At 41.3% G+C, this 101,574-nt stretch overlaps 1 protein-coding gene across 5 annotated transcripts; it reads left to right on the top strand.

Annotated features, from left to right (window-relative positions):
* Positions 1-4,106: 4,106 nt before the first annotated feature.
* On the top strand, positions 4,107-62,609 carry calcrla (calcitonin receptor-like a). Of its 5 annotated transcripts, none has more exons than XM_021578894.2 (13): positions 4,107-4,477; positions 33,515-33,624; positions 34,795-34,948; positions 44,823-44,933; positions 53,233-53,345; positions 53,659-53,750; positions 53,903-54,029; positions 54,238-54,391; positions 54,508-54,568; positions 54,870-54,936; positions 55,654-55,872; positions 56,596-56,637; positions 59,263-62,609. In XM_021578894.2, exons 2-13 carry the CDS (start codon positions 33,550-33,552, stop codon positions 59,482-59,484), a joined length of 1,437 nt encoding a protein of 478 aa, XP_021434569.1. In that variant the 5' UTR covers positions 4,107-4,477; positions 33,515-33,549; the 3' UTR covers positions 59,485-62,609. The 5 variants fall into 5 exon arrangements, with proteins under 5 accessions (XP_021434569.1, XP_021434567.1, XP_021434572.1 ...); XM_021578892.2 differs by having other exon boundaries at positions 44,793-44,933; XM_021578893.2 differs by having other exon boundaries at positions 4,123-4,477; positions 33,518-33,624; positions 44,793-44,933.
* Positions 62,610-101,574: the final 38,965 nt, after the last annotated feature.

Raw genomic sequence — 101,574 nt, 5'->3', positions numbered from 1 at the left:
AGACTTGAGCTGAAACCACTGCCATCATTATATTTCCCAGCATGCTCTATTGCAGGTTGATTTTAGGAATTGTTTGTTTCAATATCTATGTTTTTGCATGTGCATTGATTGAACAATTCAACTTATATTTATTAAATATAAATTATATGAATTGATTTAATACCTTGCCAAAAAACTTTTTAACTTGAATGTCATTTTAATTATGTATGCATAACCAAATAAAATAACCTACAAATTCACAAGGTTGGAAATCCCCACTCTGGCTGGATTTCAATAGGAAATTGCACCTCACTTTGCAAGCCAGCATAAGGTAACAGGTTCTGTAAATAACCCAACACAAGTTAGTTTTAACCATCATTTGGGTTTTCATTCATGTTGGCTTGATCAAGCAGCTGAATCCTTTTTTTAAGGGTCCCGAACAGCCATTCTGATTCCCATGTAAAATAGCCTTTTGAGTGACTAAAATATCACCCATAAAATTTGTTTTGCATATAAATGCTCAAACTTAAAGTAAAATTATTTGTGGAAAGGTCTGGGACTTCATTGTCTGGTGCAGGGGTTGGGATTTGGGTTAGCGGGGTTGGTGGCGGTGGCCCTTGCCTTGCCGGCATAGGAATTGGGGCAGGTTTTAAAGAAGTGGCCCCTTTCCCCACTCAGGTTGCAGGATCATGTTACAGATTCTGCAGACGATGGCCATGCAGGTAGCGCCCAGACGGCCAAGTTGGCCGCAGTTCCTGCATCGTTTGGGCATGCCATGTAGTGGACCGGAGCATGATGGTACTGGGAGATGTTAGACTCCACCCACTCCTGTTGGGTCTGGTTCAACTGAACCAGCCATTTTCGTGCCCCAGTCCAGACATTGTCTTCGTCCAGGACCCTCCTAGCCACTGCCTTGAGTGGCAAAATGGTGTAAACCGAACTTCTATGTCATACACTTGGATGCTTTTGTTGTGGAATTGGACTGTAACTATATACTTATGATTATGTGTCTGAGAGTGCAATTACTGTGAAATGGGACCTTTTGTCTTTACAATTTCTGTATTTTAATCTAAACTGTTCTAGTAACTGGGGTGTCTTGAAACTGGCTTCAAATTATTCCTGGCCCTGGGGGTTTCACCAGGCAGTTCTCAAAGCCCATACCTCTCTGTAGAACTGCCCTGCTGAATTCCAGGCGGGTCATGGTTTCTGGTCTGGCGGTTGTTATTGCTGCTCCAGCTGCTCCCCAGCGATTGGCGGCGCTCCGTCCTTGGCAGCCTCCTCGATGGGGATTAGTGCCAGCCTCACCCCGTTGTAGCTGTGCATCACTCCTGGGTTCATCTCAGTCATTTTGTTCAGGTTGGGTGGGGGGGATTTGAAGAAGGACGGTGTTGATCTACTCCGGTCCTGCAGGGGGAGGACGGACAAACCTCAGAGTGAGCAGACACACCTGGAAGCCTGTGACCTTTAGGTCAATGGAGGCACTCCCTTGTGGTCTGCTCAATCCAGGCATAGATTGGTGTCTTTGATATTTTCTTCACGCCTCTGGTTCTGGTGGTGATACTGTCTGGTCTTTTCTCTCTTTCTATTGGTCTTCTGCTGGTTCTGGACAGGTCGGTGGTTGCCTAAGGAGGGCAGATGTAAAAAAAAAAAAAAAAAGGAAGGCAGGGGAGGAGGGCTGCAGGCCAAGGGTAGAAGGAGTAAGGCCCGCCTCGGCAGCACTCTACTCTCCTCAAGGCCTGCAGTCCGTCATTTCCTCCACAGGCAGCTGGTCTGGTGCTGTGATTTGGGGTGGTCCATGGAGTCAGGTCATGCCGCGGTCAGGCCACAGTTACATTTTTGTCTTCCCCAGTCCTTCCAGGATTTCCGGCCTTGTCCGCTGGACCAGTGAGACTGCGCCAGCCGTGGTCAAGCCACCGTTACCTTTGCTGCCTCCTGGTCCATCCAAAGAAAAGGATAATGAGAGAGAGGATAGAGAGAGAGAGACACAACCCCAGAAAATATCATCCATGCAGGGTTGTGCATAATGAAGAGAAACCAGAGTCAATTGCATCAATAATTATACATCTCCCGTTTGGCATGTTACTTGTGATGCGTTGACTTGACAACTGACAGAGTTTTGAACGACCCTTCACCCCCTTTTGTTCTATGCTGGCTGAAGACCTAACTAGGCAGTAACTTGCTTTTAGATAGCCACTTTTTGCTATTTCTGTTGATTTTGTTAAGTTTGTATACTGCAATGTATAATTTTCTTTAAATATTATTGCACAGTACATATTCTAGTAGAAAAATATGTACATTATCTTTTGCATATTTCAACAAGGTGGGTACTATCACTTTTGGATTTGTGTAAGCTTTTAAGAAACTCATACACTTTTATACAGTTCATTAAAGCAATAAAAACAATTCAACCCTAACTAGTGATACCAGTTCAACAGAACAGATGAACCGGAATGACATTTACTCTCACAGGTGGCCAAAAAGTACTTAATTAAATCCACACCCCTACTAAGCCAAGCCTCCAGTCTTCTGATCTGATCCGTTGGGTCCTATCTCAATTACACAGCATCAACTAATCAACCTTGCTCTTTTTTTTTACAAATGCCTGCAACCCAGCAGTTGGGTCATCCAAACAACCCAATATTTTTTAGAGTGTAAGCCCTCAAAATAAGGCCTCATGAAAAACATTGTAATGTGTCAAATATTAACATTTCCAGGACAACATATTCACATAGAATCTCACTTTTTGAATTCTGTCGGAGTGATAAGGTGATGAATGCAACAACCATCTCTCTGTCACTAGCAAATTCAGTCATGTGTTGTAACATTAAAAGTCACTTGAAAGGTCAAGCACTCTGGGAAATATGCAAATGAAGCTTTACATTAAGCAGTGTGTTGATTTAGCAATGTTCAGTGTCCTATAAGGCAGTGGAGGCTGTTGACGGGAGGACGGCTCATAATAATGTCTGGAACGGCGCAAATGGAATGGCATCAAACACATGGAATCCATCTGTTTGATGTATTTGATACCATTCCATCTATTTTGTTCCAGTTATTTCCACGAGCCCGTGCTCCCCAATTAAAGTGCCACCAACCTCCTATGCTATTCGGATCCACATTTTCGGTGTTAATTTAACACAGGGGAATTTGTTGTGTAGCTAATGGCTTCAAGGGTCAGGGTTAGTTGTAGCAAGCCTAAGGCGGTCTGGTTGCAGTACTGGGAATGTGAATTATGGGCCCACCAAGCCTGTTCCCCAGGACTACCATACCACTATCGCAACTGACTTACTCATACACATACACACACACACACAAACATTCAGTTGTTTACTTCAGATGGTGTTGTTTAGTAGTCAGACATTATTGTTTAGTTGAAAATGGCCAGTTAGTGGAGTGTAAAAATAATAATATTATTATTTCTTCCAAACAGAATTTTAAACATGGCAATGTTGTTCTCATGTTCTCAACAAAGGCTTTCAATATGTTGTTATATGTCATGATTTATGCATTTTTTTTTACTTTAAAATTTCAACCCAAGCCCTATTACCACTGACCTCAGGGGTTTGCTGGTGGGGGTAAATTGTAACATTTCACTCCTTGTATTTGAGACAAAGTCACACCTTGTCCGTTTAATTTAGAGATATATTACCTATACCAATTTGTAGAAGACAATGTAAGTTGCTCATACCACATTTTTAATGTTGTAGCTCAAACAATCTCAGAGAAATTGACAAAAATGCAAAAAGTGTTGCACCATCCCTAGTCTCCCCTATAGGCTACATATAGGCCTAAATATTTCAATAATATTGACATCAATTTCATGTTCATTCAATTTACTTTTATTTTGCTATTTGGCTACTGTAATTTCTGCCTAAATATATTTCATTATGTGTAGCCTAACATGTGCGCAATGGTATGCAAAATGTTGATTTAGTGCATTATTATAGGCTAAGCATTAGAATAAGCTGCCTGAATATTTGCAGCCAGATGTGATACTATTTCTCTAGGAGCTGATCCGTCGTCAGTATTGTGGAATAATTCTAATGTTAAAATAAGATTTGGGTGGAGACAGATGACCGGAGAGCAGCGCTGCCTTTCTTTCGATCCTATCAGTATCGACGCATGCCTCAACGACGCACTTTTTAAGTTCCATCGCTATTGGGAAACCGGGCCCAAACCCGCGAGACAACAACCCGGTCTCCCCTACATGCCGTCGGCGTCTGTTACGCGTGAATGATATTAAAGCTTGGTGGGTTCTCCCGAAGCGCTGTGGGCTAATTCGTGATGTAAAAGGAAGTCGGCTAACAATAGTGGGTGGCTTCCAACAACCTGACAGCAGTCCTAGTCTGACACTTTATTCATTGAGCGTTGGGATCCGTTGCGTTTGGTTCACTATCACCGCCCCGAAGGTTGCATTTGGAAAGCTGTCTCTGGAGTGTTTGGTCGGTTTATGTGACTTTCTAAATCACGTTGTCATTGGATTTTAAACTCTTGTCATCAGGTAAGAAATATTCGAATAGCCTATGATGGCCATATGTACAGATCTATTTTAAGATGACTATTTTCCAGTTTTATCCATGCATAGGCATTTGCATTTATCAAATCAATAGCCTATGAATATCCAATTCAAGACCATAATAATCGGAAAGAGTATGTTATAATGAGTTACATTTCTGTCGGATTAATATTGTCCTGAAATCGGTTTTTGGATTTCAGTGCACTGTCTACATGGATAGACTACTGTATTTCTTGTAGTACTCAAAAATCAATTGCGCAGCGCAGATAGGCTAGTCATTTGCAGTAATATTTTGCATAATTCCATGGGGAAATGAGAACACATTCAAGAGAAGGCTTGGTCGATACCCCTGTGAGACAGTATTGAAGAAGATCAGGAATTAGGTCAATAACGAGGCTATAGCCTATTACTTGGAATAGCCTATGAATACTTAATCATTAGGTTATGTTAGTGTTAAACGGATTTGTTTCATCTATGACAACCTTTCCAATAAAGAGTTTTAAAGGAATCGAAACGATTGGAATAGAAAACAATGCAAGCCCAGTAAGCAGAATTAGTTGAAAATGTGTATTTTACAAATATTTTACAGACGTTGACATCACCTGCATTTCAGGTGCAGAATGAAAGGTTAGAAATGACCAAAATGTAAATGTAAAACAAACACTAGCAAAGCATGCTGGGTTTTATTTTCTAATAAACTCCACACCCAAACAAGTACACATTTGGTCGGTGTGGACCAGATCCAAATTTGAACGAATCATCGACGTCTAAGCTATGTTTTACAAGTTTGAAAATCACAGTACAGTAGGGAACAGTTTAGTACAGTACAGCACAGTAGAACACAAGAATACAGTACAATACGGTACAGGACAGAGTTTTATTCAGGGTACAGTACATTACAGTACAGTAGGGTACAGTACAGTAGAGTTTAATTCAGTAGAGTATTAAAGTACCGTACAGTACAGTACAGTAGAGTACAGTACAGTACAGTAGAGATGAATTTATTAGAGTACAGTAGAGTGCAGTAGACACAGTAAAGTATGGTACAGTAGAGTACAGTATAGTTTAATTCAGTAGTGTACAGTACAATACAGTGCAGTTTAATTCAGTACAGTACAGTAGAGTGCCGTATAGTTTAATTCAGTAGAGTACAGTACAATACAGTACAGTTTAATACAGTACAGTAGAATGCCGTATAGTTTAATTCAGTAGAGTACAGTACAATACAGTACAGTTTAATTCAGTACAGTACAGTAGAGTGCCGTATAGTTTAATTCAGTAGAGTACAGTACAATACAGTACAGTTTAATACAGTACAGTAGAATGCCGTATAGTTTAATTCAGTAGAGTACAGTACAATACAGTACAGTTTAATTCAGTACAGTACAGTAGAATGCAGTATAGTTTAATTCAGTAGAGTACAGTACAGTTTAATTCAGTACAGTACAGTAGAGTGCAGTATAGTTTAATTCAGGAGAGTACAGTACAGTTAAGTTCAGTGAAATACATTAGAGTAGAGTAGGGTACAATACAGTACACTAATATACTTTTCTTTACTTTACTGTAACTCTAGTGTACTCTGTGGTAGTGTACTGTACTTTTCTTTATCGTGAACTGTAATGTACTGTACTGTGCTGTCCAAACTGTACTGTGCTGTCCACCCGTGCTATCTCGGCCTATATTTAGGACAAGCGTAGGCTGGTCCAGACATTGAAATCAAAGCCGGTCTAAATCTGAACCAAATATAGACGTCTATGATTGGTTCAGATTTGGTCCGATCCGGACCAGAAATCAACGTCCGAGGACATGACCAAAAAAAGACATCCAAAAGATGTTGCCTGGTGGTAAATGCTTAGTGGGAGGTAGCCTATCATTAAGGTTGCACTGCGACATGCTTCATTACAGGTTTATAAGGAAGACAACCTACAATATGTAATTCTTTTTTAACTCAGGCTTTATTCAAGATATGTTTTTACAACCTTGTATGGTTCCTTATATGGAACCTTTTCAAACTTTATAGTGGAAGCTGCACATAAAGTGTAAGTGTAACATAAACCAATTCGTTTTAATTTAGGCCATGATATGGTAGGTAACCTATAAATCCTAAATTGTCATCATAACCATGTTATTCCTAAACAAAAAGTAATTTACTGGGCATTCCGTAAGTGTATGCATATTGCTGTTTGAGAATGAGTTGACTGCAGACTTTTTATATTTGGCCTGAACATTGAGTCAAATGAATGAGAATTATTGTATCACAGATAGCCATCTTGTAATATCATCCACTGTCTTCAGACACAGGGAAAATTGGGTTTTCCACAGACACTGTTACATTTGAAAACAGACAGGAAATGCATACATTTATTTTTACATGACACAGCACATACAGTTGAACTGAACTTTTACTGACAGCATTGCAGTGGTGTCATTCTTGGTGTACCCGAACACTGTTTGGCACCAGTGCTATCTCAAGTTGTTGTTGAATCAGCTGCATTGTTATGTAAGGCACAGATTGGACATGATGAAATATTGTGGGGAAGCTAGAGGGAAGACCATGATGAAGATGATGACGCTCACATCAGATCTTGCCACGATACGATGAGAAATGCAGAGATATTACTCCTTCAAGGAGAGGATAGAGTAGACAATGTACAAACCAAGTACTATAGATCATTCAAGTCCATCAGGACAATTTAGACATTGTAAAGCCTTTCCAGATGCATTTTGCTGACACTGTATTCCTCATCCCCCCCCCCCCTCCCAACGTCCATCATTTGCACCCTTTTAAACTCACAAGCACTCTCACAAGTCTAATTACTTATTACACATCCACAATAACCCACTAGCATGAAGAAAATAACATGACGCAAAATATTATTGCTTCTTTCAACACTTATGACATTTTTCATGATTTTTGTTGTGTTCCATTGAAAAGCGTGCTGAGGAAAATATGCTGTTTCACTGCATGGACTGGGGATATAGGACAGCCGGAGAAGGTTCTTCAGTCTGAATATCTCATGAGATGCCAACTGACAGAAGTGTCTAATAAGTCCGCAAGGATTAATAGCCAAGTGTTCGTAGTAAATATACAGATGTAGGATCTTCATTTGAGCCAGTTTGCTACAGCAGGAAAAGAATCCTGCAGCAACAGGAAATTATTTTGGGGATCATAATATAATGAATGGACATTCTTTTTGTAGGGGATGATATATTTTTCATTAGGGCCAATCAAGTCTGACATTTTAAAGTGGAAATTACAAAACTTTAGAAGCCTTTTCTAACCTTGAATTTACTGCAAGTTAACATTTCCTGCTGTGCAGGAAAGTTTGTAGCAAAATAAGTGTGATTAAATGAAGATCCGTCATCTGTATGAGCTCACATAGTAAAAGGGGAGTGTTTGTTTTGAACTGTAAAGCATTGAATTTGGATTCCACACCCGAGCAGTCCTGTAGAATGGCCATTGCATGCTGCCTCGAAGTGGGATATTAAATGTCAGAGTATAATAGGTGCCTCTGTGACTTGGTAACATTGTCTTTAGATGCTCAACCATCTCCATGGCACAGATTGTGCTGAGGCATCCAAAAAAGTCAACAAGGAGAACAGTGTTGAAGATTGAAAATGTGTCTGTTTCTCACTCTGGTCTAGCTACAGAATGGACTGTATTTCAGATAGGTTAAGATCAGTCGTTATTGTCTTACCTAGATATTCACATTACATGTGAATATGAACTCACTGCTCACAATGTTATGAAAAAGTATGCAAAAAATCCACAACATGGGAGGAATAAAAATAAGAAAATACCATTCTTCAAAGATGAATATGATGCATTATCCCAAGAGCTACCTTCGAATCTGACATTGTTCATAGTTTGGTCTGCATAATTAATGAGCTTCTGAACAAATTCTCAACATAAATGTCCCCTCAACACAAATGGCCCCTTACTTTTTCCGATATCTAAACATCATCTGAACCAACAGCTGCCACACAGTTTAAGACAGCATCCTCTCTCCCAGAAGAAGTAAACACCTTCAGGCAGATATGTTAGCCAGTGTATCTTCTCAGGGAGCAGATGCTGTGGATACATGCTGCTTATCTGCAGAGATGATGCTGCTCACTGCTAAACCATCTCCAATAAATCATCTCCCATGTTTTGAAGTCGGGACACACAAACACAAATGCATTGTGATGCTTTCATCATGCTGGAGGCCCTTGATTGTCTGTCTGTCTGTCTGTCTGTCTGTCTGTATGTCTGTCTGTCTCTGTCTGTCTGTCTGTCTGTCTGTCTGTCTGTCTGTCTGTCTGTCTGTCTGTCTGTCTGTCTGTCTGTCTGTCTGTCTGTCTGTCTCACACACATGCACACTCTCCCCCTCTCATTGGTCTCTCTCTCTATCTATCTCTGTCTCTCTGTCTCTCTATTTCTCACCAGCCTGTGGTTTAGTCATTAATCTGAGAGCGGGCTAATAACCCCATCATCTCACATCCTGTCTCCATATTTTATTACCCTTCGTATGCATTCAAGTGCATCGGGCCATTATTGAATCCCCCTGTTTAAACAACAACCTTGGCACACATCATATGTTTAGTGTTCCGCTCTCCCTAGGCTTCGGCTATCACATTACACTAAACTACAATGGTGCTGATATGCATCACTCTCTCAAACCTCCCTCTAGTCCCTATATTTCATTCCGAGTCAAAACCCAATGACATTAAAAAGACCCCCCCCCCCCCCCCCCCCAACACACATACACACTCATGTATTACAGACCATTATTTTAGTGAGTGACCGTTGATTTGAACTATGTATGTTTCACTGACAGCCCTGTCGTGTTAACTGGACTTACTGTGTGTTATTGCAACAGTCAGACCCTTTGGACAGCATCTTCTATGCTTGCGTGTGTGTGCTCGGGCTAACGTTTATCTGAGATTGAGGGCTTTTTGAAGAATATAGGACAGTGGAAATAATCTGTGGCCATTTCCAGGGGTGTTCCATGTCGATGCGTGCTAAACAAACTGTCAGCGACTGACACAACCTTCCTGATTTAGAGGGCGGGAGGTGGCTTCTGATGGGTCACAGAGAGAGACAAAGGGTCCCTAGGAGTTAGTACACTGGATGGGGCGGATACGCATACTATCTCACCCCTGCCCTGGGCAGTATAGCACAAGGGAAACAATTTATTGTGTCAGGCCTATTATTTCCATAAGATTCAACATATTTAGAGAGCTAGCTTGTGTGTCTGCATAGTAGATACCGTAGTCATGTAGTCATCTTGTTTTTATGATCTTCAATAGCTGTCCTCCCACTTAGATGTCAATATTGTGGTTTTAACATTTGCCTGTGTGCGTCACAACGTCCCTGATTTTTCAATGCTCTGTACACTACTACCCTTTGTAATCCTTTGTACATTGCCTGTACATCTCATTTCCAAGTCTGTATTTGCATACTTTAAATGTCTTGTTCTTTTCCAGTTGACATGTGAACACACTAACGCTACAGTAGCCTACATGAATCTATCATGTGTGAGGGTAATGGTCTCAGAGGTTAAGTCTAGGGCCTATGGTGTGCACGTGTGGGAGGATTCTTTGGCCCCCCAGGTCGAGTTCACAGGCCATCTAGCCTCCATAGAGATCAGGACAGGATCTGTCAGAAAGTCTCAGATGCAACGAGAGACGAATGCCCCTTTCACACTGCTGAGCCAAACCAAGATAGGCTAGCACGAGCGATGCTGGGCTAAACATGGTTTGAATCTGCTCTATATCTGTCAGCTAAATCTGAAGCAATACATCACTTATAAGTGCTCTGAGACCTTTGTTTTTGTTGTACACTGTCCCTGTCCTAACAAACGTCATAAATAGGGTGGGCTACTAAAAGTGCCCCCACCAGTTCAGTCCAGTTAGGTTGCCCTAATTCATTTTCACAGCCACTCTCACCAACTCTAATAACTATGGTTAAGATTTGGGTAGCATGACCCTAGATCTGTAGGTCCTAGGATCAACAAGGACAGCGTCTAGCCTGAGCCCCCATACCCTTGGAATCCCTTTTTATTAGCGTAGAATGGGGATGCTAGTCTGCGGATGGGGTTTTTGTATGCTGGTCTCAGGCAGTGGGGTGGATGGAGTGACGTGGTTACACTTTGATGGACATGATGAACTTCTGAGACTACAGAGGGACAAGGGATGGTCCTCTTCCAGTGGGTTGAGAGGTCCACTCACCACAGGTCTTTTCTTTCACTGACCATTATTTATAATATAATAACTGTATATTTCCCATAGGGAACTTGGGGAATGATATCCCATGGGAAGCCATGATGAAGGGCTACATGCCCAGTATGTAATTGATGTCTTGTGGAAGTAAACAGACCACAGATATAGAGATTAGATCATAAAGGTAAACAAACAACTTTTCCACAAGTGGCTTTTGGCCTAAAAAAAAACCCTAGGGAATGAATGTCAGTGTAATGACTAGACACAACACGCATGTTTGCCCAATGCACTTGACTGCATTTGATCATCAACTGACCTTACAATGTGGTCTGGCCAAGTGGAAAGTATGATGGAATAAGAACTAGTTTTCTTCCATGCTACTGCTTCAGGTTCTTTAACTTATTAAACAAGTAGGCTCATGCTTGCTAGGTTAGGCTATTTAAACTAACCTATTGTGTAATTCAAGTCTACATTGAAATCATACCCCTAATATAGAGTTGAACTTTTATTAACACTACAAGTGCTGTGTATGGTGCTACTCGTCCTTGCTGTATTTATACCTGTGTATTTTTACACATATTTTTCCAGCTGCCCAACATAGCAAACCTTTGAAACCGGATTCTTTCCTGTGTGTGTGTGTGTGTGTGTGTGTGTGTGTGTTTCTCCCTTTTGAGCTTCCCCTTGTTTTTCATATTCGCCTGGTAAACAAATTAGATGATTACAGATTGCCTTGTTCAAGGATGACATGACATTGTAGGCAGCTCACAGCCGCAGTGAGAAGATAAGTGGTTTTCAGGCAGAAATGTCTGTATTGTTTTTTTTCTTAATTAAGAAAGTAACTACTGTTGTTGCATGAGTCATTTAAAACGGTCTACTCCAAGGCAATACGTGTTTAAGTTGATATTAAAACTTCAGTTTAGTCTACCAAGACACAAGGGAAACGTGTCAACGTTTCTTCTATGATTTAAATACAAGGCGTCAGTCTCGGTCAACGTTGTTTTAAATCTCAGAATATCAGTGCAAAATTGAGGTACAACTGGACGTTCAAGTATGAATAGAAGTAGATGCATTAGGATATATAGTTGCCATAGTGATGTTAATTATAGTAAAATCAAACTCTGACCTGTATACCTGTATTGTCTTATTATCCTGGGCCCGGTTTCCCAAAAGTATCTTAGGGCTAAGTACGTCGTAAGAACCTTCGTAGGAACGTCGCTAAATCTCAGAGCTGTTTACCCTAAACCATCATTATTAACGTTGCACTTGAAGACGCTCGTAATCTAACGCCTGACTTATTTTTGTCCTGCCACCTCACTTCATACATTAAAGATCTCCGCTAAACATAGAATCACACGGTTTATCCGTCTCTCTGTGATCGCCCGATAACTTCAGAATAACGTTGACGACCAATACAAAGTTGCCAATGTTACAAACAAGTGACGTATAAAACGTTGCTTCAAATGAAAACCTGAGATGCCTGCAATAAAATATAAACAGCAGGCTGTCGCCCTATTTCAATCATATTGAAATACTTTTCATGTTCAATCAATTGAGTTCTATTTTGCTATTTCTGATTTGTCTCAATATACACTGTCTACAATTTTATTGAGTTACAGTTCATAAATAAGGAAATCCACCATTTGCCTCATGCAGCGTGATACATCTCCTTCACATAGAGTTGATCAGGCTGTTGATTGTGGCCTGTAGAATGCTGTCCCTCTCCTCTTCAATGGCTGTACAAATTTGCTGGATATTGGTGAGAATTGGAACACGCTGTCGATCCAGAGCATCCCAAATATGCTCAATGGGTGACATGTCTGGAATGCAGGACATGGAAGAACTGGGACATTTTCAGCTTCCAGGAATTGTGTTCAGATCCTTGCACCATGGGGCTGTGCATTATGCTGATACGTGAGATGATGACGGCAGATGAATGGCACGACAATGGGCCTCAGTATCTCGTCACGGTATCTCTGAGCATTCTAACGGCCATCGATAAGATGCAATTGTATTCATTGTCCGTTGCTTATGCCTGCCCAAACCGTAACCACACCGGCACCATGGGGAACTCTGTTCACAACATTGACATCAGCAAACCGCTCACCCACACAATGCCATACTGTCTGCCATCGGCCCGGTACTGTTGAAAACGGGATTCATGCGTGAAGAGCACACTTCTTCAGCGTGCCAGTGGCTATCGAAGGTGAGCATTCGCCTACTGAATTCGGTTACGGCACCAAACTGCATTCACGTCAAGACCCTGGTGAGGATGGCAAGCACACAGTTGAGCTTTCCTGAGATGGTTTCTGACAGTTTGTGCAGAAGTTCTTCGCTTGTGCAAACCCACAGTTTCATCAGCTGTCCAGGTGCCAGTTTTTAGAAGATCCTGCAGGTGAAGAAGCAGGATGTGGAGGTGGCTTATGGTAGAGAAATTAACATTAACCTTTCTGATCTCCCCATCCCGGATCCGGGTTCGTGAATACAGACTCAAGCTCATTACCATAACGCAACGTTAACTATTCATGAAAATCGCAAATGAAATGAAATAAATATGCTAGCTCTCAAGCTTAGCCTTTTGTTAACAACACTGTCATCTCAGATTTTCAAAATATGCTTCTCAACCATTGCAAAACAAGCATTTGTGTAACAGTATTGATGGCTAACGTAGCATTTAGCATTAGCATTCAGCTGGCAACATTTACACAAAAAAACAGAAAAGCATTCAAAAAAATCATTTACCTTTGAAGAACTTCAGATGTTTTCAATGAGGAGACTCTCAGATAGCAAATGTTCAGTTTTTCCTGAAAGATTATTTGTTTAGGACAAATCGCTCCGTTTTCTGCGTCACGTTTAGCTATGAAAAAACCCCTGTATCCAGGATTGTGTAAATCTATCAGCAAGCTCATTAGCATAACACAACGTTAACTATTTATGAAAATCGCAAATGAAATGAAATAAATATGCCATCTCTCAAGCTTAGCCTTTTGTAAACAACACTGTCATCTCAGATTTTCAAAATATGCTTCTCAACCATAGGAAAACAATAATTTGTGTAAAAGTAGCTAGCTAGAGTTAGCATTTCGCGTTAGCATTTAGCGTTAGCATTAGCGTTAGCATCCAGCACGCAACATTAACAAAAACATAAAAGCCTTCAAATAAAATAATTTACCTTTGAAGAACTTCTGATGTTTTCAATGAGGATACTCTCAGTTAGATAGCAGATGCTCAGTTTTTCCAAAAAGATTCCTTGTGTATTAGAAATAGCTCCGTTTTATACATCACATTTGGCTACCAAAAAAAATCCATAAATTCAGTCCTCAAAACGCAAACTTTTTTCCAAATTAACTCCATAATATCGACTGAAAACATGGCAAACGTTGTTTAGAATCAATCCTCAAGGTGTTTTTCACATATCTCTTCATTGATACATCGTTCTTGGACACATGCTTTCTCTCCTGAATCCCAGGAGAAAATGCCCGCACCTGAAGATTACGCACAAATTTAGACAAAGGACACCGGGCGGACCTCTGGAAAATGTAGTCTCTTATGGCCAATCTTCCAATGATATGCCTACAAATACGTCACAATGCTGCTAAGACCTTGGGCGAACGACAGAAAGTGTAGGCTCATTCGTTGCGCAATCACAGCCATATAAGGAGAGAATGGAAAACAGAGCTTCAGAAATTCTGCTAATTCCTGGGTGATGCATCATCTTGGTTTCGCCTGTAGAATGAGTTCTGGACAAAATCTTTGCAGATTCTGAAACTTCAGAGTGTTTTCTTTCCAAAACTGTCAAGAATATGCATAGTCGAGCATCTTTTCGTGACAAAATATCGCGCTTAAAACGGGAACGTTTTTTATCCAAAAATGAAATAGCGCCCCTAGAGCTCTAACTGGTTAAATTATCTGACAACAGCTCTGGTGGACATTCATGCAGTCAGCATGCCAATTGCATACTCCCTCAAAACTTGAAACATCTGCGGCATTGTGTTTTGTGACAAAACTGCACATTTTAGAGTGGCCTTTTATTGACCCCCCCAGCACAAGGTGCACCTGTGTAATGATCATGCTGTTTAATCAGCTTCTTGATATGCCACACCTGTCAGGTGGATGGATTATCTTGGCAAATTTGAAATGCTCACTAACAGGGATGTAAACAAATGTGATCACAACATTTTAGAGAAATAAGCTTTTGGTGAACATGGAAATGTTCTGGGATCTTTTATTTTAGCTCATGAAACATGGACCAACACTTTACATTTATATTTTTGTTGAATTTCATGATATGTCAGCTTGGTGTTTTGGGAAACGCATGTTACATCTACAGCCGTTGTAGGAAAGATGCATCAATAAAACACTTGTAAGCCTAAGTTCCATCGCTATTGTGAAACCGGGCCCTGACTGTGTTGTGCCTCATTTTACTTTAGGCACAGTCCTGATATTTCTGCAAGGTACATTACATAGTACTGTATACGTTTGCACTTTAATCTCGTCAACATCTCTGTAGTTTTAACCTTCGAAGATCCCTTGCAAGTTTATACAAAAAATAAAAAATTAACTTGTTTCTCTTGACACGGAATTTGCATATTTTCCAAGGCCATTAGTATGATGTGTTTTTGAAATGCTGCCTTACTAACAGCATGCTTTACCATTGTGTGTCCAATTGTTATTTAGCAGCAGGAATACCTCCTTGAGACTTCCTCATTGCCAGCAAATGTTGGGAATGCCTTCACTGGCCTTGTCTTAGTTAGCCTCTAGTGAGTAATACAATGGTGGGAAGAATCTTGACTGAGCATGCCAAGCTTTGGTAGGGTTGGCAAACCATCTGCAGGTGGTGTGGGAAGAGACAGAGGCTTTGCATCTGGGTTTGTCATTTGGGTGAAGACATAAGATCCTCTACTCCCCCTTGCAGTGCCAATATGAAGCATATTTTCTTCCCCCAACACAAGTGTCTGCTTCACGCTCATCTCCAGAATTATACTGCATGTCTCTGTGGGCCAATTTAGCCAGTTTATGCGATGCATGTCCTTCCTATATTATGGTGGGTGAACATAACACTCATGCCTAAGATGTTTGGTTCCTCGCATGTCCATTTGTGAAATGGCTCCTCCCTAGCATCTGTGTGCGTTTGTTATTGTTTTCCTTGACATCTGGTAGTGCCCAAGGCGAACTGCGAGTCAACATGATGTGGTCTGTCCATTCTCATGTCTTGCTTACATGGCTGCCGCCTGAAATGTGAGGCCAGGAACTTCCATGGTCATATGGGAGGGATTACCGATAGGGTCTGATAACACAGAGTTGCTGCACAACCAGAATGATGTTCCAAGAATGTTCCTAGAGTGTTCTGAGAACATTTTCTTGTTTGCTCCTTTGCTTCTGGGTTGGTTATGAAATAATGTTCAGAGACAATGTTCCCTGAATGTAATTAATTAGTCAGGCATCTTGAAGAAATGAACCCTCATACTACCAACATATTTTACACAGTACATGAATTAGCAACTGGGGTCATTGGAAAAAGCAACAATCATAGCAAAATATCAACTTATTTCATATCAAAACCTCATTAGACATGCAAATAATGTTATCTGACTTTTCTTTGTTGTCAAAACAGACTGTTATTTGAGCAAAATTACAGTTCATTTGCATATTTTGTCAAATGTAATTCTAAATCGTTCCCCTAAATAATGTGGAGGTTTATTCCAAGTGCAATCAAAATACAATCAACATACTCAAAAGCGGATTCACCATTATTTGATGTCAGTATCATTTTTATAATTTTGAAGTAAATATACATTTTGTCATATTTATGTGGAAAAAACAACTGCCAGGGGTGCTACATCCAACATTTTAAATATACTTCATTTTATTGACAAAAAGCAATTAATCCAATGATCCTGAGAGACAATTACCAAAAATATGGCTTAACTTTATTTGCTTACCCCACAGCCAGCTTTAGCATTGCTGCTAGTGAAACAATGGGATTGGTAGGGCATATGGCAGGATGCTTAAATGTTGCACATGGAATATTGGAGATAATACAGGAATTATGGTATTTATAAAACATTTCCTGTAGAATAACTATTTTTCTGAGAATACAATACATCACTATGTGCACATTTAGGGGGTCGCTTGTTTCTGTATGACAATTCTACAAAGTATTCATGCCATTGATAGACTTTTATGAGTTGTTTTGACTGCAACTAAGCATATATGTGAGGTAATTTAGATTTTGTACATGGTCATACCTAGTTATAACCGGTTAGAAACATAGGCGAGTACATAAGGTGCTCTATCCCTGCAGGTGATCTCGGAAAAAATCTAGGAAATAACAGAAAACATAGCATCACTTAATTAATGCGCCCGACATTATAGCTTCTTTAGTCAGACCATTCTAGCTCTAGTGAAGGACGAGGAATACTTTTTGATGACATGATGAATGAATCAAACAGACCTGGCCGCGCTTCGGGCTGCAGCACACAGATACAGAACCGGCATGGATACGACATGACACACAGCATAAAATAATGCACTGTTTACACAATTTATGGTAGCCAACACCCTTATCATATTATCACCAACGGCAACAAGAACAGTGTCACATCAAAGGTGACAGGCTCATGGTGATGAAAGGACAGCGACCGTAATACCTGTGCACTCCATGGCGCTGAAGGGGAGCCCGTTTTGGTCAAACACAGACACGGCTGATCGACATACGACAGCAGTCACAAACAGCATCAAATAATGTTAAAGAATAAGCAGCTGTCACGACTTCTGCCGAAGTCGTTGCCTCTCCTTGTTCGGGCGGTGCTCGGCGTTCAACGTCACCGGTCTTCTAGCCATCATTGATCCATTTTTAATTTTCCATTGGTTTTGTCTTGTCTTCCCACACTCCTGTTTTCAATCCCATTCATTACCTGTTGTGTATTTAACCCTCTGTTTCCCCTCATGTCTTTGTCAGAGATTGTTTTATTGTTAGTGTTGTTTATTTGTTGTGTTGGTGCGCGACGGGTGCTCGTACCCATGTTTTTTCATGTCTGTACGTTTTAGTGTTATGGAGCATGTTCTGTTGACATTTATTAAAAGACTCCATTTTGACTCTCCTGCACCTGACTTCCCTGCCACCTATACACACGGTGCTGACAGCAGCCCATTTTCTCCAGTAGGCCCCATGAAATCATACCAATACAAAAGCAAAACCATTTCATGTCCGAAATGAAATGAACAAACCAATTCTTACTTTCCATCGCAAATATATTTTATTACATATTACATATATACATATACTTTTCAGCAACAACATCCACCTTGAAGTTGATAACAGCTGCTGCAGCCACCATCGCCATTGACCCACTATCACAACACAAGCTACCTAACAAAGAGTGTGGTTTCATGCACGCAAAAATGTGATTATTGTGCATTAAAACAATGACATGCTTTGCAAGAAGAACGATTTCCCTAATAACTCTGTTTACATGGACACATCTGAAAACAGGCTACCTGATGGCACAATCAAAATGAAAATTTTACCACAGTGAACATGTCATTTTTGGGAAGCATATTTGATTCTGAGTTTGGACATTTAAAGTTTTTTTTATGTGAAAACAACTTCCAGGACACATACATTCAGTTGTTTCACTCAAAGCGAAGGAGGGAGGCTGACTTGGCTGGTGCGAGCACATGTACAGATCAAATACACCTGCTGGAACACCAGTTAAGGGGTTTACATGTCTTAATAATTCTCAGAAAACCAGGTGTTTTAATCAGCGTATGCTTACTTTGACCTTTACATTTACATGAATGTTTTCTCTTGCTCTGTCTTCTTCTTCTTCAAGGTTTTATGACAGACTACAACCTATTAGTGTATTGCCGCAACCTACTGTATTGGCTGTTTATCAGTATAATAGTTGACTGCAAATACAAAGTTGCCAATGTTACAAAACAAGTGAAGTATAAAATGTTGCTTCAAATGAAAACCGAGATGCCTGCAATAAAATATAAACAGTAGGCTATAGCCCTATTTCAATAATTTCATGTTCAATCAATTGAGTTCTATTTTGCTATTTCTGATTTGTCTCAATATACACTGAACAGAAATATAATATCTAAAATTTTATTGAGTTACAGTTCATATACTCTATAAGGATATCCACCATTTGCCTCATGCAGCGCGATGCATCTCCTTCGCATAGAGTTGATCAGGCTGTTGATTTTGGCCTGTGGAATGCTGTCCCTCTCCTCTTCAATGGCTGTGCGAAGTTGCTGTATATTGGTGGAAATTGGAACACGCTGTCGATCCAGAGCATCGTATGGCATTGTGTGGGTGAGCGGTTTGCTGATGTCAACGTTGTGAACAGAGTTCCCCATTGTGCCGGTGTGGTTACGGTTTGGGTAGGCATAAGCTACGGACAATGAACACAATTGCATTTTATTGGTGGTCGTTTGAATGCTCAGAGAAACCGTGACGAGATCCTCTGAAGGTCTAGAATGCTCTGAAGGTTCCCCACTGACATATGAAATTACTATATATATATATATATATATATATATATAATATACTGTGTGTGTGTAATATATATATATATATATATATATATATATATATATATATATATATATACTGCTAAAAAAAATAAAGGGAACACTAAAACAACACATCCTAGATCTGAATGAATGAAATATTCTATTAAATACTTTTATCTTTACATAGTTGAATGTGCTGACAGCAAAATCACACAAAGATTATCAATGGAAATCAAATTTATCAACCCATGGAGGTCTGGATTTGGAGTCACACTCAAAATTAAAGTGGAAAACCACACTACAGGCTGATCCAACCTTGATGTAATGTCCTTAAAGCAAGTCAAAATGAGGCTCAGTAGTGTGTGTGGTCTCCAAGTGCCTGTATGACCTCCCTACAATGCCTGGGCATGCTCCTGATGAGGTGGCGGATGGTCTCCTGAGGGATCTCCTCCCAGACCTGGACTAAAGCATCTGCCAACTCCTGGACAGTCTGTCGTGCAACGTGGCGTTGGTGGATGGAGCGAGACATGATGTCCCAGATGTGCTCAATTGGATTCAGGTCTGGGGAACGGGCGGGGCAGTCCATAGCATCAATGCCTTCCTCTTGCTGACACACTCCAGCCACATGAGGTCTAGCATTGTCTTGCATTAGGAGGAACCCAGGGCCAACCGCACCAGCATATGGTCTCACAAGGGGTCTGAGGATCTCATCTCGGTACCTAAGGGCAGTCAGGCAACCTCTGGCGAGCACATGGAGGGCTGTGCGGCCTCCCAAAGAAATGCCACCCCACACCATGACTGACCCACCGCCAAACCGGTCATGCTGGAGGATGTTGCAGGCAGCAGAACGTTCTCCACTGCGTCTCCAGACTCTGTCACATCTGTCACATGTGCTCAGTGTGAACCTGCTTTCATCTGTGAAGAGCACAGGGCGCCAGTGGCGAATTTGCCAATCTTGGTGTTCTCTGGCAAATGCCAAACGTCCTGGGCTGTAAGCACAACCCCCACCTGTGGACGTCGGGCCCTCATACCACCCTCATGGAGTCTGTTTCTGACCGTTTGAGCAGACACATGCACATTTGTGGCCTGCTGGAGGTCATTTTGCAAGGCTCTGGTAGTGCTCCTCCTGCTCCTCCTTGCACAAAGGCGGAGGTAGCCGTCCTGCTGCTGGGTTGTTTCCCTCCTACGGCCTCCTCCACGTCTCCTGATGTACTGGCCTGTCTCCTGGTAGGCCCTCCATGCTCTGGACACTACGCTGACAGACACAGCAAACCTTCTTGCCACAGCTCGCATTGATGTGCCATCCTGGATGAGCTCCACTACCTGAGCCACTTGTGTGGGTTGTGGACTCCGTCTCATGCTACCACTAGAGTGAAAGCAACGCCAGCATTAAAAACTGACCAAAACATCAGCCAGGAAGCATAGGAATTGAGGTCACCACCTGCAGAACCACTCCTTTATTGTGGGTGTCTTGCTAATTGCCTATTATTTCCACCTGTTGTCTATTCCATTTGCACAACAGCATGTGAAATTTATTGTCAATCATTGTTGCTTCCTAAGTGGACAGTTTGATTTCACAGAAGTGTGATTGACTTGGAGTTACATTGTGTTGTTTAAGTGTTCCCATTATTTTTTTTGAGCAGTGTATATGTATACACACAGTATATTACTCACCAGGCTCTCATTTAGTCATTTCATATGTCTCCCCCTCCCCTGTGGTCTGTTCCTGGAATGTGACCATGCTGAAAATGTCCGGAGACATTTCAGGAACAAAAGATCGTTTCCCTTCAAGAGACATTCTAGGAACTAAAGGTGATTGATTTGCTCCCCCTTTGCCATCCAAGTGTCCCATATCTCCTAGACATAGTGTTCACTATATTTCATTACAACATAGAGATGGGTCTAGCAAAAAATGGGCTTTGAACAGTGTCTTGATATTACACAGGGTTTGTTAGCAGGTCTTAAAGCCAGCATGTGCATATGCAAATAAACCCAGCCCAGCTGGATGCATATTATCTGCTTTCAATGAAGCTGGACTCAAATTAATTTGTCACCTGGAATCCTTATGTCGGGTCCGTAGAAAAGTGTTTCATGGTTACAGCTGATAATGCCTATGCACTCAGCCACCTGTTTCCTTGAATAACTGCCCTGGCACGTGCTGTGTTTTGTGTAGGAAAGAGTGCCACACGTCATTCACCTGCACACTATCAGGGAAAATGAGGGGACTTTTTCATCAAGTTCCATGCTTGTGTCAAAGAGAAGGTGTCCCTTGTCTTTGTAATACAGTGAAGGAAAAGAGGATCATCTATTCTCCATTGAGCTTCTGTAATGAGTGTTTTTGTTTTGTCCTGGACCTGTATTCATAAAGTGTCTCAGCGTAGCGGTGCTGATCTCAGTTCAGTTATGCCTTTTAGATTATAATGAATGAACAGGGATGGCCTGATCCTAGATCTACACTCCTACTCTGAGGCGCTTTATGAATACGGGCCCAGGAGAAGGTTTAATCTGGGTTACTCCAGGCCCAAAAGAAGCCAGACTGTCCTCCCTTGGCTCCCAGGTGACATCTCCCACTAGTATAATGTTTTAAAGCTGCATGTTGACTGCAACAATGACCTTAAGAAATGGGACAACGGCCTCCTTGTCTCTCCAAGGATCCTCCCTACACAGTTGTTGAACTCAATGTCCAAACTTGTAAATGGTGAAGTCGTTTTTGAAATATGTGAATTATAAAATACACCCACAGTGCTGAATACTGCATGCTTCCACAAAGAAAGATAAGCAACTTCAATATTTTGCCAGTGGACTGTTTTTTTTTGTTTACAGATACACACACACACACACACACACAGCTCTTATCTAGGGTCTTCAGTAGCCTTTTGCTATTTGAATTCTTAAACAGTGTTGGGAATTATGTAAACATTGCATTGTCCAATGTTTACGGTTGTGTCCTTGCGATTGGTCTGCAGCTGGTGTGCTGTTGAACGATAAGTGTAATCGCAGCAGGTCATATTGTGAGAAAAAGACTGCAATGTTTCAGCATTCTCTAAAAAGGGAAATAAATTGCTTCTCTAAATGCCATACAAAGAAACTTGGGAAGGATGGTGGCACAAACATCCTGTGCGGGCAGTAGGATGTTTACAACGCACAACTGCATCAACGGACAATAGAGTTGATAAGCCAAGACTGCTCACTCTCTGGCTCCTTAGTTCGCTTGTTGTGGCAGGCGAGAATTCACAGCTGTTCTTCATATTTCCAAGGGATCTCTCTCGGCCTTCAGATGTAGAAGAAGTAATGTTGTTCTTGTTACAAAGGCCTGTGACTAACCTCTTCCCTCCCTACTACTCTGATGTATGGCTTGTAGAAGACCACCCACTGTCTTCCCCTTCCACAGATGTGTCTAAACAACGATAAAAGTTGTATTACCCAAATAGATCAATAACTGACCTGATACCTGCTTAGCTTATCCATAGGCTGCGTTCAGAAAGAGAAAACATTCTGTTGTAGCTAAAAATGTAGTGGATGGGGAGGGCATGATTGGCTACTCCACGTGATAAAATAATCATATCTGTTTTGTTATATTAAAACACAATTCTACCTGCAATGCACATTTCACACTACTGAATGAGTCATTTGTGGTATCTTGTCCTGTCCAAAAATCAGAGCTATATGATAAGCGGAGTTCTCACTTCTTGATCTCTATAAACTGTAGGTCACTTAGGAGGTAATACATGTTTTAAGTGTTCCTCCATTTGTCTTATAGCGTGCGGCCCCAGACATAGGATTTTGTGGCTATTTCCATTGTAAATAATAGCTGTAGTCCATAGCAACATGATTCACGGGGGCATTATGTGTATTAGGACAGGAGAGGGTGGGACAGGGTGGTCCTCGAAAAACACTTTTACAGACACTTCTTCCTGTGACTTGTGCTGGAAGAGTTTCATTCCAAAATGTTATACTGTATATCCACTTTCAGAAATGTTGGTAAATTATATTTTACTGTTTAAAGTTATGAAAGAGATTGGTGTGTTTTTCACAATCTAATCACAGCAGGGGTTGTTCTATGACAGACATGTATTTGTTAAAAATCTTCTTGACGCTACCCATCCCTGTCACGGGATCAGCAACTGCTGAATAGCATAACAGTCAAATAATATCACAAAAAAATATTCATATTCATGAAATCACAAGTGCAATATTGCAAAACACAGTTTAGCCTTTTGTAATCCACCTGTCATCTCAGATTTTGAAATGATGCTTTACAGCGAAAGCAATCCAAGCGTTTGTGTAAGTTTATCGATAGCCTAGCATAGCATTATGTACACTTAGCATCAGGGAAGCTTGGTCACAAAAATCAGAAAAGCATTCAAATTAACCGTTTACCTTTGATGATCTTCGGATGTTTTCGCTCACGAGACTCCCAATTACACAACAAATGTTCCTTTTGTTCCATAAAGATTATTTTTATACCCAAAATACCGGCGTTTGTTTGTCGCGTTATGTTCAGAAATCCACAGAAAAGAGTGGTCACGACAATGCAGACGGAAATTCCAAATAGTCTTCATAATGTCCACAGAAACATGTCAAACGTTTTTTATAATCATTCCTCAGGTAGTTTTTAAAATATATATTCATATATTAATATATCAACCGAGTGTGTAGGTTTTTCAATAACAGTGGGAGGAACAATGGCGGCTTTACTCTGTAGCGCAAAAACTCACTCTGAGAGCCCCCACCTATCCACTTACTCAATGTGATCTTTCACACTCATTTTTCAAAATAAAAGCCTGAAACTATGTCTAAAGTCTGTTGACACCTTAGGGAAGCCAGAGAAAAAGGAATCTGGTTGATATCCCTTTAAATGTAGGGTAGGCATGCAAAAGAACAGAAGGGTCTCAAAATAAGAGGCACTTCCTGATTGGATTTTCCTCAGGGTTTCGCCTGCAATATCAGTTCTGTTATACTCACAGACAATATTTTGACAGTTTTGGAAACTTTAGAGTGTTTCCTATCCTAAGCTGTCAATTATATGCATATTCTAGCATCTGGTCCTGAGAAATAGGCCTTTACTTTGGGAATGTTATTTTTCCAAACATAAAAATAGTGCCCCCTAGCTTCAAGAGGTTAAAATCTACACAGTAATTTGGCCAGTGTTACCTAGTGTCTATTTGTAATTCAGGTGTTACATTATCTCTGTAAGTGTTAAATTAACACTCATCTGTGTAAAAGAACCCCAGCATTGACAGTCATCGGGGTGGCAGGTAGCCTAGTGGTTAGAACATTGGGCCAGTAACTGTAAAGGCTGCTAGATCGAATCCCCTAGCTGACAAGGTAAAAATCTGTCATTTTGCCTCCTGAACAAGGCACTGAGGTTTGATTTTTAAAATAGTTTGTTTCAATATCAGTGTTTTTGCATGTACATTGACTGATTAATTAATTGTATGCTACTCAAATATAAATTTAAACATTTTAAACTAATCCCATTTGTTACTAGGTTATTCCAGTTTAGATGCTTTAGGCCAGGGGCGGTGGACGTACGAGACTGTTTGATCAGGCTCCGAGCCAATTCATAAATTAAAAATAGTTTTTTTATTTAAAAAAAGCTCTAGATGTCGTTTTTCCTCAAAAATAAAATGTAAAACATCCACCCACCCACCTCCCCCAAAAGCCTTGGCACTACCAGGCAGCTCGTCATCATCGAGCACCTGTACGTCAGAAAAATGGCTACAGTAAATGAAATAAAAGTAGATGTTGAGTTTTCCAAGACAAATGGACAAATGTATTTTTTTTTGGTCGAAGTGATATGCATTCCTGTATGCCTAGTTTGTGGGGATGCACTTGCAGTAATGAAAAAGGCAAATTTGGAGCGTCATTACAGCTCGAAACATGCTTAACTGAATGACTTGCGAGGACAACATCATGTGTGGATAAAGTCATTGCTCTTCAGCGGGGTTTGGGTGCCTAACAAGCCGCCTTTACGAAATCTTGTTTGGATGGGGAAAGTGTTATGCAAGCAAGTTTTGTGGTGAGCGAGCTTATTGCAAAAAAACTGAAGCCTCATTTGGAAGGAGAATTTGCAAAAGAGTTGCTAGCACCAAACAAAGTTAAATTGTTCCAAAGCCAGCTGTGCCACCAGAGACTCTGGGTTCGCGCCCAGGCTCTGTCGTAACAGGCCGCGTCGGAGGTCCGTGGGGCGACGCACAATTGGCCTAGCATCGTCCGGGTTAGGGAGGGTTTGGCCAGTAGGGATGTCCTTGTCTCATCGCGTACCAGCGACTCCTGTGGCGGGCCGGGCGCAGTGTACACTAACCAAGGTTGCCAGGTGCACAGTGTTTCCTCCAACACATTGGTGCGGCTGGCTTCCGGGTTGGATGCGCGCTGTGTTAAGAAGCAGTGCGGCTTGGTTGTGTTGTGTATCAGAGGATGCATGACTTTCAACCTTCGTCTCTCCCGAGCCCATACGGGAGTTGTAGCGATGAGACAAGATAGTAGCTACTACAACAATTGGATACCACGAAATTGGGGTGAAAAAAAGGGGTAAAAAATGTCAGTTTGTCTCGAAGAACCGTCACGGAGCGGATAAGTGGCATGGCACAAGATATCGAGAAAACATTGAAAGACTGCAAGAAATGTTGAGTTTCCCTCTTTGTCATGTGATGATACAACTGACATCACAAATACGGCCCAATTTGCCATTTTTGTGCATGAGATTACCGCTAAGTTTGGCGCAAGGGAGGAATTGCTGTCGTTGGAAGCCAAGCATGGCACGACCAGAGATGAGAATTTGTTTGAGAGACTTGTCTCGGCCATGAGCAAATTTGAGCTACGGTTTACTTCAGCTGGAGCGCCAGCCATGTTTGGCTCGAAAAAGGGATTAACTGCATTAGTGAAAAAATAAATAAGTTGTCTCAGTCCAAGTGATTTAATTGAATGCAATTGCATCATTTGAAGCGAAATTAAAGCTGTGGCAAGTCCAACCACAAAGGGGTTATTTTCCTACTCTGCAAGGACAAGAGCCTGAAATTACGTTGGAATATGACGGTAAGTGTGGTAAGCTCACGAAGGCATTTTGTGAGCGGTTTAAGGATGTTAAAAGTAAACAACTGGAGTTGAACATATTTGCAACCCCGTTTATTGTTGAACCAGCGGATGTGCCGGATGGCCTACAACATGAAGTCATTGAGCTGCAAAGCAATGACGAGTTCAATGCCAGGTACAACAACCTCCCTCTCCTTGAGTTCTACAAAATGTACTTTAGCGATGAGCATTTTTTCTGTTCTGATGAGACATGCAATTAAATGTGCATCTGTGTTTGGGACGACCTACTGCTGTGAGCAGTTCTTTTCCAAACTGACTCTTGTAAAAACTTGATTCTGCTCAAGACTGACTGGAACCTGGGAAAACCTGGAAAACCAGCTGCGAGTAGCGTCATCTTCACTGCCAGCTGACATCAAACGCCTTTCAAAGATAAGCAGTTTCAGCCATCGCATTAGAGTTTGAACAATTAATCATAAAAACAACAACAACATTATTTACAATACTAACATTTATTTAAATAGGACTAGCACTTTTCTAAATACTCAAGGACACAAGAAACATACAAGTCATATATAAACTGAAAAACCAATGTCAGTAATTAAAGTCACATTAAAACATGAATAAAGCAGAAAATAGCATAATATGGCCCCCAAATGAATTTATAAAAATGGCCCTTGATGGCAAAAAGGATCCCCACCTCTGCTTTAGGCAGTTTCATATCTTAGTCCTTCCAACCTTGCAGTCATTCTGAATTCATGTTGTGGGTGAATAAAATTTCAAATGTTGGATATCCCCACTCTGGCTGAATTCTAATAGGATTTACACATCACTTTGCAAGCCATTATAATGTGAGTTTCATGCCTGAAAACTAGGCCACCAAAATAAGGCCTAATTAAGTACTTGTTATATTGTTATTTAATTTTAAAGATGACATATTAGTTTAAGATCACACTTGGTGAAGGACACAGGACTGAAAATTGACGAATGCAACAACCAGGTCTCTTTCACTAACAAATACAGTCATGGGGGGAAACTCTACAATTCACTCAAAAGTCAAGGCACACTGGGAAATATGCAAATAAGACTTTACACTAAGCAGTGTGTTAATTTAACACTGAGAAGTGTGTTAATTTAACACTAAGTAGTGTGTTAATTTAACACTGAGAAGTGTGGACACGTTTAGATACTGGACCAGTGTTACATTTACTGTAACACTCGCAAATTTACAGTTTATCACTTGATGGTTTTATTTCAGAGACACAAATAATCGTGTTTTATTTGCAAAATGCTATATATCCACCTCACATTCAGAGAAATAAGTAGTACTGATAGATTTTCCACAGTCAAATGTAACAAATAACTAGATTATTAATAAATAACTATATTATGTATCAATATTTTAAAAATGTTTTTTTACTTTATACAGAGTAATGAGATCTTTATGTAAAACATTTACATTTTAGTCATTTAACATTTTAGTCATTTAGAAGATGCTCTAATCCAAAGCGATTTACAGTGCATTCATCTTAAAATAACTAGGTGAGACACCCACATATCATAGTCAAATAATCAGGATTTCAACATTTTTATTATGCATAGCAATGGATACACTAAAATCTATTAATAAAAAATCTGAGAACAGTAATATTTTACAAACACTTGAAGGTACCCATAGCCAATCATTTCTGATAAAGAAAATAGACAAATGTGAAAAAATGGTGAACCTAGCGTGGTCCCGCTTCAAATTACATTCAGCTCATAAATGCTTCATAAAGACTCCATAAGAGCTACATCAATGTGTTACAATGCATCTGTGACTGTATGTCATGTTCTATAAAGGGTTCATAATTGTGGAGTAACTGTGTGACATAACCACCATTGTCAAGTGTGACATATCCCACTATGTCAAATATGACATAAACCTGTGCTTTATAAAGGGTGGCATATGTGCCGCTTAATAAAGGCTTTAGAAATCATAATAAATTGAGGCTTCACAAAGCATTTATAACCCTGTTATGCATCTTGGTAGAGCATTGAAACACCAGGATGGTGTGTTAACACATGACTGACTATAAGTCACTTTGGATAAATTGTACACATTCCATTACTCTAAGCCCTTTCTAGGATGGCCCAACCTCTTTCCCTCATGGGTGCCCAGCCAATATTGGACCTGACCTCAGCTTGACCCAAAATGCTGTGCTGCAGGATGACATAATCTAAAGTGCAATCATGCACAGCCAAAAAAACATTGGTTGGGCCCTTTAAAATCAGTATGTTTTGGGGGGGGGGCTAATTGTGTGCAAGAGTGTGCAAAGCTGTCATCAAGGCAAAGGGTGGCTACTTTTAAGAATCTCAAATGTACAATATATCTTGATTTGTTTAATACTTTTTTGGTTACTGCATGATTCCATATGTCTTATTTCATAGTTATTCTACAATGTAGAAAATTGTTTTAAAAAATTAAGAAAAACCCTGGAATGAGTAGTTGTGTCCAAACTTTTGACTGGTACTGTATGTGTTATGAATGACCAAAGGTGTCCCAATTCAAACAAAGTATTACAGGACACTACATAAAGTGTGAATAAATTGGTGAAAAACTGTTTGCTGATTTATGAATGTTCTCATGATCCACATATTACTATAGGGTGTGAGAGGTACTTAGATGGATTGATGGACCTGCAACGTGTGTGTGTGCGTGTGCGTGTGCGTGTGTGTGTGTGTGTGTGTGTGTGTGTGTCAGAGCCGAGATCATTTGGAGTAGTCCAACCTGAGACTACCGCACCATGTATACCTCTTCTGTTCTCATACTGGAGACCAGGGCTTGATTACAACCGGTTACAATGGTGTCAACATTTTGTGGCTGACCTTTCAGCGGTGGAGTGAGTGAATGTGACTGGACCCAGCATCTCATGGTATGGCTTGTTATGTCAAAGACCTGACTGGGTCCAGCACCTCACGGTATGGCTTGTTATATTGTTGCGTCAAAGACCTGACTGGGCCCAGCACCCTGCGGTATGGCTAGTTATATTGTTGTATGCGTGTTTGTGTACTGAGGAACATGTAACTTGGTTCCAGAAGAAACACACTTTCAATTTCCTGATGTTGGGGACTTTCATCGGGGTAATTGGTGTCTGGTGTATTGTGACTAACATGACTTCTCTTTAGAGCAGGGGTGGGCATCACAGTTTTGCCTCAGTTCCAGCTAACACACCTCTCCAATAATCACCTAATCATGATCTTCAGTTTAGAATAACATTTGATTAATCAGCTGTGTTTGTTAGGGATAAGGAAAACCGTGTGACACCAATCAGGCCCTCCAGGACTGGAGTTGCCCACCCTTACTTTAGAGCCTATGTCATCTTGTAGCACAACATGTCACCATTTATAAAGCACATGTTTATGTCGTATTCAACATAGTGGGTTATGTCATCTTTGTCATTGGTGATTATGACACAGGTATGGCACATGTATGAACGCTTTAAAAAGCATCATTCTAAATTGGTGCCGATTATATCCCTCTTCTCAATCTCAAACAGTCCTTTGAATGTCTTACGAAGGGATATATTGTTAGAATTGTTGGAGTCCGGGTTGGGAGGATGCGGGGGGAATGGGATGGGGAGTTGGGGGTGTAGGCCTATCTCTTTTTGTTTATTTTTCTTTACATGCCCAATTTATTATTACAAAATCCTGTTTGATTAATATGATAGTTTCTCTGTATGTATTTCTTACTTTTGTTTTTATTTTGAGTGGCTGCTAACGGGTACATGTTATATAAAATGAAAATATGATTTGATATTGATATTGTACCTGTAAACCCAACAACAATAAAAAAAAAAATTAAATGAATTGTTTGAGTCATGGTCATTTGTCTTGAAAACATACTGAACAACTGAATATTTATTTAGAATGTCCAACAATGATTTAATCATCCAAATGGCTTTTGCAGATTGTCTTTGACATAAAGCTAAGCATTTCACTCTTGGTATCTTAAGCTGGTTTGCTGATTAGATAACATGTTTCTGCAAACCTCTCAGTCTATACCCTAGCGGGCAGTTTTACCCTCAGAGATGTGTCATGAAGTAGCACTGCATATCTGAATCTAATCCAAGTTAACCATGGATGCATTCTGTAATCTCAGATAGAGTTCAGTGTGTCAAATCGGAGGGCCTGTTGTCCGGACCTCTGGCATTCTCAGGTCGACTCTTTTCTCTGTATATATCAATGATGTTGCTCTTGCTGCTGGTGATTCTCTGATACACCTCAATGCAGACGACACCATTTTGCATACTTCTGGCCCTTCTTTGGACACTGTGCTAACAAACCTCCAAACGAGCTTCAACGCCATACAACACTCCTTCCGTGGCCTCCAACTGCTTTTAAATGCTAGTAAAACTAAGTGCATGCTTCAACCGACCGCTGCTTGCATCCTCCCGCCTGACTAGCATCACTACTCTGGACGGTTCTGACTTAGAATATGTGGACAACTACAAATACCTAGGTGTCTGGTTAGACTGTAATCTCTCCTTCCAGACTCACATTAAGCATCTCCAATCCCAAATGAAATCTAGAATCGACTTCCTATTTCAAAACAAAGCCTCCTTCACTCATGCTGCCAAACATACCCTCATAAAACGGACTATCCTACAGATCCTTGACTTTGGTGATGTCATTTACAAAATAGCCCCCAACACTCTACTCAGCAAACTGGATGTAGTCTATCACAGTGCCATCCGTTTTGTCACCAAAGCCCCATATACTACCCACCACTGTGACATGTATGCTCTCGTTGGCTGGCCCTCATGTTCATCGCCAAACCCACTGGCTCCTGGTCATCTATAAGTCTTTGCTAGGTAAAGCCCTGCATTATCTCAGCTCACTGGTCACCATAGCAACACCCACCCGTAGCACATGCTCCAGCAGGTATATTTCACTGGTCATCCCAGCTGTCAGAGCAGTTTACCGATCACCTGTACACAGCCAATCTGTAGATAGCACACCTCATCCCCATATTATTACTTACCTTCTTGTTCTTTTGCACCCCAGAATCTCTACTTGCACATCATCATCTGCACATCTATCACTCCAGTGTTAATTCTAAATTATAATTATTTAGCCTCTCTGGCCTATTTATTGCCTTACCTCCCCACTCTTCTACATTTGCACACACTGTACATAGATTTTCTATTGTGTTATTGACTGTACGTTTGCACAACTCTGTGTTGTTGTTTTTGTCGCACTGCTTTGCTTTATCTTGGCCAGGTCGCAGTTGTAAATGAGACCTTGTTCTCAACTGGCCTACCTGGTGAAATAAAGGTGAAATAAAATAAATAAATAAAACATCTGTAATGTCTGTTTTATATTGTCATTGGACAGATCCATCCTTGGCTTTAGTCTCAGTTTGTAAAAGGTTGGAGTCAGCCCTTCCAGTACAGCTGGGGGATTTGGCACAGAGGACCATTAGTGTGTGACAGTGCAGCTGATAGTTTCCTGTCTGTTTCCAATTTGCACTTAGCCATACTTTTTTTTACAATCCCAGTTCCAGCATTTCCCTGGTGTAATGGCGTTTTAATTCCTCGCAGACTTGGGAGGCAGGCATCCATTCCCCTGGCTTGGATTTAGGGTCTCTAGAATAGTGGATAGCACAGCGCAGGATAAAGTGAAGTTTCCCATGACCATGTTTGTTGGGCTTTGAGTCGGAAGTAGGCCTTGGATATATTTTTGTTGGGAATTCTTTATGAAAGTGATTTTCTTTCTGTGCACACCGAGTCTATTGAGCATGCGTAGTGGTCACTAACCTCTGTCGTATTGTGAACAAAAACATTGAATTGTTTGCTGGATGTTCTTGAATGCAAACAGCAGTTCTTGAATACAAAACAGCAATTTTCTCTCAGTTATATTTCCTATTATCCTGGGTCAATTCCATTACAGTTTAATATAATTAGCCATGCAACTTGAAGTATAAAAATGTCCTACTCTTTTAGGCCATTAAGGGTGTTTCTGCTCATTTAACCCTACCACTCAAGTATAACACTTCCCTTCCCATAGCACTTGAGGCTAAATAGACATATTTAGCTAACATATTGTGATATAACAGTTGTATACACAATGGTGGCATGTGAGTCAGGAATGCTCACTCTTCCCTACTGTCTCACTAGAAAAGTCTGTTCCGGCTAACAGCTAGCAACATTACTGCAAGGTTCAGCCAATGCATCATGCAGAACTCTGACTCTGCAAACATATCTGTACATCTATGTCTTGTTAATCGGATGGATTATTGCTTACAAGTGCTAGATGGGCTCCCCTCGGGTCTATGCATTAGACTCTGAATCCAGAGTAGACGTTTGTACAGACATTTCTTCTTGGCAACCACATTTGGTTAAGATTGAAATTCCCTCATCTTCCCTTGATTTTGAAAAGCACATTTGTTCGACCTGAGGGGCATGTGAACGTTTGAATTTTGTCTCTTAAACTATGCACCAGCCATGCTGCAACCCTTGAAGCATTACCATGTAGCTTTTAATATAGTATTTTGTGGTCCTGACAAGACCCAATTCTACAAACACTTTCATTAAGTGTGCAGTACATAGGATGTCCGGTCCAAACAAAGTGTCAGGGCAACGCTTCTAGATACTGATTGACATAGCATCCAAGACTCTGTGTTCTGATCCACCTGACAAAGCATTGTGTCCACTGTATGCATTGGGAATTTCAAAATGTAATTTACATGCAAACGATCTATGTGAATTTCAAAATAAAAATAGAACAATATAAAGACTTTTCTCAAAGATTGTTTGGAGTAGTAAATGCATTTAGCTGTTTGTATATTTACAATATACAAATACATCAGGACTACATCTAGCAAATGGCAGCTGTACAAGAAATACGCCTCCAAGCCTGTAACGTCTGAACATATTAGAGATCAGGTGTTTCTTCACTCTTCCCCAGTCTCCTCTGGTCATCCTCTGGGATTGTGTTGACCTCGCTACTATCCACACTGGCCAATTTGAACTGAACTGGAGTACATGTGCATGCTCTGTTGCCATAAATACTGGTGATGGCACAGCACAGTCCACAGCTGCACTAAGGAGCCGATGTGATGTCCGTGGTTGGAAACAATCCCATGAAGGCGCTCATTCGATTGCATTGGATTTAGGTAGAGCGCAGCAAATGGGTGTACATCTTCATATTGGAGGGAATGAGTGATGATGTTGATGGCTGTAGTGAGAAAATGTGGATCGTTATTTTAATGGGCTTTTTTCCTCTTAGCAGCTCGATAGCCATTAAAGAGTGAATCGTCTGACATGCCGAAAAAGAAGATGGACGGTTTCGGATGGTGTTGGATGGTCATCTGTCTCCTACTGTGCACTCCCACTGATGTAAGAATTGAATCTCTTTACTCTCTCTTTTTCTTTCTCTCTGTGTCTGTCATGTGTTTCTGTCGCTTTCTCTGTCCCTCACGCACACACACACACATACAAACGCACGCACACACATATGTGCAGGGCCACATAAGCGCAGAGAAATGCTCTTTTCATGTCTACTGTCTCATTGGTGGGTTAATACACCGTATAACATACTGTGTATGTTTACATTTTTAAAAGGCACGCTCAGTAATAGAACGCCACCGTTTGTTGGTGTTTGTATCCTTTTTAATTCTAGTGAATTATCTATGCAGAAAATCTCAATAACTTTGGTGAACGTTTATATTGATGAATATTCAAAAGTGCACGTGAGATTGGCAAGGGGTCAATATGATGGCATATAGGTCCAGACACTGGTAGGTTAACATGCATTAACTTGTTAACTGATTCTTGTCACTATTGTCCCCATCCATTTATCCCTCTCTGGGGGACAAACTTAAAATCATTGAATACAAAGCAGTGTATCCTGCTTTTGCGTCCAGTGATCACCTAATGATTCAGCAATAGAACACCCACAATTTTGTTATTTTGGCATGACATTTTGTGAACTTTGCCCCATGGTATTTGGGTTCACATTGAGTGATTTGACATGTCTTTGTACACCATTTACTTTGTTTAATTTTCCATGGAGCTCACACGGATTTAAAGGGAGTCGCTCGGCTCTACATTACGGCCTCTTCCTGTGTCCTAAATGAGGATATGGTGACTGAGCGTTTTCAATCGGTCCCCCGTTGAGTTCAAATATAGAATTCAGACACAACCCTGGGCGTAGACACATTTTAAAAATATACTGTGTTGTTTAGCTATTTGCTTACAGCCAAATGAGTCGACAAACTAATGATGGAGATGACAGACAATCTATATACAGTCCAGTTCATTTAGCTTAAGATGACTTCTATCAAATATGAATGAGGCCTTTTTAATTTTGTGATTAGCAAAAATGTTAAATTAATAATGTTTATTAATTCCACTTAAGCTTTGCATTTATATGATTCATATGATTTTCTGCTATTAACTTGATACTGTTCCTTTGGATATTCTATATTTATTATTCTGTCGTGTGATGCAATGTAATGCTATGTGGTATGTTATGTTGTGTAATGCACTGGGTTCTCTTACTTGTAGATCTTTGTTGTGGCTAGCCCAGAGGTGAACGAGACCCAGGAGTACGTACCGGTGAATGTTTACCACGACACAGACGTCACCAGGAAAAAGATTGTGACCGCCCAGTTTGAGTGCTACCAGAAAATCATGAAAGATAACGACCACAACAAAATAGGTAAAATGATCAAAAATGCATGACCTGTGTACAGGCACCACTGTCATTGGCATAGTGGGTCATGGTAAATTATTATTTGTGTGAGGGAAAGTGAGCGTCTGAATCCCAAATAGGGAAAAGTTGTCTTGTAGCAAAATTAGGTTGCTACATTGACATACTTATTTTTTCTTTATTGTAGAAAATTCTGAAGCTAGTACCACTCATTGTGAATGGCAACATCCTCAACCGATTAGGTAGGATAACTTGATTATCGAGTGCTTGTGCTCATGTATGAGTTTGAATCTTAAGTGGGTTTGATTCATGTTACACAAGCACTCGAGCTGAGCAACTGATGTCCAACGAGGAGGTATTTAATAGGGAGAAAAAAAAGCTTGTTTAGTTCATGGCTGACAAGATTTGATAATCCCACCAGTCTTATTTGTATCCAGGGAATTAACATTAGCCAATCGGCAGGTGAGGAGAGAAAAGGTGCTGAGGGACTGAGAGGAATGCCAATATATCAGTGCTGCAGTAATTTGGTGTCATTTACACAAGGGGCTTTAATCAGCCCCTTATTTGAATGCTAATCTGCTAGCGTTGTATCTGATTAGCTTTAGGCTTGCGTGATATACCATTTATACCATATACCGGGGTATTTAAAGATACCGACTGTATGATTTTCAATACATTTTATTTAACTAGGCAAGTTAATTAAGAACAAATTCTTATTTACAATGACGGCCTACCGAAAGGCAAAAAGCCTCATGCTGGGGTATAAAAAAATATAAAGAAATAAATACATATATAGGAAAAAACACACCTCACGACAAGAGAAACACCACAACACTACATAAAGAGAGACCTAGGACAACAACATGGCATGGCAGCAACACAAGAAAACACAACATGGTAGCAACACAACATGACAGCAACGTGGTAGTAACACAACATGGCAGCAGCACAAAACATGGTACAAACATTTTTGGGCACAGACAACAGCACAAAGGGCAAGAAGGTAAAGACAGCAATACATCACGCGAAGCAGCCACAACTGTCAGTAAGAGTGTTCATGATTGAGTATTTGAATGAAGAGATCGAGATAAAACTGTCCAGTTTGAGTGTTTTTTGCAGCTCGTTCCAGTCGTTAGCTGCAGCGAACTGAAAAGAGGAGCGACCCAGGGATGTGTGTGCTTTGGGGACCTTTAACAGAATGTGACTGGCAGAACGGGTGTTGTATGTGGAGGATGAGGGCTGCAGTAGGTATCTCAGATAGAGGGGACTGAGGCCTAAGAGGGTTTTATGAATAAGCATCAACCAGTGAGTCTTGCGACATGTATACAGAGATGACCAGTTTACAGAGGAGTATAGAGTTCAGGGATGTGTCCTATAAGGAGCATTGGTGGCAAATATGATGGCCGAATGGTAAAAAACATCTAGCCACTCGAGATCACCCTTACCTGCCGATCTATATATATACTGTATATATCATGTTTTTGTATTATTTTTATTTCACCTTTATTTAACCAGGTAGGCCAGTTGAGAACAAGTTATCATTTACAACTGCGACCTGGCCAAGATAAAGCAAAGCAGTGCGACACAAACAACACAGAGTTACACATGGAATTAACAAACATACAGTCAATAACACAATAAAAAAGTATATATACAGTGTGTACAAAAAGGTCAGATAAGGGAGGTAAGGCAATAAATAGTCCATAGTTTAAACACTGGAGTAATAGATGTGCAGAAGATGAATGTGCAGGTAGAGATACTGGGGTGCAAAGGAGCAAAAAAGTAAAAATAACAGTATGGGGATGAGGTTGTTGGATGGGCTATTTATAGATGGGCTATGTACAGGTGCAGTGATCTGTGAGCTGCTCTGACAGCTGGTGCTTAAAGTTAGTGAGGGAAATATGAGTCTCCAGCGTCAGTGATTTTAGCAGTTCATTCCAGTCATTGGCAGCAGAGAACTGGAAGGAAAGGTGGCCAAAGGAGGATTTGGCTTTGGGGGATGACCAGTGAAATATACCTGCTGGAGCATCCAATTTGCTGAGTAGAGTGTTGGAGGCTATTTTGTAAATGACGTCGCCGAAGTCAAGGATCGGTAGGATAGTCAGTTTTACAAGGGTATGTTTGGCAACATGAGTGAAGGATGCTTTGTTTGCGAAATAGGAAGCCGATTCTAGATTTCATTTTTTATTGGAGATGCTTAATGTGAGTCTGGAAGGACAGTTTACAGTCTAGCCATACACCTAGGTATTTATAGATGTCCACATATTCTAAGTCAGAACCGTCCAAAATAGTGATGCTGAACGGGCGGGCAGGTGCTGGTAGCAATTGGTTGAAGAGCATGCATTTAGTTTTCCTTGCATTTAAGAGCAGTTGGAGGCCACGGAAGGAGAGTTGAATGGCATTGAAGCTCGTCTGGCGGTTAGTTAACACAGTGTCCAAAGAAGGGCCAGAAGTATACAGAATGGTATCGTCTGCGTAGAGGTGGATCAGAGAATCACCAGCAGCAAGAGAGACATCATTGATGTTTACAGAGAAAAGAGTCGGCCCAAGAATTGAACCCTGTGGCACCCCCATAGAGACTGCCTAAGGTTCCAACAATAGGCCCTCCGATTTGACACACTGAACTAAGTCTGAGAAGTAGTTGGTGTTCCAGGCCAGGCAGTCATTTGAGAAACCAAGGCTGTTGAGTCTAAGAATGTGGTGATTGACAAAGTCGAAAGCCTTGGCCAGGTCTATGAATACAGCTGCACAGTATTGTCTCTTATCGATGGAGTTTATGATATTGTTTAGGACCTTGAGCTTGGCTGTGGTGCACCCATGACCAGCTCGGAAACCAGACTCCATGGCGGAGAAGGTACGATGGGATTCGAAATGGTCGGTGATCTGTTTGTTAACTTGGCTTTCGAAGACCTTAGAAGGGCAGGGCAGGATAGATATAGGTATGTTGCAGTTTAGGTCTAGAGTGTCTCTCCCTTTGAAGAGGGGGATGACCATGGCAGCTTTCCAATCTTTGGGGACCTCAGGAACGAAAGAGAGGTTGAACAGGCTAGTAATTGGAGTTGCAAAAATTTCGGATGATCATTTTAGAAAGAGAGGGTCCAGAGTTTCTAGCCCTGCTTATTTGTTGAGGTCCAGATTTTGCAGCTCTTTCAGAACATCAGCTATCTGGATTTGCGTGAAGGAGAAATGGGGGAGGATTGGGCAAGTTGCTGTGGGGTGTGCAGGGCTGTTGACTAGGGTAGGGTGGGCCAGGTGGAAAGCATGGCCAGCCGTAGATAAATGCTTCTTGAAATTCTCAATTATCGTGGATTTATCAGTGGTGACTGTGTTTCCTAGCCTCAGTGCAGTGGGCAGCTGGGAGGAGGTGCTCTTATTCTCTATGGACTTTACAGTGTCCCAGAGTTTACGTCTCTACAATCTAGCATGGGTAGGATGGTCATCTGAATCTGGGTTAGTTTGGCAGCTGGGGTGAAAGAGGAGCGATTACAATAGAGGAAACCAAGTCTGGACTTAGTTTTAGCCTGCAGCTTTGATATGTGCTGAGAGAAAGACAGTGTACCGTCTAGCCATTCTCCCAAGCACTTGTATGAGGTGACTACCTCAAGCTCTAAACCCTCAGAGGTAGTAATCACACCAGTGTGGAGAGGGGCATTCTTTTTACCAAACCACATGACCATTGTTTTGGAGATGTTCAAAACAAGGTTAAGGGCAGAGAAAACCTGTTGGACACTAAGCAAGCTTTGTTGTAGAGCGTTTAACACAACATGCGGAGAGGGGTCAGCTGAGTATGTTAAATCTAACTCAGGGCTCCAGCTATGCATCTGGTTTGCTAACTTGCTAGCTAAGTGGCGAGATGTCAAGATCAACAACAGAGACATTCAACCCCCTCCTGATCCCTGGTGCAGTGGTGTAAAGTACTTAAGCAAAATACTTTGAAGTACTATTCAAGTAGCGTTTTGGGTTTTCTGCACTTTACTTTACTCTAAACATTTTTTGTACTACTTTTACTTTTACTTCACTACATTCCTAAAGAAAAAAATCAACATTTTACTCCATATATGTTCCCTGACACCTAAAAGTACTCGTTACATTTTGAATACTGAGCAGGACAGGACAATGGTTCAATTCACACACTTATCAAGAGAATACGTGGTCATCCCTACTGCCTCTGATCTGGCGGACTCACTAAACACAAATGCAAAATTTGTAGATTATGTCTGAGTGTTGGAGTGTGCCCCTGGCTATCCTTTAATTTGAAAAACATTAAAATGGTGCTGTCAGCTTTGCTATATATGAGGAATTTGAAGTGATTTATATTTTCTTTTACTTTTGATACTGAAGTAAATTTGGGCAATTACATCTACTTTTAATACTTAAGTATATTTAGAACCAAAATTATATATATATATATATATTTATATATATTTTTAAAATAGTGCCCCAATCCTAATTAGCATTCAGTCACACCAGCAATCAGCTAGGGGATGTTCGCTTGGAGTCTTGACTAATTAGCAGTCCTATCACACTTATAATCAGTATTTCATTTTAGGGTAACCCTACAGGTGTAATACCAAAACTTTTTAAAGACCCTAAACATACTTAACTGACTATTTCAAACTAAACGTTTGGAGATATTTGGGGAATTATATTTGCCACTTTTCTTTTTTCAATAATGCTTTTGACTTTAGTGTTATATTGATTTATTCAAATGTTTGTGTGGGTGGATGCTACAGTAGGAGGTATGACACATTTTCTTCAGTAGAAGGCCCAATCTTTGTCAGGGAAATGTTTTCTAAAATAAGTCTCCCCATCAAGAGCAACGTCTAGCTCTTCTATTATTTCAAGCGTTATTGTCACCACATGCCAGGGGATTGTGAATTTCAATCCAAAGCTTTAAAACCCACATCCCACCCTGTTGTCAAAAACAAAGTCTGAAACTCCCGACTATTAGATAAAAGTGAAGAAAAGTAAATAATGAGACAAGCAGGGATATTTTTGTTTTTTCAAATTCAAACCCAAGAAAGGGCATTTGTATTCCTTTCTGATTCAATGTTGTTCCCTAAGATTGAATTTAGTCAACTGGACTTTTTGGTGGATGGAAGACAGTATCAGGAAGCAGTTCTATATTTAGAAATCAGTCTGATGTGAGATGTTTCATTATCTGGGTTTTCCACAGTAATCTCATTGCCACCATACAATTAGGGGCTTAGTCAGAATCAATAGTTGTTAATTCGTTAGTTTTGTACATAACAAACTGATAAGTAGAAAAAAACAACAAAGACATTAGCAACAAGATATTTCAGAAGATGTCTCCAATAACTTCTGTATGTAATGTCAACAAACAACATTAAAATATTTCATATACTCATATACAGCCTGAATTCAAAATGTATTAAATATATTTATTGTGTCGCCAATGTACACGCAATAGCCCATAATGAAAAAGTGAAAATGTTTTTTTTTCAAATGTTTGCAAATGTATTGAACATGAAATATCTCAAATATTCACACCACTGAGTCAATATTTTGTAGAAGTCTTTTGGCAGTGATTACAGCTGTGAGTCTCTAAGAACTTCCCACACCTGGATTGTGCAACATTTGCCACTTATTCTTTTCAAAATTCTTCAAGCTCTGTCAAATTGATTATTGCTTGACAACCATTTTGGAGTCTTTTTTTCATGCAGATTTAAGTCAAAACTGTAAATTTGGCATTGTGTTCTTGGTTATTGTCCTGCTGAAAGGTGAACTCATCTCTCAGTCTCTGGTGGAAAGTAGCCTGAACCAGGTTTTCCTCTAGGATTTTGCCTGTGCTTATCTCCATTCCATTTATGTTTTATCCTGAAAAGCTCCCTAGTCCTTAATGATTACAAGCATACCCATAACATGAGGCAGCCAACACTAACATAACACATAACGTAACATAACACATAACACAGTTAATTGCTTTGTCACATTTTTTGCAGTATTACTTAATTAAGTGCCTTGTTGCAAAGAGGATGCATGTTTTGGAATAATTGTTTTATTATGCTTCCTTCATTTCACTGTCAATTAGGTTATTATTGTGGAGTAACTACAATATTGTTGATCCATCCTCAGTTTTCTCCTGTCATTAAACTCTGTAAATGTTCTAAAGTCACTATTGGGTGGTTTCCTTCTTCTCCGGGAACTGAGTTTGAAAGGATGCCTGTATCTTTCTAGTGACTGGGAGTATTGATACACCATCCAAAGTTTAATTAATAACTTCACCATGCTCAAAGGGGATTTACTGTATACTTTTTTTACCCATCCAATAGGTTCCCTTCTTTGCGATCCATTGGAAAATCTCGCTGGTCTTTGTGGTTAAATCTACGTTTGAAATTCACTGCTCGACTGAGAGACCTTCAAAACAAATCAACTTGTTGCAGTTTTAAAAAATATGGATAAAAAAATAAAATAAAAGTAACAAGTAATTAAAGAACAGCAGTAAAATACCAATAGCGAGACTATATACTGTAACAGGGGGGTACCGGTTCAGAGTCAATGTGCGGGGGGGGGGGGGGGGGGGGGGGGGGTTAGTTGAGGTAATATGTAAAGTGACTGTGCATAGATGGTAACAACAGAGAGTAGCAGCAGTGTAAAAGAAGGGGGGACAATGCAAATAGTCTGGGTAGCCATTTGATTAGATGTTCAGGAGTCTTATGGCTTGAGGATAGAAGCTGTTTAGAAGCCTCTTGGACCTAGACTTGGCACTCCGGTATCGCTTGCCATGCGGTAGCAGAGAGAACAGTCTATGACTAGGGTGGCTGGAGTTTTTGACAATTTGTAGGGCCTTCCTCTGACACCGCCTGGTATAGAGGTCCTGGATGGCAGGAAGCTTGGTCCCAGTGATGTAGTGGGCCGTTTGTACTACCCTCTGTCGTGCCTTGTGGTCGGAGCCGAGCAGTTGCCATACCAGGCAGTGATGCAACCAGCTCTCGATGGTGCAGCTGTAGAACCTTTTGAGGATCTGAGGACCCATGCCAAAACTTTTCAGTCTCCTGAGGGGGAATAGGTTTTGTCGTGCCTGTTGAGGGAGAGATTGTTGTCCTGGCACCACACGGCCAGGTCTCTGACCTCCTCCTCGTCGTTGTCTGTGATCACTGTTGCGTCATCGGCAAACTTGATGATGGTGTTGGAGTCATGCCTGGCCATGCAGTCATGAGTGAACATGGAGTACAGGAGGAGACTGATCACACACCCCTGAGGGGCCCCTGTGTTGAGGATCAGCGTGGGGGATGTGTTGTTACCTATCCTTACCACCTGTGGGCGGCCCGTCAGGAAGTCCAGGATCCAGTTGCAGAGGGAGGTGTTTAGTCCCAGGGTCCTTAGTTTATTGATGAGCTTTGAGGGCACTGTGGTGTTGAACGCTGAGCTGTAGTCAATGAATAGCATTCTCACATAGGTGTTCCTTTTGTCCAGGTGTGAAAAGGCAGTGTGGAGTGCAATGGAGATTGCATTATCTGTGGATCTGTTAGTGCGGTATGCAAACTGGAGTGAGTCTAGGGTTTCTGGGACAATGGTGTTGATGTGAGCCATGAGCAGCCTTTCAAAGCACTTCATGGCTACAGACGTGAGTGCTACGGGTCAGTAGTCATTTAAGCAGTTCCTGGGCACAGGCACTATGGTGTTCTGCTAAAAACATCTTGGTATTACAAACTTGGACAGTGAAAGGTTGAAAATGTCAGTGAAAACACTTGCCAGTTGGTAAGCGCATGCTCGCAGTACACGTCCTGGTAATCCGTCTTGCCCCGCGGCCTTGTGAATGTTGACCTGTTTAAAGGTATTACTCACATCGGCTGCGGAGAGCGTGATGACACAGTCTTCCGGAACAGCTGGTGCTCTCATGCATGTTTCAGTGTTCTTTGTCTCGAATCGTGCATAGAAGTAGTTTAGTTTGTCTGGTTGGCTTGTGTCACTGGGCAGCTCTCGGCTGTGCTTCCTTTGTAGTCTGTAATGGTTTGCAAGCCCTGCCACATCCGACGAGAATCAGAGCCGGTGTAGTGTGATTCGATCTTAGTCCTGTATTGATGCTTTGCCTGTCTGATGGTTCGTCGCAGGGCATAGCAATATTTCTTATAAGCTTAGGGGTTAGAGTCCCGTTCCTTGAAAGCGGCAGCTCTAGCCTTTAGCTCAGTGCGGATGTTGCCTGTAAATCCATGGCTTCTGGTTGAGGTATGTACGTACGGTCACTGTGGGGACGACATCATCGATGCACTTATTGATGAAGCCAATGACTGATGTGGTTTCCTCCTCAATTCCATCGTAGGAATCCCGGAACTTCAAGTCTGTGCTAGCAAAACAGTCCTGTATCTTAGCATCTGCTTCATCTGAACACGTTTTTATTGATCTAGTCACTGGTGCTTCCTGATTTAATTTTTGCTTGTAATCAGGAGGATAGAATTATGGTCAGATTTGCCAAATGGAGGGTGAGGGAAAGCTTTGTATGCACCTCTGTGTGTGGAGTAAAGGTGGTCCAGAGATGTATTCCCTCTGGTTGCACATTTAACATGCTGATAGAAATTTGGTAAAACGGAATTTTCCCTGCATTAAAGTCCCCTGCTACTAGGAGTGCCGCCTCTGGGTGAGCGTTTTCTTGTTTGCTTACGGGGGAATACAGCTCATTCAATGTTGTCTTAGTGCCCTTGATGGTATGTAAACATCTACGAAAAATACAGATGACAACTCTAGGTAGATAGTGTGGTCTACAGCTTATCATGAGATACTCTACCTCAGGCGAGCAATAGCTTGAGACTTCCTTAGATATTGTGCACCAGCCATTATTTACAAAAATCCATAGTCCGCCGCCCTTTGTCTTACCAGACGCCGCTGATCTATCCTGCCTGTACATCGTATAACCAGCCAGCAACATGTTGATAGTGTCGTCGTTCAGCCACGACTCCGTGAAGCATAAGATACCACAGTTTTGAATGTCCCGTTGGTAGCTTAATCTTCCGCATAGGTCATCTATTTTACTCTCCAAAGATTGCACGTTTTCTAGCAGAATGGAAGGAAGTGGAGGTTCGCCTACGAATTCTCAGCCCTCCTTCTGGCCCTTTATTCTCTGCCTCCTCTTCACTCAAGTCACAGGGATCTGGGCCTGTTCCCGAGAAAGCAGTATGTCATTCGCGTTGGCCTCGTCAGACTCGTTAAATGAGAAAAAGGATTATGCCGGCCAGTGTTGAGTAATCGCAGTCCTGATGTCCAGAATTTATTTTCGGTCATAAGAGACGGTAGCGGCAACGTTATGTACAAAATAAGTTTTAAAAAAAAGTTACAAAAACATCACAAATACACAAACAAAAAACATAATCAGTTGGGGACACATAAAACTTCAGCCTTCTTCTCCGGCGCCATTGTTGACCTTACAAATAATTGTATGTGTGGGGTACAGAGATGAGGCAGTCATGAAAAAATCATGTTAAACACTTTTATTGCACACAGATTGAGTCCATGCAATTTATTAGGTGACTTGTTAAGCAAATTATTACTCCTGAACTTATGTAGGCTTGCCAAAACAAAATGGTTGAATAGTTATTGACTCAAGATATTTCAGCTTTTCATTTTTTATTCCACTTTGACATTATGGGGAATTGTGTGTAGGCCAGTGACAAAAACAATCAAAATGTAATTGATTTTCAATTCAGGCTGTAACACAACAACATGTTGAAAAAGTCCAGGGTTGTGAATTCTTTCTGAAGACACTGTATGTACTTACATCACATATTGATTTAAACTGCGTATTGGCTTGACCTGCTTCGGTGAACCACAGTGTTGATTAGTGTAACAGACAGTGTCAGTGACCTCACCTCTCAGTGCTCCTGCTTTATTTGAACAGGTTTCTTCTCTGATGGTTTCTATGCTGCAGGGCCAGTGTGTAACCGGACTTGGGATGGGTGGCTGTGCTGGGACGACACAGAGGCAGGCTTCACTTCAGAGCAGTACTGCCCTGACTACTTCCAGGACTTTGACCCCTCAGGTAACCTCCGAAGCCCACGAAGATTGTGGCTGCTATCAGTGTAATTGTCTGCATCATTTCCAATTTCCCATATATAGTTTTTTGTAAATATATATTATTTAAAGATATTTTTATATATTTTCCTTTTTTATTATTTTCCTCTAACCCTACCATCCCTCCCCTGATTAGAGTAAACTAATGGACAACAATACTTAGGCGTCCACTTCCAGCCTATACATACTACCTACATTTCACGGACAGTATATATTACATTAGTTATCCTTTGTTTGTTTTTAGTCCCAGCCTACAGCTACCCTCAACCCCTCCCATCTATCTCTGAAGACCATCCAGTTTTCCATTGTGCTGTGATGTTTCACAGAAGTTCTGAAGCTTGTATTTCTCATAGTTTCTACAGATTGTAAATTTAAGATAAACACATTTGCTAAGAGTATTATTATATTACTGATCGATTGACTATGATTATCAAATCACCCAGCAGCGCTATTTGTAGAGTTGGCTAAATGTTGAATTTTTTTCAGCTATTCCTGAACCTGCGATCAAAAACAAGCTACAAATGAGCAGTACCGAAACAAGTGATCTAATGATTCTGTCTCTTCTTTTTTATTTATCACAATTGTGACTGACCGCCTTGATTCGGTCTAATGTAGCAAAAATTGAAATTGTGTTATATCATACACTGCATTTGAGAAACAATGGGAAAGTAATTATGCTTTGAAAGTTGATAAACTTATAACCTCACTTTTGAGAAAATGGTCTTTGAATGTTTTAGTACCTACAGGAGAGGTCTTTGTCTACACCCATTCAGCATCGTTCACACCCTCTTAACCTCTAGCGTCGAGCAAACCCGTAGCCGGGAGCGTAATCATAGCCTCAAGCTCATTACCATAACGCAACGTTAACTATTCATGAAAATCGCAAATGAAATGAAAGAAATATATTCACTCACAAGCTTAGCCTTTTGTTAACAACACTGTCATCTCAGATTTTCAAAATATGCTTTTGAACCATAGCTACACAAGCATTTGTGTAAGTATTGATAGCCTAGCATAGCATTAAGCCTAGCATTCAGCAGGCAACATTTTCACAAAAACAAGAAAAGCATTCAAATATAATCATTTACCTTTGAAGAACTTCGGATGTTTTCAATGAGGAGATTCTCAGTTAGATAGCAAATGTTAATTTTTCCAAAAATATTATTTGTGTAGGAGAAATCGCTCCGTTTTGTTCATCACGTTTGGCTAAGAAAAAAATCTGAAAATGCAGTCTCTACAACGCCAAACTTTTTACCAAATTAACTCCATAATATCGACAGAAACATGGCAAAAGTTGTTTAGAATCAATCCTCAAGGTGTTTTTCACATATCTATTCGATGATAAATAATTCGTGGCAATTGGGTTTCTCCTCGGAAGATGCAGCTGGAGATTACGCAATAATTGCGATGGAGGACACCAAGCGACCACCTGGTTGGTATATGTAGTGTAAAATGGTCAATCTTCCAATGATATGCCTACAAATACGTCACAATGCTGTCGACACTATGGGGAAACGACAGAAAGTCTAAGCTCATTCGTGACCCATTCACAGCCATATAAGGACTCATTGGAACACAGCGCCTTCAAAATCTGGGGCACTTCCTGTTTGAAATGTCATCTTGGTTTCACCTGTAGCATCAGTTCTGTGGCACTCACAGACAATATCTTTGCAGTTTTTGAAACATCAGAGTGTTTTCTTTCCAAAGCTGTCAAGTATATGCATAGTCGAGCATCTTTTCGTGACAAAATATCGCGCTTAAAACGGGAACGTTTTTTTATCCAATAATGAAATACCGCCCCCAGAGTTTAAGCTTTATACCCACCCATCTCTTTAAGGATTAATCCGAGCGTTCTGTCCCAACAACAACAGTCAAGCACCCAAGCTAACTGGCTAATGTTAGCTAGCTTTCTACCAACTTCCAGATACAAATGAGAGAACAGCTCACTGACCATTTTACTCGCCCTAGCAGAGCTGGTTAGGCTGTTTTTGTGGTATCCACAGCATTGGTGACTGCAACTGTGCTGCTGGCAACAATTTTTCTTTTGCCAGCGTTTACTGACACCGACCATAATCAACGGGTGTTGAGCTTTCGTAAATTCCTCAGTTATTCTGCACTCTGGCACAGTCAGACGAGAGTGCTCTGAAAAATCAGAGTAGATAGCCAGAGCGAATTTACCAGCTGGCTGTCAACAGTTGTTGCAGTGACATTCTAATGAAATGGTTACTTGCATAGTGGAGTCTTTTGTTAAGACATGTAGCTAGCTAGGTAAACAACAAACCATAATCCCAACTCATGACGTTACAGACCTGTATGAATCTGCAGGGAGCTAACCAACCAGGTTCAATATTAGCTAGCTAACATTAGGCTGTAACTAGCAAAAGCAAATTGTGCTGAGATACGAATAATAAGATCATACACGTAATTTTAGCCAGTGAGCCAGCCAGCTAACGTTAGCTAACTAGCTAACTGTACAATTTAACTTGAAATGAAAATGACTTTCTGTCAAAATTAGAAACTTGCAATATCTGAAAATGTAGCTAGCTAGACTATTTTACCCTGAATTCGGAGTAGATAGCCAGAGCGAATTTACATTTACCTATGTAGACAGGTCTGGTAGCATAAATCGTATCTAATTTGGCTAACTTTCTATTAAAATATATTGTAGTGAAATCCTTTCTTTCTTTCGGTAAATATATACTGAGTACTTCACAGTTGGAACATTTGATTGGTAAACTACACGGTAATGTAAAGGTTGTATTCTTTTTTTATTGTATTGTATTTCAAAATGTTGTTTGGTGTTTGGTTTGTAACAAGTTTCTGTAAATAGTTTTTTGTTCGATGTTGAAGAGAAAAAAATATTTGGTGTATTTTTCCCTTTTTTCCATCCAGTTGGCTTTATTTTTAGAATATATTACACTTGATCTTTCATGAATAAATTGCTCCATTTCTTTTAGTTTTTCCTCAAACTTATTCTGTGCTTTCTGCGTCATGTTCTGTCTTAGAATACTTCTAAAATTGCAGACTCAGGGTGTTCCAGTTCAGTGGTACCAAGTAGATATGCCGTACTAATAAACCTCAGGATTTTGTTCTAGCCCAGCACTAGCACATCTGTTTCAAATTATAATCTAATCATGGTCATAAATCTGGACCACGACCAGTTTTAATCAGTGTGTTAGTGCTGGGCTGGAACAAAGGCCTGCACACCATGACAAATCAAATCACATTTTATTTGTCACATGCTTTGTAATCCACAGGTGTAGACGAACAATGAAAGGCTTACTAACTAACGGGTCCTTTTCCAACAATGCAGGGTTAAAGATAAAGATAAAAATAAATACATTGAAATAGTGACACAAGGAATAAATACACAGTGAATAACGAATAACAATAAACGATAAAAATAAAGAGTTAATGTAACATGGCTATGTACTGGGAGTACTAGTACCGAGTTAATTTTCAGAGGTACGAGGTAATTGAGGTAGCTATATGTAAGGGTAAAGTGACTAGGCAACAGGATAGAAAATACACAATAGCAGCAGGGTATGTGGTGAGTGTGAAAGTGCGTGTGAGTGTGTGTGTGGCGTCAGTATGCATGTGTGCGTGTGTTATGTGTGTGGGTGTATGTAGTGTGTATGTGTGTGTAGGGGGTGTCAGTGTAAGTATATGTGACTGTGTGGGTAGAGTCTAGTCAAGTGATTGGGTCTTAATGTAGACAGCAGCCTCTCTGAGTTAGTGATTCCTGTTAAATATAGATAACATTATATGAGGTGGCATTGTTTAAAGTGGCTAGTGATACATATACTGTATTACATCCATTTTTTCATTATTAAAGTGGCTAGAGTTGAGTCAGTATGTTGACAGCAGCCACTCAATGTTAGTGATGGCTGTTTAACAGTCTGATGGCCTTGAGAGGAAAGCTGTTTTTCAGTCTCTCGGTCCCAGCTTTGATTCACCTGTACTGACCTAGCCTTCTGGATGGTAGTAGTGGTGTGAACAGTCAGTGGCTCGGGTGGTTGATGTCCTTGATGGTCTTTTTGGCCTTCCTGTGACATCGGGTGCTATAGGTGTCATGGAGGGCAGGTAGTTTGACCACGGTGATGCATTGTGCAGACCGCTCTACCCTCTGGAGAGCCTTGCGGTTGAGGGCGGTCTAGTTGCCGTACCAGGCTGTGACACAGCCTGACAGGATGCTCTCAATTGTGCATCTGTAAAAGTTTGTCAGGGTTTTGGGTGATATTCCAAATTTATTCAGCTTCCTGAGGTTGATGAGGCACTGTTGTGCCTTCATCACCACACTGTCTGTGTGAGTGGACCAGTTCAATTTGCCTGTGATGTGTACGCCAAGGAACTTAAAACGTTCCAACTTCTCCACTGCTGTCCCTTCGATGTGGATAGGAGGGTGCTCCCTCTGCTGTTTCCTGAAGTCCACGATCATCTCCTTTGTTTTGTTGACGTTGAGTGAGAGGTTGTTTTCCTGACACCACACTCCGAGTGCCCTCACCTCCTCCCTGTAGGCTGTCTCGTCGTTGTTGGTAATCAAGCCCAATACTGTTGTGTCGTCTGCAAACTTGATGATTGAGTTGGAGGCGTGCATGGCCATGCAGTCATGGGTGAACAGGGAGTACAGGAGGGGGCTGAGCACGCACTCTTGTGGGGCCCCAATGTTGAGGGTCAACGAAGTGGAGATGTTGTTTCCTAAATTCACCACCTGGGGCGGCACGTCAGCAAGTCCAGGACCCAATTGCACAGTGTGGGGTTGAGACTCAGGGCCTCCAGCTTGATGTTGAGCTTGTAGGGTACTATGGTGTTGAATGCTGAGCTATAGTCAATGAACAGTATTCTTACATAGGTATTCCTCTTGTCCAGATGGGATAGGGCAGTGTGCAGTGTGATGGCTATTGCGTCGTCTGTGGACCTGTTGGGGCGGTATGGAAACTGAAGTGTGTCTAGGGTGGCTAGATATGATCTTTGACTATTCTCTCAAAGCACTTCATGATTACAGAAGTGAGTGCTATGGGGCGGTAGTCATTTAGTTCAGTTATCTTTGCCTTCTTTGGTACAGGAACAATGTCATGTTCTGTCTTAGAGTACTTCTAAAATTGCAGATTTAGGGTGTTCCAGTTCAGTGGTACCAAGTAGATATGCTGTACTAATAAACCGCAGGATTTTGTTCTAGCCCAGCACGAGCACATCTGTTTCAAATTATAATCTAATCATAGTCATAAATCTGGACCACGACCAGTTTTAATCCGTGTGTTAGTGCTGGGCTGGAACAAGGGCCTGCACATCATGTCAAATCAAATCACATTTTATTTGTCACATGCTTTGTAATCCACAGGTGTAGACGAACAATGAAAGGCTTACTAACTAACGGGTCCTTTTCCAACAATGCAGGGTTAAAGATAAAGATAAAAATAAATACATTGAAATAGTGACACAAGGAATAAATACACAGTGAATAACGAATAACAATAAACGATAAAAATAAAGAGTTAATATAACATGGCTATGTACTGGGAGTACTAGTACCGAGTTAATTTTCAGAGGTACGAGGTAATTGAGGTAGCTATATGTAAGGGTAAAGTGACTAGGCAACAGGATAGAAAATACACAATAGCAGCAGGGTATGTGGTGAGTGTGAAAGTGCGTGTGAGTGTGTGTGTATGGCGTCAGTATGTGCATGTGTCATGTGTGTGGGTTTATGTAGTGTGTATGTGTGTGTAGGGGGTGTCAGTGTAAGTATATGTGACTGTGTGGGTAGAGTCCAGTCAAAATCAAATCAAATTTTATTTGTCACATGCACATGATTAACAGATGTTAATGCGAGTGTAGCGAAATGCTTGTGCTTCTAGTTCTGACAGTGCAGTAATATCTAACAAGTAATCTAACAATTCCCCAACAACTACCTAATACACACAAATCTAAAGGGGTGAATGAGAATATGTACATGTAAATATATGGATGAGCGATGGCAGAGGGGAATAGGCAAGGTGCAATAGAGGTCTAAAATACAGTAAAACGTGATACGAGTAATGTAAGATATGTAAACATTATTAAAGTGGCATTATTTAGAGTGCATTGTATAAAGTGACTAGTGATACATTTATTAAAGTGGCCAGTGATTGGTTCTCAATGTAGGCAGCAGCCTCTCTGAGTTAGTGATTCCTGTTTAACAGTCTGATGGCCTTGAGATAGAAGCTGTTTTTCAGTCTCTCTGTCCCAGCTTTGATGCACCTGTACTGACCTAGCCTTCTGGATGGTAGTAGGGGTGTGAACAGTCAGTGGCTCGGGTGGTTGATGTCCTTTATGGTATTTTTGGCCTTCCTGTGACATCGGGTGCTATAGGTATCATGGAAGGCAGGTAGTTTGCCCCCGGTGATACATTGTGCAGACCGCACTACCCTCTGGAGAGCCTTGCGTTTGAGGGCGGTGCAGTTGCCATACCAGGCTGTGATACAGCCCGACAGGATGCTCTCAATTGTGCATCTGTAAAAGTTTGTCAGGGTTTTGGGTGCTCGAATTTCGTCTACCTTGTTGTCAAGAGACTGGACATTGGCTAGTAGTATACTCGGGAGTGGTGTGCGATGTGCACGTCTACGGAACCTGACCAGGTGGCCGCTTCATCTGCCACTTCTGCGGCATCATTGTTTTGGATCACCTACTGGGATCAGATCCATTGTCCTGGGTGGTGGTCCGAACAGAGGATCTGCTTCGGGAAAGTCGTATTCCTGGTCGTAATGTTGGTAAATTGACATTGCTCTTATATCCCATAGTTATTCCCGGCTGTATGTAAAAAGACTTAAGATTTCCTGGGGTAACAATGTAAGAAATAATAAATACAAAAATGAAATACTGCATAGTTTCCTAAGAACTCGAAGTGTGTGTACATAGAGTCAGTGCAGGAGAGTTTGTGCAAAAAAAGTGTATGTGTGTGTTGGAGTGTCAGTGTAGTATGTGTGAGTGTGTGGGTCAAGTCCAGTGTGTGTGCATAGAGTCAATGCCAGAGAGTTAGTGCAAGAACGGGTCAATGCAGGTAGTCTGTGTAGCCATCTGATTAGCTATTTAGCAGTGGGGGTAGAAACTATTCACAGTCCCAGACTTGGTGCACTGTTTTTTTTTATTTAACTAGGCAGTTCAAACAAGAACACATTCTTATTTACAATGTCGGCCTACCCCGGCCAAACCCTAACTACGCTGGGCCAATTGTGTGCCGCCCTATTGAACTCCCAGTCACAGCCGGTTGTGATACAGCCTGGAATCGTACCAGGGTCTGTAGTGAAACTTCTAGCACTGAGATGCAGTGCCTTAGACCGCTGCATCACTCTGGAGCCCAAGTAGTGCATTCTGTGTGGTAGCAGAAAGAACAGTCAATGGCTTGAGTAGCTGGAGTCTTTGAACATTTTTGGGGTCTTCCTCTGACGCCTGGTACAGAGGTCCTGGATGGCAGGGAGCTTGGCCCCAGTGATGTACTGGGGCGTACTCACCACCCTCTGTAGAGCCTTGCAGTTTCCATACCAAGGGTGATGCAGCCAGTCAATGGTGCAGCTCTAGAACTTTTTGAGGATCTAAGGGTCCATGCCAAATATTTTCAGCCTCCCACACAGTTGTGGCCCAATCACAACTGTATAGGTGTGTGTTGACCATGTTAATTCCTTAGTGATGTGGACACCAAGGAACTTGAAGCTCTCTACCCGCTCCACTACAGCCCCATCGATGTGGATGGGGGCGTGCTCGCCCCCCCCATTTCCTGTAGTCCACGATCAGCTCCTTTGTCTTGCTGACAATGAGGGAGAGGTTGTTGTCCTGGCACCACACTGCCAGGTCCCTAACATCCTCCCTATAGGCTGTCTCTCCAGGACGGATCAAATGCCTTTTCCAATGTACTTTCCTTTGTAATCAAGCCCTAGAGCAGGGATGCCCAACCGTCTTCCTGGAGATCTACTGTCCTGTAGGTTTTCAGTCCAACCCTAATTTAGCGTATCTGATTCATGCTAGTTTTTAAGGTCTTGTTGAGCAGCTAATAAGTAGAATCAGGTGTGTTAGGGTTGGACTGAAAACCCACAGGACGGTAGATCTCCAGGAAGAGGTTTGGGCAGCCCTGCCCTAGAGGCTTCAGAAGCCTTGTTGCTTTAAAAGCACTTGCAAATTATATTACTTCGAGGAAAGATGACTTCAGAAAAAGTAACTTCAAGTCTGCATTTTGAATACTGTATTTGATGTGTTTATAGATTCATCTACTTACATTTTGATGTAATGCTCTACAGAATTGGTGACAAAAATATGCAGTGACAACGGCCACTGGTTTCTGCATCCCGAGAGCAACCGAACATGGACCAACTACACACGATGCAACGAGCATACTAATGAAGGCAGAATGGTACGTTGCGGTACAAAAAACAACAACTCTCAAAAATGGATGTTCCTTTAATTTAAACGCAAGTGCTTGCTGTATGTGAGGAATGTCACTTTGACCTCCTGCAGAAACTTTCAGATGGCTATTTTGATTGAATGGACATTAAGTACTTGCAAATACTCTTTGCTCTTTGATTATCAGGGCTATGGGACTTGCATTATAATTTTGTATTGATTCATCAATGCATTGCCATTATATAGCTGGGTTTAGGGAGTTCAGAACACATACAGTAATATGCTAGGGCAATATGAGGCTTATTGTGTCTATTCTCTTTCAGACTGCCATGAATTTATTCTACTTGGCCCTCATCGGTCATGGCTTATCCCTGACATCCCTATTAATTTCCCTGGGAATATTTTTCTATTTCAAGTGAGTATAAATGAACCAAACAATAGAACAAGATTGAATATTCAAAGGTTTTGTTCCTGGATCTGTTATTAGACACGGACAGTTGATGCCAAATTACTTTCGGTTTTTAACGCCGCAATGAAAAAGTCTACACCTTTTCCCCTTTCGTGTAGGAGTTTAAGTTGTCAACGAATCACTCTCCACAAAAACCTCTTCTTCTCCTTTGTATTGAACTCGGTCATTACCATCATCTGGCTGACCGCTGTGGCGAATAACCAGGAGCTGGTACAAAGAAACCCTGTAAGTGGATGGGTGGGTGGGTGGGTGGATGGATGGATATTATGTGATTGATCATTTTATATGTGTATTATGATGTGTATATTTTACAGCCACACACCAATGCAATGGCAGTATACACACTGCTAATTTGCTGCTGCCTTTAGAGATATTCAAAGAGTAAAGCACAGAAGAACTGCATGTGCAACATCCTTATTTTCTTTTTTTCCAGACAAGCTGTAAAGTGTCCCAGTTTATCCATCTTTATCTTTTTGGTTGCAACTATTTCTGGATGCTTTGTGAAGGGATATACCTGCACACCCTCATCGTTGTTGCTGTGTTTGCTGAGAAACAGCACTTGATGTGGTACTATCTTCTCGGCTGGGGTAGGTTTTTGGGGATACCCCTGTATACCCGTATATGATTTTGATGTGAAGTTTGGATGTTATTTCATGGAAGTAACATTGTTTGTCACGGACAATGGATGTCTGTTGTTTTTCAGGCTTTCCTCTAATTCCAGCATCTATACATGCAATCGCTCGCAGTTACTACTACAATGACAAGTGAGTTTACGTTCAGATACTGTATTTTGTACCACAATTGTTTTCAGTGAATGTATCATTTCTTCAACTACAAGCTATTCATACAGCATAATACATCTTGCTGTAATTAGTTTCTATTACAGCTACAAGTATTCCCTACCATGTATCCATTGCCTATTAGAATCCTGTTGGCACACTTCTAGAGCTTTCAATCCAATTTTATGAATATGTTTCCTGTAAGCAGCTCTTGTAAAAATCTAATTTAAACCATAAAAGAAGGTGGCAGACCCTGAATGCTAATTTGTCTCTTCCCCTCCTACAGTTGTTGGATAAGCTCCAACACTTCACTCCTCTACATAATCCATGGGCCCATCTGTGCTGCTCTGTTGGTAAGTCTGTAGTACATTTAGGTACATGCAAATACTATCTATATTCCTGCTTCTCTTGAGTGCAAACTTAAGTGGAAAGGGGTTGCAGTGTTCAAGGATGTTGTTTCCATTTTTGTTGCCTTACCTTGAACGTAGTCTATGGACAAAAAGAGACCACACTTTGTTTTTGTTCAACTAGCCCAGGAAACAAATATCTAGATAAGTAATTTCACAGAACTATCCTGTAGGTTGATAGATTAGTGACCCGCCCATTAGTCATTCGGCAGAACAACGTGCCTTTGGCATTCTAGGAATGACCTGATAAAACCATTGGTCTGACTTCAAAGGAAACCGGACAATCAAGCATCTTCTTGTAGTTTGCAATTATTTTCTTTGGGTCCAATCTGGTATAGAGCTGCATGTCTTATCAGATGTGCTGATGTTTCTTTATTTGAGGAATTCTGCCTGATTTCTCCTTGTTTAGTCAATTTGAGAATTATAATGAATGTTATGTTAATCTGCTCTCCAGTAATAAACTCATCCGTGGTTCAGAAACGTATGTATTACCCATAATGCACAATTTTATGATATCAAGAAGTAAACACACTATTGCTTACAGTCGTGAACAGTATTCCTTGTTTTTTATGTATGGTGATTGAGGGTTCTTTGGATAAACATATCCTCTCAATTGCTATATTCTGACAAATGTGGCCTTTTCCTCTCTCTATATCCTTCAAGGTGAACCTGTTCTTCCTGTTGAACATTGTGCGTGTCCTGATCACCAAGCTGAAGGTGACCCACCAGGCTGAGTCCAGTCTCTACATGAAGGCGGTGCGCGCCACCCTGATTCTGGTACCTCTCCTGGGGATCCAGTACGTCCTGTTGCCCTACAAACCAGAGGGACGGGTCTCCTCTGAGATCTACGACTACATCATGCACATCTTAATGCATTATCAGGTAAGACTATCTACTATCATATGTGAGCTAGTTACCCTAGCTCACATATGACTATAACATTATACATTTCTAGGCTTACAGTAATGTATCTTTCATGTTTCCAACCAAGGTTAGGGTGACTTTCGTGTATGTTGTACATGGTAATTTGGCAGATGTTCTTGTCCAGAGTGACACACTGTCGGTAAGTGCATACTAAGGTGTCTGGGGGAGAAAAAGAGAACCATACCCCTTCTGAAGTAAGCAGCAGTAACGTTCCCATTGCCACAATAAAACTGAAGTAGTCATCTGCAGCCACCGTCTCTTATTATTGGATTAAGACCAGGTCGGCGCCTTATTAGCCTTTGACTCCCGTGTCTTTATCTCATGGCCTGTGGAAGAAAGTATATGTCATTGTCTGGCAGGGGAGGAGGAGGGTTGAATGCTGCAACTCATGATGAGGTACAGTCAGTGCCTTCTGGTGCCAGGCTGAATCAGCTCAATAAATAATACATTACAACGCCTTTCTCTGTCCCTACTCTCTCTCTCTGTACCTCTCTCTCACCCTAGTTTTACATGCTCCTCGAACAGTCCGCTGCCAAAATGCATCAAAGTTGGCAAAATCAGCCCCACGGCTTGACTGTTTTGGGTGTTTGAGAGCTTGAGACATTCTCCCAGGGCGTTAAAGCGATGGGTTTATAACCGATATGCACTGACTGGGCTCCTTTGTTTGGTTTATTTTCTCAGGGTCTGCTGGTAGCCACCATCTTCTGCTTCTTCAACGGAGAGGTAAGATTCTGACCCACATTAATTTATAGGTTTTCTGAAATCCCAGATATAGAATTTTAGGTCGGAGGATTCCCTTGCAGCTTATTCACAGGACATTTTGGGACCTTTTCAGAAATGTTGCGACCCTCTCCCCCCCTGTACATTTGAGTCCTCAGTTGCCTGTGCGATCAAGCCAAGGTTAGGCAACTTCCTCTGTGCAAACCCTCCCCGAGAGGTGACCTGACCTGGGGATGCATCTGGGGAAGTTGACCTTCCAGAACATTTCATGGGAGCTTGTGGGCTTCTGGAGATTATTCTCTCAGATTGAAGATCATTAAAGCATTGGCAGGCATCCAGAGACAGTCACGGGACAGTCCATAGAGTGGTATGAGCAGTGCCGATTTGATTTATTAGGATCCCCATTAGCCGATAGCCAATAGCGATAGCTCGTCTTCCTGGGGTCTGACGTATAACAAAAAATACATTAGAGACAAAATACTTAACAATTTACATACATTTAAAAACATTAACATGTAGTGTGTGTATGCATCTGTCAGTTACACATACAGTTGAAGTCGGACGTTTACATACACCTTGGGGGGGGGGGGGGGGGGGGGGGGGTCCGGTTACCGTTCAGTCTTCTCCAATCCTTCCGGCGATTGTCCACTGAGAGAGACAGGGCCATTCGCGGTCAGGCCACTATTACCGTTGCAGACTCCTTGTCTATCCATTCAAAAGACAAGGATAGAGAAAGGGACACCATCACAGAAAATGTCCACCAAGCAGAGGTATGCATAATGAAGAGAAACCATTTACGGTTTGAGACTTATTAGCACTCTGATTTGTCCCCTATATACAGTTGAAGTCAGAAGTTTACATACACCTTAGCCAAATACATTTCAACTCAGCTTTTCACAATTCCTGACATTTAATCCTAGTAAAAATTCCCTGTCTCAGGTCAGTCAGGGTCATCACTTTATTTTAAGAATGTTAAATGTCAGAATAATAGTAGAGAGAATTATTTATTTCAGCTTCACATTCCCACATTCCCAGTGGGTCAGAAGTTTACATACACTCGATTAGTATTTGATAGGATTGCCAATAAATTGTTGAACTTCCACAAGCTTCCCACAAAAAGTTGGGTGAATTTTGGCCCATTCCTCCTAACAGAGCTGGTGTAACTGAGTCAGGTTTGTAGGCCTCCTTGCTCGCACACGCTTTTTCAGTTCTGCCCACACATTTTCTATGGGATTGAGGTCAGGGCTTTGTGAGGGCCACTCCAATACCTTGACTTTGTTGTCCTTAAGCCATGTTGCCACAACTTTGGAAGTATGTTTGGGGTCATTGTCCATTTGTGACCAAGCTTTAACTTCCTGACTGATGTCTTGAGATGTTGCTTCAATATATCCACATCATTTTCCTTCCTCATATTGCCATCTATTTTGTGAAGTGCACCAGTCCCTCCTGCAGCAAAGCACCCCCACAACATGATATTGCCACCCCCGTAATTTACGGTTGGGATGGTGTTCTTTGGCTTGCAAGCCTCCCCCTTTTTCCTCCAAACATAACGATGGTCATTATGGCCAAGCAGTTCTATTTTTGTTTCATCAGACCAGAGATAAAGTTCTGGGATTGATTTGCACTTTTCGCACCAAAGTACGTTAATCTCTAGGAGACAGAACGTGTCTCCTTCTTGAGCGGTATGACGGTCCCATGGTGTTTATACTTGCGTACTATTGTTTGTACAGATGAACGTGCACCTTCAGGCATTTGGAAATTGCTCCCAAGGATGAACCAGACTTGTGGAGGTCTACAATTTTTTTTCTGAGGTCTTGGCTGATTTATTTAGATTTTCCCATAATGTCAAGCAAAGAGGCACTGAGTTTGAAGGTAGGCCTTGAAATACATCCACAGGTACACCTCCAATTCACTCAAATGATGTCAATTTGCCTATCAGAAGCTTCTAAAACCATGACATCATTTTTTGGAATTTTCCAAGCTGTTTCAAGGCACAGTCAACTATTTGTATGTAAACTTCTGACCCATTGGAATTGTGATGCAGTGAATTATAAGTGAAATAATCTGTCTGTAAACAATTGTTGAAAAAATTACTTGTGTCATGCGCAAAGTAGATGTCCTAACCGACTTGCCAAAACTATAGTTTGTTAACAAGAAATTTGTGGGGTGGTTGAAAAACAAGTTTTAATGACTCCAACCTAAGTGTATGTAAACTTCCGACTTCAACTGTACTTGTCAGTACATACACACAACAAGTAGGTCACATGGGGGAGAGGCTGTGTTGCTTTATTTGTTTTTTGAAACCAGGTTTGCTGTTCACTTATGCTATATAAGATGGAAGGGAGTTCTATGCACTCATGACTCTGCGTAATACTATACGTTTCCTTGAATTGAGAGGGTTTCTTACCAAATGTGTTATTTGTGTTTGGATTAGGGTTGCTTTATGTAACAGATGAAGTGGTCAAGGGTTAATATGGTAATTGTGAATGCCTGGGAGATGGCCAGGAAAACACTGTGTGAGGATATGGTCTTGCAATTAGGGTTCATTCATTACTAGTCATTTATTACTAAATGTATTGATTTATTTTCTGTGTGCTGAATCTTATGGTCAACATCGTGTCTTGGTAGGTGCAAGGGGTTCTGAGGAGACATTGGAACCAGTACCGTATCCAGTTTGGAAGCACCTTCGCCCACTCAGATGCCATGCGGTCTGCCTCGTACACTGCTTCGTCCATCACCGAGGTCCAGGGCTGCTACAGCATCGACAGCCACACAGAACACTTGAACGGCAAGGGGGCCTGCCTCGACATCGAGACCTCCATCTTAAAATCAGAGAACCCGTTCGCCTGAGGATAGGATGACTCTTTTTCGGAATGGTGGGGAAGGGGAGGCTGCAGTTTGTTACTAGGTTTCCTGGGTTAACCGAGGGAGGGGAGAAATAAGGGATTAACAACAGAAACGTTCGGCCACTTGTATACGCACTGGGGAAAAAAATGTTTTTTTTTACCTTTGATTAACACATTGAAATGGGCACTTAATTGTTTTATCAGCTTAGTGAGAATCACTTTTTGCAAAACTTTTTCAAGTATCCATGTATGAAGCTTCTTTGCTGCTTTTCAGAGGAAGCCAAATGTTTATATTCTGGTAATTTATCTTAAAGCATTCAAGTGTTACGCAGTCCTTTTAACATGACTGTACATAAACAATGTAAAAAGGAGGTTTGACAATCCAAATTAAGATATTATCAGTTCAGATAAAGCCTGGGTGTTTGCCCAAAAGTATTATTTGTGATATGCCAAGCCAAGAACCACCCTTGTCGGCTATTTTTATACACAACAATTAATGCCACTAAGAACTAGGCTCTCTGAGGCTATTATCTGTGTTTCTCTAGCTGAATTTAAGCTCAAGTTAAGGGCAAAGTTACACAGATATACAGTGCAGTCCCATGTTGGTAGTTAATAACTTTTGAAAAGGTACATGCTTTACCATTATCAACTATCGTCATTTATGCCAATATCTGTCCTGTACAACTGAATGTTACTTCAATTATGAAGTTTGGTTCTGGCACTGTTTTAAATCTACGGAATAAATATTTATAGGTTAAACCTTACATTCCCCTCAGTGGCAAAGGGTAAAACATAGTGTTTATTGTAATATATGTCTGGCACATACTGTATGTTCATATATTCTAAATTCCATATAATTTCCACTGTTCACTATCGGAATCATTCATGTGAATTTCACTACTTTTTAAATGATTGTTTTCATCCAAATGCTGGAAACGACTCACAATCAGATTATGTAAAGTATGTGGACACCCCTTCAAAATGAGTGGATTTTGCTATTTCAGCCACAACTGTTGCTGACAGGTGTATACAATCGAGCATACAGCCATGCAATCTCCATAGACAAACATTGGCAGTAGAATGGCCCGTACTGAAGAACTCAGTGACTTTCAGCGTCGCACCGTCATAGGTTGCCACCTTTTCAAAGAGTCAGTTCGTCAAATTTCTGCCCTGCTTGAGCTGCCCCGGTCAACTGTAAGTGCTGTTATTGTGAAGTGGAAGCGTCTCAGAGCAACAACGGCTCAGTCGCGAAGTGGTAGGCCACACAAGCTCACAGAACGGGACTGCCTAGTGCTGAAGCCCTTTGTGAGTAAAAATTGTCTGTCCTCGGCTGTGACACTCACAACCGAGTTCCAACTACCTCTTGAAGCAATGTCAGCACAAGACCTGTTCGTCGGGAGCTTCGTGAAATGAGTTTCTATGGCTGAGCAGACGCAAACAAGCCTAAGATCACCATGTGCAATGCCAAGCGTCAGCTGGAGTGGTGTAAAGCTCACCACCATTGGACACTGGAGCAGTGGAAACACGTTCTCTGGAGTGATAAATCACACTTCACCATCTGGCAGTACGACGGACAAATCTAGGTTTTGTGGATGCCAGCAGAACGCCACCTGCCAGAATGCATAGTGCCAACTGTGAAGTTAGGTGGCGAAGGAACCATGTTTTTCATGGTTCGGGCTAGGCCCCTTAGTTCCAGTGAAGGGAAATCTTAACACTACAGCATACAATGACATTCTAGACGAATCTGTACTTCCAACTTTATGTCAACAGCTTCGGGAAGGCCCTTTCCTGTTTCAGCATGACAATGCCCCTGTGCACAAAGTGATACAGAAAAGGTTTATTGAGATCAATGTGGAAGAACTTGACTGGCCTGCACCTTGCCCTGACTTCAACCGCATCGAACACCTTTGGGATGAATTGGAACGCCAACTGCGAGCCAGGCCTAAATGCCCAACATCCGTGCCCAACCTCACTAATGCTCTTGTGGCTGAATGGGAGCAAGTCCCCGCAGCAATGTTCCAACATCTAGTGGAAAGCCTTCCCAGAAGAGTGCAAGGTGGACCAGCTACATATTAATGCCCATGATTTTGGAATGAGATGTTTGACAAGCAGGTGTCCACATACTTTTGTATGTTGTAAATCTTGCAGTGCAGAAATGCAATTAAGGTGAGTGCTTTATGTACATATACTGTATATATTTACACTGTATTTACGGGTGTATACGAGGCATTCAAATATGAAGCAGCTGTCATATAGAAGTGTGTGGGAGGTTGTCAGCAGGAAGTTGTTTTTTACAATTTTGATGCTTTTACTGATCATTAGCCATCGGACTGACATTCAAATGAATTGTCTCTGCCATTTCTGCTAGCTTTCCACAAGGGTACAAACAAAGCCATTCCTCCACTTTGCAATTGCACTCTGATAGAGGGTGAATGATGCCTGAATTGCATCTGTAAATTCCAGCAAGGAAAGTTGTTTTGGCCATCCCAGGCATCTACCACTTGAACATTATAATCATAATCATACAGTGAGCGTTGGTAACTAAACAGATACTATTACACAGCTCAAGTGTGTGTGTGTGTGTGTAGTGTGGCATGGAGACAAGAAGACATGTCAATACCAACTCTCAGATAAATCTCTATATTAGCTGCCAGTACTTCTGGCAAGTAAATTCCATGCATCCTGTTTCATAACATTTGTTAGAATGTGACGTGGACTGCAGGACAGTTTCTTATTAAAGAACTTAATGATATCTTAAAACTGTATTCAGAGGTGTTTTCATATTAGACGACTTTGACATTTGAAGTAGCACTTACTACGAAGAAAAGTATTTTCAAGGATAATGTCTGTATTGTATGTTAAAAATGTACTGTGTATATATATTTGGAAGTCTACACACCCTGACTCCACTTGACTGTATGGGTGTAATTTGTATGTGTTTTATTCTTTGGATGTGAAAATATATATTTGTGAAACATTCATTTTTCTTTGTTATTTTTTATATTCTCTATTTCAACAGAAAAAAATAAGATACACTGACGTTTTTTTTAATTTAATAGGAAAGTCACGTAATGTCAAGGTATTGTGACGTGGAATCTACGTGAAAAATACATTGGATTTTTAAAAATGTATCAATGTTAACTATTGTTTTGACATTTCAACATAGACAAACCCTGTATAAAATATGTTGAAATTGTATCTTTAAAAAAATGTCAGATTTTCAATGTTTTATCCACTATCAGAAAAATAAAGGGTTGGGTAGCATTGTTGGGCAGGATTGGGCAATATACAAATTGCTGACACTATTCAAACCAATGAACCAATGAACCAATTAACTTTAAAGCCATTTTTCTCAGAATCATCTTAATATCCTAAACTCTTGAAGTATCAATGTTTGAAGGAGAGGTATCTTCTGCTTGGATAGTTCCAACTGTTCCACTGACGTAGTCTGTCTTTAATTCCAGTTTGTCTACAAATGAATAATTGATTTGTTGGATTCACGTCTCCATCTCAACAAAAAATGTAAGTAAATTTATAGGACTAAATCAAATTCAACTTTATTTAAAGTCCATTTAAAGTTTGATTTGATTTAGTCCTATTTTTTTACTTAGATTTTTGTTTCAGATGGATTTTTCTTATAATAATCCTGTCATGACCACACTGTTTATGAGTTCCCTACAGATTGTTTTAGAAACCAACAAAAAAGCTGAAAAATTCACTTAACAGATGGGTGTTCATGGGAAATTTAAATTAAATTAGTGTTTGGGGTTTTAAGCAGGGTTTCTGTATAGCACTTTTTGTCATTGGCTGATGTAAAAAGGGCTTCATAAATACATTTGGTTGATTGAGTCTAGTTCTGCAGTCCTGCTGGTTTCAGTTACGTCCTCTGCACTCAATTGATCAATGAATTTTATTGATTGGCTGGAGAGTGCATGCTGGTGTGGGCATTGAGGACTGGAGCTGTGTACTGCTGGTTTACACAATGATTGGTAACTGACTGTCAGTCACATCATAGCTCTCATGAGCAGCTCTGCCTCTGTAGAGGTGGAATTGATTGGTACAGATTTTTGGGTCTTAACTTGAGACAGTTTTCTTCAGCAGCAGGAAATGTATGTTTTTTGGTAGAGTAAATCAAGTATTTTTAAAAGTGGAAATTGTGGAAATTACAAACTTTAAAAGCATTTTTGAATCTCAAATACACTACAAGTTTGCATTTCCTGCTGTGCAGAAAATTCTCAGCAACAAAATAGTGGTACAATTAAGATCCTACATCTGTAGTAACACATACTCAAGCTAGATGTACAGTAACGTACCAGCTTCCCACTTTCTTTATCAACAATGTGGATAGCCATTTTTTAAAGAATGGAACACTTGAACAGGTGATGTGACAAACAGAGAGTGCTTGACAAATGGAGAACAAGTGCCTTTCCTGCTACCCACAGGCTATTGTTTCACCGTATGTTTTATTGTAACCAGAGGAGTTGTGGGGGCTTCAACAACTTGGGCATGCGTCATTCTCTCTTTTTATGCCTACGGTAAAAATGGACTATTATGTGCTGTTGACGGTTTTGAGCTAGTCAGTATTGGATTGTGCAAAAGGCAATAGGTAGATTTGAAGCATCACACTAACCAATCCAATCCAGTACTTTATGCAACTTTATTCAATTTTTATTAGCATTAGCCTAGTAAGTCATTGAGGACACGTTTCATTTCCCAATAACTTACGGGTTATTATTTCAGTTATTTGCAAATGGGATATGAATACAAGCCAAATGGAAGTCTAACAGTCAACTTAATATACCTCATGAGTTACAAAATGGTTCTCTGAACCTTATTTCTTGGGCAGACCATGCACTTGCTACAAATTATTCTAATTAGCTTTTTGAAACACTGTCATCAATGTAAGTTCCAGATGAAATCACTCTGCACAAGCACTGAGCATTGTCAAGCCGTTTCCTTGTATGTGTTCTCTCTTTCCATGCCTCGGGTATAATCAATCAAACGTGGAAAGAGAAGATAATACACATTGTCATATAGGTTTGCAATACAAAACCTGAATGATAATTAATGTTATGATCAATTGAACTTCACTGTGTGTGTGTGTGTGTGTGTGTGTGTGTGTGTGTGTTCGTGCGTGCGTGCGTGCGTGCGTGTGTGTGTGTGCGCGTCTGTACACGTTTTACTATATTTATGAGTACCAAAAGAATAGTAAACCAATTAAAATTCTGAGAATGTAGGATATTTTAAATGTCATCACTTGAAAAAAGGCTAATTTAGATTTAGCGGTTAGGTTTATGTTTTGGGTTAGAATTAGGGTTAGGGTTAGAATCACTGCTAGAAAGGGTTAATCTTCATTACACAAATAGTTATCTGAGGAGTTCAACAGTTCAACACCTTCCTACACAGACCTGGGTTCAAACACCATTTTGAATAATTTCAAATACTATAGTTGGGCTTGATTTGAGCTTGCCTGGTGCAGTGGGACCAATAGAATAGTCACAAAAATGCAAACACCGCCCATCTGGCTCTCACAGCAGGCTAAAGCAAGTGCTGCAATTATTTGAAAGATTTCAAATAGTATTTAAACCCATGTCTGCTACTACACTAGCTTAAAGTTATTCTTCCAAAATGGCAAAATTCACCACCAATCCCTTTCAATATCACACGTTATCCAATTATAACTCCCCTGTACAGCTAGATTACTGCTGCTTGACTGGCCACAACTAGCTGGAGTTGACGGCTGGAATTTCAAATGACCGTTTGTGAGATTTTGGCATGGGAGGGGAAACTCAGGCATTATTCAACACTTCCTTATGTGTTCACACCAGTCCAAAATTGAAGGTTTTTAGACCTTTATTTTAAATGGCCGCATGAAGCAAAAAGTTCTACAGTATATTTATTGCTTGAGAGAGAATACTTTCATGTCAGTTCAATGCTCCTGCTGCTAACTTGTCTTCCTGCAGAATGACCTGAATATAGCAGGACTGCTACACCGATGGTTGGCTATAGCAGGACAAGGTTGACTTTGGGCCACTGTCACCTGCGCTTAGCTTCAAAATGTGATGGTAACAGGCGTTACACAAACCACAACTACAGGCTCAGTGTAGATGTCTCCCTGCTCTTCAAACCACATAGGTACATACAGTACACATCGTTTTGCTGTTAAATAGTTCTCCAAATGTTCTGTTTAACTCAGAAAATTCTGTTTCAGTGACTCAGATACCCACAGACAGAGCGATGCGTGGGATGAGATTTGGTACAACAAACACAGTTCTCAGCACCCCATTCGTTTGTTTCACGTTTGCTCTACCTCATGTCATTGCAAATGTGTTCCTCTTGCAAGAGATCATTTCCCTGTATTAACACTCGGGGTGAACAAAACGATGTGTCCTCCAACAGCCCCATTTTAAGCCGCAACATCAAGAAATTGGTTGAGACCCATCTACAGGTCTTCAGCCACCGCGTGGGATATAAGAAGGCTTGCTTTTGATAGGTACAGTGCAGTAAAGGGAGGAGATGCACCTTTTACTGTATTGTTAGTGATAGCCGACAGGTTTAAAACAGACACAAAGCATGTGTCGCACTGCTGCTGAAACAGCCAAAACACCACATGCGCCCAATGCAAACATATGGCAAAATGCTGCCCTCATCCCATCCAACTTCCTATTGTTCTCAGTGCACTCCATTTGGAGGCTGTTTTTTGAAACGTGTCAAAGAGCCACGGTTCTCCCCTCGTGGATCTGTGCTCTGATTCTCCCACGGCTCCCTAACGAGCCTTGATCGCTGGGTGCAATGAGTGAAAGGGGGAAAAGAGATACATCCAGAGGTGTGGAAAAGTGCCAAGAGAGAAATGTCTGTAGAGCTGTGCATTGGAGACTGTCTCTGACCTTTATGGTACCACTGACATATCTGTTAAATATTGCCCCCGATTAAGAGTATGTATTTGGGGCCTTTGGAGATGACGGGACAAGAGGAAATAGTATTGACGGATTGTGTGGTTCATTCTTGAATATCAAATAAATCCACTGCAGTTAATGGGGAACTTGAGGCTTGAGATGTTGATTGCTTTAGAGACATTTTATTTTCAAGCTGAAAGTAGTGCAAAACCTGTTTTGATGACTTGCGTCTTTATGTATAATTTTAACATAAACAAACATTCTATTTTAAAAAATGATGTTTAACTGAAAGACAAGCCGAAACAAATTTAAAAAAATACAGGACCTTGTATAAAACAAGATGCCTGGGTACAAGTCAGTTAGGAAATTATCTAACTAGGCATGGCCTCTTCATGTGCATGGTGTTTGATTAGTAGCTAATGATAGACTGACCTTCCTATATACTCTGGCCTGACAGAGATTAACCTGTAGACGATTGGCCAAACCAAACACATGATCTCATGAGAAAACCAACCGCCGGTGTTCTCCATCAACAATCGGGCAACACCATAACGGCGGTGCCAGGAAAACCCAGTGTTTTTGCTCTGGCCACCACTTAAAGTGAGGATAACGGAGAGCGGTCCAACCCTACTGAGACTCAGGATGACATCATCTATTGAAGAGTGGTGAAACGTGTTCAGTAAAATGCCATCAATCACTTTTGACACACCATAAGGAGGATGGCTTTAAAACCCTAGAAGTAGAGACATTTTCCTTGTTTTGCTTTGTCTAATTTTGGAAAATATATTCTACTTAAGTCCCTTTTGTACATGGACACAGTGGAACACAGAGGACAAACCATGAGTTTGATTTTATGCAACACGTCTAAGAAGGTCCTGACCTGCTCAGGCTCTTGAGAGCTGCAAGGCAGGAAACACGGGATAGGAAGGAGCCAACTTGTATGCTTTTCCTATCTAATCACCCCCTCTCTATGATAGAAGAGGAAATGGGGTGAAGGGAGAGTCTCTGCTCAATAAGAATAATTACAAAGGCTTGTGCTGATAGCTCCAATGTATCCTTAGGAACTGAGCCAACTTGTGAGAAAGGTCTGTTGACTTGCAGAACTTTGGAAATGGTTATGTGCAAAGTGAACAAGACTTTTTTGAGCAAGAACGGCAATCGCCGGCTTGGGTGCAACTGGACTTCAGCAACTGTTAGACTAATGATTGGACTCTTTTGATTGTCTGACCTAGCCATTATGTAAGCAGGGTTGAGAGGTTTTGTAAGGACACATTAAACCCCCCCAAAGGTCGATGTCTGCACCCCTGCAGAAATCGAATTAGCATAATTATTTTTTAAAGCATAGAAATCTGTCAGTTTACAGGTGACAGAGCTAGAGCGATGTTTGTCAGACCATGAGACATCCCAAAAATCGGTCTCCCCACAAAATCGTCTGTATCATTCGAACAGTTTGGCCTACAAAAGTACCCCCACAAGCGACTTGGGACTTCTATGAAGTCGGTAATGCCGATCTGCCAACTTCTGTATGTAGCATCCAAAAAATTGGGCTACACACTAATATGAGCCCTCTGTGTGAAGGTTAGACTCTCTTGAACACGTACATGTCAGTTGTTTTGCTCTAGCATGGCCACAGGCCTCCCAAGACTTGTCTGAAGGACCTCCGGTACCAGTTGAAAACATTTATGGAAGTATACAGTATATGGAGACTGTTAACTGACAAAAAATAAGGGGTTAAATGTAAAATGCTAAACAATGTTAAAACTAATATACCAAATGTTTCCTGGTCTTTCATATATCTTTCAGATATAATTTTGGGGGGACTGTTGTTCCATGTAGTGAATCTATTGTTCTGAGCATTTGTATGGGCTAATAGCAGTAAGGCCAAAAATAATTTTTCATCAAATAATTTGTATAGATTTTTATACTTCAAGGGATCTTAACATTCAAAATCAAATAGCTAAATGATCCTTGGTTTGACCTTCTTAAAAAAAATCCATATAGTACTCCCCCCTCCTCTGGCTAAGACAGGGCTTAGACTCTTATGGGTTAATGGACTCAATAGCTCTCCCTCTTTAATTGGTTGTGTCTGGAATGGTATAGAAGAGAGCGAATGGTATAGATCAGAATCCTTACAAACCAAATCAATGACCAATTGGCTGATAATATGTCTCCTTAAGTGTGGGACCTTTTGAAGTAAACCAAACAGATGGTAACCCTGAACCTAGTAAGATAAGCTGCTGTACTCCTAATACATTTACTTTCAAATTACAATCCACCTCACACATTTCTGAACCACATCTCTTGGGGAGGATGGTTTTGTCAATGTAGATTCCTTGTTATTTCCACCTGCTTTATCAATGCAGTTGGATCAACGTGGGGGCACTCTTGGTGGTCGTGGTGTTGTTTACTGGTTGACCGTGGTTTTCTGGGAAGAGTAGGACTCTCCTCTCTCTCTCTCTTTCTCTGCCTCTCCCTCTCTCTTTCTCGTTACTCCCCTCACAGCCCCCCCCCCCCCTCCGGAAACACAACAGGGACAGGAGCTGATATTTGAGAGGGTGTTCGGTCGTCACCCCTCTGTCCCTTTGCAGGGGTCACAGCTGCGAAGAAGAGTCAGGTTGGTCGGATTTTTCTTTCCGTGCCTTGGGAAAGGGGGATTTGGCGTGAGGTGACCACGGCAATGCACTCTTTGTTTGTCATTTCACAGAGCAGCTATACTAACCCTGTATGTTATCTGAATCCGCAGGTCACATACATGTATTATAGATGGTTCTCAAATTAATCAGGTCTCTGCATATAAATACTTAGGGATATGGTTGGATGATATACTGTCTTTTAAAATGCATATTGACGAACTTTGTAAACGGCTAAAAATCAAGCTAGGCTTCCTCTATAGAAACAGGACATGTTTGTCCTCTATAAATAGAAGACAAATTGTGCAAGCTACTTTTATGTCTGTTATAGATTGTGGGGATATTATCTACATGCATGCTATGGCATCAACACTTAAATCGCTGGATGCTACTTATCATTGCGCACTTAGGTTTATTACGGGAGCTAGCTACAGAACTCACCATTGTGTTTCGTATCAAAATGTGGGTTGGACTTCGCTGTCCATGAGATGAGGACAACATAGGTGTTTGTCTATAAAGCACTTCTGAATAAGCTACCTTCTTATTTATCATCACTCATCAACATTATAATTATAATTCCTACAACCAGGTCTCAAGCATGGATTACACTTGAGGCCCATGCGATTTCCACAGAGTTGGGTATGGCTGCCTTTTCCTGTTACGCTCCTTGCCTATGGAATAGTCTGCAGACTAAACTTAAACTTGAGACTCTTGTCTTTTTTATTTTTGTATTGCTTGTAACTGTTTCGGGTAATGCAAGTTATTGTGCTGTTAGGGGAATAACCTGTGTGTAAATGTAATCTGTTGCTGTATTTTTTGTGTGTTATCTGTGATCGTTTTGTTTGTCTTGTGTAGTTTCTTAATCATTGTACCTAAACTGTATGTGTAAACATGTGTACGCAGGGCCTAGCTGTAAAAGAGACCTTGGTCTCAGTCTGTGTTCCTTGTTGAAATAAAGGTGTCATTTTTAAAATATTTGTTTTTATATATTGCAGTGCCCTTATAAAAGAGGTAATGACAAAAACAAAAGTGTTGTCATATCACAAGAGTTGTGCTTTCGTGTGTTATTGTGATGGCAGTTGCAAATGTCTAACACGCCACAGATTGTTAAAGCAGGTGTCATCTGCCTTTCATGTCCCTCTGGGTTGAGTGTCTGCTAAATGTAACGTAAATTAAACACGATAAGGACATATTCACCCAGGCACAGTTGAACTAAATTGAAGAGCATCAGTTCATCCCCTGAAATAAATAATCATTTGAAATGTCAAGATCAGGCCTGGATGCTTCCCTCATCCCCAGAGGTCGGACCAGTCCCATCATGAATAAATAAAAGCACAAGCAAGAGCATTGTCTTTGTGAGCATGCTCCGAAAGCTGGAGCCTAGTTAGGCTGTTTGCTGAGCAATCAATGGCAATTCTTCTAATGGCTTCGGTTGCCAAAACAACACCCTGCCCATTTGTCCTCTTAAAAAGGAAAAAGGAATGAGAATGGTAATGAAATATCAGTAGAGGATTACACTTGAAAGCCCAACAATTAGAGTGCCCGAAATAGTTGTGTCCCCCAACCAGTATGTTTGACCTGCACACCCACGGTAATAATTCATGCCTAACGAGGCCCTTTATTATCACGTCCAATGCTATTTGTGTAAACCACCTGATGGTGCCAACCATCTGTTGAGATTTGACCAAGAGAAGTTCTGAAGCAGCGGCAGACCTGCGTCAGCCCAAAAGTTTCTTGAGGACTGTAAGTCTTAAGAGCCTAGCGCACAAAGACAGGTGTGTCGTAACGGAGGCCCCGTTAACAGAAAATGAGAATTGAAGGATAAAGTATTGCCTTTTATTGTGTTACAAAAATTGATTTAATTGTAATTTTTTCGTCAACCATCTACACAAAACAGTCTGTAATGTCAAAATGGAAGAAAAGAAAATCATAAATCAAATAGAGACGTTGCATAGGAATTCGGCCCCTTTGTTTAGGCAATCCTACATTTAGGCCAGTGGTGGAAAAAGTACCTAATACTTGTCATACTTGAGTAAAAGTAAAGATAGTAAAAGTCCCCCAGCAAAATACTACCTGAGTAAAAATATACATAAGTATCAAAAGTAAATGTAATTGCTAAAATATACTTAAGTATCAAAAGTAAAAGTGTAAATAATTTCAAATTCCTTATGTTAAGCAAACCAGACAGCACCATTGACAGATGGTCAGGGGCACACTCCAACACCCAGACATGATCTACAAACGAAGCATGTGTGTTTGGTGAGTCTGCCAGATCAGAGGCAGTAGGGACGACCAGGAATGTTCTCTTGATAAGTGCATGAATTAGACCATTTTCCTGTCCTGCTAAGCATTTAAAGTGTAACGAGTACTTTAGGGTGTCAGGGAAAATGTATAAAGTACATTATTTTCATTAGGAATGTAGTGAAATAAAAATAAAAGCTGTTAACAAATACAAATAGTAAAGTTAAGTACAGATACCCCTGAAACTACTTGAGCAGTACTTAAAAGTATTTTTACTTACTTTACACCACTGAATTTGTCTTAACAAATCACATAATACGTTACATGGACACACTCTGTGTGAAATAATAGGGGTTGATGTGATTTTTGAATGACTAACCCTTCCTCTGTCCTCCATACATCCAACATGTGTAAGGTTCCTCAGTCTAGTATGGAATTTCAATCACAGATTCAAGTACAATGACCAGGGAACTTTTCGAAAGCCTCACAAAGAAGGGCAGTGATTGGTAGATGGGTAACAATAACAAATCAATAACAAATCAGGGATGTTACCATGAGGACGTTGATGATTTTAAAACAGCTACAGAGTTCAATGTCAACAACATTGTAGTGACTCCACAATAATGACCTAAATGACAGAGTGCAAAGAACAATACAAATATTTTTGGAATTAAAAAAAAAAAAATCCTGTGAATCAACAGCAAGCTACTGGCTAATGTGCTGCCAATTTACTGTAATTCAGTACCACCCGCACAGAATACTATATCAAATTGTAATTTTTTTGCGCCAAAAACCTTTTGTGGGTTCATGGTGTTGTTGTGGCTCATTAACACATTTTGAGGTGTACCTTGTTGGAGGCTATACTTGTTGCACCCGTTAGTGAGAGTGCTGTACCCCCCCCCCCCCCCCCCCCCCCCCCCAAGCATTCAGAACTAGCCCTGGACCAGCTGCCTGAGGAAAAGACAACTGACGGCTGCCTAGATGAGCCTTACTCCCCAACCTATCTTTTTCCCCATCTACCCTGCTCAGGCCACCACCAACTAGACCAGGACCAGCAGACTGTCAACCCCCCGGAGTAGACCAGACAGTCTTAGCACCAGAACAAGAGGCACGGAGGAAGGAGATCACAAGGGAGTGCCTCCATTGACCTACGGGTCACAGGTTTCTAGGTGTGTCTGCTCACTGCTCACACTTCCTCCCCTTCCAGGACCGGAACAGAACAACGACCAGACTAGACAACACCAAGACCAGAAACGGGAACTATTCATCACCATACCAGAACAGGCGTGGCGGAAAGACCAATGATCTAGACCTACTCCCAGAGCGAGCAGGCCAGAGAGGAGTACCATCACTGACCTCCGGGTCAGTACCCGGGTCAGTACCCGGAGGTCAGTGATGGTACTCCTCTCTGGCCTGCTCGCTCTGGGCGTAGGTCTAGATCTTTGGTCCTTCCACCACGCCTGTTCTGGTGTTGTGGACCAGCAGGCCAGAGAGGTGTGGTGGACAAGCAGGCCAGAGAGGAGTAGGGGGGGGGGTCTGCTGGTCTAGTTACACCAAACCAGATCCCGGTTTCCAGCACCAGACCACCAGACAAGGCACGGAAGAGGGACCAGATCAGACTTTCACCTAGAGCTGGCAGTCCACAGTGAAGTACTACCACTGAACCCTGGGGCTCCCTTATGTGTCGGCTTTCTCCTCAGGTTGTCCTTCCTCCCCACTACAGATCCCGACCCAGAACTTGCAGCAGCCCCAGTTCCCAGTTCCCTCTTCCCGGTTCCTGTTTCCCGGTCCACAGTACCAGCACCAGACCCAGCACCAACCCCTGGTCTCCAGTCCCGGTACCACCATGACTTCCAGTCCCGAACCAAGCACCATCATCAACCCAGTTTTCTCCCTGCCCCAGCCCCAACACCAGCACCAACTCTGGACACAGTGCCGACTAACCACAAGTGCCACCTTCATCCAGCAACTGCCAGCCCAGATCCCACCCCTTCCGCAACACAAAGACACAGACACATTGTGGACTGACTGACTGACAGACTGATTGACTGACTGACGGAATTATTCTCCCGATTGTTTTGTTTTTGATTATGTTTTTGCTTTTGTTTGATTAGATGACCATTTGGTTTGCCTAATTTGAATTGATTGCTTATTGTTTTGAAATGTTTATTATTTTGAATGTTAAAATTCAAGGCACAGAGCAGAGCTGTTGTAAAGGAAGTTGTCAACGAAGTGAGTTTGTGTTTATACAAGACCGACCGACCGCCTGCCCCAACCTACCGTCAATCAATCATGTCAATGTGGAGCTACACGGAGTCCTATGCATTGTTACAAAAATTGGGAGGCGTACAATTGCATCACATCCTCCATATGGAGCTTCCGGACGGAGCCTCCGGACAGCATTTCCGGATCAAGCATAAATCAACTCTGTCTCTCTGGACAAGAGCGTCTCCTAAATGACCAAAATGTAAATGTTAAAAATGAACATTTGCAAAGCACACTGCTGGGTATTATTCAAATGAGCTCTGCCCTCAAACTATTTGCATTTTGATCAAATCTGGCTGTCACAACTTCCGCCGAAGTTGGTCCCTCTCCTTGTTCGGGCGGCGTTCGAAGTCACCGGCCTTCTAGCCATCGCTGATCCTCTTTTCATTTTCCTTTGTTTTTGTCTGGTCTTCCATCACACCTGGTTCCAATCCCATCAATTACACGTTGTGTATTTAACCTTCTGTTTCCCCTCATGTCCTTGTGGGTTATTGTTTGTTGTAAGTGCTTGTGCACGTCTGTCCTGGTGTGCGTTGGGTTATGTACCCATTTATTTTATTAATCTGTTTTCCGGTGGGTTTTTGTTAATAAACTGTGCCGTTGGAAACACAGTTATTTCTCTCCTGCGTCTGACTTCTCTGCCGCCAGTTCGCACCCCTTACACTGGCCTTGTTTGGGGGCAGAGTTCATTAGAATAATACCCGGCAGTGTGCGTTGCAAGTGTTCATTTTTACATTTACATTTTGGTAATTTAGCAGACACTCTTGTCCAGAGAAACTTACAGTCAATGTATTAAACTAAGGTAAATAAGAATGTACTTTACCACAGTCATAGTAAGTTAAAAGAAAATACAATATCGTTACCGAGAAGATTTTAGTGCTACTTGTAAGTATATTTGTATTCGAAAATACAAAATACATGTGTTCTAATTCAACTCTTACGAAGTAGACAGCATGAATTATAGTTCAGGCCAGTAAAAAACAGATGACAAAACAGGTATAGAAACACCTAGTGGTGGCAAACCAAGGCTTTCTGAAGGTTTCGGTGCTTTCGTCAAGTTATTCTGGAACACTCTGTGATGCTACGAAGAGTTGTTGGCTTTAGTAGCCTATAATCAGTTGGAATACCAGGTTTACATCTTACATCTTTCAAATATGGAATCTATGGCATTATTTAGGATGCGAAACAAGGGGGCAGTATTTTGATGTTTGGATAAAAAACGTTCCCAAAGTAAACTGCCTATTTCTCAGGCCCAGAAGCTAGAATATGCATATAATTGGCAAAATATTGTCTGTGAGTATAACAGAACTGATATTGCAGGTGAAAACCTGAGGAAAATCCAACCGGGAAGTGCTATGTTTCTGAAACTACTCTGTTCCTTTGCAAGCCTATCCTCCATTTAAAGGGATATCAACCAGATTCCTTTCCCCATGGCTTCCACAGTGTGTGAACAGTCTTTAGACATAATTTCAGGCTTTTATTCTGAAAAATTAGCGAGAATAATCACATCACGTCAGTGGATAGCTAGGTGTTCCCAGATTTATGCATGTGCGAGCGCCTGGAGCGAGACCTTTTCCCTCTCTCTCCTATTGAAAGGCTACCGATTGATTATAGAAAATGTTTGACATGTTTCTACGAACACCCGGATACAATTTGGAATTTTTGTCTGCCCGTCGTGACCTGCATGAGCCTGTGGATTACTAAACAAAATGCGCCAACCAAATGGACGTTTTTGGATATAAAGAGAATCTTTATGGAACAAAACAAACATTTGTTGTGTAACTGGGAGTCTTGTGAGTGCAAACATACAAAGATAATCAAAGGTAAGCGATTCATTTAATTGCTTTTCTGACTTTCGTGACCAATCTACTGCTGAAAGTTGTCCTCACATAATCGCAAGGTTTGCTTTAGCCGTAAAGCTTTTTTTAAATCTGACATGCCAGGTGGATTAACAACAGGGCTAAGCTGTGTTTTGGTATATTGCACTTGTGATTTCATGAAAATGTAATGTTTTTAGTAATTTAATATGAATTTGGAATTTGGCACTCTGCAATTCACAGGTTGTTGACAAAAATTATACCGCTAAAGGGATTGGTGTGCCAAGAGGTTTTAAAACAGAAGCTTATACTTATACTAAATTATTTGAGCAACAGTGCAGAAGGTGTGGATCAAAAAAATATAATTCAAAATAGTGTCTTCAATGGTTTTTAACCTCATACCCTCAAGACCCTGAATGTTCTGTATTCCCTACTCTACCTGTCAGGTTAAACTATATGTACAAAATCCTAACTATATTAGGTATAGTACGGTGTCCAGTAGAGGTCAGCTTGGAATCAAAGAAAGCCCTGGAATCACGGTGAAATCAGTGGGATCTCGTATTTGCAACACACAGTCATTGAGGATGTACGGTAATTCTGATAAAGGGAAACACACATCGGCACACTGCTTGGAAGTTAGCTCCTTAGCGATTTCAAAGCATGCCTCGGAGTTCCGGTATCAAACGTAATATCAATAGAAATACCTATATCAAATACATGTAACATAAATACTGCCCGTCGTTGGCACTAGCTGCCTGAATTTTAAATCTGCAACTGTTTACTAACCATTGTGTTTCAAGTAATGTACTGTAAATTCTAGAAATACAGCATGTTACAGTAGTCACATGTTCCAGGTAATATGCTGTATAGTTGTGTTACAGTAAAGGTCCTGTACATTTACAGTAATATTGACAGAGCTCGAAGAATTAAAACAAAAAAAATAATCGGCAAATATTGAACAATCCAGGTGTGCTAAACACTGATAGATTTACCCAATAAGACTCACAGCTCCATTCGATGCCAAAGGTTTTTCTAACATTGATTTTTGACCCAGGGAGCTGAATACTCATGCAACAACTATATTCTGTATTTATTTAATGTCTATTCATCTTTTTTTTTTATTGAATCTTTCTTCCACTTTAACATTACAGAGTATTGTGTGTAGATTGTTGACCAAAAAAATACAATTAAATCAATTTTAATTAATAACTTTGTAACAATAAAATCTGAAGAAATCCAAGGGGTCTGAATACTTTTGAAAGGCACTGTAGCTCTCGTGTGTGGGTAACCAGAGCTCTGTGTGTGTGTGTGTGTGTGTGTGTGTGTGTGTGTGTGTCAGACCAGTAACTACAGTCTTCTCAGTTGTTGAGATAATATACATGTATGTCCTTGACATGGATTGCTTGGATTGCTCCCAGCTAAAACCACCCACTGGCATCAGGAACAGAGCATTGGGTCAAGTTAACAATGTAGAAAGAATATCAGATTTTTCCTTCTTTTTGTTCATCCTCCAAAAGGAAACGGTCATTGAGACAGCCACTGAGTATACGTTGTTGAGTTAAAGTGAAGTGAAAGATGATCTTAAAGTGGCAGTGCAGTCAAAAACAAGGTTCTCCTGGGTTTTCTATGTCTTTCCACACTGAGGTTGGAACAATACTGTGAAATTGTGAAAATCAGCATAATCCGCTTTTAGTGTAATAGTTGTTTGAAAAGACAGACAAAAATGTCAGGTCGTTTTGCATGGGTGGGGTTTTGGACCGCCTGGTGAAGTTAATAGACCAATAACAAAGAGAGTTTAGAACCTCTCTGCCAATAACAGCTTGTTTTCAGGTTAAATACAGAACACTCCCAGACAGTCCTGGTGACATTTTTGTTCGAGAAATTGCTTTTTGCTAAGAAGCCATTTTTGTTTCCTTTTGACCATGTTAATTGAACAAAAATCACAGTAAGGTACTTTATTGTTACCCAGAAAGGATTTGATATTGAGATCAAAATGGCTGCATTGAACCTGTAAGTGTTTCAATTGACCAAGCACATTTCAGCGAGAGAAAAAACTACTGTAAATAAAAAATAAATAACTGAGAGAAATTATCAACAAATTTAAATTCACTTTAACTAACATGGATCATCCCACTTCATTTTACAAAGTTACTGACTTAGTTGTAATATAAGACTTTGCCCAAGGAAATCAGAGAGCTTATTGAGCTTGACACCCAAGGGTCTTGTTCCATTTCTTGCGTCAGTCTTTTACCAAACAATAATTTGCAGGTCTTCGCCTCTGTGTCAGGCATCTATCGGAATATCTGGATAATCCCCCTTCGGATCTGTCAGCGAGTCATATATCAATGTGTGACTTCTTCTCTCTGGGTATGTACACTGAACAAAAATATAAACGCAACATGCAACAATTTCAAAGTTTGTACTGAGATACAGTTCATATACAGAAATCACTCAATTGAAATCAATTAATTAGGCCCTAATCTATGGATTTCACATGACTGGGAATACAGATATGTATCTGTTGGTCACAGATATTGTACCTTAAAAAAACGTAGGAGCGTGGACCAGAAAACTAGTCAGTATCTGGGTGTGACAACCATTTGCCTCATGCAGCGTGACACATCTCCTTTGCATAGAGTTGATCAGGCTGTTGATTGTAGCCTGTGGAATGTTGTCCCACTCCTCTTCAATGGCTGTGCGAAGTTGCTGGATATCGGCGAGAACTGGAACACCGCTGTCGTACATGTCGTTCCAGAGCATCCCAAACTTGCTTAATAGTTGGTGACATGTCTGGTGAGTATGCAAGAACTGGGACATTTTCAGCTTCCAGGAATTGTGCACAGATCCTTGCGACATGGGGCAGTGAATTATCATGCTGAAACATGTGGTGTCGGTTGAATGGCACGACAAGGGGCTTCGGGATCTCGTCACAGTATCTCTCTACATTCAAATTGCCATCGATCAAACATTTTCATTGTCCATAGCTTATGCCTGCCCATACCTTAACCCCACTGCCACCATGGGGCACTCAGTTCCCAATGTTGGCATCAGTAAACAGCTCGCCCACACGACTCCATACACGCTGTCTGCCATCTGCCCAGTATAGTTGAAACCGGGATTCATTGGTGAAGAGCACACTTCTCTAGCATGCCAGTGGCCATCAAAGGTGAGCATTTGTCCACTAAGATCAGTTACGATGCCGAACTGCAGTTAGGTAAAGGCCCTGGTGAGGATGAAGAGCATGCAGATGAGCTTCCCTGAGACAGTTTCTGACAGTTTGTCAAAAATGTATTTGCTTGTGTAAACCCACAGTTTTATCAGCTGTCCGGATGACTGGTCTCAGATGATCCCACAGGTGAAGAAGACGGATGTGGAGGTCCTGGGCAGGAGTGGTTACACGTGGTCTGCAGTTGTGAGGCCGGTTGGACGTACTGTCAAATTCTCTGAAACGATGTTGGAGGCGGTTTATGGTAGACAAATGAAGACTAAATTCTCTGGCAACAGCTCTGGTGGACATTTATACAGTCATGCCAATGCCAATTGCACACTCCCTCAAAACTTGAGTAATTTGTGGCTTTGTGTTGTGTGACCAAACTGCACATTTCAGAGAGGCCTTTTATTGTCCCCAGCACAAGGTGCACCTGTGCAATGATCATGCTGTTTCATCAGCTTCTTAATATGCCACAGCTGTCAGGTGGATTGATTATCTTGGCAATGTAGAAATGCTCACTAACAGGGATATAAACACATTTCTGCAGTAGATTACTCCCTGATAGGTCAGAGAGCATGGTTTATTTGTCAAGTTTCACAAAGACAAGGAAAGCTTTGGATTGTAAAGTGGCACCGTTTGCAGCGATTACTCTACGAAAACCAGGGAAGAGTCTGTAGACGACATGTTTGCGGAGCCAGTAGACTGATGTCCACTAACAATGGTAACTACTACTACTAGAGTAACTCTATCAGATTATTAAACATCTGTTCAGGTCACTCCACACTATCATGTAAGAGGGTCAAGAGCACTATATGCAGCTTTCCTGTGATTGTAAGAAATCACCGGTGAGAGTTTTTTGTTGTTGTCATTACTTGTGGTCATCAGGCTACGTAAGTATGTCAACATTATGGACTCCCATAAAGGTCAATCATATATTGTGCATAGGCTATAGATTATATAAGCAACTGCTAATGGAAATTGACCCCGATAGAGAGTTGAAAGAGTTTAAATTCTTCAGCTATCTAACATTGCTTTCCAATGTAATCACATAGGCATAATCCTGATTTGAGAAGCATGCAATTCAAACGTTCATATAAATCCTAAATCAATAGGATGTGGTTCAAGTGAGACCTCCCTTTCTATTGTGCTGTGAAGAGAAACTAGTGCAGTGCTTTGAATAACTAGTTCAAACTTGGCATGCCAATGCAAATCAAACAATCCATCATTAATCAAATCATTGCTGGGATAAAGTTGGTTTATGTTCTATGTTTATAAACCGACAAGGAGACAGCTGACATTTATTTAACTTAAGGTATTGTATGTTCCCTTGGACATGCCAACAACAACAAATGGGTTTAATATGCAATCTCGTGCATGTATTTAGATAAGAGCGCTCCATAAACAAGGGAGGGATTATTTACAAATGTCCCCTTGCTCCTCTGCCCTTAGCTCGGAAATGAAGGCAATTAAGATAGTAATGTCAGATTAATGCAGATTGAGACTGCAGCTGTTAGTCCGCATAGAACCTTACCAAGCTTGAGGACATACCTAGCAAGCTGGTGGAGAGACCTACCAAGCTTGAGGAGAGACCTACCAAGCTTGATGAGAGACCTACCAATCTTGAACAATGGGAATGAATGAATAACGCATCAGTTCACCTTCTCCCATAGTTATTCCAAAGGTCAGATGGTGATGTGCCTTGAATGATCTTCCCCTCGAGGAACATTTTCATGGGTTTCATTAAATGTAGTATTACATCTGATTGTGTAACAATTCCTCAATAATTCTAGAGAGACAGAGATTTGAAATGGGTGTCCCTCAGCTGGGTTATTCTTGACCCAGCAGTTGGGTCACTTAGTTGGGTTATTGAGCTATGACCAGTTGGCCATGTATTTGAAATACGTATTTTAATTGCATCTGAGTATTTTGGATTATAATGGGCTAAACTGCACTCCAATGTATTTTGTGAGAAGATACTTTTGAAATCTGTCATTTGTATTTTCAAAATACAAAATACTTTTCTATGCCATTTCTTTAAAGTGGTTCCCCATTTTGTGGCCTCCTTTCATCCCACACTCACCGGACATTATATCAGCTACACCATCATGATCACGAAAATAGATCGCTCCTACAGACACTGAGTCACATGGCCGTGACTTGCTATGCAAAGCAGGCAGACAGGCACCAAAGCATTCAGTTACTGTTCGATTGAACATTAGACTTAATTCTTAACATATTGCTTTGCAAATTCGCAACACATAATACAAATTGTAATTTGTAACATATCATACGAAATGGGTGACTTCCACAGATGAATACATACCAAATTAAACATATTATATCATACTAAATGGAGGGTCCCGGCTTTACGTACAGAATAATACGAAATGCTCTGAGTCCAGGTTGCTTTGTGACCAGCAGCAATTCTAACCATTCTACTTACACCTCTCTCATCAAAGATCTGTTTTAGCAAATAGGGCTGCCACTGACTGGATGTTTTTTGTTTGTTGCACCATTCTCGGTAAACCCCAGACACTGTTGTGCGGGAGGCCACTTCTGAGATCCTGGATCCGGCACGCATGGCACCGAAGATCATACCATGCTCAAAGTCTAGCTAGGTGGCTAATTTTAGCTAACTGGCTAACATTAAATAGGCTAGGGGTTAGGGGTTAGCCTTAAGGTTAGTGGTTCAGTTTAGGAGTTAGGTTAAAGGGTTAAGGTTAGGTTAGGTTTAGGGGAAGGGTTAGCTTAAAGGGTTAAAACTTCTTCAGGATTGGTGTGTCACCTGCGGGACGGTTGATCTAACATAGGCTAATGCGATTAGCATGAGGTTGTAAGTAACAAGACAGGACATAGACATATCTGATATTGGCAGAAAGCTTAAATTCTTGTTAATATAACTGCACTGTCCAAATTACAGTAGCTATTACAGTGAAATAATACCATGCTATTGTTTGAGGAGAGTGCACAGTTGTGAACATGAAAAGTTATTAAAACACGAATTAGACACATTTGGGCAGTCTTGATACAATTGTTTTACAGCAATGTAATGGTTAATCGGATCAGTATAAAACTTTCCACATACACTGCTGCCATCTAGTAACCAAGGTCTAAATTGCACCTGGGCTGGAATAATACATAATGGCCTTTCTCTTGCATTTCAAAGATGATTGTACCAAAAAAATACAAAAGAACGGTTGGATTTTTCTTTGTATTATCTTTTACCAGATCTATTGTTTTATATTCTCATACATTCCTTTAACATTTCCACAAACTTCAAAGTGTTTCCTTTCAAATGGTACCAATAATATGCATATAGTTGCTTCAAGGCCTGAGCTACAGGCAGTTAGATTTGGGTTTGTCTTGTTAAGCGAAAATTGAAAAAAAGGCGCCAATCCTTATTTACAATGACGGCCAACACCGGCCAAACCCAGACAACTCTGGGCCAATTGTGCGCCGCCCTATGGGACTCCCAATCACAGCGAGTTGTGATAGAGCCTGTAAAGGAACCAGGGTGTTTGTAGTGACACCTCAAGCACTGAGATGCAGTGCCTTAGACTAGCTAGCTGCAATCCGAGTGGCAACTCCTGGCTAACGTCTCTGTCCCGAAGCAAGCACCAATTAGCCTGGAGCTAGCCCATGCTAGGCCCATCTCCCGGCTAGCTGAAGAGGTCCATCAACCACTCCGGGGCTACAATACATATTTTGCCAATTGGCCCCGACCCTTTTACTGCCAGTACGGAGCTCCTTCACGACTGGACTACCGATGTAATCTGCCCGAGGTGGTTATTCAACTGGCTCTATGTCGCGAAGTCCCCTGAATGCCCATCTGCTAGCCTGCTAGCCACGGCACACTAGCTGTCTAGAGCATAACGGACAGTTAGCTGAATAGGTCCATCGGCCAAATTCTTGGGCCACTATACAATTTTGCCAATTGGACTGGACCCCTTTGCTACATGGAACCCTACTAATCCATCACGCCTGGTCTACTGATATAACCACACGAGGAGGCGCAGCACGAGGCGGCTATAACAGACTTCCTCCTTTGCGACGTCCTTCTAAGGCCCTTCTGCTAGCTTGCTAGCCCCTGCCTGCTAGCTGTCTGAATCGCCGTGTCTCCAGCCCGCCTAACTACTACCTGGACCCCTATGATCACTTGGCTATGGATGCCTCTCCCTAATGTTAATATGCCTTGTCCATTGCTGTTCTGGTTAGTGATTATTGTCTTATTTCACTGTAGAGCCTCTAGCCCTGCTCAATATGCCTTAGTCAACCCTTTAGTTCCACCTCCCACACATGCGGTGACATCAGCTGGTTTAAATGTTTCTAGAGACAATACCTCTCTCATCATCATTCAATGCCTAGGTTTACCTCCAATGTATTCACATCCTACCATACCTTTGTCTGTATATTATGCCTTGAATCGATTCTATCGCGCCCAGAAACCTGCTCCTTTTACTCTCTGTTCCGAACGTATTAGACGGCCAGTTCTTATAGCCTTTAGCCGTACCTTTATCCTACTCCTCCTCTGTTACTCTGGTGATGTAGAGGTTAATCCAGGCCCTGCAGTGCCTAGCTCCACCCCTATTCCCCAGGCGCTCTCATTTGTTGACTTCTGTAACCGTAAAAGCCTTGGTTTGTTAACATTAGAAGCCTCCTCCCTAAGTTTGTTTAATTCACTGCTTTAGCACACTCTGCCAACCCGGATGTCCTAGCCGTGTCTGAATCCTGGCTTAGGAAGACCACCAAAAACCCTGAAATTTCCATCCCTAACTATAACATTTTCAGACAAGATAGAACAGCCAAAGGGGGTAGAGTTAGCCTGCAGAGTTCTGTCTTACTATCCATGTCTGTACCCAAGCAATTCGATGCTTCTACTTTGAAAAATCCACCTTTCCAGAAACAAGTCTCTCACCGTTGCCGCTTGCTATAGACCACCTTCTGCACCCAGCTGTGCCTTGGACACCATATGTGAAATGATTGCCCCCCATCTATCTTCAGAGCTCGTGCTGTTAGGTGACCTAAACTGGGACATGCTAAACACCCCAGGCCATCCTACAATCTCAGCTAGATGCCCTTAATCTCACACAAATTATCAATGAACCTACCAGGTACATCCCCAAATCCATAAACACGGGCACCCTCACAGATACCATCTTAATCAACTTGCCCTCCAAATACACCTCTGCTGTTTTCAACCAAGATCTCAGCGATCACTGCCTCATTGCCTGCATCCGTAATGGGTCTGCAGTCAAACAACCACCCCTCATCCCTGTCAAACGCTCCCTAAAACACTTCAGCGAGCAGGCATTTCTAATCGACCTGGCCTGGGTATCCTGGAAGTATATTGACCTCATCCCATCAGTAGAGGATGCCTGGTTATTCTTTAAAAGTGCCTTCCTCACCATCTTAAATAAGCATAACCCATTCAAAAAATGTAGAACCAGGAACAGATATAGCCCTTGGTTAACGACAGACCTGACTGCCCTTCACCAGCACAAAAACATCCTGTGGCATACAGCATTAGCATCGAAGAGCCCCGTTGATGAGCAACTTTTCAGGGAAGTTAGGAACCAATATACACAGGCAGATAGGAAAGCTAAGGCTAGCTTTTTCAAACAGAAATTTGCATCCTGTAGCACAAACTCAAAAAAAGATATTGGACACTGTAAAGTCCATGGAGAATAAGAGCACCTCCTCCCAGCTTCCCACTGCTCTAAGGCTAGGAAACAGTGTCACCACCGATAAATCCACTATAATTGAGAATTTCAACAAACATTTTTCTACGGATGGCCATGCTTTCCACCTGGCCACCCCTACCCCGGTCAACTGCCCTGCAACCCCCACATCAACTCGCCCAAGCCTCCCCATTTCTCCTTCACCCAAATCCAGATAGCTGATGTTCTGAAAGAGTTGCAAAATCTGGACCCCTACAAATCAGCCGGGCTAGACAATCTGGACCCTCTCTTTCTAAAATATTCTGCCAAAATTGTTGCAACCCCTATTACTAGCCTGTTCAACCTCTCTTTTGTATCGTCTGAGATTCCTAAAGATTTGAAAGCTGACGCGATCATCCCCCTCTTCAAAGGGGGAGACACTAGACTAAAACTGCTACAGACCTATATCTATCGTACCCTGCCATTCCAAGGTCTTCGAAAGCCAAGCTAACAAACAGATTGTGAGTCTGGAAGGAGAGTTTACAGTCTAGCCAGGCACCTAGGTATTTGTCTCCGCTATGCAATCTGGTTTCAGAGCTGGTCATTGGTGCACCTCAGCCATGCTCAAGGTCCTAAACGATATCATAACCACCATTAATAAGAGACATTACTGTGCAGTCGTATTCATCGAACTGGCCAAGGCTTTCGACTCTGTCAATCACCACAATCTTATCGGCAGACTCAACAGCCTTGGATTCTCAAATGACTGCCTCGCCTGGTTCACCAACTACTTCTCTGACTGAGTTCAGTGTGTCAAATCGGAGGGCCTGTGGTCCGGACCTCTGCAGTCTCTATGGGGTTACCACAGGGTTACATTCTCGGGCCTACTGTCTTCTCTGTATACATCAATGATGTCGCTCTTGCTGCTGGTGATTCTCTGATCCAACTCTATGCAGGCGACACCATTCTGTATACGTCTGGCCCTTCTTTGGACACTGTGTTAACTAACCTCCAGACGAGCTTCAATGCCATACAACTCTCCTTCCGTGACCTCCAACTGCTCTTAAAAGCAAGTAAATCTAAATGCATGATCTTCAACCGATCGCTGCCCGCACCTGCCCACCCATCCAGCATCACTTCTCTGGACAGTTCTGACTTAGAATATGTGGACAACTACAAATACCTAGGTGCCTGGCTAGACTGTAAACTCTCCTTCCAGACTCATAATAAGCATCTCCAATCCAAAATTAAATCTAGAATCGAATTCATATTTCGCAATAAAGCATCCTTCACTCATGCTGCCAAACATACCCTCATAAAACTGACCATCCTACCGATCCTTGACTTTGGTGATGTCATTTACAAAATAGCCTCCAACACTCTACTCAACAAATTGGATGCAGTCCATCACACTGCCATCCATTTTGTCACCAAAGCCCCATATACTACCCACCACTGTGACCTGTACACACTCGTTGGCTGGCCCTCACTTCATACTCGTTGCCTAACCCACTGGCTCCAGGTCTTCTGCAAGTCTTTGCTAGGCAAAGCTCCGCCTTATCTCAGCTCACTGGTCACCATAGCAGCACCCACCCGTAGCACGCACTCCAGCAGGTATATCTCACTGGTCACCCCCAAAGCCAATTCCCCCTTTGCCCGCCTTTCCTTCCAATTCTCTGCTGCCAATGACTGGATCGAACTGCAAAAATCACTGAAGCTCAGACTCATATCTCCCTCACTAGCTTTAAGCACCAGCTGTCAGAGCAGCTCACAGATCACTGCACCTGTACATAGCCCATCTGTAAATAGCCCATCCAACTACCTCATCCACAAACTGTATGTATTTATTTATCTTGCTCCTTTGCACCCCAGTATCTCTACTTGAATATTAATCTTCTGCACATCTATCAACCCAGTGTTTAATTGGTATATTGTAATTACTTCACCACCATGGCCTATTTAATGCCTTTACCTCCCTTATCTTACCTAATTTGCACACACTGTTTTTAGACTTTTTCTACTGTATTACTGCATTTTAATGAGAGTTAAGATGTCACCTTGTCCCCTTAACAATGAATACAAGCGTTTGACATGGGGAAGTAACTTTATAATCAAACTTTATCAATGTAGAAGAAACAGTCATTTTTCATACCTTAGTTGTCATATTTGATCTGGTTTCCTTAAAATATCATACATTTTCATGATCAACATGATTTGGACTATTCATGACCTTGTTTGGGCAATCCAAAGGCATTGCTTTTAGATGGTTATTTTTGGAGAAAATGTCATGTTCAGTTCGTACATTGCAAATCGTTAATTACCGCAAAATAAAATACAAATGACATACTTTTATATGAAATGTATAACATTAATATTGAAAGATTACGATAAAGTAGTTACAATCCCAATATTGGGGTATGCATAGGCACTTAAATCAAACTCTTGTGTAAGCCTTTTCAAATCTACAAAGTCTCACTGCTCAACCTTAACATGGGTTGACCATACAACAGAACAGATTTACCAGAATGACATTAACTTTCACAGGTGGCCAAAAATAACTACCTTAAAGCCACACTCCAGCAAACCACACCTCCAGTCTTCTTATCTGTCCCAGTGGATCATAGCTCAATAACCCAGTATTAACAACCCAACTTAGAGAAATCAATGGGTTGTTTGTGACCCAACTGCCTGGGTCAAAATAACCCAATGTGTTTCTGTCCAATATTTAACCAAATTGGGTTGTTTTTAACCCAGAATTTAGTGTACGATGGGAATGAGTCATAGAAACAATGACTAACCTGGCCTACGAATCCACTTCAAGCTGCAGTCAACAGAAGTGGCATAGAATAAGGTTTAAAGTAATGTGGTTGGATCAAAATGACTGGTCCTGTCTCCCACATTTAGAAGCAGTATTTGTAGATTTTGATGTCTTTCAGAAATAGCTCACCCCCAAAAACCCTTCTGCAAGTTGAATGCATACACATCTGGAGAAAGGTTCAAACGCTTGGCTTTGGTAAATGAAACAATGTATGTGTTTTCAGTGGTGGAAAAGGTATCACATTTTCATACTTGAGTAAAAGTAAAGATACCTTAGTAGAAAATTACTCAAGTAAAAGTGAAAGTCACCCAGTAAAATACTACTTTAGTAAAAGTCTAAAAGCATTTGGTTGTAAATATTCCTAAGTATCAAAAGTAAAAGTATAAATTATTTAAAATTCCTTATATTAAGCAAACCAGACCAGATTATTTTCTTGTTTAAAAAAAAATGTACTGATAGCTAAGGGCACACCCCAACACTCAGACAGAATTTACAAACAAAGCATGAAACACGAGTCCACCGGATCAAAGTCTGTTCTCTTGATAAGTATGTGAATTTGACTATTTTCCTGTCCCGCTAAGCATTCAAAATGTAATAAGTACTTTTGGGTGTCAGGGAAGATGTATGGAGTAAAAAGTACATAATTTTCTTCAGGGATGTAGTGAAGTAAAAGTAAAATTGTCAAAAATATAAATAGTAAGGTAAAGTACAGATACCCCCAAAAACCACTTAAGTAGTACTTTAGTAAAGTATTGTTACTTAAGTATTTTACACCACTGTGTATTTTTAGAGCATAAGTATTTTGTATAATTTACCTTTTCTGGATCTGTGGCTGGGTGTTGGCTCAACCCTGGACATTCCCTAAAATACAGGATATATTGGATATTATATAAAGCTCCATAGCTACAGATTTATTAAAAAAAAATATCTATAAAGTTATGATTGGTTGATGCGTCAGATTATATTAATATTAATGCATTATGCAAATATGTTCAAAATACATAAAAGGATGTGTATTATGTCATATGTTCAGCATTTACCTATTTACCTAGTATTTACCTTCATTGCTGCATTATAAAACCCACAATAAAGGTTAAAGAAACATTTAGTCTTTAAACCTTTACATTTGTTGAAAATTACAATTATGCTCAGTGTGAAGATGGGCGTCCAACATGACACCCGTACATGGGAGTCAGCATCCACTAGGAGAACTAGATCTGCTGGCTCACTGTGAAGCCTGACAAAAACCGCACATCACTGACGTGCAAGTTCAACAGAGTATACAACATTTAAAAAATGCAACAACGATCCAATCCAGCAGCCTGTGGGATTTGCATCATCACAACTGAGGGATCATAAGAGTTTTATCACCCGTTTGTGAAGCACAGTCCCTTGCCAAACATTTTAAAGGGTGCCGACTGACAAGGTTTCTTTGGTTACCGTTACCCAGACTCCTACTAAGGGAGAGTAGAATGTGTGTGTGGCTCAGCAGTTCTCTTCAGTCCCAGCGGTGTCCTAGTGTCATATTCCCAAGACACTTGGTGTTAATTAAAGGGTAACTTATGAAATGCATCCATAAATATAACATTGATCATCTTTGAGGTAAGTGCCTTTGTAAAAGAACAGGGAAAGCAGTTCAAATCAGTAATAGATTATTTTACCTTTGTCATAATCTCTGTAGCACTATCCAAACAAGATTGGTTTGCACTGTCATATTAATGGTAACACATCTGTCGAAGCGTTTAAATGGCAGCATACTGTATTTTCCACTCATGACAACTGACACTTTCACATTTCCATGCTGCAAAACAGTGACATGTCAACAAAGTACTATCAATAGTGCCATCTATTTCAGCATCAAACATAACGTCTGTGATCTCTGGTTTCATAAGGGAACAGAAATGACCTTGGTCAAGTTCCGGTCTGCTTGACACAGGAGGTTGGTAGCACCTTAATTGGGGAAAACAGACTGGTGGTAGTGACTGGAACGGAATTAGTGGAATGGTATCAAATACATCAAACACATGGTCTCCAAGTGTTTGATGCCATCCCATTTGCTCCATTTTGGCTATTATTATGAGTCGTTCTCCCCTCAGCAGCCTCCTGTGCTGCTTGAGTATCATCTATTTCCGCTCAGGACTAACGTAGAGCATGCATAGGAAAGATGAACCTAGCCCTTGTAAAGCTGCAAAACCTCAGCCACTGTCTCTGCAATCTTCACCGTACCGCAGATAATAAATTATAGTCAATTATGACGCAAAGAACACAAAGTTGCAAGATTGAAGACCTAGGACTCTAGGGAACAATGTATTAACCTTTTTTGCTGTAGGAATGGGGTGCTGAGGAGTGACACGGCAGGTCAAGAACTCGGAATCGTGGTTGCTATGGCAACCTGGTTTTGGGTGGCGCTGCAGGAAGTGTCGGAATCATTATGCCGCAAGGATTCACAGGGCAATAAATTCTAATTCTTCCCATTACAGCATGAGATGACATCAACCCTCCTCTTTGCAGCTCCACTGAATGCATGTTTGTCTGAACTCAGGTTGAAAGAGAATGCAATAATCCTTTTCATACTTCTTATAACAATGGATTTACGATGAGAACAGGGTATTTTAATATGCTGACACTAAAATGAACTTGGCTTGAGCCAGTTGAAATGGTTCCTTTTGACAACATCATCAGAAAACATGCATATTATAATTTGTTTATGCAACAACTGCGCTACTAGTGCTGTATAGCCATATCGATATACCCATATTTACTTCCATGTTGGTCAAAAGCAAGCCGAGGTTTGCCATAATAGGCAGGTCATGGGTGTTGACATTAGAGCTTTATCGAATGAATGGGGACGTGTGTGCTGCATTCTTAGAAAAAAAGGGTTCCTAAAGGGTTCTTCGGCTGTCTCCATAGGAGAACCCTTTTTGGTTACAGGTAAAAACACTTTTTTGGTCCCCGATAGAACAACTTTGGGTTACATGTAGAAATCTCTGTGGTTCTCTGTTATTCATTGAATGCAAAACGGTTCTACTTGGAACCAAAAGGGTTCTACTTGGAACGAACATGTTTCTTCGAAGGGTTCTCCTATCTATGGGGACAGCCAAACAACCCTTTTAAGTTATAGATAGCACTTTCTTTTTCGAAGAGTGTAGGTCAAAGTTGCATCTCAGTAGTCTTCAAATCCCAGGCTCCCCTTTTCCCAATATTCCTGGTAGGCATCCTCCATATTGCTTTCCTTGATTTGAGATGTTTTTAGATGCACACTGGGAGTGTGTAGTAAAGAATCATCCATTTCATCAAATGCTCATCTGGCCCACTGTTGGCTTTAGGTCAATCTGGTTGCCTCACATTCTGGGCTTGATTTGAGTGGCAGCCCTGTTCAGTTATGTGTGCCTCTGAAGAAGGTTCCACCTCTAGGAACGAAGTGTTATCTTTCTCTGTTTCCTGCCATTGTTCTGCCCCTGCCCCAAATGCCTAAGGCTCTGGGAAAAGGTGGGATGTAGGAGCACAGTTTCCTGTCTGGTTGTGGATTTCCTGCCAAACATCATAGAGGACCTTAAAGAAAAAACACATGAATTTCACATGTGAACACATGCAATCTCGTGTGATCACGTGATTTAATGTGAAGTTAATGCGATAACATGTGTCATGTGAAGCAACATGTGCCAACATGTGATGCAACATGTCAAAACATAAATCTACACGTGACCATATGATCTCATGTGAAATAAATGTGACAACATGGGGATGCAAAATTCCAACATATGATAACATGAAACTTCACTTGCAACATGTGAGTACGTGAAAACACGATCTCATGTGAAATAAATGACAACATGGGGATGCAAAATCTCAACATGACCATGACACTACACCTGACAAAATTTGAAAATGTGACTTTGAAAGGCATAATTTATATTAATTCCATTTAAACAGTTATGGTCCCCTGCAGGATTTGTCTAGTTCCCGGTTTGTTCCAGGAAACTAGACAAAACATTTTGTCATGGTCCCCTGGAGGGTTTTGTCTAGTTGCGGGAAAAAAAAACATTAAATCTACAACTAGTTACTCTATGTTAGAGGACAGTATGCTGCTGCATACTTGGGACTCAATCTCTCTTGGGATTGGAACTCAGAACCTATAGGTTGCTAGCTACCTGACATTCCTACTGTACCACCAGGTCTGTGGACATAATGGATATTGGCAATAAAACATAACTTTGCCTACAGTTGCAGTAGAAATCTGTTAAATATATACAACAACTTGGTATTATTTCAATAAAACGACAGTATGCTGCTCTATTCTGATTTAAATTAGTGTAAATAAACTTGTATAATTTTGTACTGTGACCACACTTGGGACTCAGCTACACCACAGGTCTGTGAGCGTGAAAGAGATATGGCCACAGACTGCTTTTTTGTTAAATGCTGCCCAGAATCAAGTAAATATGTGTTCAATTACCACCACCAATGTAAAATCAACATAAATCGAGCAGTGCTCAAGGACACTTGACGTAGAGTATTGTCATGACTTTACTTTCATTCATCTGATGACTGTTATTTATCAAATCAACTATGTATAATTGTTTATTTATTTATTTTTTAAAAAGTTTTTATATATAGGAGAAATACATATACATATATTTTTTTACTGCTTTTCTGCTGCATATACATACATTTTACTTATGCATTTTACACATACATTTTACATACGTGGTACTTTTATATAAAGCAGTCATATAACAATAACACATTACCAAACATAAACTCTTTAATCCCAATTCCGATTAAATTAATCATAACAATTAACTAATTTGGAATTTGGGGCACCACGAGAGTGGTTGTTTAAAGAGTTCCCATCTCCCGAACTAAAGTCTAAAGGTCTTTACCTATCACTTCCATAAAACAGTCAACATATTAATCATAATCTCGTATCATATCATCATTCTGAACAGTCATAACTTCCTGTATCTGCAAAACCCTGAGCATTACTTATGACTCAGTACTACTCATGCTTCTACACCTGCATTGCTTGCTGTTTGACGTTTTAGGCTGGGTTTCTGTACAGCACTTTGAGATATCAGCTGATGTAAGAAGGGCTATATAAATACATTTGATTTGATTTAATGTTTTCACTCACAAGACTCCCAGTTACACAACAAATGTTCCATTTGTTCCATAACGATTATTTTTATATCCAAAATACCTTTGTTTGTTTGGCGCGTTATGTTCAGAAATCCACAGGAAAGAGCGGTCACAACAACGCAGACAAAAATTCCAAATAGTTTCCATAATGTCGACAGAAACATGTCAAACATTTTTTATAATCAATCCTCAGGTTGTTTTTAAAATATATAATCGATAATATATCAACCGCAAATGTCTTTCACAGTAGGAGAGGGAAAAGCAATACCTATCCGAACTCAGTTGCGCGAGGAAAACTCATGTGACCACTTGACGCAATGTTATCGTTCTGGCTAATTTTTCTAAATAACAGCCTGAAACTATGTCTGAAGACTGTTGACACCTTGAGGAAGCGATAGGAAAATAAATCTGGTTCATATCCCTTTAAATCCAGCAAAGGGAGGCTATGGAACACGGAGTTCTCAAAATAGAAGCTACTTCCTGTTTTGATTTTCCTCTGGGTTTTGCCTGCAATATCAGTTCTGTTATATTCACAGACAATATTTTGACAGTTTTGGAAACTTTAGAGTGTTTTCTGTCCAATACTAATAATAATATGCATATATTAGCAACTGAGACTGAGGAGCTGGCCGTTTACAATGGGCACCTTTTCATCCAATCTACTCAATACTGCCCCTGCAGCCATAAAAAGTTAAGAACAAATGTTTATTTACAATGATGGCCTACCGGGGAACAGTGGGTTAACAGCCTTGTTCAAGGGCAGAACGACATAGTTTTACCTCGTCAGCTCGGGGATTCGATCCAGCAACCTTTCGGTTAGTGGTCCAATGCATACATAGACAAAGGGGCCCTGTATCGCTTGCTCGGATGCTTTCTCCGGTAAGATAAAATACATTCAGACTCTTGCGAATTGATGGAAAATTATGAAAACACAGAGAGATGAAATATTAATTATTTTACATTCTTTCTTTTTTTCTTGGTTAATCTTTTGGGGAAGCCTGGCTTCTCTTGGCCCTCATGAATACTGTGTTCATGATTCCAGTCGTTCGCAAAAAGGAAGGCATGATTAGAACTCAGTCAGATCAAGCATATAAGCATTCTGAACTTTGATCAATGCTGGGAACAATATTTAGATGTTGACACTTAATAGATTTTCTTTATTGCGTACAAAATAGATATTTGTATCATTTCTTTGTGACCGAGGTCCAAACCTCCTCATATGCAATTACGGCCTTGCTTATAACTTTATCTGAAATGTTCAATTGCATGTTCAATTGCCTATAGTGACATGCACTAACTAACACATGGATAGCAGAAAACCATGCCCACTGATTCCGTTTTGTGGGATATTATCAGTGAATGCAATGGAAACGTGCTGAGGACTACTACAAGGGCGAGGTAGGGTGAGGACCAAAGGAACATTTATGTTAGAGTGCTCAGCTGGACAAACACACTTTGGCTGGGAAGTGTTCCTGAATCCTGTACACCAAGGGTGTGGTGGCTGGGTGAAGAAGAGTGCCTAGTGTCCTCAATGAGTTAGCACTTATAAGGGATGGGCAGGAAGGATAAGGCAAGAGTCCAGCTTTGCTGCCAAGCCTTCCCGAGGTCATGTGCATAACAGAGAGCACCCAGAGGTTGCTGGGATTTGTGCAACATCTGCCCAAGTGTGAGCAGAGAGATTTACAATATCCTACAGTGCAACAGGGGACTGCATCGAGGGGTAGGAAAGGTGGATTAATGTTAACTGGAAATAGCCATCCCAGTGGTGTGTGGAGGGAAAGCTGGTGGAAACTTTATGCATGTGGCTACATTTGTCGTTCTTTTCTTAGAACAACAATGGGTTCAGTGGCACTCTCTTTCGTTCCGCTTTGGCTGTCAATGTCCATGTTATGACATTTTTTTTCTTCTCTCCATCGCAGCCAGAGTGAACGTCTCTGCCAATGTGTCGAGATTGTCCTCATACGTGACCCAATCTCAGTGAACCTTCCCCCACCACCATCATATGATGTTATCCTCCACCCATGTTTAAATCCCCCAAGACAGGGTGTTGTAGACTAAGACGTGCAAGGATCTTTAAGCTGCTTGCATTCATTTCTCTCTTTTCCCACCAGTCCATCGCTTGCCTTCTTTTCTTCTCTTACCCCTCTATCTCATTTACATTATCAGGGGTTTGCAAAGGATTGCCTTAAGGCGTTTTGTCTTGGAAATCATTAAAAGAAAAGAGACAGAGTTGGTCAGAGCAGGGGGAATCTGGAATCAAGCTTTGTGACCAGTCCAGTGAGTGTGTAGGGCTAAGCAGCAAGCCAAGGCTTTGTGCCGTGCAAAATGAAGCCAGACACAGAAAGAGCTTCATTAGTAGGCCAGTGATTTTTCTAGAAAATTAAGTTAGAGGCAAATATTGTCATAGCGGAGATAATAATTGCACAGAGCAGCAGGATCGCGTTTCTCATAAATACAATGTTGTTCGATCTAATGAGACAGTGTACTGAACTAATGCCAGTCCAATATCAATGGCATTAACGAAAGCAAAACCTTGACGAATGTTGATTTTGTTACTTATTAAGGCGGCATTTTCTATATCATAGCTAATTGTTCATGTTTGCAGTAATGTACTGTTAAACCAAAATTCATTTTGATTTTACGGTAACATACTGTACATTTACTTACAGTAACTTGCAGGTAACTGACTGTCAGTAAGTTACCATAAAAACAACAGGATGTTTTTTACATTATGGGAAATAATTGACAAGGTAAAGACTACAATATAACTGATGGTAGTGTAACAAACCTTGCCTAGGGTTCTACCCCCTCCCCAACCCTTAGTTAACCCTTATTGGAGCAGTGGTTATCAGGTCCACCTACAAGCTCATGTGACATAACCACAGCTCATTCAATAGGATTTCCATGCAGCTTTTAAAAAACTTAGAAACAGATTTAAATTGACCTCAGTAACAGCCCCTGAGAAGATGGCTGCTGGTTTTACATGTGCATGCTCTCTGACGGTTCTCTATCTGAATGTTTTCCATGATCTTTGGCTATGTTGTCTGAATGTCCTCTGAATGTTTTCCATTACTTTTGGCTATGAATAACTAACACTTCTCGCAGATGTTATCCTAGTTACAACATTGAGTCGTGTCAGGATATTGTGTAAGTCAGTGGTATTTGTGACCTTTTACTGCATCACTGCTTCTTGATTTGACAGTTCAGACATCGCTGCAAGTGCAGCTGGGAATCACAGTATGATTCACAGTGGTGAAACAACCCAGTCTGGCAAGAGAATAACACATCTGTTGAACATGGTTTAAGCCGCCTGGGGTTCGCCTCAGTCACTTATGATTGAACATAAGAAAAATAATAGATGATGCATATTACTAATGTCAGTTAGTAAATGATAAGGATTAAGAAAGAGAGTTTTACCTTATTATGAGTTTGAGGTCAGCAGTGGGGCAAATACGCTGATCATTCAAGAACATTTTCGTCAAAGAACTTTTCAACATCGTTTGTAGATTTGTGGTCCTGGCAATGTACAACAAATCATCTCTCATTAATCCAACCAAAAATAGCATTTGGCTTCCCCGACAGCTATGATATCATTGTTTTGATGATATAAAATGTTCTAAAATAAAACAAGTACTTTCCATGAGGAAGTGGGATCCCAGCATGGCCAATGTATTGGAAAATCTCCCAAAGGAAGCAGCTGTCTCCAAAATAAGAAGAAAGCCTGTGTCTTGACTGTCCTTTGCGATTAATGTTTCCTCACTCTATCACACATGTGGCTTCCTCAGAAACTGTGGAGTTACATTGCAGGTGCATCCACTCACATTGAAAACACTGACATGGATTGGACATTTTCAGGAAAAGCAAAAGTTGCCAAATATAACCTTTACACACATGATGGAGTCAAAAGGAGCACACCTGAGGACATTATTTAGTTGTGTCTTTCGCCAAAAAGCAGTTACAATAATGATTTTATCACAATTCCAAAGACACAAAATTTTACTTTGGAAAATGTAATCTCCGTTATTTCCCTTGTTGGGCAGTCTGGCCCCAGAGGCATACAAAAATAAAAAAAAAAGTATACCCCAACCGTCTAGCAATCCAAAGGTTGTGTGTTTGACGTAATGTAACATGTCGTACTAAATGTAGGGACCTGATTTACTTACCAAATCCTACGAATTCCCATGAGACCAGCTTGTGTTGGGATGGTAGAATTATAGTTAGTCCAAACATTCTCAAATTAACTGTATTACAGCTCTGGTGTTTAAAAATATATATATAGCCACATCCTGTATGCAAATTATTCTGAATGGGAGTCTTATTTCTAACATTTCAAGAGCGGAGTCTGAATAAAAAGGTCAAGGAGCATGTAGCGCCCGAGGGGTCACTCTTTAGTCAGAGCCTGCAAATGTCTCATATCAGGCTAACCCTGTCCAATGGCAGATGAGCAGCCACCAAAAGCTTTTAACTAAAAAGAATACACTGCTTCTAGCAATGCAATGAACTTGAAAATGCTAGGACCCCTAAACATTAAGGACAAACAGACTGAATTCTGCAAGCAAATGTTTTAAAATGCATTTGTTGTGTCTATTGTGTCTGTCTACAAACCCCTTAGTGAAAGCAGTATCATGAACTACCAGACGTAGCACCTCACCAACCAAAGAAGAAACAGTGCCATGAGAACAATAGAAATAGAAAGTGTGGAAGTGCTTTCCCCTTCCTTTTTTTGTAGTGGAGACAGAGACAGCACCACACTTAAGTGCTTCTGCCTGGGGGGAGGGGATATGGCGATTCATGCCACCAAGTCTTTTCAGATGACACACAGTTAGAAAGTGAGGCTATAATGATGAGAGGAGGTAGCCTGATACATTTTCCTGTTTCATGTTCTATGATATCTGAATTGACATGATTGTCACTTTGCATAGCAGAGGCAGCCCCTACCCCCAAAAAAGGTAATAGTGAAATTGTGAGTGTGAAAGGATATAAGCTGATCTAAGTAAAATGCCATTTTGCCATTGAAGGCATCAGGGGTATACAGAGGAATTTCCAGCTCCCAGCTCATATTGACTACATTTTGTTCACTGTTCACTTTTTAGGTCTGTGAAAATGACAGACAGTTTGACTCAAAATAAAAAAGTATATGATTCTCCACTTACTTTGGCATATTTACAGAAAACTCTGACTAACAATACATGTACTTTCTATAGGTTTGACATCTATGCACGCAAACTCTAACCTTGGCCAGGAAAATCTGGGAATTTAGGGAAAGTAACCGGAATTCTGCAACCCTACTTGCAGGCATGATGTAGCCTGTAGATCAAGACCTTTAGGCCACAGTTTCAGGGTAAAGACAGGCCTCAAAATAAGGTCTAATGGAATGCATTCACATTAACAACTTAATGATAATACCAGCACTCCCTAGGGAACTTACTTGGGAATGACTACAAGACATAAAATGAACAAATTCAACAACTATGTCTCTGTCACTAACAAATACAGTAATGGGTGGTAACTCTACAACTCACTCGAAAATCAAGGCACACTGGGAAATTATATTGGAGGTGTGGACTTAGTGTGGGTGTTGCTAAAGAAAAAGTTCAGGTTGATAAAACTTAAATCTGGACCCCCTACAGGGTCACAGTGACTATCGATTTGAGTGATGACTGCAACATCACTTTACGTAACTGATAATATAAGTCCAACAGGTTTCCTCAAAAGTTTTGGGTAATGACAGCACATTGAGGTTTACAGTGTAGGAGCACTGTAAACCCCAGGACATTTTTTACTCAAATACTTCTAGTAAGTTTTACTTACTATTATTATTACTTAAAATGTGTATGTGGTACTGACTCAAAACTAAATGAGAAGTCACACCAACTATTAAAAATATATATATATATCAAATTAACTGGTTTCCCTGCATGCTCTACTGCAGGTAAATTTCTTTTCAATTGTTTTTAATATCTGTGTTGTTGAATGTACATTGAGTGATTGATTGGCTGAATGTTATGCTACACAAAGATAAATAATGTTTTTCTTAACCAATCCAATCATTTTTCATCCTTTACTGAAATGGTTGTTCCAGTTTAACTGGGTTAGGTAGTTTCCTCCCATTACTCTTAATCCTGGCAGTGATTATGAATGCAGGTTGTGGGTGAATACATGTTTCAGCTGTTGGCTAGCCTAACGCTGGCTAGATGCCAATTGAAATTAAATATCACTTCGCAAGCCAGTATAATGTAATTTACAGTTAGAGTTACAGAATTCAGGGACATTTCCCAGGCATTCCAGAAATTCTGGTTGGACAAATCTTGGGGGGAATTTTGCAGGCCTGCAAACTAGTTCCCCCAAGTACAATGTCTTATGACATATTTAATGGTACAATTCTAATATTCACCTAGGAACTCACTCAGTAAACTGAAACTGAAAATGAATGATTTCAACATGCATGTCTCTGTCACTGTCACGTTCTGACCATCGTTCGTGTGTGTTTTCCTTGTTTTAGTGTTGGTCAGGACGTGAGCTGGGTGGGCATTCTATGTTGTGTGTCTGATTTGTCTATTTCTATGTTTGGCCTGATATGGTTCTCAATCAGAGGCAGGTGTTAGTCATTGTCTCTGATTGGGAACCATATTTAGGTAGCCTGTTTGGTGTTGGGTTTTGTGGGTGATTGTTCTTATCTCTGTGTTTGTTGTCACCAGATAAGCTGTATAGGTTTTCATTTGTATTGTTCGTGTTTTCTTCTTTATTAAATATGTATCAAGAATACCACACTGCATTTTGGTCCGACTCTCCTTCACCTAAAGAAAACCGTTACAGAATCACCCACCACAACAGGACCAAGCGGTGTGGTGAAAGGCAGCAGGAGCAGCGTAAAGAGGAATGGACATGGGAGGACGTTTTGGACGGCAAGGGTTGTTACACTTGGGAGGAGATACTGGCTGGAAGAGATCGCCTCCCATGGGAACAGGTGGAGGCACTTAGGAGAGCAGAGGCAGCCGGAGAGAGGAGCCGGCGATACGAGGGAACACGGTTGGCAAGGAAGCCCGGGAGTCAGCCCCAAAAATCTATTGGGGGGGGGGGCTCACAGGGAGTATGGCTACGCCAGGTAGGAGACCTGCGCAAACTCCCTGTGCTTATCGGGGGGCTAGAGAGACCGGGCAGGCACCGTGTTATGCTGTGGCACGCACGGTGTCTCCAGTGCGGGTGCATAGCCCGGTGCGGTACATTCCAACTCCGCGTATCGGCGGGCTAGAGTGAGCATCAAGCCAAGTGCCATGAAGCCGGCTCTACGCATCTGGTCTCCAGTGCGTCTCCTTGGGCCGGCTTACATGGCACCAGCCTTGCGCTCGGTGTCTCCGGTTCGCCTGCATAGCCCAGTGCGGGCTATTCCACCTTGCCGCACTGGCAGGGCGACCGGGAGCCTTCAACCAGGTAAGGTTGGGCAGGCTCGGTGCTCAAGAGCTCCAGTGCGCCTGCACGGTCCGGTTTACCCAGTACCACCTCCACGCACCAGCCCTCCGGTGGCAGCGCCCCGCACTAGGCTTCCCGTGCGTGTTCTCGGCCCAGTACCACCAGTGCCAGCACCACGCATCAGGCCTACAGTGCGCCTCGCCTGTCCAGCGCTGCCAGAGCCTTCCTCCTCTCCAGTGCTGCCGGAGTCTCCCTGCCTATCTAGCGCTGCCAGAGCCTTCCTCCTCTACAGCGCTGCCGGAGTCTCCCGCCTGTTCAGCGCAGTTGGAGCCTTCCTCCTCTCCAGCGCTGCCGGAGTCTCCCGCCTGTTTAGCGCTGCCAGAGCCTTCCGTCTCTACAGCGCTGCCGGAGTCTCCAGTCTGCATAGAGCTGCCAGTCTGCAAGGAGCTGCCAGTCTGCAAGGAGCTGCCAGTCTGCAAGGAGCCACCAGAGCTGCCAGTCTGCATGGAGCCGCCAGAGTCGCCAGTCTGCATGGAGCCGCCAGAGCCGCCAGTCAGCATGGAGCAGCCAGAGCCGCCAGTCAGCATGGAGCAGCCAGAGCCGCCAGTCAGCATGGAGCAGCCAGTCAGCATGGAGCAGCCAGAGCAGCCAGTCAGCATGGAGCAGCCAGAGCTGCCAGTCAGCATGGAGCAGCCAGAGCTGCCAGTCAGCCAGGATCTTCCAGATCCGCCAGTCAGGCAGGATCCGCTATTCAGCCAGGATCCGCCAGTCAGCCAGGATCTTCCAGATCCGACAGTCAGCCAGGATCCGCCAGTCAGCCGGGATCTGCCAGAACTGCCAGTCAGCCAGGATCTGCCAGAACTGCCAGCCAGCCGGGATCTGCCAGAGCCAACTACCTGCCTGGGCTTCCTCTCAGTGCTGAGCTACCCCTCAGTCCCGAGCTACCCCTCAGTCCCGAGCTACCCCTCAGTCCCGAGCTACCCCTCAGTCCCGAGCTACCCCTCAGTCCCGAGCTGCCCCTCAGTCCAGTGGGGCCCTTGGTGAGGACTACTAGGCCAAGGTCGGCGGCGAGGGTCGCCTATCTAGGGACGCTAAGGAGGTGGACTAAGACAATTATGGAGTGGGGTCCACGTCCAGCGCCAGAGCCGCCACCGCGGACAGATGCCCACCCACACCCTCCCCTATAGGTTTAGGTTGTGCGTTCGGAGTCCGCACCTTGGAGGGGGGGTACTGTCACATTCTGACCATCGTTCGTGTGTGTTTTCCTTGTTTTAGTGTTGGTCAGGACGTGAGCTGGGTGGGCATTCTATGTTGTGTGTCTGGTTTGTCTATTTCTATGTTTGGCCTGATATGGTTCTCAATCAGAGGCAGGTGTTAGTCATTGTCTCTGATTGGGAACCATATTTAGGTAGTCTGTTTGGTGTTGGGTTTTGTGGGTGATTGTTCTTATCTCTGTGTTTGTTGTCACCAGATAAGCTGTATAGGTTTTCATTTGTATTGTTCGTGTTTTCTTCTTTATTAAATATGTATCAAGAATACCACGCTGCATTTTGGTCCGACTCTCCTTCACCTAAAGAAAACCGTTAGTCACTAACAAATGCAGTAATGGTAAATCTACAATTCAACTGAAAAGGCATAATGGAAAATTATTGGAGGTGTGGCTTAGTGGGTTAAATGTAAGTATACCTTACAAAAAATATGTATTACTCATATGAAGATAAATAGCTGACGTGGGCAGTACTAAGTTTCTTAACAGATTTTTTTGGGGGGGTAATCGGTTTCCTCAAAATGTTTGAGCAGCCAGGACTTTAAAGTGAGAGAAACAATTTCAGGGAACATTTTCAGTCCAAAACTTGCTATAATGTTGTATTGGTAATGTCTTTAACTGGTTGTAATGTGATTCATCTGACCAGGCAACTAAAGTATTTCACAGAATACAAAACGTTCTCACATCTGATATCACTACAACCAGAAAACCATATCAATTAATACAATGCAGCAGGCAATTCT

This window comes from Oncorhynchus mykiss, chromosome 22 (assembly GCF_013265735.2).
Source record: "Oncorhynchus mykiss isolate Arlee chromosome 22, USDA_OmykA_1.1, whole genome shotgun sequence".
Taxonomy (NCBI): domain Eukaryota; kingdom Metazoa; phylum Chordata; class Actinopteri; order Salmoniformes; family Salmonidae; genus Oncorhynchus; species Oncorhynchus mykiss.
This window is presented reverse-complemented; position numbering and strand designations above follow the sequence as displayed.

Coding starts and splice junctions, on each gene's coding strand:
- calcrla (XM_021578892.2), top strand. CDS start 33,550: ATGCCGAAAAAGAAGATGGACGGTTTCGGATGGTGTTGGATGGTCATC. Junction 54,569..54,869: donor AGTTACTACTACAATGACAA/GTGAGTTTACGT, acceptor CCCCTCCTACAG/TTGTTGGATAAGCTCCAACA. Junction 56,638..59,262: donor TCTGCTTCTTCAACGGAGAG/GTAAGATTCTGA, acceptor GTGTCTTGGTAG/GTGCAAGGGGTTCTGAGGAG.